The sequence below is a fragment of the Nelumbo lutea genome, chromosome 5, assembly GCF_056320005.1.
Source record: "Nelumbo lutea isolate HS-2025 chromosome 5, American lotus-T2T, whole genome shotgun sequence".
In the NCBI taxonomy this organism is placed as follows: domain Eukaryota; kingdom Viridiplantae; phylum Streptophyta; class Magnoliopsida; order Proteales; family Nelumbonaceae; genus Nelumbo; species Nelumbo lutea.
The window spans coordinates 79,870,426-80,014,604 of NC_142688.1; the positions used below are offsets into that span (position 1 = coordinate 79,870,426).

At 39.2% G+C, this 144,179-nt stretch overlaps 2 protein-coding genes and 1 pseudogene across 17 annotated transcripts; 2 read left to right on the forward strand and 1 right to left on the reverse strand.

Annotated features, from left to right (window-relative positions):
* Window positions 1-13,354: 13,354 nt before the first annotated feature.
* CHIP (carboxyl terminus of HSC70-interacting protein) lies at window positions 13,355-51,438 on the forward strand. Of its 6 annotated transcripts, none has more exons than XR_016099123.1 (9): window positions 13,358-13,688; window positions 13,987-14,054; window positions 14,179-14,242; window positions 15,712-15,783; window positions 50,146-50,279; window positions 50,431-50,584; window positions 50,658-50,768; window positions 50,859-51,102; window positions 51,187-51,438. XR_016099123.1 is itself a non-coding variant. In XM_088944281.1 (9 exons), exons 1-8 carry the CDS (start codon window positions 13,560-13,562, stop codon window positions 50,982-50,984), a joined length of 858 nt encoding a protein of 285 aa, XP_088800407.1. In that variant the 5' UTR covers window positions 13,358-13,559; the 3' UTR covers window positions 50,985-51,010; window positions 51,187-51,438. The 6 variants fall into 6 exon arrangements, 4 of the variants coding, with proteins under 4 accessions (XP_088800406.1, XP_088800407.1, XP_088800403.1 ...); XM_088944281.1 differs by having other exon boundaries at window positions 50,859-51,010; XR_016099122.1 differs by having other exon boundaries at window positions 13,370-13,688; window positions 13,987-14,060.
* A 7,086-nt stretch (window positions 51,439-58,524) lies between these two features.
* LOC148853052 (Myb domain protein) lies at window positions 58,525-89,910 on the forward strand. 11 transcript variants are annotated; one of them, XM_088947205.1, is made up of 7 exons: window positions 58,525-58,962; window positions 66,258-66,868; window positions 67,105-67,150; window positions 75,740-75,840; window positions 78,469-78,576; window positions 89,355-89,419; window positions 89,524-89,910. In XM_088947205.1, the coding sequence occupies exons 3-7, from the start codon at window positions 67,111-67,113 to the stop codon at window positions 89,666-89,668; spliced, it is 459 nt and encodes a 152-aa protein (XP_088803331.1). In that variant the 5' UTR covers window positions 58,525-58,962; window positions 66,258-66,868; window positions 67,105-67,110; the 3' UTR covers window positions 89,669-89,910. The 11 variants fall into 11 exon arrangements, with proteins under 11 accessions (XP_088803331.1, XP_088803339.1, XP_088803332.1 ...); XM_088947204.1 differs by lacking the exon at window positions 58,525-58,962 and adding an exon at window positions 59,415-59,919; XM_088947213.1 differs by lacking the exon at window positions 66,258-66,868 and having other exon boundaries at window positions 67,105-67,300.
* LOC148853053 (U-box domain-containing protein 8 pseudogene) lies at window positions 58,961-60,895 on the reverse strand (annotated as a pseudogene).
* Window positions 89,911-144,179: the final 54,269 nt, after the last annotated feature.

Below are 144,179 nucleotides of genomic sequence, written 5' to 3' on the forward strand. Positions count from 1 at the left end.
CAGGCATGAATCAAAGAGTTGGTAAAATGGGCATAGCGAAAGGATCTACCTATATATTATGGTTTCACAAAATGTTTATAAAAATGTTTTAATTCCCAAAATCCATATGACTAGATATTGCAACATTGTACCTTATAGTCGAAGTGAATGAGCGTAGCGAAGCGTTGATAGAGTCACCATCCATCAGATTAGGAAATGGAGGTGATGGGACCTCCGAGAATTTTTAAGATGCTTTGTTTTAATAGTGACTCCAAAACCCAAAGCACTGGTCCAAACCAATCCGGGTAAGACTCGGATGGGAGAGGGAAGGGATTAGGTACCCCTCTCCCAAGTCCAAAGGTGGGGCTCACATGGAATTCCCAAACAATCATAAATATAAAATGCAAAAAATTTAATCAAAACATACTAATGTCACAAGGCAAAAACAAAATGACAAATCAACACAAAGTAGAATTCTCCCTACTTTATTTCTCTATTCTTGTTATTTATTTCATTTTCATTTTCATTTTTATTTACTTGGTTCTTTATTTTTTGTGTTTTTTATTTATTATTATTTATTTTTTTAGCATTTGTTTTCCCTCTTTTATTATTATTATTTTTTTGTACTTACTTCTTTTAATGTTATTTTTTTTAGTTGTTTATTCTTGTCCCCTTGTCACCTAAACACAACCGGATCTAAACTAACTATTGCACTTCATCTCTAATATCCAACCTACTTGTTTCATTTATTTCAATATTCTGTTTTATTTCTTTTTATTTATTATTTTTTGTTTGGCATTTTATTATTATTTTTTTGGATTAATTTGCTCTCTTTGAATAGTCATTTTGTCATCTAAGATCTGCATCCAAATGATATACCCAAGCTCTGTCTTCCCCTTTTCATTGAATTAATTTTATTTACAAAATATCTTATTTAAAATGAATGACCCCGCACCACATCTCTACTACCCAAGTAACTCGGTGTCGACTGTCGATATCTCTTACTTCAGTTTCAATTTCAAGAGGCAGAATTATTTAATTAACACGCAAATCAATACAAAAATCGAATATCAACATGGATCTAACCTGTAGTTAGTGAAATAGAGGAAGTTCTACAGATGTTGGCAAATAGAAGAATAACTGACACTACAAAATGTGGTGTCACACTCTCTACTCGAATGGATCTTGAGATTAAAACCTTTTGCAAACATTTTTCATAAAATAATAATATACCATATAAATACATTTTGTAAATTAGATTTCAAATGCAGTTGAAATCCACTATTGGTAGTTTAGGTTTCCATTAGAGAGAATGTAAACCCTGATATTCACTTTGTCTAACAAAGGGGTTGAACTTATCACTATGGTCACCCACTCAGATAATTTTCCAAGATACCCCAACATTCACAAGTATTTGACTCTTGATGGATCTTACTGGTTGGCATATCAAAGATAGCTCAATCCAAAACCCGATGTAGTATCATAATCTAGTCTAGGGTGTTAAGTGAAACTTTCTAGTTTTGCACATCTATCTCCAATGTCCAAAGCACAACTAAAAATTGGTTTGGGTTGAGTGTTTCTTCCAAAAAACCACTAGTTCTGCTTGGGGTTTAATCCTAGCAGTTGATACAAGCTGCTCCACCAATTCGGTAGCACACCAATGTCAACCTTGTTAGGAAAAACTCCCTAAATCTATCAAATGGCTGAGAATATTTTAAACTAACACGAGTCTCATAAATGTCCAATTTAAGGAATAATTCATAAAAATACATCAATAAGAACACAAAATAGAAATGTGCTTTATTTATTTACTAATAAATGTTTATGTACATCATTATGATTGGAGCTAAGGGCATACACTATCTAATATGTGATCCAACTCCATCAACTCTTTTAGAATTGTAGTATAGCCTCTTGAGTTCTACAATAACCATCTAAGGGGATATTGAGTTCTAATTCTAGTTCATGGGTGGTTTGGTTTTGGTAAAAAAAAAATAACTTTTGAAGAAGGCACTTGAAAAGGTTCATCCAGACTTATTAGCTCTTTTTTTAAAAAAATAGTTGGTTTTTTGTATTTTTTTTGTTTAACATGGGCCCACATAGAAATTAAAGATGGATTATTGCTTGGATGTCTCCTTTGAGTATTGAAACCGATTCATTTAAACAATTTTTTTTATCATTCCATGTTCTTTATATCAACTGGTAATGATTTTAACTTACAAACATGTGAAGGAAATAATGCATTGTTTGTTTCTTATTGGAAATTCAATTGAGTCACATTTGATCTTCTTTGTACATGGGGTTTTATGTGGAGTTAGATTAGTGTGTGCTTTTTGAAACTCAATATTATATCTTGTTAGGAATCTTGGATTTTGCACTTCGGAAAATTTTACACATGAAAGCTTTAGATGTCGTAATTGTTTATATAAAGGTGGCAACCTGAGAAGTAGTTAAATTTGATAAGTCAAGATATATTGAAAGGGATATACCGAGTAGGTGATGATATTCCTACAAATGATTGGTTGAAGTCACAAAATTCTATGATTTATTGGTATTCAATACTGGATATTGGTGATTATGAATTCCATTCTCTTTTTTGCTACTTATATGTTTTTCTTCATTTTTTGTCTAATAACATAGCTTTATTGTCTTAAAAAAAGTTAAAGCATTTCACTAAACTCGTTATCGGTTCATAGGTAAGAATTAAGCAAATTTGGGGATTCTTGAATTAGTGGATGATCAATTATAGATCTAGTTGCTGAAATTTAGGAGAGGCTATGGGTTTCAACTTCTATCATTGAAGAGAACTAAAGGTGAACCAAATGATACTCAACAATACATCACTAGTGTTGTTTTGCAAAAGCTCAATTTTACATATAATAATGTCCCTCTATCATGAATGGTAATTGTTTATCACTTGAAAGATTTTTAGATAATCATTTGATACTCCAAGACAAGTTGATCTTTGGGTATTCATTAGACACCTGAGATTCCTGGCCTTTACAATCATTCTTAAGGCCATTTTTCTAACAGATGTGAAGGAAGTTCTTAATAGAATTAGAGAAACCAAAAGAAACATCAGAGGGAGTGAACAACACCTAGTCGAACACATTAAAAGTTTTTTCTCTCTTTTTGATAGCATCTTACTAGTTCATGTAAACAAGGAAGAAGTTTTAGTTGCTCATGTCATGGCTAGGAAAGCCAAACTTTGTAAATCTTTAATTCAGGGGTGGAGCCAAGGGTGGTAGAGGGGAGCCATGGCCCTCTCTATGCCTTGAAAATTCCAATAGTAGATATTTAAATCCCACATATATTTTTCCCCTCCTACCCATGTTTTGTATCTTTTAGCCCCTATCCATATTTACTACACTTTGACCCCCTCAATAAAAAATCCTATTTGTGCCCTTGCTTTAATTTATTTTGTTAACCCCTTCGTACATCTCAAGCTTAAGTCCTTGTAGAAAGGGGGTATCATGTATCTTTGATGTTTTAAGTGGTTCCTCTTTTGACCAAAAAGAAGGCAAGATTTCTACAACCTGGTTATTTTTACTAACAAGCCAATGTGAATGCCCAACTTGTGGCCCTTTTGCAGGCTTATATGAAGTTCATGCTAGTATGTTAGAAGCAAAAAACACTAGGAGAATATTCCAAGGAAAATTCCAATATAAGATTAAGTAGGACAAGAATGCTTTCAAATTTTAAATATTGGGATATCCTTCTATAAGTCCTAGACATGCACATCTAAATGAACACCTAAAACATAATTCTATGTGGTCTAACCAATTCTCTTGACGGTGAATATGTCTTAAGAGTTTCTCACAATTGATTCAAATTTATAGTCAACAAATCAAGAAAAGAGGAAATTTCTTTGATTGACATCTCTAACACCTTTATGAAAAGTGTTTAGGAAGTCAAACCAGACTAGCCGGTTGAAATTGGTTAAATCGTGACCCAGGGCTCTCTAATTCAATTACACCCCAAGAATTGGAGTTCCAAGAAATTGATCAAAACTGACTAATTGGCCAATTTAATAAAAAAGCAATGGCACTAAGGGTAGAAGAGGACCCCATAAAACAAGGAATTAATAGCTTGTTGAACATCTCCCTCAAAACACTTGTGGCAAGAATTAAACCCATGACCTCTTATTTAGGTGTGTTGCTTAATTACCATTAACCATTTCTCTATATGTGTTAATTGATGACTCTATTGTATATATTACTTTATTATACACTTAGTTTAAAGAAAATGTAAACTAAGAGGCTTGGGCCTAGTTATTTGCTTTAAAAATTAAGAAACTTGTCATCCAATTAACCACCATGTTTTAAGTAGATGAAATGTATAAAGCATATTATATATAGTACTATATAACCCATTGTATTTATACATATATGCCATGTCGTCATGGTTTGACCTCTAATTTGATTCAAAGTTAAATTCTTACTCGTGAGCTTCTTTCCCTTTTCCAGTTATATGCTCAGTCCAATTCTCTCAACATTGGAAAACATATACAACTAAATGAAGGACTGAAATAGAACAAAACCTATACATCTCCTCCCCCTTATGTTTTATGAAAGTCTCCCTTTATCACTCAGCAATAGATTAGACCAGCATTCAACATAAACCTAGTTACCCACACCAAATCTAAGAAAGAAAAGACAAAAAAAAAAAAGAGAGATTGAGGAAGGTTATGAATGTTCATAAGGACATCAAAGATTGAAATGGATGCTCCCTTGCTATCTTATCTATTTATGATCTTGACTTTATCTTGTTTTGGATTGTTAGGAAAAAAAATACTATTTGGCTAAGTAGTCTTCAAAACTAATTAGAGTTTAGACAATAATGTAACATCCTTCTTTTTAACCAATGAATTTAAGGGGTTTCATAAACAATCTTATATGATAGTCCAAAACCAAAGAATAGAAGAATATGTTTCTTTAATACCTTACAACTATGGTAATAGTTGGTCAAGTTGAAAGATGTTTTATATTCATTGAAAACCATGAGTATTACTTCATTGCTCAATATGACAAATGTAACTTGATTATTATTTTAATTTATGAAAGGGACCAAATTTTCATTGGTTATCATGCCAAAACCCAACTATTATTGAACAAGGTTCTAAACCTTAGCCTTCTAGAACCTCAACCATAAGCAAGTATTTGTCTGAAATCTTAATTGACTATCTAAGCCACTAGAATTTCTAAAAATAGTTGAATGACCATTAGGGAATTAGCTTAAGTGAATTCAATTTGCAATTTCAAGCTAATGGATCGCCACCAATCATGTCTCAATTCAGTAGTGTATATGCCTTGTTCTTATTATTAATTGAAGGTTACATGATGAAATATCAATATTTTAGAATTTAGAAAATATAAACAAATAGATGAAGTAGACAAAGACAAGAAGGTCTCTAGCTAATTGAACCATTTTTAGCAGATAAATCATTCAAAGCTAAAAAGCTCTCATTGAAAATTGAGTCATTTCTAGCAACATCCTAAAAAATTATTAAATAGACTATTGAGAAAAGAAGAGAATGTCCATACTAAGTAGAGCCTACAACTTCTAATGTTAATTTTATTCACTTCTCTTCTATAGTCTAAAACAAAACCCTAAATCAAAAGTTAAGAAATTAAATTAAAAGAAAAAAGTATAGCTCATGAGAGGAGTTGACATCAAAGAGATTGAGGAAACTTATCTATCTATACTACTTATAAAAGTGTGAATGAATTGTATTTTCTGGAATTTTAGTTGCATAGAATTTACCCCTTGATGTTGAGTTATCATGGGGGCAAATTTAAGATACTATAAAAGTGTGAAAATTTAAGATACTATCTATCTATATCTATATTTATACTATATATAAAAGTATGGATGCAGAGTGAAATTTTTTTTAGACTAAACTTACCTTTTATTTCTTTGTTTGAAAAAGGGTATAGAAGTCATTTTATTACAACTTTAATGGCTACTAAAATGCCTATATTTGTGTATTTAGTCCATCTCTAATTGTAAGGGTTAAAAATGTAACTTCAATTATAATTTTTCACCTCATTCAATACTCTCTCATTAACTCTTATACTTAATATATTAACTCTCATTTTCTCTTATTAAATCCTATATTTAAGTTATTTTTCACTAATAAATGCTACTAATTATATCTATGTTAATATTTTTAACAATATAAACCTATATATATTTTAAAATTAACTCAAAAACAAAATCATTCTTTATCCAAGCGATGACTAAGCAATTCAACCATTCGAATTAAACTGATCAACCTATAAGTCATAGTTAGGTAATAAAATTTTTAAAGTAGAAACAAATATAGAAAATTAAAAAAATAGAAAAAAAAGCACATTTATGATATTATTAATCAAAATAAAAATAAGTATAATAAACAAGAATTATTTTATTGATAATGCAAATGAAATACATAATTTAAAACTGACCAAAAATGGAATTATTTTATTGTTCGGAAAAGATCAATAGTTCAACTTTTGGATAAAATGTGTTAACCTTTATTGTCATAAACAAATAATAAAAATAAATAAAATATAAAAAATACATAAGTTTTGCAAAAAAAACATATATTCAGGAACATGTATAATATCATATATTAATCATATTATACAAAAATTAAGTGTGACATATCAAAATTATTTTTTCATATAGAAAATCAATATATATATAGAAAAAACAAATACATCTATAATTATATATTTACGCTACTATTAGAAATATGAATAGGATTGTGGAACTTTTTTTTACTAAAATACTCATTTTTAATTATGAGTCTTTAATTGCAAAATAAGATGCTACTTTTCACCTCATTTAATTCCCTTTATTTAAATCTTACAATTTTATGATAAATGAACAAAAAAAAAAGATACACCAAAAAGATAAAGCATTACAAAAAAAAAGAATCTAGCCAATAAGGTAGGTCTGTCAATGATACTTGAAACTTCACAACTCGATCCGATTACCACATATTTGGATGATGTATTTATATAATCATATTTGAATTTTGTAATCTACACCCAATTAATAATATAATAAAAACACAAAAAACATGAAAACAAAAAATAAAAAATACATAAAGTTTATAAAAATTTTGGATACATTATTATCATCATTATCATTATCTAGAATTTCCACGTGCAAAGCATGTGCACACTTACTAGTACTACTATTAAAAATGCGAATGAGAGTGAAATTTTTTGTTTGACTAAAATATCCTAATTTTTTAATTTTGTTCCTTTCTTATTGTAAGAACAGAAATGTAATTTGAGCAACCACTTTTTTCCTCATTAGAATCATTTTCATTAAATCTTATATTTAAGGTATTAACTTTTCATAACATTCATTAAATCTTTTTCTTGACTAGGATACCCTTATTTTTAATTTGGTCTGTCTAATTGTGAGGGCATAAAATGTAATTTGAACTACTGCATTTTTTTTCATTCAATTCCCTCTCATTTAAGTTTCATATTTAGGGTATTAACTTCCAATTTTCATTGACTCTTATATTAATTGTCCATATTAATAAAGAAGTGCGCCAAAGAATAATTGTTTTTATTGATGATAGAAATAAAATGCAAATTTAAAATCAATCCAAAATGGAATTGTTTTCCTATTTGGTAAAAAATGAATAAAAGTTTAAATATACAAAAAAAAATTTAAAGACATTTGGGTACATATCTAATATCATATATTTATCATATTAGAAAAAATAAGTGTGATAAATAAGAGTAAAATTGTAGAAAATTCTGAAACATATTATTTACTAATCATCAATATCATACATGCACACTTACTAGTAGTTGTCTAATATCTCAATCTATTTCTTTGATTCCTTATTTTCAACCTGAAGATTATCTTCCATAAGATGCAAATAATAGAATAGAGTGCTTGTCTACTTGGATGTTATAGTATCCACTAGATATGAGCAACTATTAATGATGTAGTTATAGGGAGAATGATGAATAGAGAGAGGGAGAGATGTAGAGAGAGTGAGAGGGAGAGATGATATAGTCCAAATTAAATTACGATAAACCATAGAGAGACTAATAGGTGATGTATCTATAAAATTGAAATAATAATCAAGTTATATTGGAAGGTCATGTTTTAGGGTATTATGGTTTGGTGGAGAAAGAGAAACAAAGAGATGTGAGTAAAGAGGCATGAATAAGATAGGGAGACATTGAGTTCGAAATAACAAATATGGGTAGAGAGAGTAGGAGGAGAGGGATAAAATGTGCAAATTTGTAATAAAAAACTCAGACTATTTTTATTTTTCTTTTTTATTTTCTTTTGTTTTATGCATATTGACGAACTAATATGGCTTTACCATTGGACCAAAATATGGCAAGTTGTTGGCTTAGGTATTTCATCAATTATATTGATTGAATTTACATTCGTTGCTATGACTTGATGGACTTGACATGATCAAATTGATTATATTGGTTTTGGTTATAGGATATAGACTGATGGCTCGGTTTCGGTTCTTATTTTTTGGATTCAATTATTATCGAGTTAGAACTAGTTCTCCCTTGTCCTAAACTGATTTAGAGCCAACCCGAGCTATATATATAATGTATAATATTTTCAGTAGGTTTATTATAATAAGGTGATGGACTTGAGAATCAGTTTGTTTGGTTTTGCATCTAAAATTATGAACACGACAACACTACCAATCACCTAAAGTGAAATGATTCCAGCTCAATTTTTATTTTTTGGAACAAAAAGTAAAATAATCCTAAACTTTGTCTTAAAGATTTTGTTTCTTTTTTTATTTTCTATCAAACTAGATACCGTTAGGGGTAGATCTTATGGGATTGGTTCACCTAGAGGTCTAAAATGGGCATGGCCACTTATAGTGATAGGCCGTGTTAGGTGTAATACGACTATGGGTGTAAACGACGAATTAGGCAATATCCAAATTCGAATCCGATTAGAAATTTTGATTCGATATCTGATGAGTATTAAAAATTAATATTCGAATTAGAATTCGATATGATTAAATATTTGAATACTCGATTCGACTCAAATTTGATCAATTAATTATTTTAGGTAACTAATAAATATATAAAATAAATATTTTATTTATATAAAGTATATAAATATATAAATTATTTATATAATTTAATTATTATATATATAAATTATATAAAACATTTAAATATTTTATATATTATATATAAGAATTAAATAATTAATTGAATTAGGATATTTATTGAATCGAATAAGGTCATATCCAAATTCGAATATGATTAGTTAATTGGTATGAATAAGATATCCGAATTCGACTGATTATGATATTCAAATTACCCAAATTCGATTTGATTATGTCGAATCTCAAATTCGAAATCATATTTTTGAATACTATTGACAACCTTAAGTATGACCCTGAGGGGCTAGAGTGGGTTGAGTGTTTATAGCCTATGGGGCGTGTTGGTCCATGACTCGTGAGGGCTTGTGTTAGTAGGGTTGGGATTGCAACATAATCCACATATTTAATAATTACATATATAATTATTATATTATTAAATAATAATATATTAATATGTATACATAATATATGCAAATAATTTTTTATTTCTATTTTCAATTTGATTATACTATTTTATTTCAACTTTATTACAATTTTTTTAGTTTAATTTAATCATTTTATTATATGAATTGATTATTCATTTCGAATAAAATTCTAACTTTTCTTTTCAATTTGTTCTTGCTATAATTTTCCTTCAATTTCTTCTTAGTTTTGTATAATTCTTTAATCATTTTAGTAAAAAATAGAAAAAAAGAAAAATGAAATATTGCAGGCTAGATGGTCCCAAGATTGTGCTAGGTAGGGGTGGAAATGAATCGAGCTTTTCACGAACTATTCAAGCTCAACTCATGAAAAGCTCAATTTGGCTCGATTTAAACCAAGCTTCGAGCCTAGTGAAGCTCGGCTTGGGAGGATCGTGAGCCTAATTGAACTATATATATAATTTTTATTATATACATACATACATATATAAATTTTATAATTCTTAATGTTTGTATGTAAAATAAAAACAATTTTTTATACGTACATTTTTTTATTTTTATATGTTTGATGATAACTAATTTTTTATAACTATTAATTTGTGCATTTAAAATAAAAAAAATAATTTTATATGTTTAATTTTTGTTTTTTATAGGAAGCTTGTCTTGTAGTCGAGCTCAAGCCGAGCCCAACTCAATCTTACAAGCTTTTGAGCCAACCCGAATTGAGCTCAAGTCTCTAGCTCGAGCCCAGCTCAAACCTAACATTGTTTGGGTGAGTGGAGCTCGAATGGTCAAGTATTCAGCTCGGCTTGGCTCGAACCCACCCCTTAGCCCTTATTGCTAGGCCCCATCCACACTAAAGTAACAATATCAGCCCAGCCTAGACCACTACAGTGTGGGCGACCGACAAAAGTGGATCGTGTCGGGTGAGAAATGCAGAAGTAGAACTATTGGGTCTAGTCCGATCTAGTTGTTTTCATTAAAAATTTGAAGGGTCCTATAGACACCTCACACGGTCACACCTGTATCAAAAATCTATACTACTTTAAAAAGCACAAATGGCATCAAGAATAATTCTAGAATTTTTTTAGGACAAAATTTACCCCTTTACATTTAAATTTATTGATAAAAAGTGAGGGCAAATAGGGTAATCAGTTATTGATATTAAATGAGTTGAAAAGAGGTAATATTATGATATTCAGTGCAGTCAATTCTCTCTTAATAAATCTAATATTTAATTTATTAACTTGCATTCACGTTCAATGAATCTCATATTTAAGTTATTTTTGTTTCTTCTCATCATTAAGTTCAATTAATTAAACCCATACTTAATAAATTAATAATTCCAATAACATAAAAACTTATACTTTTAAAATCTACCTAGAAAAAATAGAGTTTTCATCTAGGTGGTGGTAATAAATTAAACTGTTTTTGGTCAAATGGGTTAATCCATATTGCCACAATTAAATAAAAAATTCAAAAAAAATAGAAATTAAAAAAATTGAAACATTTTTAACATATATATTAAACAATAATAAGTATGATAAATAAAAAATGTTTTTATTAATGATGGAAATTGAATGTAAATTTTAAAACCAATCGAAAATAAAAATACTTTCCTATTCTCTCTCATTAAATCCTATATTTAAGATATATTTTTCTCATCATAAAATTCTTGTAATTAAATCCACAATATTAATTTTAATAGTATAAAAATAAATGTTTTGAAAAGTAATTTGAAAACAATACCATTTTCTTCCCTCCCGTTGGTGGGCAAGAAATTCAATTATTTGGTGTTAAATGGATTAATAAATAATTCCATAATTAAATAATAAAAAATTTAAAATAAATAAGTAAAAAATGTAATAAGTATTTTTATTAATGATGAAAATGGAATACCAAATTTAAAATCTACCAAGAAATGAAATGATGTTATAGTCAAATAATAAAATTTCTAAAAATAAAAATACAAAGAATCACAAAAATAAAAAAAAAAGATTGAGAAATTTTTGGGCACATATCTAATGTTATATATTTATAAAAAATAAAATATTGGGTACATCTCTAATATTATGTATTCATTATATTGAACAAAAATAAGTACTATACATAAGAAAAAAAAAATTCAGTGATGGAAATGTAACACAAAATTTAATGTCAACGTAGAAATCAGACTATTTTTCTTTTTGGGTGGTGGGCTAGTGATTTGGGTCAAATGATATCATAGACAAACAAAAATTAAGTGTGATAAGTAAAAATTATTTATATAATGTAAATGAAATATAATTTAAAGAGAAATTTATAGTCAAAGCCGATTATACATTTAAAATTAGGTTGTAGGTTTGTCCAAAAACTAGCAAAACTTTAACAGCCGACTCTACATTTCAAATTGTAAAAAACCCTACCATGTCATCAGAGCTTTATGTGGTTGTTGGCAACATGGGACTCTTAATCCATGTTGGACACAAAAAAAAAAAGCCTATTCTGAAAATAGGTTTTCAATTTCTCTCCTACTCCCTCTGTCTCTCGATCTCCCCCCATTTTCTTTCACTCTTGCAGTCATCTCTCGATCTCTCACTCTCTCAGCTTTAGTATGTAGCCAAATCAAAACCTCAATCTCTCTCTCTCTCTCTCTTTCTCACTCTTCTTTCTTATTCCCCATCTTGGTTAATATTTCCTTCTTCCTCAGTCTTTCTCACATTACCTCTCTCATTTTTTTTTTCTTACAAACTTTTATAATATTAATCAATTCGTATAAAAGAATTAAAGGGACCAACTACTTGTACAATCAAATTATAAATTTCTATCAAGTTGGTGTAAATTTCATAGCTAATAGTTTTTTAGAACTTTTATCAAATTGGTATAATGAATTTTGAACTATACCAAGTTTGGTCTCATGTTCTTTTATACGGTCTGATTACTACCATATAAGTGTGTAAGAAAAAAAAAAAAAAGAACAAGAGAATGAGTGTGAGAGAAACTAAGGGAGAATGATAGAAATTATAAGTGAAGGAGAGATTAACCGAGAAAGAGAAAGAGAGAGATTGGGAGAGAACGATAAGTAGAGAAAGAATGAAAAAAATTGATAGAGAAAACGTAAATACAAAAGTAAAAACCATTTTTATTTATTTTCAAACCACACAGTCATTGAGCAGAGAGAGAGGTAATTCTGAGAATGAGAGAGTGTGTATGTGTGTGTGTGTGAGAGAGAGAGAGAGAGGATGAGTGAGAGAAACTAAAAACCATTTTCTTATTTTCAATATAAGCCTTTTGTTGTGTCCAAACATGGATCAAGAGCCCCATGTTGGCAATAGCCACATAAGCCTTTGATGACATGGCAATGTTTTTTTTTATAATTTGAAAAGTAAATTCTATTTTCATAGTTTTGTTGATTTCTACACTAACTTGTAGCTTAATTTTAAATGTATAGCTAGTTCTGACTATAATTTTTCCTAATTTAAAATTAATCTGAAAGCAAAGTTATTTTCTTTTCTAAATAGTGGATTAACATCCAAATTTTCTAAGAATCCCATAATATAATAATTGAATAATAAATATTTAATAAAAAATAGAACACAAAAAAAATGAAAATATACAGAATTTTGTCAAAAAAATTTGAAAACATTTTTAATGTTATATATTCATCATATTAAATAAAAATAATTATTAAAATAAAAGTTATTTTTATTTATGATAAAAATGAAACACAAAATATAATAATAATAATAATAATAATAATAATAATTTGGTTATATTGTTAATTTTATTAATTTTCAAATAATTAATATGAAAAAAATTTCTCACGTGCAACGTATCATTAATTACTAATAAGAGGCAAAAATACGGTGCAAGGGAGGGAATTATTTTAATGTAACGTGGTTCAGCGATGTGCTTCTAGTTTCTTCTGTAATTAAAGTCGACTCCGTCGTTTCTTTCTCCCTTCTGCGACGAGGAAAATCCCTGAAACCGTCTCAAGAAATTCATAGACAGAGAAAGTAAAGATTGAGGCAGGGAGAGAGCCGACAAAGAGACGAAGGTGGGAGGAGGAAAGAATGCCCCCGACTGCGGTCGCTGTCGAGGCGATCAGTACGGCGGCCAAACAAGCTGAGCAACTTAGGAAAGACGGCAATACTTACTTCAAGAAAGATCGTTTCGGAGCCGCCATCGATGCTTATACTGAGGTGCCTTTTCATTTTTTATCTTGTTTAATTATTATTAACCACTCGGATTAAATCATTTCTTGTCGCGCCTATGACTGTTATTCTAGCTTTCCCCAAATCCATTAATCATGTTCTCATTCTTTGGCATTATTTCGTGTCTTTTCCATGAATTTGTATGTCTTATATAACATTCTATGGTTTTTTGGTTAATTTATTTATATTTTTTTGGTATTTTTTCTCCTCCTTATTTGAACCTGCCATAATCTGTTTCGGGTTTTAAATTTGGAATTCATTTTTTTATTGTTCTTTGATTTTTCAGGCCATTACTCTTTGCCCAAATGTGCCGATATATTGGACGAACCGTGCGCTTTGTCATCGGAAGCGGAAGTTTGTGTTAATTAATATGACTCATCCTTTTTAATTTTCTATGTTTCTTTCTGATCTTCGTGATGGTAATTTTGTTTTGTTTTGTTTTGATTCCAACCTCCCAAATACCGCAATGTTTTGGTAGCGACTGGCTGAAGGTCGAAGAAGATTGCAGGAGAGCCATTCAGCTTGATCATAGCTCTGTCAAGGTTCCAATCCTTTTCTTGTTTCTTTTTCATTCTTTGGTTCATTATATTGGTTTATGATGGCTTGGTCGAATTTAAGTAGCTTTATTTTACTTGTCTGCATTGTGTCTTGGTGAACAGTGAACTTTTTCTGTTATAACTTGGAAGCCCACTGATTCATGCAGAATTGATGTTGTTTTCTAATGCTGACATTTATGTAATTAGCACCAGAAAACTTGAACTTTTCATATCCCTTCTTCGATGCACTCTAAACATGTGCCGAAATCTGTAAAAGACTACTCCTTCAATAACTCTTCTTTTATTAACTCTTCCATTAATCCATTATTTCTTTTGAGATGTGACCCCAATACTTATACCATAACATTTGGCAAATTTTCATTAACCATGCACCGTTTTGCGGTCAGTGGCATTATATGCATTCATTGATGAAAGAGATTAAGCATATGTAATAACAAGATTTAATTTAGAGAAAATTCCACTTTAGTACCCTGAACTTTTGGGGTAGTGTCAAGTTAGTACCCGAACTTTCAAGCGTGTCATTGCAGCACCTAAACTTTCAAAAAGTGTCAAGTTGGTCCCTGCCATTAACTGACCGTCAGTTATCTGTTGAAAATGTCAAAACTACCCTTCAAAAGAAGATACTGTTCATTGCCTTCTACCTTGAGATTGAAAAGGTTATCTTCAAAGAAAAAGAGAGAAAAAATATAATATGATGGAGGGAAACAATAACTAAAAGCAAGGAAATAACTAGACAAGAATGTGTTTCAGATCTAAAGGTAGAAGACAATGACTTCATTAGTCTAGAATCTCAAACACCTCAACTGGTTCAGTCTCAAGGTAGAAGACAATGAACAGTGTCTTCTTTTGAAAGGTAGTTTTGGCGTTTTCAACAGATAACTGACGGTCGATTAACGGCAGGGACCAACTTGACACTTTTTAAAAGTTTAGGTACTAACTTGACACTACCCCCAAAGTTCAGGGTACTAAAGTGGAATGTTCCCTTTAATTTATAGAGTCCATCACATAAAGTGCCAATGCCAATAATACAAGATTTTATTTTTTACTTGCTTTTCATTAATTCAATCAGAAATCAGAACATGCTTTAACTTGTAATATGTAGAATGTAGGTACTGTTTACGGAAATCAAACTCTTAGTAGGTCTCATTCTATTATGATTCATATAAGTTTGTCCATTTTATTGTTTTGTAGCAAATGCCTGCCTAGGTCATGTAAGCATACATATTTTGTGTTGTATGATCCTTGGACCTTGTAATAGTTCTACTTCTATTGACAGTTTGCTTCATCCTACATGTGGTCATTTTTTTTGTTATTTTTCTAATTGCTTTCTACACATCTTCTCTTTTCTTTGCAAGTCGGTGCTTGCAACATGTTAATTATTTGCTTCCTGAAAAATATTATGTGATCTGCATAAGCCATTGAGTTTTGCATATGTTTTCATGCTTGTATACAAGGCTCACTATATGATGGGACTTGCATTATTACAAAGGGAAGAATATGCTGAAGGAGTCAAGGAATTGGAGAAGGTACCAATATCTTTTTGTAAAATTCTTATTTTTAATTTTTTTGGTATTAGTTCTGATGCTTATTGGCTCTGCTATCCATTTTATACTTATAATGTCTCTGATTGATATGATTTTGGTGGCATGTTGTCTTGTAATGCATGTTATATTCATCACTCTAATTTTGAAACTAATACTAGCTTTTAATCCTTTCTTCTTTTCCATTTTTATTTGTTTTTATCACCCCTGATGTTATAAGATTGGTTCTGTGGCGGTGTTTCCTTTTTTTAAGGATAAAATAAACTTTATTAAAGAAAAACAGAAGAGTACAAGAAAGGTGACAAGTAGTCACCTGAAAGAAGAGCACTTCAAAGTCTGAAAAACAATCTGACCGAATCCAGCAAACACTAAACCCACATACACCCAAACCTCACCTTAAATGAACAAACAAAGAAGAAAGCCAAGGCTTGAAAACCAGCCCCCCCTTAATCGTCAACCACCTATTTCAGAAACAAGACAATGCCCACCCAAACCAAAAAAATAAAATGACACTTCCTGACCTTTCCACACCTGGAATCTCTATAATTAATTTTAGGCTTTAGGGAAGGCTTGGCATTGGATATGTTGCTTCTCCTAGGGATTTGGGGCTCATTCAATGAGACCTAACTAGAGAAACTGGGTATCAGCTGTAGGGTAGCTTCAACATAGCTTTGAGGTGGTTGAAGATTGATAGGAGGAACAAAAGTTGGGAGAAGATTGATATAGCTAGAATATTAGTGGAAGTTGAAGATGTAGAAGATATTCCAAGGTCAGTGGAGTTGATTTTTGTAGGGGAGACTTACATTTTGAATCGGTCGTAGAAGGAGAGGACTTGACATTTTGGAGGGCGAAGAATTTCTCCATCTCTTCCAAGGACTGCTCAGATCTCAGCTTGATGGTGGCGATGGTCTGCACTGCAGGATAGAGACTTTTCCTACTGATGAGGCCTCTGTTGGGAAGATGAAGGGTTGCCCTGAGGTTAAAGACAATGAAACAGAAAGGGCGGAGTGTAAAGAAGTAATTTCCATTATAGGGGCTGAACTGGTTCCTTTTAATAAATGGCAGGGAAACGATGTGGCAGAGAGAGAGGAGAAGCCGAAGAGTCAGTAGTCAGTTTGTTGGAGGAACATGTTATTCCCTTTTCAACTTTCGAAGGGACAAAAAGGCCTATTGGGGTCCACACTACTCTGAAGGAGATAAATGCGTGTAATGGGATTAGACACGTAGAAGGAACTATTGGAAAAGATGTGGGGATATGCAAATTAAGGGAAAAGTTATTAGCTGTTCCTTTTGATTCAATACACTTGAAGGAAGCTGTTGGTAGTGGGAGAGAGAATCACTCGCAATTTTCAAGAAATAGGAGCCCCAAAATTAATACGGGGCACAAATTCCTTAAGGAAAATAAGGGGGAAGGCGCAAAGTTTAAACAAAGGAACAGGAAAAGTTTGTTCCCAAATTATACAATTGGCTCACCCAATGATTGGATTTGGGTCATTACCAAGTTTGTGAGACCCAAAAAAGTGGTTGTGAACAATGAGGTTGAGGTGGCTCTCTCCGGTCTTGAGAGGCTTCCTAGTTCTGAAGCTGGTAATGCTTGCATAGTTCAAGGGGCGCAGGGAGAAGGAAGACCAGAGTGGGCAGGCATAAAGTCAGTGAACCATTCAGGTATGTCTATTCTTTTTAGTGCTTTTGAAGTTGTGGTAACTCCTAATGAGGTGCAAGCAATGGGGTGGTATCTGCTGACCAAAGTTTGGGACAATGTGAGGGAGAAAAGGGTGTAAAGAATGTAAGCTGGGGGGAAGAAAAGAAAGGAAAATTAAGAGGGGGAGAAAGGAGCAAGGAGGAAGGAGGAAAGGGAGGAAGTGGGTGGTAGTTAGGTTAGGTTTACAGAGGCTTGCAATTCAGGGGAGAAGGGTACAGGAGAGAGCGCCAGTATGGACATTAGCGATAGTCTTCTTAGAATTGATATCCAAGTTGGCAAACTTGGAGTAGACCTAGGTCGGAAGAGATTGGTGAACAATGATGGGGATGAAGGGGGGTTGGCGTTGGCAAAAAAGGTCAAAGAATCAGGCAAGTTCCAAATTGCTCATGTTTCAAAAATTTTTTCAAGACTAGAAGACGATTTGATTGGCGCTGGTCCTACAAACAAGTTAAAGAGAGTTTACAGGAAACGTGGGCCTAGGCTTAAAGGCACAAAGAAGAAGCTTGGTGAGAAGGGGGACACTGAGCCTCAAACTTTAGAGGGATGTGACAATTGGAAAAGTTTAGGATTATTTTTCTTTGGAGGAGAAGAGTTTGCTTAGAAGGGCTTTTGAAGTTTTTGAAAGAAGTAAGAGAGTAGAAAGCCTCAAAAAGCCTACTGTTGATGAAGGTGGAGAGGCATGGTATGAAGATCGGGATGGCAAGATGAAGATTTTGATCGCAAAGATTAAATTCGTCTTGGTTGGGGGTTCTTTCTGGTTTTTTTTTTTTTGAGTTGTAATGTCTAATTTGCTGTTATGTTTGTGTGGTTATGTGTTATCTTAACACCTATCTTGGTGCTTGTGAGCTTTTTATTTTTATTTTTATTTTTAATGAATTTTCTTTTTAATCTTCAAAAAATAAAAAATAAAACATAGCTTTGAGGTGGTTCGGGGATGCATTTAGGGTTGGATGATTTATCCTAGGGACGGAAGCATCTTTCTTCCTTTAGGAGAGATCTTGTAGCCAACAGGGCAACAAGAATGAAGGAACAACGTAGCAATATGGCTTTCATCATGATATACTTTTTTTCTTTTATCAATAACTTCGAAAATTTCATTAATTAAGATGCTTTAATATACATTAAGAAGTTACAAAGAAATCATCATAGAAGATGACCCAGGACAGAATTACAAATGTGCCCAAAACATATATGTTCTTTGAACCCCTTGCTTTGCTAAGCTATCAGCCAAGCTGTTGGCCAACCTCCTAATCCAACCCACCTGAATAGACATATTTCTTGACATCCATTTGAACCTTCTAGAATCATTCTTCAGATGCCAATGAAGGGATAGGATATCCATCACATGGACGCCCAAAGATTGCGGAATAAAGGGGCGAATTTCAAAAAAATTTTCTCTCTTCAACTTGGAATCGCATTCCCTATTTAGAAAATCATATTTTCAAGGATCATTCTTGAATTATAAACTGAATCAGATCTGAACCAAAAGAAATAGGGAGGGATAATACCTGATACGGAGAAGCAGTATCTCCCAATGGAGGTGTTCACGCCCAAGGAAGGATCCAAAGTTTGCTCCCACTAAAGATGGCGCAATGCAGGGTGGAGCAGAATCAACAGTGTTCTTCCAAAAGAACTTGACCCTTCGCAAAAATCAACTGGATGGCTTGTGAATACAACTCCAACCAATCTTTTCTCCAAAAGATCGGTATCAAAATCAAATCTTGATTTCTCCCAAGAATTGGAGATCGAACTGCTGGAGGTGGCGGCTGCAGGAAGGAGGCGGCAAGAGAGTATTCGTAGGGTACATAATTCTCTCTTCTTGTGATCTCAGCTCTGAAGACAAGAGTGTTGGTTGCATGTCTAAAGGCTGCCGCCCCCTCCTCCTTTTATAATCTTAAAGGGATCAGCTCCTAATCCCATTAGGAGTTGCTAATCGAAATCATATTTGGATAAGAAGTCCCTTTAAGTGATAAGGGATAACCCTTATCTTATCTGCAGATTAGATCAGCCATCTCCTAATCTAATTAAGAGGCTTCTAGATCTAAATCTTATTTAGATCTTGGACTCTCTAAGTGGATAAGGTATGGGCCCAATCCTATCAGTTGATCCATCTCAAAATTCGCCCCTTTAAGTGACTGATCAAATTAGCCCAGTTCGAACTGGGCTTAAGGCCCATTTAAGGTTATGTATTCACTTGGCCTTCCAAACTGTTGCCCAGTTGGGCTTCCTTGTATGGCGTGGGACCCAAACATTGATCTACACATCAGCCACATGGGTTTAGCCCAGTCTTTGTTACAAGGCCTAGCTGAATACACTATTATGGACAGTGCACCCCCTGAAAATCATCGCATGGTTTCTATGGCCCAACACTTACCCTAAGTGGTCCCTGGGCCAAGCCACTTTGTAACACCCAAGGACTGTGGGCAGATGCAAGATTAGCCCATTAGGTATAATCCTCAATGGTCTTACACTTAACCTCTCAGCCCATAATGATCATACACTGTCCGACAAGAGAGGACCTCTCCCTCGGCTACAAGGAACAGTGTTGCACTCTCTGCTTATATGGATTCCGGGAATTAAAACCTTTTGCAAATCATTTCGAAACCATAATATATATTTTTATATCTCATATAAAATATATTTTGCAAAACAAATCTCAACGGTTGAAATCGGCTGCCGACAGTCTTGGTTTCCATCAGTGAGAGTGCATCCCCGATCATTACCTTTGTCCGACAAAGGGGCTGATCCTGTCACTATGATCACCCACTCAGATGAATTGTCAGACTGTCCCAACATACCTAGGTTTTGACCCCTGCTAAGGATCTCATTGATTGGTATATCAAAGACAGCCCAGTCCGACACCTAGTGCCGTATCATAATCGAGTCTAGGGGTCGGGTGTAACTTTCCAGTTTTGCCCATCAATCTCCAAGGTCCAGGGCAATACTGGAAATATGGTCCAGTTCATAGATTCAATTAATCCTACACTGTATGTGCCTAGGGTCTCACCCTGACAGCTAAGACAGGCCACCCCAACCGACTTGGTGGCACCACAGTGTCAGCCTTGACAGGATAGGTCTCCCCAGACCGACCCACTGGCTGTGAACATTTTGAACTAACACGAGTCTCATTAAGTGTCTAGTTTAAGGGTATTACACAGAAACATACCAAGGGAACATGAATCAAATATGCACTTTTATTCATTTACAATAAACTCATAAAATACATCATCTTGATTGAAGCTAAGGGCATACAAAACTGTCTAATAGCCAGGTCATTCCTTCCCCTTTTTACAACCATTTTATCACCGTTTTTGAGTCTCCCTCGATGATTAGTCTTTTAATCCCCAATTTTTTGGCCTTCTCAACCCCATATACTGCACCTAGAAACTCTGCCCTAGCTACATCACCCTCCTCCACAGGACCGGAGAACAAAGCAATAATGGAACCATTTTCATTTCTAATGGCCCCCCCAATACCTAAAGGGCCTGGGTTACCCACACAACTCCCATCGAAATTCAGCTTCTTCCAACCCTTTGTTGGAGGGGACCAAGTCTCACAAACCTGTCGCCTCATAGTTGATGAAGCAGTAACAAGTCCCCAAACCTTGAAGAAGTCTTCAACTTTAAAATCTGAAAACTGCTTTAAACTTTTTACCCAATGTGCCACCCTCAATGTTATTGTTTCCACTAAAGCCTCCTTGCATTTTTCTTTACTTCCAAATATTCCATCATTTCTTTCCTCACAAATGGTCCAACGTATTGCTGCTCTAGTGCACCTCCAAAGAATCCTTTCCCTCCTTGTCTTACCATTGCAACCATTAGGGTTGAACACCTTCCAACCGGTCAGGAGAAGACCACCTGCACCCAAAAAGGGAATTAAACCAATTCCAAATAAAACTGACAAAAGGGCATGATAAAAGAAGGTGGATAGCAGTCTCACCATTCAACTTACATAGGACACACCAATTAGGGGACAAGCACCAATTTGGCCTTTTCCTTTGAAGTACATCAAAGGTATTAATACAACCATGAAAAACTTCCCAACAAAAAGCAATGATTTTAGGGGGAATAGGATGGCACCAAATTTATTTGATTGGAAATTGAAGATAAGACTGTGTGGCAACCATTGAATGAAGAAAGGATTTACAAGAAAAAGATCCATTAGAGTTAGGACCTCAAATTCTAGAATCTGACCCACCTTCCCCGAGAAAACTGAATTCGGCAATCCTAACAACTCAGAGATTGCAAGCAGTTCAAACTCTCTAAGATTCATATTAAAACCAAGGTTCCAATTTAATCCTGGAAGGTGAGAATGATGGTTTGCGAAATCAGAAATAGGCTTACCCTTGAACCTAGACAGATCACAAAGAGAAGGAAATTTCTCCCCCAATCCACAAATCCTCCCAGAATTTGATTTTACTACCAGAATACAAATCATACTTGATAAAATTAAGGAACATAGGGAGGACATCATGGATGCCCTTCCAGGGAGCATCCAAGTTAGCCCTACGTAGACATCCAACATCCTATCCGTTGCACGACATGCCATGAATGCTTGCAACTACTTTGTGCCATAATTTCTCATTTTCATTTGGAAACCTCCAGAGCCATTCGCCCAACAAAGCCTGATTCTTCATTCTAACATTACCAATTCCCAAACCCCCTTCCTCTTTCAGTTTACTCACCTTCTCCCATCTAACCAAATGATCCTTCTTTTTTTCCTCTGGCTCCCATAGAAAAATCCTCATGATTTATTCAACTTTCCTCACTATCCTTTGTGGCATCCTAAACACTGAGATATAGTCACTGGGAGATTTGCTAAAGTGGATTTAATTAGGGTTATTCTCCACCCCAATGAGATATAATTTCTTTTCCACGCCACCAATCGTTTCTCTATCCTTTCCACCATCGGAGACCAAAAACTAGCAGATCTAGGATCATCTCCAAGGGGTAAACCCAAGTATTTCATTGGCCACTCACCTTTCTCGCAACCTAGGGAACTTGCTAGAAATCTCACGTCATCTTCTTCAATGTTGACTCCAACCAGTAAGCTCTTTGACCAATTAATCTTCAAATTAGACATCCTCTCAGAGAGATCCACAACCACCCTCAAAATTTCCCACTCCCTCCCTACTTCCTCCATCACAAAAAATAAGAATATCATCTGCAAACTTCAAATGAGTTACTAAAATGTTGTCTCTCCCAACTGATCATCCCTTGAATAACTGCACACCATTTGCTCTTGAAATCAATTTACTTAATGCTTCAACAATTAGGGTAAACAGAAAAGGAGAGAGGGGGTCATCTTGCCGAAGCCCACGGAATCCTTCAAAGAAATCATAAACTGCCCCATTAACTATAACTGAAAAATGACAAGTTTGCATGCATCCCATGATTCATTTACACAAGTTTCCAAACCCACATCTCCAACTTGATAGCCACTCCCGTTCTCTTTGATCTTTTATGAGCCTCCACTCATTCATTTGCAATTAATATTTGGTCAATAATCTATCATATCCTGCATAAAGGCCCCTTGAGCTTGAGAAACTAAATGGAAGATCACCTTTTTAATCCTCAGAGACAACACCTTTGCAATCACCTTGTAAATACAAGTAACCAGACTTATTGGTCTGAAGTCCCCTGTTTGGTTGGCATTATTCTTTTTTGGGATCAGAGCTAAAAAAGTAGAATTCATTCCTGGACTTATCACCCCTCTCCTGTACAACTCATTAAACACCTTGACCAAATCTCCTTTAATTATCTCCCAACAATCTTGATAGAATGCCATTGTGTAACCATTGGGTCCTGGAGATTTTGATATGTTCATTGAAAAAACTGCCTCCTTAATCTCTCCCTCTTCAAACCTTTTTTTGCAAAAATTGGACTTGATTCTCATCCAAAGTCTCCCAATCAAAGCCTTTAATCCTCCACCTCTCACTTAGGGGTCTTCTATAAATTGACCTAAACCTAAAATGCTCTACAAAAGTTTTAGCAATCTCATCTTGATTCGTGATCTCATTTTCCCCCACCACTAAAGAGTTAATCATGTACTTCCTTCTCCTTTCGTTTGCGATGGTATGGAAAAATTTTGTATTTCCGTCACCTTCTCTAGTCCATCTTTCTCTTGACTTGTACTTCTAGCATGTTTCCTCTCTCAATAAGGTCTCCCCTAGTTCTTTCCTCAAATTCCACCTCAACTCCTTATCACTAACATTTAAAATTTCTTCCACCTCTTACTATCTATTGCCTCTATCTGAGAAATCAACTCCACCTTCTTCTCCTCCAATCTCCCAAACTTCACCATGGTCCATTCCTTGATCTCCTTTTTCAACAATTGAAGCTTCTTAAGGAACTTTTGGCCTTCCCACATTGCAGGTGTTACCAAACTATTCCACTAAACCTTAACTTTCTCTTTAAAATCCAGGTGAGTGAGCCACATATTTTCAAATCTGAAAGGGATTGGGCCACCATCACTGGTTCTCTCAGACAAACAAATGGGCCAATGGTCTGAGGTGACCCTAGGTAGATTTCTCCTGACTAAACTTGGCCAATGCTCTTCCTAGTCAGGTGAGACTAAAAACCTATCAAGCTTGGATAGGATGGGGGAACTTTGAAGGTTTGATCAAGTATAACAGGATTTCCCAAGAGTAATATCTCTTAACTCAAAAGCTTCAATAAAGGAGTTGAACTTTCTCGTGCTCAATGTGGTTCTCTGCCTGCCTTCGGTTGTCTCACTAACAAACCTAACTGCATTAAAATCTCCCCTAGACACCAAGGTCCATCCTAGAGACCCCTAACCTCTCCAAGCTCCTCCCACAAATTCTTCCTTTCTTTATATGAGATAGGCCCATAGACATTCGTGAGAACCCATTCAAATCCGTCTTGCACGCCCTTCAACTTAATAGAAACCGAGTATCTGCCTACTAGCTCTTCCAAATAGACCTGGCAAAAATTTGACTCAACCTACGAACCCGGCCCAACCCAACCCGAAAAAATAGGGTTAGGGTCTCATATTGAGTTACTTGAATTTGAGAATGACATGACCCGACCCAACTTGGAAAAAACTGGGTTGGGTTGGGTTGGGTCATGGGTCAACCCATTGACCCGATTGTTAGGTCTAATTGGGACTATTTATGCATTGTTAGAAGTTTCAACTCTTTAATTTTTACTATTTAGTCTTTACTCTTTATTGTTTACTCTTTGAATTGTTAAATGTTCAAGTTTTTCATTTTATATTTAGAATTTTAAGGTTAATTCCTTTAATTTTGTTTTTTTTCATGTATTTATTCTTTATTTTTTAAATTTTAATTATTTTTTGGGATGACCCGAATTGACCCATGGGTCAACCCTAACCCAAACATTTAGGGTTAGGGTCTAGCATTTGGCAACCCAACCCGAAATCAACCCGAAGTGTCTTGACCCAACCCGAACTCGGCCGACCCAACCCAATTGCCAGGTCTACTTCCAAACATTGAACTGTTTCTTCCCTCCACATTGTTATGATACCCCCCGAGGCACCCCAAGAGGGAGCGAAGCTCTAATTAATATTCCTCTCTCCCCACACACTTCTTATCGACTTCTTATCAACTTCTTGAATTTTGGATTCTTGAATTAGAACAAAATCAGGTCTCTCCTTCCTCAATACCCCTTTGACTACTACTCTTTTTGTGGCATTGCCTAACCCCTTTACATTCCAACTAACAATCTTCATGATCACAACAATTCTCAACCCAGCCCTCCTCCATCCTTTAGACCTCTCCTCCTCCCTCCCCTAGCACTGAACTCCTTATCCCTTTCCACATCCCTAATGAGTTTTTCAACTTCATTTTAGCTTCCTTCTCCTCTTGCCCCCCTTGTTTTGCTTGCCTCCTTTTGAGATTCCTTTTCTTTGATTTTTCCCACTTTCAACCCCATTTTTTCAGCCATAACCACCACAGGATCCATAACACTCTAATCTTCTTGACTTCTTTTACTTTCTCCCTCCTCCTTTTCTTTTTTCTCCTTAGTTAAGACCTTTCCAACCCCCCTGTCACTCTCATCTTCTTGTGAATGAATCAATTTGGCGGTTTCTTTGTCCACCTCTGTACCCACCCCCTTATCAGTCCTTGCTCCTTCCTTGTCCTTCTACCTCCTTTCACCCCAAGCCTCAAACACACCCACCCCTCCTTCCTCTCCCTTTATCTCCTTCTGGTAGATTCATGGGCAAATCATGGTGTTGGATGGGATCTGGATATACTGTAGGATCAACATGACACAAGTTAGCATAAAAAATTAAACCAATAGAGTTATCAAAATTACTAGAAGGTTGAGAAGAAGGAAGGGCAAGCGTCTTTGACACAGGAGTTTCGGTGCCTTTTTCCTTTTGGTACCTCTCCAAACCCCCAACTTCAGAACTTGTACCCCCTCCCAAAGTATCTTCTGTAATCTCCTGGTTCTCCTGCCGAAACGCCAACTTATCATCATGCTCCTATCTCTCATCTGGGATTAGTTCCTTACCCCCTTGGGCACCTCTATTCTCCTCCTGAATAATTGGACAATCCTTCATGCCACTAACCGGTGACGGCCACAAAACATCTTTGTTCGTAGTTGAAAGAAATACGTCTTCAACTTGTGATTTCCCCTTTTTTATTGCTACCTCCTTTTCATCAAAGAGTGAACCAATATGAAAATCATCCCCACTCTCTACACCAAGGGTTAAAGTATCGGTATCGGGTATCATATGGACAACTCAGATATGGATATGGATACGGATACGCTTTGGAAACGCATGGATACGGACGAAAAGATGGAAACACATGGATACGCCAGGGAAATACATATGGATTTCATAAATATATTAATCACTAAATTCAAGATCAAAATGATCAAAAATAGTATATAAATACATAAAAATGTAAATATTAAGGATATATATGAAGAAATATATTACGATTAATGAACCAGGATGCATAATTTTATTTATAGTGCATCAATCAAGAGTCCAAGACACTAAACATATGCACCTATTATATTTTAATTATTATATCAATTATCTTTTATTTTACTATTTTAATTTTTTAACTTTAAGAAATATTTCTAAGATATATCAATTAATAATTTATAAAAATATAATCTTAACATAAAGTATATCAAATTTGTTAAAATTTCTAAGATGCATATCATTTATAAATTTATAGTTTTTAATTACTAACATAATTGTTCCTTTATTAATATTTTTGTTTATATAAATTTTATGAAATAAAAAATCACTTTTTTGAAATAAATGTAGATTAGTGGATTTGATAGGTTCAATTTAATATTATATTCTTCAATATTTTGTATATAATATTTTTATTTTTTTTGTAAATAATAAATATGTTGTTATTACTTATTAATGTAAATTAAAATATTAGTTAATAACTAATAAAAGTATATAAAAATTTTAAGATTTATGTCATGTGCAAATTTATAAATTTTAAGTATCAAAATAATTATTCTATTATTAATATTCTATTTGTGTAAATTTCTTGATATAAAAAAATCATCTTTTTTATATAAATGTGGATTTGATACATTATTTATTCTATTAGTTTATAAAATACTATTTTTAAATATTATTATTATTTTTATTTTTAGTTAGCGTTAAATATAAATGTGTGTTTTGTTTAAATTGCATGTGAATAGAAAAAGTTAATAAAATTTATTGTATTTTACTTTATATCACAAAACATAGCACGACTTACTGGTTTGGAAATGCCACGAATTCTATTCTGCGTGAGGCGACCCGGGTTCGAATCACCTTATTCACGATTTTTTAGAGTTTTGAATGATGCAGTGCGTATCTGTGCATATCGGCTGATACAATGCGATACAGGCCGATGCGCATCTGTATCCGTTCGATATGTATCTGTGCGTATCGGCCTTTGTTTTCTATTTGGGTGCAGATGGAATCCTCAGGATGTGGCGGGCCTTTTTGATCATAGTTTCTTGGGACAACCAACGGAAAGAGGAAGATTACTCTGGAAAGCAGTGAGGGCAGCTGTGGTTTGGACTATTTGGGAAGAAAGAAATTGAAGAATTTTCAGTGATAAGAGTAGGACTCAAGCAGAAATCATTGATTTAATTAAGCTAAAAGCTTCACACTGGGTGAAAACATTGGATGACTTCCAAATCTTTTCAATGAATGATATTTTGAGAACCTGGAAAGAGTTGGCTTTATTGGCTCAAATAAGGGAAAGACTAGTCATGGATTGGAAACCCCAGGCCCTTAATTTCCTAAAACTCAACTTTGAAGAAAGCTTTATTGGCAATAGCGGATTGGCTGGGGTAGGAGTGTTGTTATAGATCCAGAAGGTAAGGTGGTGGCTTTGTATTCAGGACCTTTGGAGCTTGGTGATGCATTGACATTAGAACTGGTCAGTCTACTGCAGGGGTTACAGTTTGCTAAACAATTGGGTATGCACAATCTAGAGACTAGAAACAGTATCCAGTTCTCGTGGGTCTTCCAACACAAATTTAGGGAGATTGAAAGCTCAAAAAGGGAGATAAATGTTGCTTTTAAGTGGGTGAGAGAATGATGACAAATGGAATGACAGACTCTTTAGCCAATACAAGGGGCTGTAAGATAGCAATTGTTTTGGGCAGATCTGTAATCTTTTGTTGTTATGGGGTGGAAGTTATACATATACCCCATCTCTTGTAATTCCTAAATTTGCTTCAATAAAATTTCTTTCCTGCTGATAAAAAAAATGTTGTTTTGAACCAATGGGCCACCATCACAACAATATTTCAATTACGACTACTATTGTGAGACAGACACTCTTCTTTAAAAAACTACAAAAAATTCTGTCATTTCTCTCTTCCCAAAGTGCCCATAGAAAGGCAGCTCTAGTTCAACTGTAAAGCATTTTCCCTCTTTAATCTTTGGAGAGAACTATGTCAAAGAGTCTAGGCAAGTCACTTGGAGAGGACCACCTGCACCCAGAAAGGTTAAAATTCCTAAATACCAGAGGAGGAGTTTGCCGTTGTGACCGGGCTTTTGAGTTATCTTGGTAATGTCTGTTTGGGTCCCCTTATTTCAGATAAATGGGTTTGGTCTCCTCATCCTAAGGGATCCTTTTCGTCTGTTTCCTTCTTCAAGTCTCTTTATCAGTCTCCTAACCCTCAAGTGTTCCCCTTAAATGAAGTTTACAGGTCAGCCCCCCCTAAAGTTAATGCGTTTTGCTGGGAAGTGTTTTATGGGAAAGTAAACACTTTGGACAAGTTGCAAAAGAGAAGATCCTTTCTGTGTTTATCCCCGTACTGGTGCATTTGTTGGAAATTTAATGGTGAGGATTGCTATTAATTATTTATTTCCTGTCCTTTTGCTACAAAACTATGGGATTGGTTCTTCTTTTTGTTTGGGTCCAAGTGGAACCTGCCTTCAGAGATATATTTGTTATTTGACCCATCTAGCTTTGTGTGGGCCAAAAAAGAAGATTTGGGAGGTACCAAAATGGTTTGCAATAGAGGGAAAGATTTGTGGGAGAATCGATTTGTGATTTCATTAAAATAAAAAGTTGAGAGTGTTTTCTGATGGTAGATTCTACTGTGTTTGGCTTGTGACCTCCATTGAAGCAGCTCTGTGGAGGGGCAGGCGCAGATAGGAATATGAGAAGTTTGAGAGTGGGAGCTTTGTAGCCAGGGAGTTGTTTGACATTTTAGGTTCCATGAACAGCTGCATTAAAGGAATAGAAAGCTTAAAGATTTTGGGGCTTGAAGTCCATTTTCCTGAGAACAGTTTCGCCTTGAATCCTGATGTGCAGATTGGAATGTGACCTGTTGTGCAAGAGGGTGTTGGTAGAAGAAAGACTTTTTGAAGTGCTTTGATGAACAGCTTTGTGATAAGCAAGGAAAGGGAGCTAGACCGGCAATTGTTAGCAGGCAGGTTGGATTTTAATTCAGTTCATGACAACTGTGACTCTGGTGGGGACAAGAGTCAAATTAGGGTTGGGTCACGTAGACATGTTTATGATTCTGGGTTAGGCCTTGAGTTGGGACTAGAAGGTTCGATGGGATATGACCCATCAAATAAATTGGGTGAGTTTGGGCCTGGTTTTTCATCTATGCTTTTTGACGATGGGGCAGATTTTAATTTTAATTTGGATGGTGGCCCAAATGGTGTTGCACCTTTGGTTGAGGAGCACATGACAGTTTATGAACACGTGAGTTTGGGGGGTCCGAAACATGGGAGTTGGATGAAGAACTAAGGATGCTGGGTTTTGGTCCCATAGAGGAAGGAGTTACCAGAAGGTTGGGTTGATAGAGTTTCTGAGGGCAATGAAAGGAGCAGATTTTAAAAAGTTCTTAAGTAAGCATGATGGGTTATGAAAGAGGAAGTCCAAAACATGGGATTGGGTGATAACCAAGTTTGTTCGCGAAGAGTGTTTGCATTCTGCAAGTGGTTGTCCAAGCTTGGAGGGGTTGAAGGATGAGACATAGTCAGAGAAGGAAGCATTAAAATTTCAATCTGTTTTTATCTAAAGAGGGAGATGTTCATCACAATAAGGTCACAAGTGGGGCCGAAGCTTTTCAACATAGAAGGTTTCAATTTTTTTCTTTAGTTGAGGTCGCAACTCATGCCTCTCCAAGAGTTGCTTGCACTGTAATCTCTTGATAATAATAAATTAATCTTTTATCCAAAAAATACCAGAGGCAAAGGTGGAGATTAGCAAGCAATGTTTTAAAATGTGGACATCGTGGAGGCATGACTCGAGGCATTCCACTACCTAGAGGCGTGAGGTGTAGTTCAGAATGTAAAAGGTGTAAGCCTCCCGATCACAAGCCTCCTTAAGAGGAGGGGGATGAAGAAGAAGGGGAGGAGGAAGAAGAGGAAGGAGGATCTCATTTTTCTTTATTTTTAATAAGTCTTTTACATTAAGAAGAACGAAGATGCATAGCACTAGTTGAAAGGGGGGGGGGACTTGTCGATAACTAAGGAATGAATGCAATGTTGTTTAAAATAATTAATCTTTATTTTAATAATTTTTTATGAAAATAATTTAGTGATTTGGATTAATTATAAATTACTGCTAATTACTTAATAAAATAATTATTTTTTCCATATTATCTGTTAGTGTTCTATTTTAGTTATTTTACTATATTAATGATAAAATGTTGCAATTTTTGTAAGTATTAATTAAATATTTAAAATACTTAAATATTAGTAAATATATAAAATTAGGTTGTAGTCACAATTAAATTAATCTAAGCCTGGGGGATGTAGTCATAATTAAATTAATCAAGTGGGCCATCATGGGGTCCATATGGAGTAAGCTAGTAGAAAGAGATAGTGGAGTGCTCGGAGGAATTGGTAGGGAACTTTATTGTTTCATTAAAATTAAAGAACATGGATGATATACTTCTTTGGGTATTGTCAAATGTTTATGGCCCTACTCTTATAGAAAGAGCATCATGATGTGGAAAGAGTTGGTAGATATTAGAAGTTTGCGGGAAGTTTCTTGGTAGTGGAGGTTTCGATGTGATGAGATTCTTAGGTGAGTCCAATCATTCAAGGCAAAGGATAACGACTAGCATGAGAAAATTTAATAGCTTCATTAAGTCATTTGATCTTAAAGAAATATCCTTGAAGCAAACAAAATTCACTTCGTAAATTTTCAAGAGAATCCCATTTTTTCTAAATTGATAGATTTCTTTTGATGTTAGATTGGGAGGAGCATTTGGATAGACTTTTGGGGATGGCTATTCCTAGACAAACTTAAGACCATTGACCTATTTGTGAGCTTCAAGAGAGAGATGGTGAGAGCTCCTTACCTGTTCAAGTTTGAGAATATGTGGCTCACTCATCCAAGGTTCTTGCAAAAGGTGGGGAGAGCAAGAGACATAGGTGAAGTGGGAAGGAATGAAATTTTATAGAAGAATTATAAGCTTTGTGTTTTGGAGCAGCTATAGTAACCCGAACCAGTGAAGAAGGAAGAAGAAGATGAGGAAGAAGACAAGAGAAAGAGAGAACAGGAGGGTTTAGTTGAAACTGATTAGTTTCTCATTCAGCGGACCCCTTAATGTTTATTAGGTTCTAATTACACTTATAAAGACTAAATTGCCCTCACTTAAGTGTAGACAGAGTACTCTAATAAAACAGCCACATAAGCAAAGTACTTAACTGACATGAGATTACTAAACTACCCCTATTTGGCTCACTCTAATACTCCCCCTCAAGCTGGAGAATATATGTCATATAATCCCAGCTTGTTACATAGATAGTTCACTTTCCCTGAGTTTAGAGCTTTTGTAAACAAATCTGCCCATTGATCATTCAAGCCCACATGTTCTGTGTTTATCTCTCCAGCAAGGACCTTCTCCCTCACAAAGTGGCAATCAACCTCTATGTGCTTTGTTCTCTCATGAAATACAGGATTGGATGAGATATGGAGTGCAGCTTGGTTGTCACAATACAGTCTCATAGGTTTATCCATGTGAAACCTAATTTCTTGTAGAAGATTCCTCAACCACACTAACTCACAGGTAGTATGTGCCATGGCCTTATACTCAGCTTCAACACTACTTCTGGCCACAACCATCTGCTTTTTACTCTTCCACGTCACAAGATTTTCTCCAAGAAATGTACAATAGCCCATAGTAGATCTTCTATCATTCACTGAACCTGCCCAGTCTGCATCTGTATACCCCACTACTTCAAGTTTTCCTCCTGGTTTATACAATAGTCCACAGCCTGGAGCTCCTTTCAGATACCTCACAATTCTAAGAATTGCATCCCAGTGAGGTATACGAGGGTTCTGCATGAATTCGCTCACCACACTGACTGCAAAGGATATGTCGGGTCTCGTGATAGTCAGATAGTTCAGCTTCCCCACTAGTCGTCTATACCTTCCAATAGATCAAGAACCTATTTTCTTTGGCACAGATTAACACCTTGTTTTGACCTGGCAACCTCTATTCCCAAGAAATACTTCAATGTTCCAAGATCTTTTGTTTGGAAATGATTTTGCAGAAATACCTTTAATTTGCCAATCCCCAATTTATCATTGCCAGTAATGACAATATCATCCACATAAACCACTAATAGAATCTTCCCAGTAATGACAAGCACGCGACGATTGTTTCAACCCATAAATTGCCTTCTTCAATCTGCATACTTTACCATCCTCCCCCTGAGCAACAAACCCAGGTGGTTGCTCCATATATACCTCCTCCACAATATCACCATGGAGAAAGGCATTCTTTATATCAAGCTGAAGTCGAGGCCAATCATACATAACTGCCAGGGAATTTAGTACACGAACAGAACCAATCTTAGCCATTGGAGAGAATGCCTCCATATAGTCCACTCCATACAACTGTGAGTAACCTTTAGCAACAAGTCTGGTCTTCAGACGCTCCACACTACCATTTGGCAAGTATTTCACAGTATACACCCATTTACAGCCCACAACATGCTTACCAGGTGGGAGAGTAGTAAGTTCCCACGTTTGAGTATGTTGAAGAGCAGAAAGTTCCTCCTCCATTGCCCGCCGCCAATCAGGTGAATTGAGAGCTTCTTGAACATTATTAGGTATGGAAATAGAGGATAAAAGGGAAACAAATTGGCGATGTGAGGTAGAAAGATGAGATAATGAAACAAAATTGGAAATGGGATGGAGGGTAGAACTGCATTTACCTTTCCGTAAGGCAATGGGTAGGTCAAGGTCTGAAGGTTCAACAATAGGAGCCATGAGAGGATCTGTAGATGAGGTAGAAGCTGGAGGAGGGGCCGGTGTCGTTCGACGTGTATACACTTGCCGGATTGGTGGACGTTCGGTGGTGATCTGCACGGGATGAGGTGATGAGTCTACTCCAACAACAACATCTGGAACTGGATCACTGACAGGAAGAGGAAGAGGAAGGACAGATGGAGACGAAGGCGCTTCAAGACTTGAGAAGAAGGGGACTGACTCAGAAAAGGTGACATCAGGGCAGACATAGCACTTCCGGGTAATGGGATTATAACACTTGTACCCTTTTTGAGTCCGTGAGTAGCCAAGGAAGACACATTTAATTGAGCGTGCATCTAGCTTGTCTATTCCATGGCTCATATTGTGGACAAAGCACACACAACCAAAGACATGAGGAATTAATGGGAATGGAGATAAAGTGGGAAACAAGATAGAGAAGGGGGACCGACCATGAAGGATGAAGGAGGGCATCCGATTAATGAGAAAACATGCAGTGAGTATAGAATCACTCCAAAACCGTTTAGGAACATTCATGTGGTGAAGAATAGACCGAGCAGTTTCAAGAAGCTGACGGTTCTTCCGTTCAGCTACCCCATTTTGTTGAGGGGTGAATGCACATGATGTCTGATGAATAATGCCATGTTGTTCTAAATACTGTTGAAATGAAGTAAGAAAGTATTCACGACCATTATCTGAACGGAGAATTTTGATTGGAACACCAAATTGTGTGTGTATCTCAGTATGGAATTTTTGAAAAATGGAAAACAATTCACTTCTTTCTTTCATTAAGTAAATCCATGTCATTCTTGAACAATCATCAATAAAGGAGACAAAATACTTGTACCCATTATAAGACTATTTTGATTGGACCCCAAACATCTGAATGAACCAAAGAAAAATGACTCAACATACTCAACTCTTGGACTGAAGGACACACGACGATGTTTCCCAAACTGACATGACTCACATTGCAAAACTGACAAATGACTCAATGACGGGACCAAAATCTTGAGAGCCTTGAGAGATGGATGTTCCAGTCGGCAATGCCATTGTAGAGGAGTAAGTGAAGTCTGAAGAGCAATTGAAGATCCACCACCGTCAAGATAATACAATCCACCAGCTTCATTCCCCCCACCAATCTTCTTCCCTATCTTGAGATCTTGAAAAACACAAGTGGAAGGAAAGAAGGTAACAGAACAATTAAGAGCTTTGGTTATTTTACTAACAAATATAAGATTGAATGGAAACTTAGGGACATATAAAACAGATGATAAGGGCACAAAAGCCATGTCAACATTACCAACACCACATATGGGGGATGAGGACCCATTGGCAAGTGTAACAGTTTGTGATGTGGAGGTTTCAGAAAGAGAAGAGAACACACCTGGAGTCCTGGTCATATGATTTGAGGTTCCAGAGTCAATAATCCAGGGAGAGGTTTTAGATGACATGCAAGCAATACCTGATTGGGCAAGTGTGGCAGTGGTATGCTGTGAAGTAGTTTGAAGGAACCGTTCATACTCATCATGCGGTACGCTCACCATCTCCCTCCCAGAGGTAGATGTAGATGTGGGAGGAGTTCGGTCTGCTGGTTTACTGTCACTGATATCAACCTCACCTGCTATGGCATGATTAGCCCATTTAGAGGGAGGGCCATGTAGATCATAACAGAAATTCACTGTGTCCCTCTCTACCACAATGAGTACATTTCCTTGTAGAGTTATTCTTCCCTCTGCCATGGCCTCCCCTTGAGTCACGACCACCCCGACTAGTCATGGAACTGCCACGGCCTCCTCGGGGAGCATGACCTCCTCCTCTTGTACTATGTCCAACCCCTCTAGCTGTCACAAGTGCTGATCTATCAGGCTGTGTGGAGTTCTCTGTCTGTCCCAAAGAAATTCTACGAAGCCTTGAGAATACTTCCTCAAGTGTAGGAAGAGTAGAGCCCCCCAGTATTTGGACTCTAACTGGTTCATATTCCGATTTCAGCCCCACTAAAAATCTTGTAACATCTAGTTGCTCCCTTTGATGTTGCTGAACTTTAATATCTGGAGTAAGGGGGTGATAGACATTGAGTTCATTCCTTATATTCTTCATGCAGGCATAGTACTCTTCTAGTGTTTTGGTTCCTTGTTGTAAATCAAAATACTCCTGATAAAGCTGATACACTCTTGTTGTGTTATCTTGTCCAGAATATAGCTTCTTAGCATGTTCCCATATATCCTTAGTCGTATCAAGGAACATGAAGTTGGCACTAATTTTGGGTTCCATACTATTCCACAGCCAAGTCATGATTTGAGCATCTTCTTGTTCCCAATCATCAAACCTTGGAGAGTCCTCCGATGGCTTCTCATCTCTTACATGCTTTACTTTCTTCCTTGCCTTGAGAAACACTTCCACTGATTTAGCCCATGGGACATAGTTCTCCCCATTCAGCTTAATTGAGGTCATTTGTACCCTTAGGTAGTCGGAGGAAATTACCACACTAGGTTTCTGATCATTGTAGCCATCTCCTATTGCTGCCATTGTACTCTTTCACAGTTGCCTCTAACCTTACTTCTCAGCTACAAGCTGATTGATGTTGTTCAGTTCGATACTTCAGCACCTATTGCAGCCCCTAAACACAATAGTGGGAGCACACACTTGTTCTTCTTCACACTACTGCTGACTTCACACACCTACGACCCACATAAGCATCACAAGCACCACAACACAACAGTAGGCTCTCTTACAACCACTCAATAAAATAAATTGTGCATCACAAGCACCACAACACAGTCAAACTACTACACCCAGTTCAGACTTGTTTAACACACTTAAGAGGGCATTACACAACCACAAGGAGCTTGGCAATGTCACTGCATTCCACCTTACACCATTCGGCCACCTACAGCAGCCGTAACACCACTCAACAATTCACAGCATCCCTACATCATTCGGCCACCTACAGCAGCCGTAACACTACTCAACAATTCACAGCATCCCTACACCATTCGGCTACTGCACACAGCCCTTCCTAGGGCAACAATGAACCTAGTTCTCTAGGTTCTAATCAGTACTAACTGATTCTTGAAGGGTTCCTACCCAGAAATACCAGCAACACAAAAGGACTAAATAACCAACCTTCCTTTGAGAGTATCAGCCAACCATTCACTACTGAAATCACCTTCCTTGATGAAGAAAACTGTGCACAGCAGAGAACAACGAGCTGTGATTTCTCAAACCTAGGACGAACCAGCTCTCTCCATTAACTAACCAGAAACGAAGAAGGTGTCACGAACACAACTGAGATGCTTTACAAGCAGAAGCAGGTCAGAAACCTCGCTCTGATACCATGTTTTGGAGCAGCTACAGTAACCCGATCCAGTGAAGAAGGAAGAAGAAGATGAGGAAGAAGACAAGAGAAAGAGAGAACAGGAGGGTTTAGTCGAAACTGATTAGTTTCTCATTCAGTCGACCCCCTAATGTTTATTAGGTTCTAATTACACTTACAAAGACTAAACTACCCTCACTTAAGTGTGGGTAGAGTACTCTAATAAAACAGCCACATAAGCAAAGTACTTAACTGACATGAGATTACCAAACTATCCCTATTCGGCTCACTCTAACACTTTGAAAGCAAGAATTAAGGAATGGAATATAATTCATTTTGGAAGATTGGATGAAAAGAATGAAAACTTGATAAACCAAAATGAGGAATTGGATAAGGTTGAAGAGTATGGTCTATTGAATGAAAATCTAAGAAGGGAGGAATGGAGCTTAGAAATTGGACAATACCTTTTTTATAATAATAGGAAAATTTCATTAAAATAAAGCATCAATACAAACAGTCTGGTGTTGAGAGGACACAAAAGACCATTTACAGAACATTCTCAAGATTGGACATCAATAACATGTTAGACAGTTTTGTATGCCCTTAGCTTCAATCAAAATTGATGTACTTTATGAGTTTATTGTAAATGAATAAAAGTACATATTTGATTCATGTTCCCTTGGTATGTTTCTGTGTATTACCCTTAAACTGGACACTTATTGAGACTCGTGTTAGTTTTGAATGTTCACACCTAGTGGGTCGGTCTGGGGAGACCTATCCTGACAAGGCTGACACTGTGGTGCCACCAAGTCGGTTGGGGTGGCTTGTCTCAGCTACCGGGGTGAGACCCTAGGCACATACAGTGTGGGATTAATTAAATCTTTGAACTGGACCAGATTTCCAGTATTGCCTTGGACCTTGGAGATTGATGGGCAAAACTGAAAAGTTACACCCGACCCCTAGACTTGATTATGATACTGCACTAGGTGTTGGATCGGGCTGTCTTTGATGTACCAATCAGTGAGATTCTTAGCGGGGGTCAAAACCTGTGTATGTTGGGACAATCCGAGAATTCATCTGAGTGGGTGATCATAGTGACAGGATCAGCCCCTTTGTCGGACAAAGGTAATGATTGTGATACAGTTAATCCCACGTGTCTGTGGCATTATCGACTTGGCCACATCGGTGTTGATCGAATCACAAGGTTGGTAAAGGGTGGTCCTTTGGATTTTCTAACTGTAGAAGATCTTCCCACTTGTGAGCCTTGCCTACAAGGCAAGATGACGAAACGGCCATTTAACGGTAAGCCTGAAAGATCTACGGGCACACTTGACCTAATACAAACTGATGTATGTGGTCCTCTGAGTGTTAGGACACGAAATCAACACGTGTATTTCATCACCTTCACAGATGATTTTTCACGATACGGTTACGTGTACCTAATGAGACACAAGTCTGAATCATTTGAAAAGTTCAAAGAGTTTAGACAAGAGGTCGAGAAACAGTTAGGGAGAGAAATTAAGGCCCTTCGATTAGATCGAGGTGGCGAGTATCTCTCTGACGAATTCAGGGACTACTTAAAGGATAATGGGATAGTATCACAATTAGCTCCTCCTACTACACCACAACTTAACGGTGTTTCGGAGAGGAGGAATAGGACCTTATTGGATATGGTCCGGTCGCTTCTCATACACTCAGAGTTACCCACATCCTTTTGGGGTTACGCATTAGAGACTGCGATTTATGTGTTGAATCGGGTTCCAACCAAATCGGTTTCGAATACTCCATATGAACTTTGGACCGGAAAGAAACCAAGTGTCAGACACTTGAAGATTTGGGGTTGTCCAGCACACGTTAAGAGAATGAGTGCAGACAAGTTGGAATCCAAGACCAGCCGTTGCCTATTTGTAGGCTACCCAAAAGGCTCTGTAGGTTACCTATTCTATGACCCAAGTGAGCAGAAAGTGTTCTGTAGTCGTAATGCGCAATTCTTGGAAACCGACTATATCCTGGACACCCATCGTCAGGAAATTGTTCTTGATGAGGAGAGCTCAGGAGCAGTGGGAGATGTCCCACAAGTTCTAGGTAGTGACCAACCTAGAAGATCCACTCGGGTATCCAGGCCACCGGTCCGTTATGGTTATGACCAGGATAGTTACCTGGTGGAAACCTTGACTAGTGAGGAGGATCCCGTGACTTACACGGAAGCTATGTTGGACCTTGATTCCCAGAAGTGGGTGGAGGCCATGAGAGCAGAGATGGACTCAATGGAGACCAATGGAGTCTGGACTCTAGTAGATCCGCCCTTCGGGGTAAAAGCAATCGGTTGCAAATGGATTTACAAGAGGAAGAAGGGCCCCGATGGTAAGGTTGAGACCTTCAAGGCTCGTCTGGTGGCAAAAGGGTACACTCAGAAAGAGGGCATCGATTATGAGGAAACCTTTTCGCCTGTGGCCATGCTTAAATCCATTAGGATCCTGCTAGCTGTAGCAGCATACAATGATTATGAGATTTGGCAAATGGATGTCAAAACTGCATTCCTGAATGGAGATCTTACTGAAGATATCTATATGTAGCAGCCGCAAGGCTTCATTGCTGCAGGTCAGGAAAACATGGTATGTAAACTTATTAGATCCATTTATGGACTTAAGCAAGCTTCTAGAAGTTGGAACATCCGTTTTGACTCTGCCGTCAAATCGTTTGACTTCGAGCAGAATCCGGATGAACCCCGTGTCTACAGGAAGTACAGTGGAGATAAGGTTACCTTCTTGGTTCTGTATGTAGATGACATTCTACTCATTGGGAATGATGTAGGTATGTTAACTACGGTGAAAGTATGGTTATCACAGCAATTCTCCATGAAAGATCTTGGAGAAGCCTCCTATATACTGGGTCTTCGACTCTATAGAGATAGATCGAAGCGGATAATAGGATTATCCCAATCTGCCTACATTGACAAAATAGTCAAAAGATACAGCATGGAAAACTCCAAGAAAGGAAATGTTCCTTTCAGGCACGGAGTCACTCTCTCCAAGAAGATGTCTCCCAAGACTTCTGAGGAGATTGATGGCATGAAAGACGTTCCCTATGCCTCTGCCGTAGGGAGCATCATGTATGCCATGCTGTGCACTCGTCCTGACATAGCTCAGGCAGTGAGTGTAGTAAGCAGATTTCAGGCCAACCCAGGGCAGGAGCATTGGACTGCTGTGAAAAACATACTTAAGTACCTTCGAAGGACAAAAGAGTTTTGTCTAGTATTCGACGGTAGATCACTACAGATCCAAGGGTATACAGATGCCGATTTCCAGTCAGACCCAGATGATAGAAAGTCTACATCTGGATATGTTTTCACGATAGGATCGTGTGCTGTTTGCTGGAAAAGCAGCAAACAGGGGTCCACTGCAGACTCCACAACCGAGGCCGAGTACATTGCCGCAAGTGAGGCTGCCAAAGAAGCCGTATGGATGAAGAAGTTCATTCATGAGTTGGGAGTAGTTCCGTCCGACACATCACCCATCCATTGTTGTGTGACAACAATGGAGCCATTGCTCAGGCTAAGGAGCCACGAGCCTACTCGAAGTCGAAGCACATCGAGAGGTAGTACCACGTACTGTGGGAGATTGTTGGTAGAGGGGACGTCCTGATTCAGAAGGTGGCGTCAGCGGATAATGTAGGAGACCCATTGACAAAGCCACTATCACAGAAAGTGTTTGAGAAACACGTGGAAAGCATGGGACTCCGGCTAGTACCTGATTGGACCTAAGTGCAAGTGGGAGCTGTTAGACAGTTTTGTATGCCCTTAGCTTCAATCAAAATTGATGTACTTTATGAGTTTATTGTAAATGAATAAAAGTACATATTTGATTCATGTTCCCTTGGTATGTTTCTGTGTATTACCCTTAAACTGGACACTTATTGAGACTCGTGTTAGTTTAGAAAGTTCACACCCAGTGGGTTGGTCTGGGGAGACCTATCCTGACAAGGCTGACACTGTGGTGCCATCAAGTCGGTTGAGGTGGCTTGTCTCAGCTACCGGGGTGAGACCCCAGGCACATACAGTGTGGGATTAATTGAATCTTTGAACTAGACCAGATTTCCAGTATTGCCCTGGACCTTGGAGATTGATGGGCAAAACTGGAAAGTTACACCCGACCCCTAAACTCGATTATGATACTGCACTAGGTGTCGGATCGGGCTGTCTTTGATGTACCAATCAGTGAGATTCTTAGCGGGGGTCAAAACTTGGGTATGTTGGGACAATCCGAGAATTCATCTGAGTGGGTGATCATAGTGACAGGATCAGCCCCTTTGTCGGACAAAGGTAATGATCGGGGATGCACTCTCACTGTTGGAAACCAAGACTGCCGGCAGCCGATTTCAACCGTTGAAATTTGTTTTGCAAAATATATTTTATATGAGATATAAAAGTATATATATTATGGTTTCTAAATTGTTTGCAAAAGGTTTTAATTCCCGGGATCCATATAAGTGGAGAGTGCAACACTGTTCCTTGCAGCCGAGGGAGAGGTCCTCTCTTGTCGGGCAGTGTATGATCATTATGGGCTGAGAGGTTAAGTGTAAGACCATTGAGGATAATACCTGATGGGCTAATCTTGCATCTGCCCACAGTCCCTGGGTGTTACAAGGTGGCTTGGCCCAGGGACCACTTAGGGTAAGTGTTGGGCCCATAGAGCCCATTTGATGGGTTTCAGGGGGTGCATTGTCTTTAACAGTGTATTCGACCAGGCCTTGTAACAAAGGCTGGGCCGAACCCATGTGGCTGATGTGTAGATCAATGCTTGGGTCCCACGCCATACAAGGAAGCCCAACTGGGCAGCAGTTAGGAAGGTTAAGTGAGTACATAATTTTAATGGGCCTAAAGCCCATTTCGAACTGGGCTATTAATTTAGTCAATTAAAGGGGCGAATTCTGATATGGATTAGCAGTTAGGATATGGTCTTAATCCTATCCACTCAGAGAGTCCAGATCTGAATGTGATTCAGATTTAGAAACCTCCTAATAAGATTAGGATAAACCTAATCTAATCTGCAGATAAGATAAGGGTTTATCCTTATCTCTAGAAGAAAAGGCTGATCCAAATATGATTTGGATAAGCACCTCCTAATGGGATTAGGAGCTGATCTTTTCAAGTTAACAAAAGGAAGGAGGGGGCGGCAGCCTTGAGAGAGACCAAAAGAAACACATCAGATCCCCTTTTAGTGCTGAAATCAAGAAGAGAGAATTCTGCACCCTGCGAATACTCTCTTGCCGCCTCCCTGCTCTTGCCGCCCTGTTTGCCAGTTCGATCTCCAGCTGTGGGAGAAGTCAAGATTGGATCTTGACATCAATTCTTTGAGAAAGGATTGAAAAGGGAGCTGTGCTCACGTTCCATCCTGCTGTTTCTTGCGAAGGACAGAGTTCTTGGGGAAGAACACTGCTGATTCTGCTTCATCCTGCACTGCGCCATCTTCAGTGGGAGCAGTCTTTGGATCCTTCCTTGGGCGTGAACACTTTCGTTGGGAGATATTGCTTCTCCGTATCAGGTATCATTCTCTCCCATTCCTTTTGATTCAGATCTGGTTCAGTTTAAGGTTCAAGATTTATCCTTGAAAATATGATTTTCTAAATAGGGAATGTGATTCCCAGTTGAAGGGAGAGAAAAATTTTTGAAATTCGCCCCTTATTCCGCAATCTTTGGGCGTCCATGTGATGGATCTCTCAACCCTTCATAACATTCTAGAAATTAGACCCTAACTCTAAAGCATTCACTTCGGAGAATTCAGGTAAGATGAGCACCCAATCAATGACACCCCTTCCAATAGATGTCATAATCTTCTCTAACTTCCACTTCTTATCTTTAAATACACTCCTGTTTCTTTCTCTCCAGATGGACCAGCAGACAGAAAATGGTAAGCAATTCACACAATTTTAGCTTTCTTACTCCCCCTAAATGACAGCCACTTAGAGAAGATGATATCAACTGGAGACTCAGGAGAAACAATTGCACCCCGAATAGAGCTGAATAATATTTCCAACACATTCCAGCCAACCTGAAGGACAACAAATGGAAAACTGTTTCCTCACTCTGCCTGCACATAAGGCAGATATTTGCCAAACAAAAGCGTCTGGACTTGAGATGATCTGTGGTAAGGATACTATCCATGGCCACCAACCATGCAAATGCTTCCACCCTAGGTGGAATTGGATTACCCCACATCTGTCTTCACCCAACTGATCCCTTATCAAAAGCTAAATATAAGGTCTTCACCGTGAATTCCCCATTCTTACACTCCTTCCACCTTGACTCATCCCTTGAAGAACTAGACATCTTTGATTTTTCCAAGACTTCCAACAACCTATCACATTCCTCCCCCTGCCAATCCCAAAGAGGCCTCCTGAATTTAGGACTCCATATCACCTTATCCCCCATCATCTCATAATGTTGGCTAATGGAAACATTATGGTCAACCAGTCTGTACAGTCTTTGACACAACTCACTCAACCTACCCACTCCATATCAGTCATCCTTTCCAGAATTTTTTTCTAGCTCCATCCTCAACCAAGAAGCAAGTGAGATTTTTAAATTCTTGGTTAAACTTTATGATTCCTCTCCAAACACTTGCCCTAAATGAGGACAAGACTTCTCTTGATTCCATCCAAATCCAACCACCACTCTCCTCCATAAAGATTCCTTCTCCTACTCTAAGCCGAACAGCCTGAACCTGCACAGCCGTTTACCTAGCAAAGCCTTATTGAAAGTCCTCAATCTTCTAATCCTCAAAGCCCCACTCTTTGGCCTGCACACCAAGTCCCAACTGACAAGATTCTTAGATTGAAAGTCCTCAATATTCTTAGATCCCCCCAGATCTTCCCATAAGAAATCCCTTTGCATTCTTTCAATCTTCTTAACCACTTAAGCTGGAATTTTCAGAAGAGAGATGTAGTATGTTGGCAAACTATAAAGGACACTTCTCACCAAAGTAATTCTGCCCCCAGTGACAAATACTTAGTGTAGAGAACACTGATGTGGGCCCCACTGCAGTGGTCCCCACTGTGTTCGTAGGACAGCAGTGTAGTTATTTGTTTCAGTTATAGTAGTATTAGTTTGAGTCAGTTTGTTAATTCAGTTATTTATTTGAGCTTTTATTTACTTTATTTATTATGTAAGTACCAAGGACAGATGTGTCCTTTCCATTATGTACTAAACATGACCTATAAATATTAAGAGAGTGGCGGCGACAGATTTGTAAGAATCTGTCCCTCCTTTCAACAACTTGTGTTCTCTTGTTTCTCTTCTATTCTCTCTCCTTTCTCCCTCTTTTTCTTCTATTTTGCAAACCTAAAACCTATTAGAATTCAAGACTGATTGCAGTATTGATCTTCTACTTGGTATCAGAGCCTATCTAGGGCTTCTCATGTGTGTCTAGTCTAGCCGCCCACATGAGGACTAGCTAGGGCTGGAAGCTTTGAAGAAGTTTTTTGGTGGCTGAATCTTGGAGATTACCAGGAGAGGTTCGCAGCAGTTGAAGACTTGCCGCGGCTTGCAAAGAGTTGGTAATCAGGAAGAGGCAGCGAAGGTTAGGGTTCAGGTAACCCTAGAAGACAGTAAACTGAAGTACATAAGTTTTTTTTTTTTTTTTTACTGAGTTTCAGAGACTGCAATCAGTTGAGATAGGTTGGACCTATCTAGAAAGAGGGGCCGAACTGTGTTCAAGTTTGTTCTAGGGTTTGGCTTGCCGAATTATGTTTAAGTTTGTTTCTAGGGTTTGACTGTTGGGCCGAACCCCCCTCTTCAAAGGTGATTAGTTTTTAGGGTTTCATATTTCCCTACGACAAGTCCCACTTGTGCGGACTGCTTGGAGAGTGCAGCTAAACACTTACTTCAGACCTACAGTTGAAACCCTAATTTTGCTCTCGCAGCAGTGGGCCCCATAGTAGTGATTTCAGAAAATAGCATCTCAGATTGATAGACTGCCTGGTACTGTGCATGCCGATTGATTTCAGATCAGATTTGAGTTGATTTCTTGCATATACTGTGATAGGCGATTGATTTCAGATCAGATTTGGGTTGGTTTCAGATCGGATCATATCAGATTTCAGATCAGATCAGATTTGTGTTGGTTTCGGATTAGATTTCAGACTTGCTTGTTTGACTCTATTTTCTGGTATAGTTGCTCTAACAGTTTGTAGCCACTGAATCTTGATCAAAGATGGAGTTTAAGGGTCAGGGAGAAAGTAGTTTTGGAAACCACAGTTATGGTAGTGTATCTGAAACCGGGTTTCAGATTACAACTATGAGATTTGATGGGTCAAATTATTTGGAGTGGGCGCAATCAGCCATGATGGCTATTGGAGGAAGGGGAAAACTGGGTTACCTCTTGGGAGATGTGAAAGAACCTTCAAAGGAGGACCCAACATACACCAAGTGGGTTCAAGAGAACTATTTGGTTATGGCATGGCTGTGTAACTCTATGCAGCCACATATCACCCGAAATTATTTGTGGGCAAAGACAGCCAAAGAGATATGGGATGTTGTGAAAGAAACCTATTCCCAACCTCTTAATTTTGCCAGAGCCTATGAACTAAAGTGTGAGGTGAACAACCTTAAACAAGGAGAGAAGCCAGTTTCTATCTACTTCTCTACCTTGAAATCCTTGTGGCATGAGATTGACCATCTAGAGACCCTTGAGTGAGAGAGTCCCAAAGATGCACAGACTCACAGAAAGCAAGTCGAGACGAATAGGGTATTTGAGTTTTTGGCTGGTTTGAATTCAGAATATGACATTGTGCGACAACAGATATTGACAAGAGATACTGTGATCCTCTCTCAAGCATACTCCTTGGTGCATAGTGAAGAGACCATGAGGAAAGTCATGATGCAGCCTCAACCCTCTTCCCAGCCTTGACAACTATTAAACCCAAGCCAAGGTGTGACTCAGAAAGGGATTGGAAGAAGGAAGATAAACGGGATTTGGTATGTGAACATTGCAAGAAACCAAAGCACACAAAAGATACTTGTTGGAAGTTACATCCTCACTTGGTCCCAGCAAAACTAAGAAATAAGAAGGGTAATGCTCATATGGCAGTGAACACCGATTCAACATCCTCATCAGGCACATCCCTAGAGACTTTAGCTGCTGCTCGGGTTGCCCTCATACAGTTGGAAAAGGAAGTTGGGAGTTCAGCTCAACCATCTCAGTCACCATCTGCATTTGCACATTCAGGTACTCGAGCCTCAGCTTACCATGCTTCAGCTCCAGGTAATACTGATCACTATTGGGTAATAGATTCAAGTGCATCTGACCATATGACTAGCTTGCCATCTTTGTTCACTTCTTATCACTTGTCCTTTGGCCGAGATAGAGTATCCATTGCTGATGGCTCTCTTGTTCCCATTTCGGGCAAGGGGGACATTAAGCTATTGGATACTATCTCTTTATCTTCTGTCTTGCATGTTCCTAAGCTTGATACTAACCTACTTTCAGTTAGTAGTATTACCAAACACATGAACTGTTCAGTAACCTTTTCCCTTGACCGATGTGTTTTTCAGGATTTGGAGACGAGGAAGGTGATTGGGACTGGCCGTGAGACGAATGGGATATATCTACTTGGAGAGAGTTCTCGTCGGGAGGAGTCAGTGGATAAGAAGTCTTTTGTTTTCCAGTCTGTGAGTTCGGTTATGCTTTGGCATAACTGATTAGGTAATTTATCTTTTATGTCTTTGAAGAGTTTGTTTCCTACTTTATTTGAGTCTGTTGAGTTATCAAAGTTGAGGTGTGAGAGTTGTGAGTTTGCCAAACATTGTAGAACCTCTTATTCTTTAAGTAATAAAATGAGTAATTCCTCTTTTGATATTGTGCATTCTGATGTTTGGGGGCCATATCATATCTCTTCTATGGGTGGGTACATATATTTTCTACTGTTTGTTGATGACCATACCCGGTTTTCTTGGGTCTATCTTATGCGTTCTCGGGATGAGGTTCCTGCTCTGACCCAAAACATCCATCAGATGGTTTTCACTCAGTTTGGGACCAAAATCAAAGTCCTTAGATCTAATAATGCAAAGGGATACTTTGCTCATGCATTGACCTCCTACCTTCTTAGCCATGGAGTTATTCACCAGAGCACTTGCCCTTATAGACCACAATAGAACGGCATTGCTGAAAGGAAGAATAGGCATATCTTGGAGGTGGCTAGAAGCATTATGTTTACCTCCAATGTACCTATTCGCTTCTGGGGTGATGCTATCCTCACGGAAGTTTATCTCATTAATTGAGTTCCTTCCCGGGTCCTTGATATGAGAACCCCCTTTTCTCTTCTATACCCAGACGAGGAGTTGTTCATTGTTCCCCTTAAAACCTTTGGTTGTACTTGTTTCGTTCATCTTCTCGGGCCTCATCATTCCAAGTTTGAACCCAAGGCTTCCAAATGCATTTTCCTTGGTTATGTACAAACTCAAAAGGGTTATTGCTGCTATGATCCGGTTTCAGGGAAACGGTTTGTCTCCATGGATGTCACCTTCTTTGAGGAGACACCCTATTATCCTAGGGTTTCTCCTCAGGGGGAGAACAGTGAGAGTGGGGATGTTTTGAGTTTCTTTCCTCAGGGGGAGAGTAGTGAGAGTGGAAGTGGGGCTGTTCCTTTACCTATTCCACTGGATAATGAAGGTTGTAGTGGTGAGGGTGGTCAGAGGGAGCCGGAGTTGAGAGTCTATCACAGGCGATGCAGGCAGGTTGATCCTAGTCTTTGGCAGTCCCGGCCAGCTCCAGTTCCTTCTGCGGCTCCAGATCCAGAGCCCACTGAGATACCTCTCACTGTTGCCACTTCCCCTCCTGTGGATGACCTTAATCTCCCTATTTCCATTCGCAAAGGGAAACGACATCGCACCACTTCTACAGCTCACAGCATCTCGCAGTTCTTATCCTATGATCGTCTATCACCATCTTACCGGTCCTATCTCACTTCCATTGCCGATGTCCCTATTCCAAGAACAGTGCAAGAAGCCTTATCAGTTCCAGAATGGAAAGATGCAATGCAAATCGAAATGGATGCCCTGTTGAAGAATAATACTTGGGCACTGGTTGACCCACCAAAAGGAAAGAAACCGGTGGGATGCAGATGGGTGTTCACTGTGAAGCATAATGCTGATGGCTCTATTGAAAGGTACAAAGCCCGACTGGTTGCAAAGGGGTTCACTCAGACTTATGGTATAGACTACTTGGAGACCTTTGCCCCAGTAGCCAAGATGACCACCATCCGAGTTTTGTTATCCCTTGCAGCAAATCATTCTTGGCCCCTGTTTCAGATGGATGTTAAAAATGCCTTTCTGAATGGAGACTTACAAGAAGAGGTTTACATGCAGTTGCCTCTTGGATTCTATGATACAGAGACAGGTAAGAAGGTTTGCCGACTGAACAAGGCATTGTATGGTTTGAAGCAGTTACCTAGAGCCTGGTTTGATAGGTTCAGATTAGCCCTTGGAAGGTTTGGTTATGTACATGCCCAGTCAGATCATACACTATTCATCAAGAGGGTGGAGTCCTCTCTGACACTACTAGCAGTATATGTTGATGATATTGTGGTGACAGGAAATGACAGTCATGAGATCGAGTCCCTCAAACAGCTCCTTTATCAAGAGTTTGAGGTGAAAGATCTTAGTGCACTACGGTACTTTTTTGGTATTGAGGTTGCTAGATCCAAGCAGGGGATTTTTATCTCTCAGAGAAAATATGGTCTAGATCTATTGGCGGAAACTAGAAAGTTGGGTGTTAAGCCGGCTGATACACCCATCGAACAAAATCACAAGATTAGTGCAGAGGGTGGGGAGCCTCTTGAAGACAAAGTTATGTTCCAACGGTTGGTTGGAAAGCTTCTATATCTCTGCGTCACTCGGCCGGATATCAGCTATGCAGTTGGTGGTGTTAGCCAGTACATGCACTCCCCTAGAACTTCTCATCTTCTTGCGGTAGAGATAATATTAGCATACTTGAAGAGATGCCCGGGTAGAGGTATATTGCTCAAGAACAATAATCACATGAGGGTGGAAGTCTATATAGATGCCGATTGGGCTGGAAGTGTTGATGATAGAAGGTCTACCTCTGGATATTGTGCCCTGGTGGGAGGTAACCTTGTCTCTTGGAGGAGTAAGAAGCAGAGTGTTGTTTCCCGCTCCAGTGTTGAAGCGGAATACAGGTCAATGGCCAATGGAGTGGCTAAAATCTTATGGCTGAGGTCACTACTTGAAGAGTTGGGTATTGACTATGAAAAGCCCTTAATGCTGTATTGTGATAATCAGGTAGCTATTAATATAGCCCACAACCCAGTGCACCATGACAGAACCAAACATATCGAAGTTGATCGACATTTTGTGCGAGAAAGGGTCACATCACAAGAAGTGTGTCTTCCGTACATCACATCTAATATGCAGTTCGCGGATATCCTCACCAAGGCTGTACCAAGGAAGAAGTTAGAGACAGACCTATCCAAGTTGGGCATGATAGATATCTACTCCCAACTTGAGGGGGAGTGTAGAGAACATTGATGTGGGCCCCACTGCAGTGGTTCCCACTGTGTTTGTAGGACAGCAGTGTAGTTATTTCTTTCAGTTATAGTAGTGTCAGTTTGAGTCAGTTTGTTAATTCAGTTGTTATTTATTTGAGCTTTTATTTACTTTATTTATTATGTAAGTACCAAGGGCAGATGTGTCCTTTCCATTATGTACTAAACATAACCTATTAATATTAAGAGAGTGGCGGCGGCAGATCTGTAAGAATCTGTCCCTCCTTTCAACAACTTGTGTTCTCTTGTTTCTCTTCTATTCTCTCTCCTTTCTCCCACTTTTTCTTCTGTTTTGCAAACCTAAAACCTATTAGGATTCAAGACTGATTATAGTCTTGATCTTCTACTCTTACCCATCCACCTGCCAAGCTTTTTTCTAGGAATATTTGAAGTTGCTTCTCAAAATATCTTTGGCTTTAACAGATCTTATTATTTTGATTTTTTCTAGAATTGTGATTTCCACCATGTTGATTTTTTTTAACAATGTGAGGAACTTCATCTCTAGTCTTCATCAAATACAAACATGCAAGGTTCAAAATATTGATGCACCCCAATACACCGGAAGGAGTGTCAATACTTTGAAATTCGAACCTTGCATTCCTATTTTTCTTTTAGTTTTTGTTCAAAATTTTACAGGGGGGCTATTTTTATATGTTTTAATTATAAAAAAAAAGGTCTCTTAAACACCTTAAAATAGGTGTATCGTATACTAAAAGATAGGATATCCACACAACAAAGAGAATAAGGTACTTATATCCATTTGTGTCAAAAATTTGAACCTTGCAGCCATTTGTATTGAGTAATTAGTTTCCAACTTATGCATCAATCGTGATGCAGTTAGCTTAGTTCTCATGCCATAAACAAGATTATATTTATATTAAGGAGTGTAAATTACAATGATGCTCATAAGATGGCCCCTTATTACAATAAGCCCAAAATTACATAATTACCCTCACTTAACAGGATTGATGCTTTGGCATCCTTGACTATCAAATGTGATGTCTTCATTAGACAATTAAATAACTAAAAACAAGTAATTAATTAAAGTGGTTATTTCTTGTTTAGGCATTGGATCTTGGGAGGGGTGCACATCCTAAGAGTTACATGGTGGAAGAGATCTGGCAGGAGCTTGCAAAAGCAAAATATATGGAGTGGGAGCATGCATCTACCGTGCGTTCGTGGAAGCTGCAAAACTTGAAGTATGTTACTAGTGTATTTTTTGAACTTTAATTTTCAGTATTGTGTAATTCTGTGCTTCTTTTGGAGATTCCTTTGGTAGGTATACCTGTACATTCATTTTTCTTTTTAAGTTTCCCTTTACACGTACTACATGCTGGAATTCTTTTGCAGAGAAACTTGTGAAAAAGCTCTTAATGAGAAACATCTTTTTGATGCTTCTCAAGTGGTGGATCTTACAGATGAATCTGAGACTGCTCGCCAAGAACAACTGGCATTTCTGAAGGAAGTGTTCAGAAAAGCTGTGAATTCTGACATACCAACTGAGGTGAGCATTCAAGACAGAGACATCTTTCATGTAACTTTTCCTTCGTTCTTGAGGTATAAGTTGGAAACTTCAGGTACCGGACTACCTATGCTGTAAAATTACACTTGATATATTCCGTGATCCTGTTATCACTCCAAGTGGAGTTACATACGAAAGGGCAGTGCTGCTTGATCATCTTCAGAAGGTGACTTCTTTTTCATTTTACAAATTGATTACAAGGCAGCTAGCAACTTCGTGTGTTTCTTGTGTTGATCTTCTAGTCCATTTGAATTAGGTTGGCAAGTTTGATCCAGTCACACGTGAACCACTAAACCAAAACCAGTTCGTTCCAAACCTGGCTATCAAGGAAGCAGTCCAAGCTTTTCTAGACGAGCATGGCTGGGCTTACAGGATGGATTGAGAGGTGATTTGCTCAAGTGGGGGAAGGTGCTCAGATTTCTTATTGTTCTTTGCTATGATTTGGCAATTTGAAGAAAGCAATGGTCAAAATGTGGTCTGCAATGTTCTTTATTTATAATGTACTATCATCTTTCTCTCTTGTTCATCATAAGGATGTCTTTGTTTGGTGTTGTACAGGTGGTAAACTAACTGTATTTCTGCAGGTTTGTATAGTCCGGTATGAAACTTTATTCAGTAGAGTAGGAAGAGGATGCAAAAACTATTTTAGCAGTATGTCCAACCATGTCTAGTCAAAGTGGCGTAAAAAAAAAGCTTAGTCCAAAGTGGGAAGGGTGATTGGTCCCCGAGAAAAAAATAACGTTCTTAAGGGGCTACCGGGTGATTAGTTGTTCTTGGATACTTGAGATACTACAGTCCCATTAAATGTAATTGCAACTAGAAAGGTTTACTGGCCATTCTTGATTGTGTTGGTTATTATTCTAAGCTCCATGAGTTTCTTAATAATAATAATAATTAAGACCCTTATTCCTCTCCTTGACAACCAGAGAGTGGCTTGAGTCTTCATCAACACCCTTATTCCCCTCTTTCATTTTTTAACAGGAAAAAACATATGTAGTACGAGTCTGAAATAAAGAGTGCCACGAAACTCAACTAAACTCCAGGATGATATTAGGGGTCTATATTTAATGGGATTTGCCTGGTAATTAGATCCGTTGGAACCGTAGGCACAGCTCCATTTCAAGGAAACTACGGAAGGCTTTGGATATTAAATATTAACAGAAGGGATTGAGTTGAGATTATTTGATCTGTTTGTTTACTCCACTGATATTATTCTTTTGGTTGGCATTGATGAAAATGCAGAGAAATTGGCGTTTTGAGTGTTCTGGATGGAAATATTTCAGTTCAAGAAAGCAGTAAAACAGAGTTGAATGATCATCAATCTGGGAGCTACTGGGGTTTTTTGTATATTCCAGTGGTTATTTGGGAGGTTTTGTTTGAGAAATCCTATCATATAAGCTGAAAATTCTAGTGAAATATCAAACATTCCAGAAGATATTTTAGATTGCATCACTCATGAGAGGTGATAGGAAGGCATAGTGCCATACCCGAAGCTCATACTATTAACAGTAGCTGTAACCCAATAGAGGTGACCATCTAAAGAACAAAGAAGGCGATTTTCTGAGTTCTGATTTCTGTTATTCACATGAGAAAAAGAGAGGAATAGGAGTGTCGGTGAAGTTGTCAACGCTCTCTGGTTGTCGAACCCCAAGTAGATGAGCGGCTCTTCCCTTTTTTATCCTTCTTTTTAATTTAAAATATGTTTTATAAATAAATACATGACGCGGCAAACTTCCTGTTTAATTTTCTCGCACATGTAACCGAGGTGTCATGCGAACTAAAACGTGTTCAAATCTGATTAGAAGTGCACCCAGGCACACACCAAACCCAGTGCAGGGAATCCGGACTCAGTCGGGGACCATTATTAAAACTAGGGAGTAATGTTGTAATTTGTAAACATGGGAGGTTGGAAACCTTGAAATGTGATTAATGAGGCGCCGTTTGGCACTAGATGCATATGAAATTATTTAAATTAAAATTGGGGGTTAGGCAACCACCCACTTCGTTCAAAGACCGCTCAAGCTATTCATCTCCCATTGTTACTGCTCCTTTCTTCTCTATTATCTTGTAACTTTTGATTAGAAGAAAATGGTCGAGCAGCTTGACTTGGAACATTTGCGAAAGTGGGCAGAAGAATTGAAGAGTCAATAAAAAGGGGAGGATTTTGGGCCTCCCATGCCTATTACAATTAAAAAGGATGGTCGGTTTGATAGCATTGGTGGGGAGGAATTGTTGTGCTTCTACAATGCCTTCAAGAAGGAGGTCATATACCGCTGTCGCGAGTCTGATAGTGATGACTTCTATAATTGGACAAATTCAACGTTGGAGAATCCAATGTTGACTACAATGCCTATTACCCCAACTGAACCGGAAAACGTAAAGTGTATCCTTAAGGCTGCATTTGGAAATGATGCAAATGGAGTGTAAATCCCAATTTAGGGTAAATGTGCACTATGGTTCACTTTTGTTTGTATTTGGCAACATTACCGATGAGGGGTAATTTGGCTCAACCCTAACATGTGGACATGTGGAATGACCTGATGATTGGATGACAATTCAACATTTTCGAACACATTAGCAGGCCAGGCCAGGTCAGCTTAGGCACCTTGGCCAAGATTGAGTTCCGAGCAGCTTGTGTTCCAACATGCTGAGGTGCCACATAGCCCTCTTCTAGAAATTAGCCAGCCGTCTCCGACTTTTTCAGGATCACACCGCATGTTAGTGAGCCTTATCCTTATCCTGCCTAGATCGGATGGACACGATAAGCCTTATCAACTCACATGAAGTCCATCTCCGGGTATGAAATGGACTCCTGGTTATACGAGCCGAAGGTCTTGGATATGTTTCGTGAGGCCTACGACATTTCGCCTATATAAGGGCATCACCTCTAGCCTCATAAGGTATGTGCGGTTTAGCTCTTACTTGCTATTACTCTCAAAGCAAATCAAGCTCGCTACAAACTCTACGCTAACTTAAGCATCAGAATGCCCACACCAGGTAAAGCATCTTGGGACCTCTGATCTACTTGTCTTGCAGTTCAACCCGACCACCTAGCAAACTGACATCCGAGTTGCCTTCTAGCCAGGAGTAAGCAGATCGCACATCATCAATTACATTTATGTATTGACAAATGACAGACCAATGCATATTTACATTGATAATAAGATGTAAAAGTACATCAATAAAAAAAAACTAAATTTGCATTTAAGTGGGCTTTTGATAAAAAACATATGCTTTATTGGAATTCATGTTTGTATCCATTATAGCTAAAAGTCTGTTTGGTAAGAAAGTAAATTTGTTAGTGCAAAACTAACCCAATTTTACCATTTATATGAACCATTTTACACTTTACATATTTGCATCTTTTCCAAATGCAGCCTAAGGAAATGGTGCCTCTACATGATGTGATGAAGATGGAAATTCGGACTTTCAAAGAGTCTTTGTCTAGGACTAGGCATAGGGGAAAGTTGCCTTTGCATAAGTGGTTGAAGTTCTGGTTTACTAAGGGTGACGAGGGAGTTGTGGCAAGGGATGGGAGTAGCTAGAAGCACTTTGTCGCGGGGCTGGATCTAGTAGGCACAACATAAGTAAGCACGTTAAATGAGCACTTGATAAGAGGTTATAATCTTTTTCAAGGGTGGGCTGAGGGTATTTTAAGGGACAGGTGTTAGAAAATTTTTCAAGTTCTCATAACGTTGTGATTACCTGATCCGAACCATGAGTCCAAATTTTGTTGTCTATGTGATGATAATTAGTTAGATGTTTCTAGGGTATCTATTTGTTCTGATAGATGATACTTTTCACCGACTGATGAACCCCATTGCAAAGAAGGTTACATACATCGTATATCTGTATGACTATACCCCTTTCCTATTCATGTATCTTTACGAGAGGTTTAAGGTGAATGTTACTCCTGGTAATGACACAGTCTAATGGTGATGAGGATAGGTAGGTGAGGTTCCTTGTCATGGTAAGCGCTAAATGAACTATAAGGTTGAGTTAAATTTTATTTAGTCAGAAATAGAGAAGTTTATTAGTAGAGTAGACTTCTATACTTATCGTCATGGTAAGCATTGAATGAATTGTAAGGTCGAGTTAAACTTTATTAAGTCTAAAGTAGAGAGGCTTATCAGTGGATTAGACTTTTTTATACTAATCGCCCTTATGGCAAGGTTTTTAAAACCAGACCGGACAGGGGACCATTTTGGGGCCCAGTTTTTGGGTCGAATGGTTCAATTGTCCAGTCCAAATAGACAACTTGCTCTGACAAAAAAATAAAAAATTCAAAAAAACCCAAAAAACAGTTAAAAACCATTCCTGGGTCGAACAGTTCGATGGTTCGGCCATACTAGTTAGTGGTTTGCTGACCAAATCAATAGTTTTTGGCCAAATAGCGATTTTGGGGATAATCAGTTCCTAGTTTTTCGGTTCGACAATCCAGTCCAGTTTGGTTTTTGAAAACATTGGCATAGGGTGCATAACAAGAGGGGGAAACACAAATGAAGTTTATTGTCAAGTACGGGGACAAAGATGCGTGCATGGTAGAATGTCTATTGGCATGGTGTAATTAGTATTTTTTTTAAGCCAGCTTTCACTCACTTATAAAATCTTGATTTACAATAGTCTCATCGAGAGACAAATCAAAATTAAGCAGAAGAGAAATACAAGAGGGAGTGTCACCCACCCAAAAGTAATGACCATTGACTCCAATTTTAGCAAGTTTATGAGCAACTCGGTTGATGTTCCTCTTAACATGATAAACCAAGACTGAATCAAAGCAGAGGAGAAGCCACTTGCAATCAAAGCATAGGTTCCGTAGCATCTACTTCTTATATGATTTTTCGGAGACCAAGCAACATGGCCAACTTGAGCTTGAGATTCCTCCAACAGAGATTGAATCTTAAAGAAGTGAATCTCCCACAAATTGAACATAAGAGAAAACCGACCTTTAAAACATAAGGGTTCAAAGACTAATGCTTATGTCCATAAATAGTCTTGAAATGCCAAGGTGGGCCTCAGACAAGCCATATTTCATCAATGTTGTTCCATGAGAAACTACCTCACCCACCAAAGACCCCCACTATCCATGGGGAAACATTAACCATCTGAGAGAAGATCAACCACCAAAAAACACGACACCACAACTCTTCTGAAAAGCAAGGGAATTGCAATCATAACTATCCAAAGGACTCTCATTAGTAACGTCGGCAAGTGGGTCCGACAAGTCCCCATTGGCAAGCAAATCATTGCATCTCCCTTTGTCAAGAAATAATGAACCTGTGTCTCAATGGAGGATGTATCATCAATATTATCGCCAAAACAGTACATCTTCTCATGGATCATCGGAAGTGGGATTGGTATGGACACAAGATTATCAAAAACTGCACCAATTGACTCGTTAATTCCATCTTGTAGATCGGCAGTCCAAGAACCTCCTTGCTTACATTTAGTGTGTCTAAATCATCACGATTGAAAGAAAGAACCAACAAGACTCCATGAACACTTTTTGAAACATTAACATAAACCCCAATAAAATGACCGAGAAAAACTCACATACAAAGATGTGAGAGGTAGCACTCGCATACGAAGATATGAGAGATATAACTCGTCCCTCCTCCCTCAAAGAGGGAGAGAGGCCTTGACTAGGGTGGTCCTTTTCAATAGCATGTAGGCCAGATAGATCTTTATCGTAGTTTGAGTTGGGGTTCCCTCCTTATGAGGTGGGGCCCACTAATGAAGGTAGAGAAAAGAAAATAAGAAAAAGGCAAAAGAAAGGAATGGAAAGTTAAGAGACTTTTTTGTATTGGCTTGCAACATGTCATTGGCTAACTAACGAATTGGAGAGGGCTCACTTCTACTCTCTACTCTCTCAACTCTAACAAGTCTCTAGAAAAGGGGTTTAGAGAAGAAGGTTTTTGGGAAGAAGAAGAGTTAAAAGGGATGAAACGAAGATGGCAAATCCGTTTTCAACATTTCTTCTTACTTCCATTGTTGTGCTTCCACTTTTGGTGAGAGATTTCATGTTTGTTATCCATCTTAATGATGTTTTATGTTATTGGTATCCAAGAGCTTTCTTGATGTTCATTATCTAGTTGTAACTAGAGAGAAAAACATTGTATTCCATTACTATTGTTGATAGTGGATGATTTGGTTTTCGGTCCTATGGTTTTTGCCCTTACATTGAGGGGTTTTCCACATAAAAAACTTGGTGTCTACTACTGTTGTTTGCTTTGTTTTTGGTTATTTATTTTATTACTGCTGCATGCTTGATATTTGTGGTTCAGATTTCTATGATTTTTCAGAAGGAAAAATATAGGGATTATTCCCAACAGTTTGGTTACACTAGGAAGGGTTAGTTCCTTGTATTTGATGTATTTAAGCATCAAATAATATAGGAATTATTGTTATTATTATTATTATTATTATTATTATTATTATTATTATTCATTCATTCATTCATTCATTATAATCAATTATTTTTTATGCCATGACTCCGTTTGTAATTAGATGTATTTAAACTTTCCATTACCATTATATGGCTTATTTGTGATTTGCTATAATTACTTTTAAGAATATTATATGCCTTCTTTGTGCATTCAATAAACAAAGCAATTGACTTTGTTTTGGCCATTATTTTTTATTTTTATAGTTTATTTTAATTTTTTGACAAATGGATTAGATCATTCTTTTGATTCTTTTAATTTGTTTATAAGTCTTGATTGTTTCATTCTTGATTAACAAAACCCATACATGACAGGGGTGCAAATACACAAATCATTCATTCATCTCGAAAACAAATAAAAAATGAGTACATGAGCAATGGCATCCAGGCACTCCAACCATGTGTAAGGATGGGAGCATAAAATAGCTTGACGCGCTAGTTGATTTGCTACTCTGTTAGCAGTACGATGAGTATGAGCAATCGAGATGAAAGAAAGGTTGGTTTAACTTGCTTTTGCGATTGGAAATGACAGTGTAAAGCATCCCTTTGCATTAGTGCTCATCTGTTGAAATCAAAGGGATGGCACGAGAAAAAAAGATGCCCTCTACGGTCACATGCCACTAGGCCTACACCTGCTGACACCCAGAACTCCATTAACATTAATTTTCACTACATTGGTTTCGGGTGGAATCCATCTATACTGAGGAATGGTAGCAGTAGCAGCAGAAGCCACACAGGACTAGGGGTGCAAATGGATGGGATCATGATCCGGTCGATCTTATTTGATTGAATTTGGATCAGATAATATGATGTAATTAGAAATTGGATTGGATTGGCATCACCCCATATGTTATTTATTTATTTATAAATATATTCTTGATATTATATTTTTATAAATTTATTATATTGTTTATTTTTTTAATAAAAAGCATGTATATATATGATGAAAATAATTAAGAAAATGTTTGTATTTTTTATTTATATTTAAATTGGCATATTTTATTTTTTAATAATTTATTATTTTTAAAGAAAACAAGTTGGATCGGTTCAGACCCGGAGATTTGACTTACTGATAGGATTCGAATTCAAATTGAGACCTATCAGATCAAATTAGATACGATTCACCATGAGCAGTATTGGGTTGGATTCGGATGTACCCGATTCGAATCCAATCCAATTCATTTGCATCCCTTATAGGGTTAGGCGGGTTCATGTATATGCACTAGTGTGTTGGGTTAGGGTTGAGGTAAATCTATACCAAACCCGACTCATTGATATTCCTACAATAGAATAGATCTAACAAAAAGGAAAAATTCCAATAGGTACCCTATATTTTAGGTTGAATGTCAATTTGTACATGAACTTTAAAATGGACAATGCAATGCTCTAACTTTCAATTTGCCATAATTTAGTACCCAACGTTAATTTACCGTCTATCAGAAGAATTGCCCGCCTACGATTTCCACTAATACAAAAGACATGATTGCCCACCTACGTTTTTCAGCAACGCATGAATTAATTTTCGAAACGATGAAAGTGACTCCAGCTATAATCCTTTTTTCTGCTTGAATGTGGGAACCACTGTTCATCCACTCTGTTACGTCAAGTTCCAAAAAATCCAGTTCGTCACGCCGCTGATGTCAAGTGACTGTGACACCGGAAAAGTTGAAATCGATGATCGAATGCGACACCAGAATTTTCTTTATTCATAATCTCTGACCTGAAGTAAATCTTGGCTTATTAAACGTAGATTGTCTTGTAAGGTTAGGGCTTCTGATTTTCTGGTTGCGTGGAGGAAGAGCAGACCTTCAGAAGTACGTTTTTTGCATTCTTCCATTCTATAGATTCTTGCGGTACACTAGCTTCAGAGCTTCATATTGTCCTCTAAAGTTGTACGCCTTTGAGCAGAGCTTCAGAGGTACGTTCTTTTGCATACTTCCATTCCTTTATCGATAATTCAGACGATCAATATGAAGATTTCCTGTATAAACAAGGAAAACAAAGAACTCATATGTTTATTAAGAATGTACATGATACAAAAGAACCAATCCCCAGCCCCATCAAAATTCTAATCCTTCTTTTCTTTCCCTTTTTTTTTTTTTTTACATTGATTATCTATCCTAATGGAGGAGAACTAACAGAGACGATGAAGAAGAATGGACTTCCCCCAAAACAAAGATATCTTTCACACCTCTGCGGAGCTTGAATCAAACTTTTAAGCATTTCTTCTATTCTTCTCATTCTCATCTTCCAGGAATCCCAAACAAATTTCTTCAATCTCCTCTCTCTTCGCCTGCCAACGCATTCCTTCGTTACAGTAACAGAGTGAATTCAACGTGGAGAGAGCGTGTTGTACCCCTCGTGGACTACCATTGAGCAACACCCGAACTAAAACCCCGACAAAACCATCAAGCCTGTCCATTTCTTCTCTGCATTTGGCCAACAGGCTGAGAACCTCAATAGCCCTTTCGACCCCGGAATCGGCCATTTCGACCAAATTTGGCACCGACCCACATTCTACAGCTCTCTCTGGTTATCAGGGAGGGAACACAAGGCGTAAAGCGCAGTGGCTGCCTCTTTCTTTCCCCTCCCGTTCCCGTCCCGAAGGAGGGAAACTAGACCTCTAACCGCAGATGGGTAGACACCGATCGTCCCCTTGTTAACTTCCACGACGGCAAGACTCGTGAGCATAGTGGCCGCAAGGGACTTGCAGTTGGGTGTCCCACCTTGCAAAGCAGAAACGACACGCCCAATTGCTCCTTCAGCAACTAAGCCCACCTTGTTATCGTCATCCAAACTGACGTTCAACAGAAACGAAAGCGTGGATTCTTTGATATTGGGATCAAGGCAGCCACTGCGCTTCGGAGCTTCATAGGTACGTTCTTTTGCATTCTTCCATTCCTAATTGTAGTTTTGTCGATTCTTGCTCTGGTTTTTGAATGTCGATTTGATTTTTTTTGTTTCATTGTACGATTCGGTTGTTTGAACAAATTGGTACGTTTCTCAACTGTAATCTCGCAATTCTTGGGGGGGTGTGAATGGTTTTGTATCTGTTTAGGGGACTGGTGTGGCGTAATTGGAAATTTGGAATAGGATTTGTTTCTGTTTCTTCACGAAATTGACAAGGTTTAGGATTGCGAATGTTCAAGAGTTCTAGTGTTTCGTTGTTTCATCCTTGATTTTAGGATCCGATACGGAAGATGTGTGTTGTCATGTGTCGGTTTCACCTTGAGGCATCGGGGGTTAGGTGGTAGTTGAGTGGTTGGGGAAGGGGACGGGGAGGGGATAACATGACTGATTTTGGGTCGCGGCAACAGAAGCAGGAGAGCAATGATGCTCGTGCAGAGTTCCAACGGGGTTTGGAGGAGTTGATGCGTGGTCATTTGGATGATTGTATGCCATTGGCTTCATGTAGCTTTACTCGAGATCAAGAGGAAGTCTCCTCTCCTCCGGGTAAAACGGTCAGCATTGAGTGAAGTTTCCTCTCCTCTCTCGTTTCTTCAACCCAGATAGAAGAGAATGGAGATTAGGGAAATAGGAAGGGAAAATGGTAAAATGGTCTGAATTTTTTCATAAAGGTTAATTTTGGTATTATGAGAATGTTTAAATCGCACCTGATATCATGTGATGGTTCTGACTGACGGTGAGTTAATGTTGGGTATTAGATTGTCTCATTTTAAAGTTCGAGTACTAAATTGACATTTGAATTAAAGTGCAGGGTACCTATTGGGAATTTTCCTTAACGAGAATAACATAACTTTAAACATAAGAAATGGCACAAATACCATTCTGATCATTTAAAATTTACGTTTTTTGCCATTGAGTGATCAAATTGGAACCTGTTCACGCATATTCGTACAGTCTCCACTGCGGAAGAACCTTGAAAATTTGAGGAAAATCTAACCCACAAATATCTTTTGAAAAGGCCTATTAGACCAACTTTCTTGAGATTTTTTTTGCATGTAAGGCTTTCTTAAAACCCTAAGACGCTTAGAGGTCAAGTCTTAGACCCTGTCTGCCCTCCGTCTATTTCCCATTTCGAAGCCCAAACGTTTCAAAAACAAAAGGAAGAAGACCCATTATACAATGATTTGCAACGAAAATTTGAGAAAAACTCCGTATCTAGGGTTAGAATTTATCGAAATTTCTCCATCCTTCTCCATTTTCGTGCTCTGGCCTTGAACAAGAGCAGGAAGATAATCAAATCATCCCTTTCTTGAGTCTCTTGACATTATATAATGATTGCAAGAACTCCTTTGCTTGAAGCATCAAAGACGCCATTTCCAAATCCAGAGGAGCTGCTAGAAACCATTTGTTAAGGTCAAGTTCGAGAGGCAAGTCTCTCAACCTGCGTAGTTAGAGTTCCTAGTTAATTTTTAATTATTTGATATAATTGTCATCATACTTCTCGATAAGTTCAGTTTGGTTGATTGAGGATTCCAAATCTTGGGAAGATTCTCGTCAAGCTTCTTGCAATTTTAGGAATAAAGGGGAAGTAGTGTGGGTTTTAGGGAACTTAGTACCTAATCCCCCGTAATATCCCCTCAAAACTAAGACTGAGATATGCTAGAAAGGATTGTTTACAAGATTTTAGAATTTCATCACTTTTTTAGATTTGGAATTCATGAAGTTCTTAACACTGCCTTTTGTAGCTTGGAGAGAGGGGTGCCTAACACCTTCCCTCTCCCAATCTAATTGGATTTATGAATCTTGGTACGGTGCTGTAATTGAGTTAATAAATACAAAAAGGAGAGAAAAACAATATCAATTTTAAAAGTTACAGAGGACCCATTTTTCTTGAATTAAATGGGTGGTGACTCCTTTTGAGCCAGCCATGAGCTTTCTGAAGATCACAATTGGTGACTCTAGTAGGGACTTCTTTTGTTGGACCATTTAGAGGCTTGCCTAAGCTTGCTTTTTCTATAATATTAGTATTTTTTTGTTATTGAAAAGGTTTTTCAGTTTCTAAGAAATATATATATCATTCAATGCCAATATATATATATATATATATATATATTGGCATTGAATGATTTTAGATGGTTTGTTTTTACTTGAATAATGGATGTTATAATTTAGGCTAGATTTTGGTTTCTGTGTATATTATCTTCAATTTGGATTTTAGTGATCCAAATGTAGCTTTTCTGTCTTAGACTAGTCTCTATTAATCAGCTGAAGTGTTTAGTATATGCATCTTCGTTTAGCTTGTGTATGGAAATATATCTGCTTGCATAATTAAATCTGTTCTTTGACAAGATTGTGATATAAGTTTTACGCATTTTAGAACCGATGGTAATGCATTCTTTTAATGGGGTAGGGACCTGTAAGCATGTCTTTTGTTTGGCTTTTAAACAAAGCATATTTTTGCCTTATGTTTTCAGAGAAGAACTTAAACAAAGCATATTGTTGTCGTGATTTTAAACAGACTCATCTTAAGTTTTAAAAAGCCAACTTTAGTTTGACTTGTGCTTTCATGTTGCAAACTCAGGTCTGATTTTATTTTATTTTTGATTTGCATGAAATTTTTCTACCTTGGGTTTTGGTTTCAAAAAAGGATACAAGTCGCAGATCTACAATCAAGTTTAAATTCTGTTTAAAAGGTAGTACTGATATTTTATTTGCAATGCAAATTCCAGACTTACAATCAGATCTGATTTTTGAGTTTTTGTTTTAGAATGCAAATAACTGACTTGAGTTTTGATTTAGAAGAGATACCATAAAGCTACAGTCAAGTATGAGTTTTGATTACATTTCTATGTTTGGGTTTTATAATAAGATTGTAAATTGCAGGTCAATGTTTTATTTTCCAAAAGAATATAGGTTGCAGGGAATTTTGGATTTAAAAAAGAAAACTAGCCATAGACCCGAATTGTATGCCCATTTAAATGTTTTCTCATAATATTTCAGTCCCTAAGTTTCTAGTCTCAATGCTATCCACCTTCGATGTTAACTTTTGAGCTCAGATTCAGCCCGTTTCAATCTGTGTTTCAACCCATTTCTAATCTCTAGGTTCAAACCTTGTTTTTCTTATGTCAATTTTTTCCATGCATCTCAAATCTTAACTCTTAAATTTAATATTTTGGGCCATGAATTTTCTTATCATGGTGTTCATTTTGTAGTACATGTGCAACTATTGTTGATTTCAGTTTTTAAAGTCAAAGGTTTCAGCTCATGAAATTCTAATCTCAACATTTAGCCATATACAATCTCAGTCTTAAAACATCAGGCTTTAGCAGTTCAGCCCTTGTGTTTTTCCATCCTTAATTTCAACTTTTAAATTTATGTTTTAACCTACTCTTAATTTTGGATTCAGCTCAACTCATTTAATCCTACCCCTCTTTAGCTTCAGCCTTGAATCCCTGTTCAGCTTTTGTTCTTCCATTTCCAGTGACTGCATGTTGTAGCTCGTCTCTTAACCTCAATGTTTGAGGTTGTCTCATGCACTTTTTTCTTGGCTGCATGGGTCGCGCAATGGGGTGTATCCCATCCCCCAAATTCACACCTCCCCAATGCTGGTGCAGGCGGGATTAGATCCCAAGTCTCTGCTACGACCAGCCAGAGACCTTGCCAACTAGCCAGTTGGTACCTTGCATGTCTCTTGCACTTTTAGTTCACAAGTTGTACAGTTATTTATGTTTATGATTGTGAATTTCAAGTATTTTTTTCTAAATTCCGATCTTCGTTTTGTAATTTCAAAAATTAAAAACAACTCAAGTCTGTGTCTTCAAAGGAAAAATTGCAGACCTATATTTTGTGATTCCAAGGAAAATTTTACATACCCGAACCTAGGCCTATGTGTTGGATTTTCAAGAGGAAAAAGGGAGGTGGCATGAATATGCTTAAATCAGCTTTGAAGTAAGATATATAGCTTGTTTCAAGTCTGAACTTGGCTTTCTAATAAGCCATAAACAACAGTTTTTCTTTCAATAAACAAGAGTTTTTCAAGTGGAAAGTGTGAGACATACAGTTGGTTGGTTGTTGAATTTAAAAATTAATTTCAAATCTGTTTTGTCTTTGGATTTTCATAATGGAGAGACCAACTTCCCATCTGATTGGTGATCTATTTTTTCTCAAGGAGGAGAGCTAAGTATGGGTTAGGTTTGTTTGGGGTTTTCAAATCTGATTTCCTGTCCACCATAGGTAGTAGAAATCTGCTGAACCAAAAAAATCTGTAAAAAAAGAAAAGAAAAAGAAGTATTTCCTGTTGAAGAAGAGACGGAGAACAACGAAGAGGTTGAAAAAGAAAGGGAGAGCAATCAGATCTGGCCCCCCATTCCCATTGGTATTTATACTAAGTAAAAATAAGTACAATGACTAATATGCCCTTATAGGCGGCTAACACAAAAAAAACTCAATAAAAACTTAAAAACACCCAAGTTAGGTGCTGTGGTCCCCATTCCCTATATAAACAAATAATAAACAAAATTAACTAAAAAAACTGCACAAAATCCTTAATGCTTCCCCTCAAGTTGGGAGTAAATGTCAAACATTCCCAACGTGCATAAATCATGTTCAAGCTTGTCCTTTGCAACCCCTTTGGTAAAGACATCAGCTAATTATAACTCAGAGGAGACATAAGGTAGGAAAACTTCTTCGGCTGTCACCCTTTCTCTTACAAGTGTCTATCAACTTCAATGTGCTTTGTCTTGTCATGTTAAATTGGATTGTGGGCGGTATTGATTGTAGCTTGGTTATTACAATATAACATCATGGGATCCTCTGCATCTATCCCAAATTCACTCAGCAAGCGTCTAAAACACCATTGGCCATAGATCTATATTCGGCTTCTGCACTCGACCTTGCCACCACTGATTGATTTTTTACTTTAACATGAAACTAGATTTCCTCCCACAAAGGTGCATACCCCTAATGTGGATCTCCTATCATCTAGGTAACCTCCCCAATCTGCATCTGTATAGGACTCCAATTTCAAATTCCCATGATCTGTGAATAAAATTCCTCTACTAGGATGTTTCTTCAAGTATGCAAGTATCCTATTAATGGCTTTCCAATGTTGAACCCGAGGAGCATGCATGTACTGACTCACAACATTCTCATCTGTTACGAAATTATAGGCTGTAAATATGTAGTATTAGCCCAATTAGGAATAGCTTGATTATAGGAATTATTCTTTCTTTGATTTTCTTCCTATTTTTGTATCTGCAAGGCTGTATGATTTTCATCCTTTTTTGCATCTGCAAGGCTGTATGATTTTATTAATTTTTAGTATCTACAAGGTTGTATATATATGTACTACTTTCTCAATAGAAAGACATCAATTTCTTCTAATTCTTGTTCTATCACATGGTATCAGAGATGGAGACACCAATTCCAGTCTGAAACTAATTTATGGTTTTCTTCCCTCTACTGCCCAAGTGAGTAGCTTTGAATTCTTTACGTTGCCCAAGTGAGCAGCAACTGCGATCTCTAGGTCACCCATTCCGAGTGACATCTACATCTCACCGCTCCTACCAGTGGAAGCGGAATCCCAGATCGGCCTGCCCACCTTCACCCATCTCTTCTTCACTTCGATCAGGAGAGGGCTTTCAAGTCTACAACAGGTCGGAGTGTAGCACAGCAAACTCGGTGTTACTCCTGTGGTGTTTGTTTGCCCATTAGGAAAGTCTTTCTTCTCTGTTCTTTTTATACAGTTGATATTTCGGTGCTGCCAGTTGTGGTTTCTTGCTGTTAAGTATTGCATCTGCTGTCGATTCTGTTTTATTGGCTTTGCTGGTTGTTAAAAGTTTATTTTCCTATGTTTATGATGGCAGTTGAACAAAAGAACTTGGCTATGTCTAGTGTTATCCCCATTCTGTCTAAGATCACTGAACAAAAACTAAACGGAACTAATTATTTAGACTAGAGTAAGACTGTTCGTTTGTATTTATGGAATATCTCTAAGGACAACCATCTAACTAAGGACCCTTCTACTGATGAGACTTGCATTGAATGGCTAAGGATTGACGCTCAGTTGTTTTTGCAAATCCGCAATTCTATTGAGAATGAGTACGTCGGTCATGTCTCTCACTGTGAGTTTGTAAAAGAACTAATGGAATATTTGGCTTTTCTGTTCTCTGGTAAAGAAAATATTTCCTGTATTTTTGATTTTTGCAAGACATTTTATCGGGTTGAATAATAGGATCAGTCTCTTCAGACCTATTTCATGAATTTCAAGCACACTTATGAAGAATTGAACGCCTTGTTACCTTTCAGTACTGATATCAAAGTTCAGCAGACTCAATATGATCAGATGGCTATTATGAGTTTTCTGGCTGGCCTTAATCCTCAATTTGATGGTGCTAAGTCACAGATTGTCTAATCCTGAGATTACCTCTTTAAAAGAGGCCTTTACTAGGGTCCTTCGTACCGATACTGGCTCCCATACCTCACCTGTACAACCACCTAGTGCACTTGTCAGTTAGAACAGTGGATCAACTGGCCGGTCTCGTTCTCAGAATAGTAGTAGAGGTGGCAGTAATAGTGGTTGGAATGCTGGAACTCAGGCCACAGGGGGAGTAGTTTGCTACTATTGTCATGAACCAGGACACACTAAAATTACTTGCCAGAAATTGCTAAAGAAAAACCAAAAGTCTTCTGGGTCTCAATCAGCTCATGTTGTAACTACGAGTGATGCTCCTCATCCACGTCAAATCAGACCATTGCAATTTCTACAGATGGGTATGCGAAATTTACCCAGTATCAAGAGGCATTAAAGAACTCCTCTCAATCCATCATTGCCCTTGCTAAGTCGGGTAAAACCATTACATGTCTTCTTTCTTCTTCTCAGTGGGTCATCGATTTTGGTGCGACAGATCATATGACAGGTAATCCTAGTCTCTTTTCCACTTTCCAATCACACACTTTTCTTTCTTCAGTCACCTTAGCAGATGGTTCTATTTCTTCCGTCTTTGGTTCTGACACTATCAATCTCACGCCAACACTTTCTTTGTCATCTGTATTGAGTTTACCAAAATTTGCTTTTAATTTGGTATCTGTTAGCAAACTCACTCGTACTCTTAACTGTTGTATCTCATTCTTTCCTGATCATTGTATGTTTCAGGATCTTATGACGAAGGTGATTATTGGTAAAGGACGAGAATCAGAAGGTCTGTATATTTTGGATACCCAGGAACCTCAGACCATTGCCTGTTCCAGTACTTTATCTCCTTTTGAAGCTCATTGTCGGTTGGGGCATCCATCTTTACCTTTGTTAAAGAAGTTATCTCCTCAGTTTCATGATGTATCTTATTTAGATTGTGAGTCTTGTCAGTTTGCAAAACATCATTGTCTATCTTCTGTTTCTCGAGTTAATAAAAGGGTTAGTCATGCTTTTGAGTTAGTACATTCAGATGTTTGGGGACCTTGTCCTATTATGTCTAAGACTGGATTTCGATATTTTGTTACCTTTGTGGATGAATTTTCTCGTATGACTTGGTTTTATTTAATGAAATCTCGTTCTGAGTTGCTTTTACATTTTAAAACATTTTGTGCTAAAATAAAAACCCAGTTTGATGTGTCTGTACAAACATTGTGAAGCGATAATGCCAAAGAATATTTCTCTGATTCCTTCCAGACTTACATGACTCAGAATGGAATTCTCCATCAATCATCTTGTGTTGATACTCCATCTCAAAATGGAGTGGCCGAGAGAAAAAATAGACATTTTCTTGAAATTGCTAGGGCTCTTTTATTTCGAACACATGTTCCTAAACAGTTTTGGGCTGATGCTGTTTCTACAGCATGTTTTTTTATTAATCGCATGCCTTCCACTGTTCTAAATGATCAGATCCCTTATAAGATTCTGTTTCTTAATAAATCTGTGTTTCCTGTTGAACCTCGTATCTTTGGATGTTCTTGTTTTGTTCGTGATGTTCGTCCGTAAGTTTCCAAATTGGATCCCAAGTCATTAAAATGTGACTTCTTGGAATACTCGTCTCCAAAAAGGGTACAGGTGTTTTTCTACTCTCTTGAACAGGTACTTGTGTCAGCTGATGTTACATTCCATGAACATCTTCCTTTCTTTACTGCTCCATCTACACCTGTGTGTTCACAAGAGGATGATGATCTACTAGTGTATCATGTCACCGGTCCAGACGCTAGTGTTGTTCTAATACCCCCACCACCACCTTCTCAACCAAAACTACCTATTACTCAAGTTTATTCTCGACGACCTAATCATTTTGTGACAAATCCGACTTCGGTCTCTTCTTCGTCATCAGATCCAATGCCCAGTGATATTGATCTACCTATTGCTCTTCGCAAAGGTAAACGTCAATGTACTTATCCAATTTTCTCTTATGTTACCTATGATCGTTTGTCCTCTACTTCTTGTTCGTTTGTTGCCTCTCTTGATTCTGTAGGGATTCCCAAAACTGTTCACCAGGCTTTATCCCATCCTGGGTGGCGTGATGCCATACTTGAGGAAATGAATGCCTTGACTGAGAATGGTACTTGGGATCTGGTCGATTTACTTGCTGGTAAGAAAGCGGTTGGATGCAAGTGGGTCTTTGTAGTCAAATTTAATTCTGATGGATCAGTGGCTCGCCTAAAGGCTCGCTTGGTGGCCAAAGGCTATGCACAGACATATGGAGTGGACTATTCTGATACTTTCTCCCCTGTGGAAAAATTGACTTCAGTTCGATTATTTATTTCTCTGGCAGCTACATATGATTGGCCACTTTACCAGCTTGATATTAAAAATGATTTCTTGCATGGAGTTCTTCAGGAGGAGGTTTATATGGAGCAACCACCTGGGTTTGTTGCTCAGGGGGAGTTTGGGAAAGTTTGTAGTCTTCGAAAATCGCTGTATGGACTAAAACAGAGTGCTCGAGCTTGGTTTGGAAAATTCAGTCAGGCAGTAGAGAGGTTTGGGATGAGGAAGTGCAAATCTAATCATACTACTTTCTATAAGCAGTCCACATTTGGCATCATTCTACTTATTGTATATGTAGACGATATTGTTATCACTGGTTGTGACACGAAGGGAATCTCATCCCTGAAATCCTTTTTGCAGAGCCAGTTCAATACTAAAGATTTGGGGCACCTAAAATACTTCTTGGGGATTGAGGTGGCAAGGAGTAAAAGAGGCATTTTCCTATCTCAGAGGAAGTATGTTTTGGACCTGTTAACAGAAACAGGGAAACTAAGAGTCAAACCATGCAATACTCCAAATGCTTCCTAACCAGCAACTCAGAAAGGATGGAGATGCTTTTGATGATTCTGAACGATATAGAAGATTAGTTGGAAAGTTGAACTATCTCACAGTGACTCGTCCAGACATTACTTAGTCAGTATTGTAAGTCAATTTATGTCTTCTCCTACAGTGCATCATTGGGCAACCTTAGAACAAATCTTGTGTTACTTGAAAGGAGCTCCTGGATGGGGGATACTGTATCAGAATCATGGTCACAGTAACATTGAGTGTTTTTCTTATGCGGACTGGGCAAGTTCCAAGATTGATTGAAGGTCCACTACTGGCTACTGTGTTTTCTTGGTGGTAATCTGGTTTCGTGGAAGAGTAAGAAGCAAAATGTGGTGTCGCGATCTAGTGCAGAATCTGAGTATAGAGCAATGGCACAAGCTTCGTGTGAGGTTATGTGGGTTTCTCAACTCTTAATTGAGGTCGGTCTTAAAGTCTTAGTTCCAGAGAAGCTATGGTGTGATAATCAAGCTGCGATTCATATTGCTTCTAATCCAGTTTTTCATGAACGAACTAAACATATCGAGATAGACTGTCATTTCGTTCGTGAGAAAATTCAACAAAACTTGATCTCTATAGCATATGTGAAGACTGGAGAGCAGTTAGGAGATATCTTTACAAAAGCTCTTAATGGAGCTCGGATTTCTTATATTTGTAACAAGCTGGGCATGATTGACATCTATGCTCCATCTTGAGGGGGAGTGTTACGAAATTATAGGCTGTAAATATGTAGTATTAGCCCAATTAGGAATAGCTTGATTATAGGAATTATTCTTTCTTTGATTTTCTTCCTATTTTTGTATCTGCAAGGTTGTATGATTTTCTTCATTTTTTGTATCTGCAAGGCTGTATGATTTTCTTCCTTTTTAGTATCTACAAGGTTGTATATATATGTACTACTTTCTCAATAGAAAGACATCAATTTCTTCTAATTCTTGTTCTATCACAACATCATAAGAAATGTCTGGGTGTGTCATGCACAAATATAGTAGCAAGAGTACCATCCTTTGATATTTCCCCACATCCTTAACCAATTCACCATCTAAAGCATTAATCCTATGGTTTGGATCAAAAGGAGTATCAACTGGTTTAACTCTTAGCTTCCTAGCTTCTTATAGTAGGTCTAATACATACTTCCTCTAAGAGATGAATATTCCATGCTTGGATCTTGCAACGTCAATCCCCAAAAAATATTTTAGTTCACCTAGATCCTTATTTTCAAATTCTTGTTGTAGTGACTTCTTGAGTGCATCAATTTTACTTAGATCATTTCTTGTAACAATTATATCATCCACATACACAATCAGTACTGACACAAGTGATTCTCTCATTTTCACAAAGAGAGTGTGATCTGATTAGGTTTGCGAGTATCCAAAACGGATCAATGCTCCTGTAAACCTGTCAAACCATTCTCTAGATAGCTGTTTCAAACCATATAATGATTTCTTCAGCCTACAAGCTTTTCTCTCACCAACATCCTCATAGAAACCAACTAGAAGATCCATAGACACATAATCCTGCAAATCACCATTAAGGAAAGCATTTTTACCATCAAATTAGAAGAGTGGTCATGAGTAAGTAGCTATTGGTGCAAAGGTTTCATCTCAGCTATTGGTGCCCATCTTAGCTATGAGTAAGTAGCTAGAGACGAGGATCGGACTAGGCTCATCTTAGCTATTGGTGCAAAGGCCTCCGTATAATCTATATCATAGGTCTATGTACACCAATAGCCATCTTCACTGATTGTGCCCATTCTAAAAAATTTGTTCCATCCAATTTTATTGCGGTAATAATCTCAGATCCAAAAGGATCACTGGTACTTTCTACACCCAAACCCAGGTCACCCGCCCTCCAAACACCTCAAAAAACTCCAAAACTTGAACCGCTTCCTTTAGGAAACACCAAGAAGTCTAAAAAGTCCTAAGTGCCCCTTCCTAGGTCAAAAATAAAGTCTTGCTATCTGGACTCCTCTAGTTCTTCCCGATTTCATTGATTAACCCAAGATCTAACACAAAGGGTTCTAGATTCACCAAAAAATAGGCACTTTTGAAGTCTTCGATCAGCTCTCTAATTTACCATGCAATCAGTTGATTTAGGGCTGCATGATGGAAGACTCAAAAAAATCCCAAAAGTAGCTCTAATACCAAGTAGAAAATAAGAAAACGGTAATTTGATGTGATAATAGTGATAAAAAGGAAAGAGAAAAGGGTTCTTGGTGAGAAGAGAAGAGATCGGGAGAAGTCAATAATGATTAGGCCATCCCACTCATTATCTTATATACTCATAAAATAAAGTTGATTACAATGACTAATATACCCTTAATAGGGCGGTTAGGGCCTTGGGCCCAATAACACTAAATAATGATTATGAACAAGAAAAAACATAAGAGAATACTGAATCTCAACAATCTCATTTCCTTTGTTGAACCACAAAATGAAACAAGGCCAGGGGTGTTGAACAGTCTTGAGTCGCCATTTATCCTCCATCTCTTGAGAGACAAGATTCTCACTACTCCTGATGTCAATAATCAAGTCACACAACTTCCCACCAGTTGTACAATGTGTTCTAAAGATATTCTTTCTCAACCAGCCCCTATGTAGTGGTTCTTGAGGTGCAACCATGGAGTTTTGTATCATTAACTTCAGTGGTGTCAACCACTTGTCTCCATCCTTAACATGGCCTATATCATCTTGCTGTTCATCAATAACTTCATCAACCAAATGTGTTTGCCCTCCCATCCTTTTCTTAGGACATTGGAATGATGTCCCAACTCCATACACCTGAAGCATCTAATTATGGGCTGCTCTTCTTTGCTGCATTTGAGGTTCCTTGGACTGTAGGTTGTGTTTGGTTGATCACACGACCCCTACCAACCCCAACACTTCGGCTTATTGGTGAAGATGTACTTATTAGAGCCAATCTAGGTTGGAGAAGAAGGGTGAACAAGGAATGCGATGTTAAACCTCTAGAAGGGGTGAAGAAAGCTAGAAAGATAAACAAGTTTCATTTTGTCCATGTATCAAAGGTTTTCTCAAGACTAAAAGATAGGTTGATTGGGGTAGGTCCTTCCAATAAATATAACAAGAGGAAGAGATTAAAAGTTATAGATTCCAAAAAGTGTGATGAAAGAAAAGGGGTAGAGTTTTAAGCTGCAACAAAGGAGAAAACGTTGACTCCGACAAAGGAGGGAGGTCGGGTTGGTGAGAGTTGTTACACTTTATCTCAACAAGTTGGAAAGAAGGTGGGGGATAAAATGGAGATCAAGAGCTTGGTTGACAGGGGTGTTAGAATTACAAGAGCTTAGGGTTAATTTTTCAGGGAGGTGAGGAGTTTGCTAGAAGAGATTTTGAAGTATTTGAAAAGAGCAAAAGGAAAGAGACAATGAAGTTGTTAGGGGAAGGAGGAGAGGTTTGGAATGAGGACCATGACGGGTATGACGAGACGTTTGAAGCTGAATACTAGTTGCTTTTGTAGTGTGTGGGGGGGGGGGGAGGTTGTTGCTATCCTCATGTAGCTGGTTTGGGTGTTATCTTAGCACTCATGTTTGGTTGTAATAAGTTTTTCTATTTTTATTAACGAATTTTTATTTTTACTCTTAAAAAAAAAAAAGTACCTTAGACAACACTTAATTTCTGCCCTGAACTTAGGTTCAGTTGAGCTTCAACCTTCAAATCTAGTTGATATGCATCATTTACCTTATATGAGCAGTATAGGCTGACTTGATCTTGTATTGGCAACCTCAAACCATTGATATATCTACTGACTTTTTGCTGTTTAGCTTTTGTCATATTACTTCGAAAAGTTAGTCTATTAAACTCTTTTGTGTACTCCTTAAAACTCTTCCTGTTGCTTTAAGTTCTGCATCTTTTGGTAAAGAGTTTGCTCATAATCTGATGGTAAGAATTGTGATTTCAGCTTCTCTTTCATTCTTTAACAAGAACTAACCTTTATTTTCCTCTTCTTTTTTCTGTCCATTTGATAACTTTTCCACCAATCCAAGGCTATCTCATGCATATTTGGTGTTACAAGTTTCACTTTTCTTTTTGCATTCATTTCCTTCCAATCAAAATAGTTTTCAATGTTGTCCAACCAATCCAGAAACTCTTCAAGTTCCAACTCACCATCAAACTCGTTAATATGAAGTTGAACTCCATGACCTTGATTGACTTGTAAAGCTTGCACTATTCAGTCTTCCCATTGCTGGTTGTTATTATTTTCATGTTGATCACCTTCAAGTTGCTCAATGTCGTCTTCACTTGATTCTTCACTAATAATGTTAGTGAGCTGTTCATCAACTCTAGAAGCTTGTTTTCTTCTTCCCAACACAAATTACTTGTTAGGTCACCATCCCTAGTAGCATTTTGAGCTACAAGTTGAGCAAGACACTTAATCTGTTCTTTCAGTCCTCTTATAGCCTCTTGGAAAATCTCTATAGTGACATGTTGTGGTTTTCTACCACCCTTATTGAGTCCCAAAGAAAAACGAGACCCACCTATTGAGGAGGGATGCACAACACTACTTGCATCTCTCGTTTTTTCTTTTCTTTTTTTTTTTTGTTTCTACCTCCTGCTTTTGAACTCACTTTTTATATGTACCTTATGCCCTTTTGTATCAAGATAGGATCTCTTGTTATTGAAAACAAAAGTAGTATACCCAAGGTTCAAAGTATTGGAAACGCCAAGTGTATCAGAAATATAAATTTAAGAGATGTATTGGGATACGCCTTGGATACACATGGATATGGATGAAAAATTAAGACACACATGGTAACACATGAAAAAACTATAAATACTCCAATAAATCATAAATATACATCAATAACTTTAAATATATGGCCTAAATGAGCCATATATAGTGATTTTTATGAAAAAAATGTCACAATCAACATACAGAAACATAAGGGTATTCTCTAATAAGGTTATAAGTACAAAATATAAGCTTAATAATAATTTAATTAAACATTTTCTATTATTTTTTAAACAATTATTTTACTTTTTATTACAAAAATTAAAAAGTAAAATGTAATAGAAAAATAATTTTATGGATTGTGGTAGAACATCCATAGATTTACAACATGGTAAATATTATGGTTAGATCACACCAAAAATTAGAAAAAATAAATATTACAAAAAAAAAATATAAATATTTTACTATAAATCTCAATAGATCTATGAATTAAAATTTGGAAAATATTATTTTAAAATAAAAAAAAAGTTAAAAAAATAAATATTTTTAGTTTTACAAAAAATAAATGTTTTTCATACTAAAATTGAAAAAATAAATTTTTTTATTCAAAAAATTAATAAAGAATGAATATTTTAGAAATTTCAGTAGATCTATGGATATGGTAGATCACCCATAGATCTATGACACAATTGTTCTTCATGGGCGGATTAGACCAAAAATATAAAATTTTATTTTTTTGTTATTTTTTATTTTTTCTAAGTTCTCTTCAAAAAATTAAATAGATATGTTTAAAGCACAAAAAATATAGGATTTTCAACATAATGAGAGTATATATATATAAGCATTTCCAAGCATTAGAAAAAACACATAATATTGTAACACACTATTGAATAAATTGAAAAAAGTATTTATTTTTGCAATTTTTGTAAAAAGTTGAAAAAACCTCAAAAATCTTGAGTTTCAGAGGTTGTTTTTGGGTCTTTTTTTTAAGATTTTACAATCCAAGAATGTGTAAGGATGATTTGGTAAGTTGGGAGAGAGAGCTTTTGGAGAGAGTTAGAAGCCTTTTTTCTCAAAAAATTTTAATTCATTTTTTGCCTATAGGAAGTCGTACTGTATCAGCCGATACATCCCGATACAGCTACTATATGGTCCCCATACATCCCGATACGCCCGGATACAGGTACGATATGCCCCCAATATGCCCCGATACAGTCATGGTACGGGGTTGGCACAACGAAAAGACATGATACAAATGATTTTGTAGTGTTTCCCGTGCCGGCCCCTTAAATATATGATATGTATCGGCCGATACGGGCCAGTACGTTGTGAAATTTTGAACCTTGGTATACCCTAAAAAGATCTCAAGACAACTTTGGTGTTACTAATAACAGAATCACATATGAGTATGATGATGGGATCTAATGAACCTATGCCACTTACTCTTGAAGACTTTTCCTGCATTGGTGCACCTGAACATTAAATGTTCTCCTTTATTAATTTGGAGAAGACTGAGAAGTTGCTTTTTAATGCACTTATTAGTCAGACTGGAACCTTTTTTTTTATCAGTTCAGTTTGGGCCAGTTTTTGATCAATTCAGTTTAGGCCATTCTGCAAAAGAAATAGCTGTTTTGCATACATTGGATAGGGAATCTATTTGATTGTATATTGGGGGTTCACCACCATATGGTATCTCTATCTCACCACCATATGGTGAGAGTTCCATTTTCACTATGCATATGACAAAATGCTGTATGCTAACCTTTTAAAAAGATGCTGTACATTAAACTTCACCATTTCACTCTATTAGGAAGAGGAACAATGTCCAGGCTGCATGGAATATTTCGAAGCATGCATACATTTGTGCAGACTCCTCGACTAACCAGATTCTCTCTCCAATCCCCCAAGACTGTAAGTCTCAATCAATTTCTGTATTATTCTGGATGACTTTTATATTTCAGAACTTGTTGTCCAACCTGCTTTCTGATTTCTATTCTCATGCTTTCTTTTATTGTTGTTTACATTTTTGAGTACTCATTCCAGTAAAATCCAAAAGTTACTTTTTTTGTGATTTAAATGTTTTTCCTTTTGTTTTCCTTAACTGCATAGCAAAATGCTCCATGAACTAGTACAGACTTCAAAAGACTTGCTGATTAGCTTTATTTGTCACTGTAAAAAGTTCTGCTCTTTTTCACATCAATTTTTTGAAGCTTTTTTATTGGATCTCTGATCTTAAGAACTTGGATGAAGGGGACTCAAAAATAGTGATATCTTGGACCAATTCAAATGGTAATGTTCCTTGGATCTATAGACATCCGTTAAGGGAAACAGTAAGCATAGCAAGGGAACTTAAGGCCTTGTTCACATGGATCAGGAGAACTGCAAATGGAATGGCTGATTCTCTAGCTAAACAGGGAGTTCCAAGGCAACAGCTTTTTCTGGGCTCTATTGTAACTATTTCTGGTGCAATGTCTGCATCTAGCTGCAGTAATCCTGTATTTATTTCTCTTAATTGAATAAAATTCTCATTTTTCTGTTTGATGGTTTTGGTATCCAGTTCATCTGGATCTCTAGACTTCCCCCTTAAAGTTAAAGTTGAGCCCAATACTCAAGGAGTGGTTTTTGAGATGGTCTAATTGTTAGATTAAGGTCCGGATCGAGTGAATGGAAGATATGAAACCATGGTAGAAATCTTTAGATTTTGAATTAATTCAACCCACCTAAATATGAGGAACAAATTTAGGATGCTGGTAAACTTATGAAATATTTGGAGATTCTCAGTTTGTATTTGGTTGGAAAATTTGTGATGTCAAGCAGATTGAGGATTATATCAGTTTGTAGTGGGAGATTGGGGGTGAAATGGAAGTTTGTAAACTGGGGAAGGGCTTTTTCTCTTCGTTTTTCTGAATAATTGGGTCTGGAGAAGATTCTTTCTTCTGAACGGGAACAAGTTCGGTCCCTGAATTACATCTTGATTTGTGGTATCCTGGAGCAGGAATGCTGGATAAGAGACCTCTCCTGATTTAGTTTGGATTCAGTGGCTGGGGTAGGCTACATGTGTGGTGTTTCCAAGTCTTTTCTGTTATCAATGAGGCAGTAGGGCACTTTGTTACAGTGATCGGAGAACTGCAACCTTGTCATTGTAAATGACAAGATTGCTTGTAGAGGTGGATAGTGTGAATTAGATTCCTTTGGTAATGGATAATGTAGGTTTTAGCAGCGTTATTCTACCTCCCAGAGAAATATAGATTTTACTACCTCTCCATCTTTAGAATGCCCAAAAAGGAGGTTTTGAAGATTGAAAAGATTATGAGAGACTTCTTGTGGAACCAGGAGAGGATAGAAGGGACCACTTGGTCAATTGGGAATTGTTTGTAAAAGGAGAGAGAAAGGGGGGCTAGGTATAGGCAACTTAGGGAAGAAGAGCTTAGCTTTGCTGGGTAAGTGGTTGTGGAGGTGACCTCTGGAAAGGGAGATATTATGGCATCAGGTGATACAGAGCAGATATGGACAGGCATGCAATGGTTGGGATGTGGGCTTGTCAGTTTGAGCAAATTTGGCCTCACTATGGAAGGCTATTCATGGTATCCTTCCTCAGTACCTAAGTCACATTAGGTATGTTTTGGTTGGAGACGGAGTTCTTTTTGGTTGGCTCTTCCTCTTTAAAGGATCTCTTTCTCTTCTTATTTATTCCATTAGTTTATAAGATGTCAGTTTTGAATATTATTATTTTAATTTTTAATTGGAGTTGTTGAACATAAATATATTTATTTGTTTATATTGCATGTGGACGCAAAAGTTATTATGTTTCATTTATTGTCACAATAACCAAGGTGGTCTAGTGGTTGAAGGTCGCATTTAAGGTTTGGGCATAAAAGTGACTTGGATTCAAAACATAATAGGAGCATTTTTTTAATAGAGACGTGTCATGCACAGACACATGGTATCAATGTGTATTTGCCCGTATTGGTGTGTATTGGATCAATACAATACGATACAGGCCCGTATTGACCCAATATGCACAATTCAAGGGATACACCCTTGATTGTAGCTTATCCCATATCTATAAGCATCAATACTGATACGATATGCCCCGTATTGAGCATATCATATCGATATTTCAATCCTTGCAACTTACCTATGGACCAATTGTATATGAGTACACCTCTTAACTTTTTAGTTGAGAGGCACAAAAGAGAAGGTTATTGTTCCTTTTGATTAGTGATCACCTCATTTGTTAAATTCTCTGACTACTGTTATTTTGATCTCTCTACTACCCTTTCAAAGGATGCTAGAATCACATCCTTTGTCTTTTAGCACTGGCTTGAATTTTTGTGTAATAGCTAACAAGTTCTTTGCACCATTTTCAACTTTGTTGCATCCTTTCATGATTTTTGTAAGAGATTAATGATGGTCATAACAAAAATAGGAAATTGTTTTGTCTTTAATTAGTTGCTTGTACTAGTTCATTGTCACTCCACTTGTTACCTGCAAGTGTGTTGATTTCCCTACTTAAATCTCACAAACCCTTTTTGCCAGGTAGAAGTGGAATTTTGTGATGGGAAAGTGTTCAACCTGTCAGCAGAGTTTCTTCGAATATATAGCCCAGCTGCCAACAACAAGATCAGGTCAGCAGGAGGTGAAAGGGTAATAATTTGGTCAACTTTCTACTAACTGTTAATTTTTTACTCATGCTTCTTATCCCTCTGTGAATTTTCAGATTCTTCAGGAAGCTAAGGTAAATATCAATGTTAGGTTTGGAAGGAAAAAGGCTTCTAGACCCATCATACTCATTATAGATTTCCTTCAGGAAAATCAACTTGGTCAGATGATTCTGACCACTAACCCTACTGATCTACATTTGCTGAAAAAGAGAATAAAGAAAAGTAACAAAAAGGAAAAAAAGAACTATACAAATTTCTTCTCTTTATTCTTCAATACCTATTATCAATCTCTCTAAATCACTGAGAGCTTTAAACGGGTTGGGTAGTTAGGATCATTAAATCACTTAAACCTAAAGGATCTTTGATATAGGAGTAATCAAATGGATAGATACCTTGTCAACACAATGGGACCAATGCTTGACTGGCACTGACATATACATTTTGCTTAGTTCCAAACCTTAATCAAATTCTGAAAAGTTTCAACTCCATAAGATAGTTTATTTCTTTGTTTATTTTTAATGGTAAGAGGGAAAGCATTTCAAAGAAAAAATCCGAACTAAAATCGTAATAACTAGTTGTAAATCATCACACCTACAATTAGGGGTGGCAACAAGCCGAGATTTTCACGAGCTGCTCGAGCTCGAGCTCGAGCCCAATTTAGTGGCTCGATTATCAAACGAGCCGAGCTCGAGCCTACTAGTGCTTGGCTCATGAGGCTCGTGAGATGGCTCGAATATATATAAAATAAAATTATAGAAAATAATATATATATATATATATAATAAAAATATTATAATTATTAATTATTATAATTCTTTTTTTTTAAATATAAAATATTTTTTCCAAATACTTTTATAATAAAATATTTATAAAATATACAAGAAAATATTTTTATAAAATATAAAACGAGCCAAGACGAGACGAGCTCGAGCTCAAGGTTTTGGCTCAAACCTAGCTCGAGCTCGAGCTCGAGCCTTGTAGAATAGTCTCGTGACAAGCTCGAGCCTAGTACTATTCGACTCGGCTCGAATCCACCCCTACCTACAATAATCTAAATGAAAAGAAAAGAAATAGGAGAAAAGAAGATTGAATAGAGAGAATTGATGGAGGAAGAAGATGGAAGAAAAGGAAGAAGAGAATTGTTCTAAAACCTCTCTTTAGCCCCCAATGATCTCTTTTATTCTTTTGTTGTAAAATATAAGGACAATTACATTAGTGCCCTTAGTAGGGCGTCCATCACTAAAGACAACAATAAAAAACAAGAAAACAAGCCCATAACTAAGGCCCAATACCTACTAAAACAAATCATAAACATAACTCAAAGGAAAACAAAGAAACTAAGGCCCATTTGGCCCATTATCTCTACACTCCCCCACAAGCTGAGGCTGAGCATAGATATTAGTCATGCCCAACTTGCTTACACAATGTTGTAACTTTGCCTTGGGGACACCCTTGGTGAGAACATCTACTAACTGTTGTTGATCAACTTCAATATGTTTTGTCCTATCATGCTGAACTGGGTTGTGAGCTATATTGATTGTAGCCTGATAATCATAGTAAAGCATTAAGGGCTTATCATGTGTAATACCCATCTCCTCTAGAAGTGACCTGAGCCATAATAACTCTGAAACTCCATGTGCCATTGCCCTATACTTTGCCTTAGCCAAAGACCTGGCTACTACTGACTGTTTCTTTCTCCTATAAGAGACAATGTTCCTTGCAACCAAGGCACAGTAACCCAATGCAGATCTCTTAGTGCCAATATTACCAGCCCAATTGGCATCTGTGTAAGCCTCTAGCTTCATGTGTCCATGCCTAGAGAAGAGGATACCCTTTTCCTAGAGTTCCCTTCAAGTAACATAGAACTTGTTCTTCCGCAGCCATATGCGTCTCTAGGGGCATACATAAACTGACTGATCACACTAACAACATATGAGATATCTAGTCGTGTCATGCTAAGGTATAACAACTTCCCCAAAAGTCTCTGGAAAACACCCCTATCTACTAAAAGCTCACCATCATCAGCTGAGAGTTTATGGTTAGCATAGAGGTGTAAATCGGGCTGTGCTGCCCGCGGCTCGGCATGATAGCCCATGGGTTGTGCCAGGCCCAACACAATGGTTTGTGTTGTGCTGGGCCTGGGGTTCGAAGTCCACAAGCCGGCATGGCACGACACGACCAAGCGCCTGACCCATATATACTATTTATATATTTTATATATTTATATATATAATATATAATGTATTATATAAATTATAATTATATAATAATATATAGTATATAATATATTAATAAAATAAACAATTTTTTTCAAATTTATTTAATTATTGTATATATAAGCAATTGTATACATCAAAATTCATATAAAATTAAAAATTTAAGATTTTTTTTCAATTTTTTAAATAAATAGGCAAAAATAGCTTTGGCCCGGTCCATGGACCAACTTGGGCCAAGGCTTGGCCCACGGGCCAGCCCGGCCCACGGCATGGGTTTGCACGAGCCAGGGCCGTGCCTGGCCGACCCCCAAAATTTTCATCGGGGAGGGCGACACGGCCCGTAACGACTCATGGGCCAGCACGACACAACCGACTTTACACCTCTAGGTTAGCATCAATAGGTGTAGAAATAGGTTTGGCACCAAGTTTCCCAATCTTTATGAAAAGATTTAACACATACTTCCATTGGTAGATGAAGATGCCATCTTTAGACCTAGCAACTTTGATTCCTAGGAAATTGTTGGAAGGGTTAAGATCCATCATATGGATGACTGAATCATACTAGATGGAAGGGTTAGATACCTTGATTGGCATATCAAACACAACCCAATTCAACACCTAGTGTAATACCATAATCAAGTCTAGGGGTTTTATGTAACTCTCCAGTTTTGCCCATCAAGCTCCAAGGTCTAGGGCATAACTGAAAAATGGTCCAGGTTCAGTGTTTCATCCAAACACACACTGCATGTGTTTTGAATCTTACCCTAGTAGCTGAAACAAGCTGTCCCAACTTCTTTGGTAGTACATCAGTGTCAGCCTTGGCAAGATAAACTCTTTAAGTCTATACAATGGCTAAGAACATTCTAAACTAACACAAGTCTCATAAGCATCCAGTTTAAGGGATAATTAAACAGTAACATACCAATATTAACATGAAATAATAATGTACTTTTATTCATTAACAATAAATGTATCTGTACATCAATCTGATTGGAGCTAAGGGCATGCATTGTCTAATAGAAATATTTCAATTCCCCTAAATCCTTAATTTCAAATTTTGAGCTATGGAATGTCTTGAGTGCCTAGACTTCCTCTGTGTCACGCCTTGTAGTGACAATATCATCAACATAAACGAGGAAGGTAACTTGAGTGTCTTTCCTCTTCATAAATAAGGTATGATTGGATTGTGTCTGTGTATAGCCAAAATCAACAACTGCAGCTCTAAATCTATCACACCAAGCTTGTGGGGATTGTTTGAGGCCATAAAGAGATTTCTTCAAGTTACATACCTTGCCTTGCATTTCTTTACCATACATACCCTACGGAAGTGACATATAAACCTTTCCAATCAAGTCTCCATTTAAGAAAACATTCTTCACATCAACTTGATATAGGAGCAATCATAACTCACTGCCAAGGATAACATGACTCTCACTATGGGCATTTTTGCAATTGGTGGGAAGGTTTCCATATAATCAACTCCATATACCTAAGTATAACCCTTGTCTACTAGTCGAGCCCTATACCTCTCAATGGTTCCATCAACATGATATTTAATAGTGAACACTCACATCCCACTAGTTCATTCCCATGAGGTAAATCCACAATATCCCAGGTATGATTTTTACAAAGTGCTTTTATTTTAGTTCTCATAGCCTCCCTCCATTCTGGCTTAGACAAGGCCTCTATACTGACTTGGGTATAGGCTGAGATGAAATGGAAGCTAAGAAAGAATAATAAGATGGGGATAAGAGGCTATAAGATAGGCGTTTGGAAATACAATGTGTTGTACATTTTCTTTTACCTTTTCTCACAGCAATAGGTAGGTCCAAGTCTAGGAAGGGAGGTTTTGGAGTAGGCGGTGAAAGACTTGTCCTCTCTTTAGGGGTTGAGAGTGTCTGAGGTTCAACTGTAGATGAGGGAACAACCTGATCATGTCGTAGCCTTTGTCTTTGATACCACCTCTGAACAATAGGATGAGTAATGAAAATTGGTGGACTAGTAGTAGGAGGAGGAGGGGCAATAGGAATGGTAGAACTAGGAGATAAAGGCTCTGCCACTGGAACAAAAGGAACTATAGGAGACTCAAACTTAGGATCAACAGGAGAAGGTAGAGGAAATGGTGAAGAAAACAGTTCAACAGAATGCTCCCCCTCAAAAGAATGACCATAAAATGAAAGTGACTCTATAAAGGAAACATCCATGGAAACAAAAACGAGTTCCATTAATGGGATCAAAACAGTAATAGTCCTTTTGTGTAGAGGCATACCCTAAGAAAATGCACTTCTAGACCTTAGGTTCAAACTTGTGTCTCTGAGAGATAGGGACATGAACATAACATGTGCACCCAAAGACACAAGGGAATAGAAAACAATTCACTCTCAAGAAACAAAACAACAAAGGGAGATTTGAACCCCAAGACTCAAGGAGTGCGGTTAATAAGGTAGGTAGCTGTCATCACTGAATCACCCTAAAATCTCACTAAAACATGGGATGCTCCTAGCTACTTCAACAACATGTTGATTCTCTCTCTGTTACCCCATTCTGTTTTGAGTACGAGGACAAGATCTTTGATGTATAACCCCAAACTTCTCAAAGTATGAAAAAAGATCTTTCTCAAAATATTCTTTAGCATTATCTGATTAAAAGATCTTGACGCGGGTATCAAATTGGGTAAGCACAAATTCGTGAAATTGTTTTACTAGTTTGGGTGTTTAAGCATGGGAACACATAAGATAAAGTCAGGTGTAACGAGAAAAATAATCAATAAATAGAATAAAATATTTATAACCACCCATGCAATGTAAATGGTGTGGCCCCCACACCTCAGAGTGAACAATATGAAGAGGAACTATAGATCTTTTATTATTTGCAGATAATAGTTTTTACATTGCTTTGACAACTTACATGACTCACAATGTAGACTTGACAACTTAGTTTCTTCAAATAAAGCTGGAAAGAAAAAAATCAACGAATAAAAAGAAATATATGACCCAAACGATAATGACATAACATTATACAACTAACTGACTCTGACACACTTGAACCAAAAGCTGCTCTTGGAGGTGATAGTTGACTTTGTCCAGGCATGTGCAACAGGTATATCCTATTCACCTCATCGCCACTCCCAATCACCTTCTGAGAGTCCATGTCTTGTAAAACACAATAAAAAGGGAAAAATGTCATAATGCAATTCAAAGATTTTGTCAAATTACTAACTGAAAGAAAATTAGTGTTTAATTTAGGAACATGAAGAATTGTGGATAAAATGAGGGTGTCTAAAGCTCTGATGTTTCCCTTGCTAGAGATGGGAGCAAGAGAGCCATCAGCAAGGGTGATCTTATCTCAGCCAAATAAAAGATGGTAAGTAGAAAATAAATGGGAAACACTAGTCATGTGGTCAGAAGCACCAAAATCAATTACCCAATGAATCCTACAATTACCTGAGATATAAGCATGATTCACAGTAGCACAAATACCTGAATGGGCATATGCGGATGAAGAAGGAACTATCTCTAATGAAGTAGGTGTTGTAGCAGTAGACTCCAGGTGACTAATTATTTGGCCATACTTCTCATAGTCAACCCTGGTGGTTGCTAGTTAGACCTGCCAAAAAGTTGACCCAACCTGTGAACACAACCCAACCCAACCCGAAAAAGCAGGGTTAGGGTCTTATATTTAGATACCTGAATGTGAGAATGACCCGACCCGACCCAACTCGGAAAAAACTGGGTTGGGTCATGGGTCAACCCATTGGTCAACCCATTGACCCAATTGTCAAGTCTAATTGGGACTATTTATGCATTGTTAGAAGTTTCTACTCTTTAATTTTTTCTATTTAGTCTTTACTCTTTATTGTTTACTATTTAAATTGTTAATGTTCAAGTTTTTTATTTTATATTTGGATTTTTAAGGTTAATTACTTTAATTTTGGCATTTTTCATGTAGTTTTTCTTTATTTTTTTTTTAATTTTAGTTATTTTTTAGGATGACCCAAATTGACCCATGGGTCAACCCTAACCCGAACATTCAGGATTAGGGTCTAGCATTTGATAACCCAACCCGAAATTCAACACGACCGAAATCAACCCGAAGTGTCTTGACCCAAACCGAACCCAACCCACCCAACCCAATTGCCAAGTCTACTGCTAGTTTCTCTCCTACTACTATGTCCCTGTCCACTCTATGAGGAGGTGGCTACATTTGCATTTCCACCTTTCACATTCTCATTCCTTTTTCCATTATTTACATTCTTGAGTCTGGTAGGTATAAGCTCTGGATGCAGCTTCCAACAGGTGTCTTTAATTTGTTTAGGCTTCTTAAAGTATTCACAAATAACATTATTCTTCCCTATGCTGAGCTTCGACTTCTTCCCGACACTAGCCAAGTGGTCCATCTGTAACTCTACAGATTGAACTTGTCTCCTACTCTCCTCATTACTCACCATAGCATAAGCCTGAGATAAAGTTACCTCATCCTTCGCCAAAACATTGTCTCACAATATCATACTCTGGGTTGAGTCTAGTAAGGAACTCAAAAACCCGATTTCCTTCCACTAGTTTCTTATGTGTTTCAACATCCTTTGTATACCCCCAAACCACAATCTCCATCAAATCAATCTCCTGCCAAAGAGAATTTAGCATGGAGAAGTAAATAGCTAAGGGCTTCTCCCCTTGTCTTAGATTAATCACATCATTCTTTAATTTGTAAGCCCGAGAAACATTCAATTTTTGGGAATAGGTGCTTGTGACATTATCCCATACCCCCTTTGCAGTTTCCATCCACAAGTAGTGCTCGCTAATATGTGGCTATATAGAATTCACTAACCAACCCACTACTGTGTAATTCTCCTACATCCACCTCTCATAGGTAGGGTCATCCTCCCTTGGTTTCTTCTCGCCCCTGGTGATATAACCCCATTTCCCTCTACTACACACATGTATCTTAATAGACTAAGACCAGGCTAAATAATTGGTCCCATCTAGCTTCACAGTGGTTACTACCCCAAAAAGATTCTCCATTGAGCCCCTATGTCCAAACCCGAAATCTGTGGGATATTTGGTTTCTCCTCCAGTTTGCTCCATTGAGTGAAATAAAATCAAAATAAGTCTCAACTAAGCTAGAATGGCTATCTCAAGCAAAAACCTACTCTTCAAACAACCAAATTTAGAGTCTCATAGGACCCGCCCGAAAGGGAGAAGAGGAGAAAGTTCAACCGCTCCTATCAAAGGTTCTAAAACCCTGCCCAAATCAGATTGCCCTTAATGAAAATCAAAAGGCTACCCTTTGATCTCCAAGCGCCAGTTTCAAAGCGTCTCTAGGACCTATAACTAGTTTTCTCCAGTTGTCTGGGGTTTTTGGGAAAAAACTCCAAGAACCTGCCTTGGGCTTGAACTGGGGATGGAAAACTTCACAAAACCTCTCCAAAACCCCTGCCAACTGGGCTACATAAGCTGCTCCCTAATAAGCTGATCAATTCTCCAAACACTATGTATGGGCAAAGAGAGAAGAAAGAAAAGAAGGTGAGAACTTGCTCTAATACCAAGTTGTAAATCACACCTGCAATAATAAAAGAAAAGGAGATTGAAGAGAGAGAAGTGATGGAAGAAGAAGATGGAAGAAAAGGAAGAAGAAGAGAGAGTTGTTTTGAAACCTCTCTTCAGCCCCCAATGATCTCTTTTATTCTTTTGTTGTAAAAAATAAAGACAATTACATGAGTGCCCCTAGTAGAGTGCCCATCACTAAAGACAACAATAAAAACAAGAAAACAAGTCCATAACTAAGGCCAGCTACCTACTAACACAAGTAATAAACATAACTTAAAGAAAAACAAAGAAATTAAAGCCCATTCAGCCCATTATCTCTACATAATCAAAAGAATCCTAGGCAGGCTGCATGGACCGTTTGTGATGATAGATGGGCAGTGGGCCTACCAAAAAACTGAGGACTTAGGGGAGTGCCATGCAAGTATGCTTTATCCAGAGGGTCCAGGGTGGATTCTAGTAAATCTGAGATTAATGGTATGACTCCTGTATCTCAGGGTGCACTTGTGGCATATTGGTTTGATGGGGTTATAGGGGATAAAAAGGGAATGCCATTCATTCTGCATGGGAATAAAATGAATATAACCACAATGGCATCAATTTGTTTTTTAATTTTAGGCTATCTTCTAGTTAATCTTGAATTCAAGCTTCTGAGCCCCCATAATTGGTTTACTCTCCAATGCTAGTTAGCTTTGGGAAGCTGAACTGCCATTTCTAAGTTGTCAAGGCAACACCTAGGCATCTAGTCTCTTTTTGGGGTTCACCTTGCCTAAACGTCAAGCGGTTTATATACCACTTTTACAAAGTTATATAATGTTTTCATATGTTTTTATATTTTTAGTATATAATATTAATAGAGGCATGATACATTGTATCATTCTATCATTTATTTCACAAAATAATATTTTTTATTGTTAGCTTCTTATTTTGTTGGGGTTCTGAATGATAGATATTCGAAAGCTAAGAACCAAGGAAGACTAACAGGGTTTGAGTGATACGGAGTTCAAACTTTGGAGTCTTAAGCAAGGAACACCAACCAACCATAGAAGGTATGTTCTTCTTCTTGAAACAAAAAACAGGGACTCTGCCCCTTCTTTTTCTTCTTTTGGAAAAAAAACAGGGTCTCCACCCCTTCTTATGTTTCTTCTTCTAGAACAAAAATTGGGGCTTTGCCACTTCTTCCTTTTTTTGGAACAAAAACAGGGGCTCTGATCCTTCCTTTTCTTCTTCTAGAACAAAAACAAGGACTCAGCCCCTTCTTCCTATTTCTGGAACTAAAACAGGGGCTTCTCCCCTTCTTCACCACCACTTTTGAGTCTTCTTTTTCTGCTTCATTTTTGAAAGACAAGAATAGGGGCTCCACCCCATATGGGGGAAGAAAGAAGGGAGCTCAATGCGGCAGGTTTGAGAACATCTTTGATTCAAAGGAACCCTGTGGTGGAAGAAAGAATAAGAAGACAATGCTTGGTCAGAAAATAGGTAAAGTTATTTCTTTCGGTGAATCCGTTGTCGAGCTACCTTCTAACTCATCTCAACCATGGAATTTGGATGTGGAGGGTCAAAACACTGCTGATTAGGAGGCCAGAAGGAGGGAAGGGAGGTAGGTTCAAGGGAAACAATAATGGAATCAGTAAGGTTGGAAGGAGAGGGAAAGGAATGAAGGGTAGAAAAGGATGACTGGGAAGCAGGTGCCAACAAGAGACTGGTTTGTCATCAGTGTACAAGGAGTTCCAAAAGCTTGAAGTTCCAGTTGAGAGGATTGGAGTCAATTTAGGTTGATTAAGGAGCATGAACAAGGAAGGAAACATTGTATCTTCAGAAGGATTGAAGAAAGTCAGACACATAAGTTTCATTTTATTCACATGTTGAAGGTTTTTTCAAGGCTAAAAGATGGGTTGATTGGGGTGGGTCCTTCCAATAAATATAAGGCATTCTACAAGAGGAAATTAAAAGTTTTAGATTTGAAGAAGGGTGATGAAAGGAGGGGGGAAGAGTTTCAAGCTGAAAAGGTGGAGAAAATGTCGACTCTGGCAAAGGTCTGGAGGTAAGGGTAGGGTCAAGGAATATGGAGGAGGGAGGTTGAGTTGGTACGAGTTGTTTCACTTTGGCTCAACAAGTTGGAGAGGAGGGGGATAAAGCAGAGATTAAGAGCCTAGTTGATAGGGAGATTGAAATTGGCAAGAGCTAAGGTTTATTTTTCCGGGGAGATGAGGAGTTCGCTAGAAGAGCTTTTGAAATTTTTGAAAAGAGCAAAAAGGAAGACAGAATGAAGAAGAAATTGGTAAGGGAAGGAGGTAAGGTCTGGAACAAGGACGATAATGGTTATGTCGAGACGTTTGAAGCTAAAGACTAGGTGCTTTTGCGATTTGGGCGGGGGGGGGGGTTGTTTCCATCATGTTTGATTGTGTCTTTGTTGTCCTTTTGTAGCTGGTTTTGGGTGTTATCTTAGCACCCTTGTCTGGTTGTAATAAGTTTTTTTATCAATGAAATTCTCTTCTTATTCTTCAAAAGAAAATATTTTCCATGTTCCTTTTTGTCTTTTTACTTGTTTTCCTACAATAGAAACAGGGATTTGCCCCTTGTTTTTTCTATCCTTTTTAGTCACTAAGCGACACCTAGGCACCCACCTAGGCAACTAAGTGCTCTCTTGTTGCCTAGGTTCGCCTTGGCGCCTTGAAAACTGTATAAAAGACCATTGGCCGTTTATATAAGTAATATATATTGTTATAGTTCACCTTTTTCCTCATTTTATACTTTAGCAGAGATAATTTTGACCTTTTAACCTCTTCTTCAATAGACCTCTAGGATTTGTCCTGTAAGAACTGTTCCCATGAATTGTATTGCACTGAAGTTCATATGATTAAATGCCTGCATATACCTATTCCTGTATCAGGAACTGGAAAATCATTACTTAGGTAACTTCTACCATCACCATCATCAGTTAAATCTGATTTCTATGATATCCTTATTGCTCTTAAAGACCTGCCTTATTCCTGAATCAGGTTATACATGGGCGACGTTATGTGGGGATTATGTCTGCAGAACCTGTGGGGAACTATGGAGTAAGGTATTTGAGATTAACTTATTGGTGGTGCTGTTCTTTGGCACCTCTGAACTGCACATTCTGAGGACTGATTTGCTTTGCAACTTTGATGCTATTCCACTAAGCAGAATAATCTTTGATGACTTGCATGACACTGGAATCTATACATGGGATTACTTCTATCATCTTGGGAGTAACAAATTTACCCTCATGAGGAATTATGTCAAGACCCTGAAGAAGCATGGTTTTAGCCGGGATCCCCAGAGAAAATAACACATAAGATCCTTTGGTCTTTTTAGCTAATCCTTTGAAGTGGCATTATGTGCATGAACTTAACATCAGCATTGAAGCATGAAGGGGTTTCAACTTCTACCAAATGCAGGTCATTTTGGGTTTATGGAAAACACGGGGTTCTTTCCTATCCAAATTGTGTACAGGTTTTCTGTATTAAAAGTTCTGCACATGATGTATTTTGCCTTACGCTTGGGAAAGAGATATAACTACAGTTCCAAACATACTCGTTAAAGGGCCATTGTCCAGTATTGATCTCTGCTAGCTAGGGTCTTGGGGGGGGGGGACTGGATATGGACCTATATTTGGCATTTTCTTGCCTAAGATGCTACTTGGACTTGAACCCCCTGCTTTTGCTTTTAATTCATTTACCATAGCATCAAATAATGGCCGCCTTAGGGTTAATTTGGTAATACTTGCTGGAATGTTTTAAAATTCAACCTGGGAACTAACATTGTTCTTGTGTTCTTGTGTTCCTGGAGAGAGAGAGAGAGAGAGAGAGAATTCTTGTAATTTGGTATGACTTCTAACTCCATAATCCTAAAGTTTAGGATTTTTTCTTATTTGTTTTGGTTTATCTTCTTTCACCATGCCATCAAATGATACTTTTGTACCAAAAAAAAAAAAAAAAACAAATTCCAACTTAAATCAATGGTTTTTGGGTTTTCAAATGTGTTATAAATAACACGATTAAAATTCCTTGGATCGGGTTGAATCAGTATTGGGTTAAACACTAGGGGTTTGAGGTGGGTTTAGAAATTACATTTTATCAAGTCAGATTGGGTCGGGTTCAGGTCGAACCATGGATGCATTGCAGGATTGGGTTAGAATGAAAGCAAGCACATGCATACCCGGCTGGATGACATCCCTAGCATATCATTAGTTGTGTCTTTACCAAATCATCAATTGTGGTCTATTTATAAATTTCAAATTAAAATAATTAATTACCATTCAAATCTTGCCATTTGATTCAAAGGTATGACTACTCACCATTGGGCTGTCCTCCAATATTATGCAAATAAGTAAAATAATATTTAACTTGGGGTATGATCCATTTATGTAGGATCCGGAAATTTATATGATAATAAATGCAACAAATCATAACAGAAATTAAATTTTTTTAGAATATGTATTTGGCATGGGGGCATTGTTGTCATTTCATCTTATTTGTATTTGGATGCCCATAGGAGCATAAATGTAGTTGTACCCTTTAATAAAAGGAAAAATTTTCGGTGTAAACAGTAACACACTCTCTTCTACATTTATAAACCCTATTCTTTTTTTAAGAGGTTTTGTTCCCCTCGTATATTACCAACGGTTCAGTTTTGGCCTCCTATTTGACTCTAACCGAGTGTTTCCCAGTTTTGGTGGGCCTAGTGTGTGTTAGTTGGCTATTGGAGTGTTGTAGAGCTGTCAAGATACTTACCCAAATCAAATGGACTTACCTAAGAAAGTACAAGCTATTATTCGAGTGTTCCCGAGCAATGTCGATGTCTCTAGTGGTATGATAACCATTGTGAAATTTGATGGAACTAACTTCTAGAGTGGTTCAATCAGCCAAACTTACTATTGGAGGTAGGGGTAAATTGGGATTCATTACTATTAAAGTGAAGTTGAAACTTGATGACCCCAAATTTGCCAAATGGGAATAAGATAATTTCTTGGTTGTCATGGCTAGTGTATTTGATGTATCCATATATTGTGCGTAATTACATGTTCCTCTCCACTATAAAAGATATTTGGAATCATCTTATAGCCACATATTCTTAGGCAAAAAATACAACTCGAGTCTACCAACTCCAAAGAAAAGCCTGTAATATACATTAGGCGAGAGGACTGCAGCCACATACTTTTCTTCCTTGTAGTCTTTATGGGAAGAAATAGACCATTTCAAGGCCTTCAAATGGAAGAACTCTAAGGATGGTGATAAAGAAGCATAGGATCTTACTTAACTTGAGAAGTATAGGTCCTTTACCTCTATTGATTCTAGTAATCATTCTATTAGTGCTTTTGCGAAAACAAGTACTATACTTGCTTGTCAATCTTCTTCTACTAGCTTTTGGATTGTGGACTCTAGAGCTAGTGCACATATGAGTAGTATGTCTTTCCACTTCACCTCTTATAAATTGGTTCTAAGGAAAGGAAAAATCAAGCTTGCTCGTGATCTTTCATTCTTTCCTTGAGCTCTATTCTTCATGTTCTTCAATTGTACAAAAACCTTTTATCTATTAGCTTTCTTACCAAATTTCATAATTTTTTTAGTAACATATTTTCCTTTTCATTATGTATTCTATGACTTAAAAATGGGGTGGACGATTGGAATTAGACATGAAGCTAATGAATTTTACCTTTTTGATCAAGTCTCTGAGTAAGAATTACTATGCCAGACTGAGTCATGTCAAAATGAAAATTTGACTCTTTTGAAGTTGTGGCATTGTCACCTCAAACATATGTCTTTTAAGTCCATGGACTTTACATTAGTCTATTTTTCATTGTTTAGTATATTTCTTACTACAATAGTCTATTTTTCATTGTTTAGGACTGTTAGAATTAATGAATCATGAATGAATGGATGCTTATAATCATGAAAACCCATATTGGTTTTTTGATGTAGCTATGGTGCAGAATATTAAGGATTGAGCTTTTCAAATAGTTTCTATGTTCATTGCAAATGTTTCTCAACTCAACTCAATTATGCCTTATAAAACTTATATGGTCAGCTACTTGGCTATGGTACATGACTTCAAAGAACAAATAATAGTATTTAAATTGGTTTAAATGTTTTGAATCACCACTTTGAAAGTTTAAGATACAAGAGTGACATGGTTCATTTTGGTTTTCATTAGTTATGTATGTAAAATTAGAATTAATTCTATGGGGTCAAATCTAGAATTGGGATTTATAGATCTAATTGTTCTCAGAATAATGGTTCCAGCAAATATAAAATCTCAAAATCACCAAACTAACTTCGTTTGATCCCTTTTAAAATCTACCATATAATTTGCTTTTAATCCTTGTCCATCCATTGTACAGCTAGGAATTCATCATGGTTCCTTAATTCTTGGTTCTAGCATGTATTGCAAACTTTGTATGCTTGTTTTTCTAATAAATCGCCCACATTTTCACTAGGGCTGTAGGGCGTTATTGAGTATTGACATGTTTGTATATAGATAGAAATCATTTGTTTTGAGGATACAAAAGAAAAAAGAAATAAAATGAATGAGGTGAATTGGGTATTCAAAATTGAACTAATTGTTAAACAATGTGTGTCCACAGCTCCAATCAGATTGGTGTATAGATACATTTATTGTAAATGAATAAAAGTACATAATTGTTTCATGTTATCATTGGTGTGTTTCTGTGTAATTACCCTTTAAACTGGACACTTATAAGACTTGTGTTAGTTTAGAATGTTCTCAGCTAATGGATAGACTTTGGGAGTTTATCTTGCCAAAGCTGACACTAATGTGTTGTCAAAGAAGTTGAGACAATTTGTCTCGGCTGCTAGGGTTAGACCCGAAGCATACGTAGTGTGTGTTTGCTTGAAGCACTGAACCTGAACCATTTTCCAGTTATACTCTGTACCTTGGAGACTAATGGGCAAAACTGAAAAGTTGCACATGGCCCCTAGACTTCATTATAATACTTCACAGAGTGTCAGATCGATCTATCTTTAATATGCCAATCAGTGAGATCTTTTGGGGATCAAAACTTGGGTATGTTGGGACAGTCTGAGAACTCACTTTAATGGGTGATCATAGTGATAGGATCAGCCCTTTTGTCAGACAAAGTGAATGATCGGGATTGCACTATCTCTGATGGAAACCAGAACTATCGGTAGTTTATTTCTACCGTGTTTGAGATTTGTTTTGCAAAATACACTTATATGTATATATATTTCAAAGAAATTCTCGAGACCATCGGAGTAGATAGCACAACACGGCACCTTGCAGTCAATGAAGAGGTCCTTCCCTATCGGGTAGTGTTTGATCATGTGGGCTAAGAGGTTGAGTGTAAGAGATCATTAAGGGCTGATTACTTGATGGGCTATATCTTGCTTAAGTCCATTATCCTTGGGCTTTTATAAAATGGCTGGACTTATGGATAATTTAATTGTAAATGTTGGGCCCATTTTGAGCCCATAGTGATGGACTCAGGGGTTCACTGCATTCAACAGTGAATTCGGCCAGCCATTTTTATAAAGGCTAGGTAGAACCCATATTGGCTTATGTAAGGTCATTGTTAGGGTCCCACGTCATACAAATTGAACCTAAATGGGCCAACAACTTTCTTGGACGTGAGCCACTTGCTTAATGAGCCTGAAGCCTATGATTAATAAGATTAATCAAGATGTCACATGACATTTTAATCAAAATGTCACATTACAACTTAAGTAGTCATGTGACATGGGCGAATATGGGTTTGGAGTACCCATTCTCATGAGAGGATTAAGACCTATCTATTGATAGAGTCCAGATTCAAATAAAGATTTAGATCACAAACCTCCTAATTTGATTAAGAGTAGTGCTCCTTAAGGCTTATAAAAGGGGAGGAGGTGAACTACTCTAGATCACTCTGCTTTCAGTTCTCTCTCTCTGCTCTTGCCACACAGACACCCCAGTTTGACCTCCAATTGTTGGACTGATCTTGATCAGTTATTTCTCTAAATTTTGCAAGAAAATCGTTTAAAAAAACCATGCTTATTTCCCTTGTTTGATCCATCCAATTGGATTGTAGTTTTGTTGAAAACTACACTACTAAACTGGCTTTACTCCAAGTTGTGCTATCTTCAATGGAGGCTGGTTTTGGGATTCTATTTGGGTGTGAAATACCACTTTAGGAGCTACATCTGTGGAATTAGTATCATGTATTCTTCTCCTTCCTTTTAGTTTTGTTAGTGTAGGGGTATTTTTGTCTTTATACTTATGAGAATCAATGGAGGGTTTCTCCTCCCTTATGTGTTTCACCTTCTTCTTTGTCATCACATTAGATTTGCTATCACTGTTATTGTTATCTTCCATTGTTGAATTCTATTATTATTGAATTCGGCACACTACACACTACTTGATCACCCTAATCACACTAGTTTCAACACTTGTTATTGCTGAAGGTTGCACTCTTTACACCACAAACCCTACCCTACGACTACTTGGAATCTCACCACTATATGAAAACCACTCCCCCTTCAAATCACACAAAAAAATAGCATAAACCCTAGCACTCCAGTCTAAAATTCCATCATACGATCTGAAACATTCTTCCTATTTGATTCATAACAAAAAATATGCATAGAAATCTCTTACCTCATCACCTGAAAAACAAACCACACAAGAAGAAAATCAGTCCACACAAGACATCCACTGCACCACACAAATCAGCCCTCTTCTCTTCATCGATTAGGGGAGGGCTTCTTAGATACCACAACAACCGACCACGAACAACACAACTAGAGGCATAGAAACCTTAGATTGAGTGCATAGAAAATAGATGGTAGAGAAATCAAGAGAAAACCACTCCTTTTTAGCCCTCTCCCTTATCTCCAATCGATGGTAGAGAAATCAAGAGAAAACCTTAGATTGAGTGCATAGAAAATAGAAATCTGGGCAGATCCGAGTTGCTTAGTTGAGCTTTGTACCATATTATAATTCGTCTGCCTTTGAGTTCTGTTAGTCTGATAACAACCAAGAAGAGAGAAGAAGAAAGAAGAAATAAAGAGGGAGAGAAAGGAGGAGAAAAGGAGAGAAGAAAAGTCTGGTTCGAATTAGGGAAAGATATTTGATTTCTGGTCTATAATAACTCTTTTTCTTTTTAGAAGTTTTGTATTAGGTTTTTCTTGATGTAAGAAGAAAAGTCTGGTTCGAATTAGGGAAAGATATTTGATTTCTGGTCTATAATAACTCTTTTTCTTTTTAGAAGTTTTGTATTAGGTTTTTCTATTTTTTTTTACATTGGAAGACATATTGGAGCACACGGAGGAGAAGAAAGTTTTTGTAGAAAAATTGCAATCTGCAAGTAACAATTTTTTGCAGGTTTGCAGTTTATCCAGATCAAATTTGGACCATCACACTTTCAACCCTAATTTATTATTTGTTTTATTTGCTGTTGATTATGAATCTCGACTGTTGAATTTCAGATCATATTCATGTGAATTGTTGCATGTTTTGGATACCAAACCCTAGGCTGATTTGACCTAGTTTGGTCCAAACTGGTTGGACCAAACCAATGGTTCGATGGGGTCTAATGATAGCCCCATGGGTCACGTTTTTGGTGACTCAGAATCAGATATGGGCCAAGGGATGGCCCATTACATGGACCAATTCGGCCCTCCCTTGAAAACTGTACTTTTGTTAAGTTAAAGCAAAATCAGCCCGTTTCAACTTGGACTGCTATATGGACCGAACTGCTTTTTGTAGTTTAGCCCATATACCAAGATGAAATTATTGGATAATTTTGGGCCTTTAATGGACTGATTATGTGTTAACTTAATTTGACATGGGTTTTACAAGCTTTGTTTGATTTGGATCAATTTATATGTTTGTGCTTGTGATGTGTTGAATGAATGAGATTTGTTCATGGGCCATAAGTGCTTGGCCCATGTTTAGACTTATGTGGCTCTTTGCAAACATCATGGCTGAATGCACATCATTGCCATTATGCCCATATATCATTGCATGATCTCCCTCTTTGAATCTGACTTTATGAAAGTCAGTGGAAGCCACTATGGTATGGCCTATATCAGACTTAGGGACTATTTTTCTTGTTCCGTCCAGTTTAATATAACTGCAAAGAGATAGGGAATATCATATGATTTATTCTCTAAAGGTCTTCCGTCATTAGCATGAAAACGGGCTGAATCAGTGGATTGCTTCATGAGATGATAGGGGCATCATAAACCGATGTGGGAGAGGCATATCTTAAAATGGAATATTCTTTCACGATACCTTGGGGCCCACGATATGACGGGTCAACACTTATCAGACAAAAAGATTTAACCTAAAATGGCAATGAATCTTGTTTGATAGAGGTTAAAGGAAAAACTCATTGGATGGGTGGATACTTAATCCTTCACAGAAAGTGATGGGGTTATGCAGCTGAAATAGTTGGCTCCATGCACCTATGTGATTTTCCACATTTCCAAGGGCATGCATGTGTCATCGTCACTGAGATAGGAGGGAAATTTCAGAGATAAATAAATGGAAATGGAACACAGATAAAAGACTATTCTATGTCAGATAACATGAAACAATTTTAGGTCATAGACTAATAACTATTGCCTTTTATCAGAAATGGCACATGGACAATTCGCTAAATTGTTGGATGACAACAAATTAAAGGGACCCACTTATGCTGATTGGTACCAAAACCTTAATCTGGTCCTCACGTTCTAGAAATTGGACAAGGTTGTTAAGAACTCAACACCAGAAAGTCTGGGTGACAGGGCTTCTGAAGCACGTAGGAGAGAATATCAAGAATGGGAGGAGAAGAACTCTCTTGCATGGTGTTATGTCGTAGCATATTTAGACAACAACATTTAGAGATAATTCAAATAAGATCAAAATCTACAACGAAATTCTAAACAGTCTAAAGATAATGTACGAAGAGCAAAATCATTTTGCTAGATAGAAAGTCCTTAAGTTGTTGATGACCACGAGGATGAACGAAAGTTAGATGGTTCATGGCCATGTCATGCAAATGATGGGGCTATATAAATCAATTAGAGGCTCTTGGATCCTATCTCGACAATGACACAAAGACTGATGCCACCCTAAACTCTCTTACATCGTCTTTCAATCAATTTGTTATGAACTATAACATGAACAAACTAAATGTTAGCCTTCAAGAACTCAACAATATATTGTACAGGGCTAAAGAATTAATAAAGAGGGACAAGCCAATAGCGATGCTTGTTGATGGTGGAAAATCTGGCAAGAGAAAGATGAAGGGTAAGAAGAGGCCTTAGAAGAAAGTAGGCAAATTAAAAAAGCAAAAGAAAGACAAATCATTGGATGAATGTCACTTCTGCAAACATACCGGATACTGGAAGAGGAAGCGTCCTCAATATCTGGAATCCCGTAAGAACAAACAATGTAATTTTGAATCTCTTGTCATAGAGACCAATATATTGGTCACTTCTGTATCCTAGTGTATTGACTCAGGGGCTTCCACTCATTCATGTAACTCATTGTAGAGGTTCAAGCAAAGTAGAAGGCTGAATGATGACGAGGTAGTGCTCTACTTAGAGACTTCTGCAACTGTTGCAGCTACAGTTATAGGAACAATAGACTTATTTTTCAAAGAATGAATTGTAACATTAAAAGATTGTCTTTATGTACCGTTACTTAGAAGAAATTTGATTTCAGTTTCTAAGTTGTTTAAGGATGGATATTCTATTTTGTTTAGTGATAAGATTACTATTAAATTGAATAACAAATTTCTTACCTATGGAGAACTTGAGAATGGTCTCTATATCCTGTCCTTCTCTGGAAGCAAATATAGCCAAAACTACATCGGTACACATCCCCAAGAAAAGAACACGTGATACGATTAATCCCACGTGCCTGTGGCATTATCGACTTGGCCATATTAACATACAATGTATCACAAGATTGGTGAAGGATGGTCCTTTGGATTTTCTAACTGTAGAAGAACTACTAAGTTGTGAGCCTTGCCTTTAGGGTAAGATGACAAAACGACCATTTACAATTAAGTCTAAAAGATTTACAAGCACATTTGACTTAATACATACTGATGTATGCAGTTTCATGAATGTTAGGACATGAAATCAGCACTGTTATTTCATAACTTTCACCGATGATTATTCTTGGTATGGTTACGTGTACCTAATGAGACATAAGTCTAAATCCTTCAAAAATTTTAAGGAATTCAGATAAGAAGTCAAGAAACAGTTTAGAGACACATCAAAGCCCTTCGATCAGATCAAGGAGGTGAATATCTCTCCAACGAATTCAGAGACTGCCTAAAAGACAATGATATTATATCACAATTATCTCTTGTTATACCACAATTAAACGGTGTATCGGAGAGAAGAAATCTGACTCTATTGGATATGGTCCAATCACTCATCGTCTATTCAAAACTACCTATATCCTTTTGGGGGCACGCATTGGAGACTGCAATTTATGTGCTGAACCGGGTTTCAACCAAATTGATTCCTAAGACTCCCTATGAGCTTTGGGCCAACAAGAAATCAAGTGTGAGACGCTTGAAGATTTGGGATTGTCCAACATACGCTAAAAGAACAAGTTCGGACAAATTAGAATCCAAGATCAATTGTTGCCTATTTATAGGCTACCCCAAAGGATTGATAGGATATCTTTTCTATGACCCAAGAGAACAAAAGATGTTTGTTAGTCGAAATGCCTACTTCTTGGAAAAAGGATACATCTTGAACGATCATCGTCAGGAAATTGTTCTTGATGAAGAGAGCTCAGGAGTAGTGGGAGATGTCTCACAGATTTTAGATAACACTCAACTAAGAAGATCTACCCGAGCATCTAGACCTCCAGTTTGTTACGATTATGATCAAGAAAGTTACTTGATGGAAACTACAAACAGTGAGGGAGATCCCGTGACTTATACAGAAGCTATGTTGGACATATGTTCCTTAAAGTGGGTAGAAGCCATGAAAGTCGAGGTGGACTCAATGAAGACCAACGGAGTCTGGACTCTCATAGATCTGCCCCTAGGGTGAAAGCAATCGGTTGCAAATGGATCTACATGAGAAAAAAAGGCCTTGATGGAAAGGTTGAGACCTATAAAGCTTGTCTAGTAATGAAAGGGTACACTCAGAAAGAATGAGTCGATTATGAGGAAACCTTTACGCCCATGGCCATGCTTAAATCCATTCGGATTCTTTTAGCTATAGCAGCACACTATGACTATGAGATTTGGCAAATGGATGTCGAAACTGTGTTCCTGAATGGAGATCTTATTGAAGATATCTATATGCAGCAGCCACAAGGCTTCATTGTATCTGGTCAAGAACATATGGTGTGCAAGCTGAACAAATCCATTTATGGATTGAAGCAAGCTTCCAGAAGTTGGAACATCCAATTTGATTCTACAGTCAAATAGTTTGACTTTAAGTAGAATCCAAATGAACCCTGTGTTTATAGAAAATCAGTGGGAGAAAATGTTACGTTCTTAAGTCTGTACGTAGACGACATTCTACTTATTAGGAATGATGTAGGAATGTTAACTACGGTGAATGTATGGCTTTCACTGCAATTCTACATGAAAGATCTTGGAGAAGCTTCCTATATATTGGGACTTCAACTTTATAGAAATAGTTAAAAAAGGATATATATATATATATATATATATATATTATGTTTCAAAGAAAAATGTTTGCAAAAGCTTTTTAATTCCCAGGACCATCCGAGTAGAGAGCGCAATGTTGCACCTTGCAGTCAGGGGAGAGGTCATTCCCTATCGGTCAGTGTTTGATCATGTGGGCTGAGAGGTTAAGTGTAAGAGACCATTAAGGGATAATTATCTTATGGGATATATTTTTCTTAAGTCCATTATCCTTAGGCCTTCATAGGGTAGCTGGACTCAATGATCATTTAACTATAAATGTTGGCCCATTTTGAACCCATAGTGATGGACTCAGGGATTCACTGCGTTCAACAGTGAATACGGCCAAGCCTTTTCAGAGAGGCAGGGTCGAACCCATGTGGGCTTCTGTAAGGTCATTGTTGGGGTCTCACGCCATACAAATTGAACCTAAATGGGCCAGCAACTTACTTGGGATGTAAGCCACTTGCTTAATGGGCCTGAAGCCCATGATTAATAAGATTAATCAAGATGTCACATGACAACTTAAGTAGTCATGTGACATGGGCGAATATGGGTTTGGAGTACCCATTCTAATAAGAGGATAAGACCTATCTACTGATAAAGTCCATATCCAAATAAAGATTTAGATTACAAACCTCCTAATTCGATTAGGAGTGGTGCACCTTAAGGCTTATAAAAGGGGAGGAGGCGAACTGCTCCAGATCACTCTATTTTCAGTTCTCTCTCTCTACTCTTGCCGCCTAGACACCCTAGTTCGACCTACAATTCTTGGATTGATCTTGATCAGTTCTTTCTCTTAATTTTGCAAGAAAATTGTAAAGAAAAATCGTGCTTATCTTCCTTGTTTGATCCATCTAGCTAGATTGCAGTTTTGCTAAAAACTGCATTGCTAAACCGACTTCATTCCAAGTTGTGCCATTTTTAGTGGAAGATGGTTTTAGGATTCTATTTGAGCATGAACTACCACTTGGAGCTACATCTGTGGAATCCGTATCAGGTATTCTTCTCATTTATTTTGGTTTCAAATATAATCCGATTTCAGTGCAAGAACGATCATTGAAAAATGAAGTTTTTTCTAAAATTGAAAATTCAACTCCTTGAAGGTGAAAGAAAATTTTTGAAATTTTACCCAACCATCCAGCATGGTTCAACCATCTATATGATGGATTACACCTTCATTCACTAATTAAGGATGCAAGGCTACAAGAGGGAAGGTTTTTTTCCCTTTTTTTAATTGAGTGCATAAATAAACCGAAAAACCAAACCACAGTTAACTGGTCCACCAGTTAATTGGTCGACCAGTTAACCGGTTGCATTGGTTTGGTTTTGGTTTGGATATTTAAAAAATTGATCAGGTCGGTTTGGTTCAGAAAGTAACCTCACGGTTCGGTTAACCAAACTGTGAGCACCCTAGTTATCATACTCCATATCATAATGGTGTAGAAAGGAGAAAAAACAAATATGTTGCTGAAATTGCTAGAGGTGTACTCTTCCAAATGCATGTGCTAACCTGCTTATGGGGAGATGTAGTTGAAGTAGTAGTGTATCTCATTAATAGACTTCCTTTGCAAACCCTTTGCTTTCAATCTCCTCATCAACTTCTTTTCTCTAAGATCTCATTTTCTATTTGCCTCTCAAAGTCTTTGGTTGTAGATGCTTTGTTCATGACATGAGTCATTCTCGTCTCAAACTTGACCCTAAATCTATCAAATGCATTTTTTTGGGCTACTCTCTAGTCCAAAAGGGATACAAGTACTTCAATCCCCACTTTGGCCGATGGTATGTATCTAAGGATGTTACATTCCTTGAGTCTATTCCATATTTCTAGCCCACTCATCATTTTCTTCAGGGAGAGAGTGTTAGTGAAAATCAGATTCCTTTTTGTCTTCTTGTTCCTATCTCTAGACATTCCTAGTCCATCTTCCTCTATTCCCACTCATAGTAATAGTGTTCCTACTCCTCCTCCTATTCCTCAACAGCGGTCCTGGCAATAGTGGTTCATAAGGCACAGATGGAAGGCTACTCTCGAGGTTGAATGTCAACAATAATATTTTTACCCGCCTCTAGGTAATTTTGAAAGCAACCTTGAACTTCCTATTCCTATTGTTATTGAGCCTAATATCTCATGATTTGACATTGACCTTCCCATTGTAATTCAAAAAGGAAAAAGAAAACGCACTACCTATCCCATCGCTAACTATGTTGCTTATAATGCTCTTTCACCTTCCTTTTGCTATATTTCTTCTATCTCCTTTATTTTTATTCCTCATAATGTTTTAGATGCAGTGTACCTCAATGGAAGGATGCTAAGAACCACACTTAAGAGCTCGTTCCTCTTCTTGAGAGTAAAGTTAGAGGTGTAAAGTGGGTCATGCCCATGGGTGGCCTGCACTAAAGGCGGGTTGTGTCGTGCTGCGGGCCTAGGATGGGTCGGGCTGCAGGACGTGCCATGGGCTTGGGTCGTGTTAGGCTGGGCCATAGGACGAGCCTTGGGCCTGGGCCGGACCGGGGTAAACTCACTGAATGGATTATTGTCATATCAGGAATTCAGGATCATTGGATCAGGATTCAGGAATCAGGACAGGAAACAAATAATAAATTAATAACAAATTTATGATTACCCAATAACCCAAAGAATAAATAATTAAAAGTATAAAATAATTCAAATAGGAATTTAAGAATTTTATTTCATTTAAATTTGAATGAACAATGATACAAATTACAAAGCATACAATTATACAAATATTGAAATTATGAAATATACAATGGTTGGATAATTCATACACTTCATACTTGGATGAATGAAATATGAAAATGGAATAAATTAATAAAATATAAAAATACAATATAGAATTATAGACTATATAGACTATACAGTTACAAATTGAAAATACAAAATTACATTAATAGCAAATAAATTAAATAAAATTAAAACAAAATTTATAATAATTTGACAAAATAAAAATTGTGGGTTATTTGTTAAAATTTACAATTTAAACAAAATTTACATATACATTATGATGAAAGCATTCACACACACTTTCATCATCTACTTCAGGTGAAAAACCAAATATCCAGTGTATGTAGTATTGTAGTACTGTAGTAGTCTGTAGTATCATGCCCTCCTTTGTCTTGTAATTGTAAAGTTGTAATCTATATTTTGCATCTTGATTCATAACTGCATCTAGCCAACCTTGGTAGGTTAGTACAGTGGTAGTGTCGTAGTGTGGTACCTACAGGTCTTGTACTAAAACAACTAAACAAGACTCCAATGGAACTATAGCTAGTAGACACCGAAGGGGTTAGTAGAACATAGATCACATGCCATGGTAGGATTGGTGGTGAGAAATGTTTTTCGAGACTCCGACTTCTCCCAATATTTTTAAAATTTATTTTCTATTAATATTATTTCAAAAATTCATTTAATTTGTGGGTTATTTCTTCTTGCTTCTCATGTGTGAGAAAATTTCTGGTCAAATGGCCAGTACCACCGTTGCTACAATAGCTAAAGCCTTTTCTACATTTTTGGCAAACTGCTCTTTTCCCCTTCCCCTCAACATCCTCTATTTTAAATACTCTCCAAATTGGGATACTAAACTTGGGGTTTTGGGGAGAACTGGACATTTTTTTTCAAATTCTAAAAAAATAAAATTAATTTAATTGGACTTACCCCGGAATCTCGGATTGCCAGTTCAGAATCCCATATTTCCAACTTGATTTCAATGGTTAAAGCCTTTCAACGTAACAACGTCCAAGGTTCCAAGCCTCCCAAATTGCCAACTTGGAGAATCAGACAATCAACCAATCAGACTATGAGACTATTGGAGTTCACTCAAATTGTAGAGAATGTATGAGAGACTGAAAGAGACTGAAAGAGGAAAGGCTGATGAGATTAAGAGAATAAGTAATAAACTAATAACTTAATAGGAGAATTGTTTAATGTTGATTCACTGATTGTTGAATTGGTGTGATGACAATGGTGGAGGATAGCTAGATAGGGCTAATGGACTATTTATAGGAATTGAACATAATTCAATTGCCCAAAATACCCAAAAAACTATCTATTATTTAGTTGTTAGGAGGGGTATTTTAGTCATTGTAAAGTTACTTATAACTTTACCCAAAATTCCCCCTAAACTAGTTGTTATATAGTTGTTTGGGGGCATTTATGTCATTTTTTCAAATCTCCCATTAGAAAAACACACCAATACCCCTCTAATATGGTTGTTTATAGCTATTGGGGGGTATTTCTGTAAACCCCCCCAAAAGGGTTGAAACTAGCCGTTGGGCCCCTTTGGAGGGGGGGGGGGAGGGAGGGCCTAACCGCCCAATGACTATATTACCGAGCAGGTCGAGCTTGGTCCGTTTTGGACCTGCCGTGTTGTGTCGTGCTGTTTCGTGGCGGGCCGTGCTTCATGTCTTGTTGCGGGCTAGGCCGTGCCAGCATGCAGGCCGCGGGCAGCACGGCACAACCTCAAACCCCTAGCCCAGCATGGCATGGACCGTTAGCCTTCATGTTGTGCTGTGTCAGGCCGGTCCAAAATCGTGTCGGGCGGGCGGCTCGGCCCGATTTACACCTCTATGTAAAGTCCTAGTAGGCTGTAAGTGGGTGTATACAATTTGATGTGGCGTAATCCTGTTGCTCCGTACTGGATATGATTTGGCTGCAAGCAATGATGAGAACTGGGTTCTTGAAAGAAATGAGTCAGAGATCTCGGGGTGGCTCACTCGGTGAGGATATCCGATGGCTAAGTTAGAGCACAGTGATAGTAGAGAGCTTGAGCATGATAACAGTGAGAGAGTTAGAGGTTACACACACAACATTAAGAATAGAACGTACCTCACCCCGGGGGGGGTCTTTATATATTGGGGTCCATGCGGGTAAGTGGAATAGTTATCGGATCCCGGTTGTGATGGGACTTTCTTACATGTTAGGTGGGCAAAACACCGTCCAACGGTAATACTGTCATGCGCTGTCAAATGGTAATGTTGTCACACGCCGTCAAACGGTGATGTTGTCCTTTCTCGTTAGAACCAGGGAGTTGGTGAACTAATGTGACCGTTACGAGGTACGACCCTGTAAGATACAAAGTATTGTGATGTGCTCCTCGAGCTTGCCATTCGCAGGTCTGAACGATAGGCAAGTCTCTTGTAGGATATCAAGCTGCTCGATGGCGGGCTGACTAGTAGCGAGCTCCTCGAGCTTGAGCTTCTTAGGTCTACCTTGACACAAATGCTGAAGTGCTCTTGGACCGAGGTGATCTATCGGTCCGGGCATGATTTATAACGAACTTGGTTTCGCTTGTCGCGATCTGGTTCCGAGACGATCTTAGCTCGAAGTGGCTTTAGTTCGGGGTACCAGCTTACCCAAGCTCGCTTTGTAGCGAGCTGATTCACGTTGAGGTGTCACTCGTGTTGAGTCATGTCCACGTGTCGATCTGACCATGTCGAGTTGTTGCTTATGCGGGGTCACACCCACGTGTCCCCTGTCATGAGGTCGGGCCAAATTCTCCTTCATCAATTGCCCCCCACTCCTCGAGCTAGGGGTCTTGACCTCGTTCGGGGAGTTCATGATACGCCAAGTGGATTTGGCTTGAAGTCTATGTACTCTGTCAGATGGATCGCGTGCAGTTCACACATGGACGTCAAGCAACCTATAGGCTCTGCAGATGCCAAAAAACGTGCTAAACCAATTTCGATCTCGAGGGTCATGCAACCAGTTTTCTTAGGAGTCGTCTGATGGCTTTGATCCCAACCATTGCTTCTTCGATACAGTGGCTATAAATAGGGGACCTGAGACTCATTTTCTTTGCCACAAGCTTACTAGTCTTCGATCTGAGGTCGCGCTTAGCTTCTTTAGCTCGGGTTCTCTTGTTCGTTGTTTCCTTCTAATTCGGTTGTCTCTCTTTGGTGAGTCTCCCTTCGCTCTTCCTTTTCCATTTGGTTTAGCTTCATGTCTTCTTCTAGTTTCGATATTCATCTTGATGAGGCCGAGGCGGGTACCTCGGCCCAGGTCGGTAGTCGAGAAGGGGCTACTTTGGGTCTAGAGGTAGTCCGTGGCCTTCCCGAGGTACAAGCACCCCGGGAGGCTCGAGAGGCCTCTGGTAGTCAGGCATCCACTTCTCACCAAAGTCGGGTGTCGGACCATTTTGGCCCTTCGACAATGACCTTGGACTGGCTCGAGGCCCTAGTGTGTTGGTACAACCTCCCGAGGGAGTTCTCCTACAGTCTCCCCTCAAGTAAGTTCCCCTGGGAACATGATCATAACGAGATCATGATTTTTGAAGAGCAGCTCGTGGCTGGCGTTCGCCTTTCTTTACATCCTTTAATCGTAGAGGTTCTGAAGTCCTTTGACATTACCATAGATCAATTACACCCAAACTCCATCTGCAACGTAGTAGGGACAATTTCGTTTTTTTACGAGTACTGTCTCCCCCTTGACCTCGATAGTTTGTCTACCATTTTGTCAATAAAGAAAAAGTCTTCTTGTGCTCTTCCCGAGCATAGGAGAACCTACTACCTGTCTCCTCGCCCAGGTTAAAAGCTACTACATGAACTCCCCAACAGGATCCCGCCCTGGAAACGGGGTTAGTTTGTGGTCCGTAGCCTCGAGGGGTGGCCTTTCCCAACCCACTGGAGAATGGAAATTTAGGTTCCTAGTGTTAGACTGGGCCTAAAGACAAGGGAGACACTCAAGTCTTGGGTAGAGCTCGCATTCCTTTGCTCGGACTACCTTGCCGATGACAAGCTCATAGAGGCCTGCTTGAGTCCTGGTAGGTCACCTTGGGTTTTTGCTTTTTTTTTTTAAGGTTCTGATTAGTTCGTGGCTAATTTTACTCTTTGTTTTTTGTAGCTACCATGCCGGTCAATGCGGAAAGTCTTTTGAGGAGATCCCATGGAAAGAGTAGGGCCGCGAAGAGGTCGTGCCAGAAGGCCGATCTCTCTTCTAAAGTCGTGGTTGTGGAGCTAGTCTCCACTGTGCCTCCCCAGAAAGAGGCTTGATCTGCCGCTCCCGAGGCGGTCATGGATGAAGTCCCTCATGAGGGAGCTTGTCCTCAAGAGCTAGAGAGCTTGTCCGCACCCATGGGGGTGGACACTGTGCTGGAGGGTCATCTCCCGTCTGTGAAAGAGAGTATCATGAACCACGTTCTAGCTATGCGCAAGAGTCGGGGTGCTATCTTCCAGGACTAAGTTGTGAAGTGGGCAGAGATGTCTACGGGTCGGCTCTTGGGACTAATTGGCAGCCACGGTATGGTGGTAAACATTATGCCTTTTCCTTTTGTTTTTTTTTGACTGGCTGAACTCGGTTTTCTTCTGGTAGGCTAACTTTGCTGGTCATGCGCTGGCCTGCCAGGAGGCGATCCGTTCAAAGGAGGCTCGCGATGCCAAGAAGGAGGCGCAACAACTCCACCGCGAACTAGACCTGGCTCGGGGCGAGATACTCAGAGCTAAGAAGGGGGCCAAGGCCCAAAAAGAGCTGATCTTGTCCCAAGAAGGGCAGATCTCCTTGCTGACTAAGGAGAAGGCACGACTCGAGCGAGAGATTGTGAACCTTGAGGCCTCCATCGCGGAAGAAAGGAGCAAGGCCGTCGAGAGTTTAAAAGAGTCCCCAGAATTCGAGGCTCTATAGGTCGAATACGACTCAGACTCCTATCGATCTGGATTCAAGCTATGTCAGAACTTGGTCCAGTAGAAGTTCCCCGACCTCGATCTCAGCAGCATTTCGATGACAGGTTTAGACCCTGAGGTGGCCAAGGCGATGGATGAGGAGCCCGACTCCTCAGGGGAGGAGAGTGACACCGAGGTCGAAGTGGTGGACCCTTCTGCGTGATGGCTTCTTGTTCTTTTTCTTTTTTGGACTGTGGATGTACTCTCCAGGGCCGTTGAGCTCGGGTTTTAGTAAAAAATCTTGTATCTGAACGTTTTCTATTAATGAAATATATAGTTTACTGAGTACTCCTGAGTGCAAATTAATTGTGAGTGAGTTTCGAGCTGGGAAATTTAAAATATAGGTCACCCGAGCTTCCGAGTTGGCAACAAGTAGGGATTACCAAAAGAATGAATTGCGTTTTGCTCCGAACTATTAAGTTATCGAGCTTGGCAATGAGTAAGGGTAACCGAGGTAAAATAGTCATCTAGGGTATACCCGAGTTGTTTTTACCTTAGACGTTAGGAGTAGCTTGCTTATGCCGACGAAGTAACCAGGTCCTATGCAGCACCTAGGTCCTTGTCAGTTCGACATCTTCGACCCCTAGGCTTCGGGAGGGACCCATAGTCCGCTCCTAAATTTTGCCCATGCCGAAGTGGCAAGCGGGTCTTTCAGCAGTATTGGCCCTTAGGCTTTGGGAGGGACCCGTAATCCGCTCCTATAGTTCGCCCATGCCGTAGAGGCGGCTAGGTCTTCTTGTGGCCCTTAGGCTTTTGGAGGGACCCATAGTCCGTTCCTAAATTTTGCCCACGCCGAAGTGGCAAGCGGGTCTTTCAGCAGCATTGGCCCTTAGGCTTTGGGAGGGACCCGTAATCCGCTCCTATAGTTTGCCCATCCTGTAGAGGCGACTAGGTCTTCTTGTGGACCTTAGGCTTTGGAAGGGACCCGTAATCCGCTCCTATAGTTTGCCCATGCCATAGAGGCGACTAGGTCTTCTTGTGGCCCATAGGCTTTAGGAGGGACCCATAGTTCGCTCCTATAGTTCACCCATGCCGTAGAGACAACTGGGTCTTCTTGTAGCCCTTAGGCTTTGGGAGGGCCTGTAGTTCGCTCCTATAGTTCGCCTATGCCGTAGAGGCGACTGGGTCTTCTTGTGGCCCTTAGGCTTTGGGAGGGAACCGTAGTCCGCTCCTATAGTTCACCCATGTCGTAGAGGCGACTAGGTCTTCTTGTGGCCCTCAGGCTTTGGGAGGGACTCATAGTCCACTCCTAAACTTTGTTGCTCCTTAGGGTGAAAGGGATGGTAGAATCCATCGTATAGATGCCAAAATAGTTGCGCAATGGGTGGGCGAATTTCAAAAATTTTCTACCTACCTTTCAATTGGGAATCACATTCCCTAATTTTAGAATCAAGATTAAAGGATCCTACTTGAACCAAAACTGAATCAGGTCTGAACCAAAAGTGAAGGGAGTAATTATACTTGATCCAGAGAAAAAAATTCTCCAAAAGTTGGTGTTCATGTCCAAAGAAGGAACCAAGATCTGCTCCTACTGAAGATGGCACAACAACTGTGGAACAGAACCAGTAGAGTGCGTCCTATACACTGAATCCTTCACAAGAATCCTTTGGATGACAATGAGCACCAAACCGAATCAACCTTTCAAGAAAGACTGATATCAACAACTTTTCGTGATCTTTCTCTGGTAGAGAAAATGAACTGTGACAGATGGTGGCGGCTGCAATAGGAGGAAACTGGAGAAGAAGGTGGCGACTTGCTTTTCTTCTCTAAGGTTTATGAGATCCTATCTCACAAAATTTTAGGTTGTGTATTCTGTGTTCCTAGGGTTCAAATTCTTGTAATTCGATTAGGGTTTTCTCCAATTGCTTAATGATTAAGAAAAGGATTTTTTGATCATATTAGGAGTTGCCCCTTATCCAAATCAGTATTTGGATTAGGACTCTTCTTAATCCTATATGTAGATTACATAAACTTTTGGGCCCATCCTAATCTCAGATTCGCCCCTTAATAATGACTGATCAAATCAGCCCAGTTCGAAATGGGCTTTAGGCCCAATAAGGTTATGGGCTCAAAAGTCTTCCAAACTACTACCCAGTTGGGCTTCTTTGTATGGCATGGGACCCAAGCATTGATCTACACACCAGCCACATGGGTTCGGCCCAGCCTTTGTTACAAAGTCTGGCCAAATTCACTAGAGAGCCCAATGAACCCCTTGAGCCCATCACATGGACCCTATGGGCCCAACACTTACACTAAGTTGTCCCTGGGCCAAGCCATCTTATAAAATCCCAGGGACTATGGGCAGGTGTAAGACTAGCCCATCAGGTATCATCCCAAATGGCCTTACACTACCTCTCAGCCCATAATGATCAAGCATTGCCCGATAAGAGAGGACCTCTCCCTCGGCTGCAAGGAATAGTGTTGCACTCTCCACTTACATGGATCCTGGGAATTAAAACCATTTGCAAACAATTTTGAAACCATACTTAAACATATATCATATATATAAATTTTGCAAAACATAATTCCAACGATTGAAATCAACTACCGGTAATTTGGTTTCCATCAGAGAGAGTGCATCCCCGATCATTACCTCTGCCCGACAAAGGGGCTGATCGCGTCACTATGATCACCCACTCATATGAATTCTCAAACTGTCCCAACATACCTAGGTTTTGACCCCCGCTAAGGATCTCACCGATTGGCATATGAAAGACAACCCAATCCGACACCTAGTGCAGCACCATAATCGGGTCTAGGGTCAGGTGTAACGTTCTAGTTTTGCCCATCAATCTCCAAGGTCCAGGGCAATACTAGAAATCTGGTCCGGTTCAAGGGTTCAATTAATCATACACCGCATGTGCCTTGGGTCTCACCCTGGCGGCTGAGACAAGCCACCGTAACAATTGGCAGCACACCAGTGTCAGCCTTGGCAGGATAAATCTCCCCATACTTATCCAATGGCTGTGAACATTCAAAACCAACACAAGTCTCATTAAGTGTCCAGTTTTAGGGTCTTACATAGAAGTATACCACACAACATGAATCAAACATGTACTTCATTTATTTACATTAAATATCAAAAGTACATCAAAACTGATTGAAGCTAAGGGCATACAAAAACTGTCCAAAACTCCCACTTGCACTTAGGTCGGAGTCCCATACTTTCCACGTGTTTCTCAAACACCATCTATGTGAGTGGCTTACTTAATGGGCTGCCACATTATCCGCTGATGCTACCTTCTGAATCGGGACGCCCCCTCTACCAACGATCTCCTGCAGTACATGGTACCTCCTCTCGATGTGCTTTGACTTTGAGTGGGCCCGAGGCTCCTTAGCCTGGGCGATCGCTCCATTGTTGTCGCACAACAACGGGATGGGTGATGTGCTGGATAGAACCACTTCTAATTCGTGAACAAATTTCTCCATCCACATAGCCTCCTTGGAAGCTTCACTTGCGGCAATGTACTCGGCTTCGGTTGTGGAGTCTGTCGTGACCCCCTGTTTGTTGCTTTTCCAACAAATAGCACACGATCCTATCGTGAAAACATACCCAGATGTAGACTTTCTATCATCTGGATCCGACTGGAAATCGGCATCAGTATACCCTAGAATTTGCAGTGAGCTACCATCGAATACCAGACAAAACTCTTTTGTCCTTTGAAAGTATTTAAGTATGTTCTTCACAACTGTCCAATATGTTAGACAGTTTTGTATGCCCTTAGCTTCAATCAAAATTGATGTACTTTATGAGTTTATAGTAAATGAATAAAAGTGCATATTTGATTCATGTTCCCTTGATATGTTTCTGTGTAATACCCTTAAACTGGACACTTATTGAGACTTGTGTTAGTTTAGAATGTTCATAGCTAGTGGGTCGGTCTGGGGAGACCTATCCTGACAAAGCTGACATTGTGGTGCCACCAAGTCGGTTGGGGTGGCTTGTCTCAGCTACCGGGGTGAGACCCTAGGCACATACAGTGTGGGATTAATTGAATTTTTGAACTGGACCAGATTTCCAGTATTGCCCTGGACCGTGGAGATTGATTGGCAAAACTAGAAAGTTACACCCGACCCCTAGACTTGATTATGATACTGCACTAGGTGTAGGATCAGGGTGTCTTTGATGTACCAATCAGTGAGATCCTTAGCGGGGGTCAAAACCTGGGTATGTTGGGACAATCCGAAAATTCATCTGAGTGGGTGATCATAGTGACAGGATCAACCCCTTTGACGGACAAAGGTAATGATCGGGGGTGCGCTCTCACTGTTGGAAACCAAGACTGCCGGCAGCTGATTTCAACCGTTGAGATTTGTTTTGCAAAGTATATCTTATATGAGATATAAAAGTATATATATTATGGTTTCTAAAATGTTTGCAAATGGTTTTAATTCCCGGGATCCATATAAGTGGAGAGTGCAACACTGTTCCTTGCAGCCGAGGGAGAGGTCCTCTCTTGTCGGGCAGTGTATGATCATTAAGGGCTGAGAAGTTAAGTGTAAGACCATTGAGGATAATACCTGATGGGCTAATCTTGCATCTGCCCACAGTCCTTGGGTGTTACGAGGTGGCTTGGCCTAGGGACCACTTAGGGTAAGTGTTGGGCCCATAGAGCCCATTCGATGGGTTTCAGGGGGTGCACTGTCTTAATAGTGTATTCGACCAGGCCTTGTAACAAAGGCTGGGCCGAACCCATGTGGCTGATGTGTAGATCAATGCTTGGTTCCCACGCCGTACAAGGAAGCCCAACTGGGCAGCAGTTAGGAAGGTTAAGTGAGCACATAAGCTTAATGGGCCTAAAGCCCATTTCAAACTGGGCTATTAATGTAGTTAATTAAAGGGGCGAATTCTGAGATGGATTAGCAGTTAGGATAGGGTCTTAATCCTATCCACTCAGAGAGTCCAGATCTGAATGTGATTCAGATCTAGAAACCTCCTAATAAGATTAGGATAAAGTTAATCTAATCTGTAGATAAGATAAGGGTTTATCATTATCACTAGAAGAGAAGGCTGATCCAAATATGATTTGGATAAGCACCTCCTAATGGGATTAGGAGCTGATCTTTTCAAGTTAACAAAAAGTAGGAGGGGGCGGCAACCTAGAGAGGTAGACCAAGAAACACATCAGATCTTCTTTAGTGCTGAAATCAAGAAGAGAGAATTTTGCACCCTGCTAATACTCTCTTGCCGCCTCCCTACTCTTGCCGCCCTGTTTGCCAGTTCGATCTCCAGCTGTGTGAGAAGTCAAGATTGGATCTTGACATCAATTCTTTGAGAAAGGATTGAAAAGGAAGCTGTGCTCACGTTCCATCTTGCTGTTTCTTGCGAAGGACAGAGTTCTTGGGGAAGAACACTACTGATTCTGCTCCATCCTACACTGCGCCATCTTTAGTGGGAGCAGTATTTGGATCCTTCCTTGGGCGTGAACACCTTCGTTGGGAGATATTGCTTCTCCGCATCAGGTATCATTCTCTCCCATTCCTTTTGGTTCAGATCTGGTTCAGTTTAAGGTTCAAGATTTATCCTTGAAAATATGATTTTCTAAATAGGGAATGTGATTCCCAGTTGAAGGGAGAGAAAATTTTTTGAAATTCGCCCCCTATTCCGCAATCTTTGGGCGTCCATGTGATGGATCTCTCTTTCCCTTCAGTGGTATCAGAGCCACAGGTTCAAATCTTGAACCATTCTGTTTTAGATCTGAACCTGCACAATTAGGGAGAAGGCGTTCTACCCAATTTGCGCAGATTTGGTTTTGGAAAATTTGTTCCCAAATCAGATGGGAAAATAATCTAAAATTAATTTTAAATAAATCTGATTATTATTTAGAAATGTTCTTTATAATTTTCTTGATTTATGGGTTGTTCGTACAAGAGGAGATTGAATTCTTGGTTTGCGCAGGGAACCTGCGATTTTGCAGTTCTTGATTTATTTTGGGTCTGTAAATATTTTTTTTATTTTCTAGACTCAATGTATAGGTATTCGATCTGATGTAATTATTAATAGAAATAGGATTTCTATTTATTTTTTATTTTGGATCGAAGATGGCGGCCCAGAGAAGGAGATTTCGCAGATAAGAGAAATGCTATCTGTGATTTGCAGTTTGTGAAACTGCATTTCTGTGATCTAACCTCTGTTTTGCAGGAAGGATTGTGCGAACAGCTCTGTTTGACTAATTCTTGTTTTTCCTTTTATCAGTATTTAATTTCAGATTATTTTCTTGAATTAAGGATTTTATTAAAAATCAAACACTAGACCCATTCAAACCAAGATTGGTTCAAAACTGTTTGAACCAATTATAGGGTTTAATCAAGGCTGAAAGTCAGCCCTAATTTCCCACTAATGGGCCTAAGGATTGATATTTAATTAAATGGTTAATTCGGCCCAGCCTATAAAGGCCCAGTTTTAAATTGTTAAAACTGCAAAAGCCCATTTTAAAGGATAAAGCTATATGGGCCGAACTGGGTAACCCTAATTCAGCCCATTTACCTAGATAATATTAATGGTTAATATTATGGAATTTTAACGGGCTTCCAACGGGCCTTACAGATAATTAATTGATTGGATCAATTTATCCCTGCATGTGATGTATGGATGTGTGATGTGCTGCGTACATGGGCCATAAGTACTTGGCCCATGCTCATTCGACAGTGGCTCTTGCGCACACCATGGTTGAATGCACATCATTGCCATGGTGTCCATTTTGGTCATTGGATGACCTCCCTCAGTGGTGGGCCCCACACCTCATCAAGAGATTACGTGCGGAACCCTAGTCGATTCAAGGCCCATCGAAATCTGGCTTTATGAAAGTCAGTGGGAGCCACTTTGGTTTGACCTAAATCAAACTAGGGCGTAATTTTGTTCCCTCCAGCTAATATGAGTGCATGTGATAGGGATATTCATATGATGAACTCTCTAAAGGCCTTCCATCATTAGCATGAGGATGGGTCCTTCAGTAATGAGGAAACGCACCAGAAAATGGGCTATCCATTTGCTGTTGGGCTTGTCTGAGTGTCTCATAAGATGATAGGGGCGTCATAGATTGATGTGGGAGGGGCTTCACCAGAAAATGGGAACTCTCTCACGGTACCTTGGCATTCACGAATATGATGGGTAAGCACTCACTGGACAGAAAGGTTTACCTGAAAATGGCTCTGAACCTTGTCTGACAGAGGCCAAAGGGAAAACTCATATGATGAGTGGATATGATCCTTCACAGAAAGGTGGTGGGGTTATGCAGCTGAAACAGTTGGCTCCATTCACCCTATGTTATTTCCCACATTTCCAGAGACAACCTGTAGTCTCCGTCACTGAGAAAGGAGGGAAATCTCAGAGACGAATAAATGAAAATGGATCATAGATTAAAATCCATATCTATGAAATGAACATGAATCAAATTAGGTTGTGGACTGATGTTTGCTCTTTTATCAGAAAATGGCAAACGAATCTTTTGCAAAACTGCTTGATGACAACAAGTTAAAGGGCCCAAACTATGCTGACTGGTACAGGAACCTTATGCTGGTCCTAGCTTCTGAAAAGCTGGACAAAGTGGCAAAGAATCCTGCCCCGGAGCGTCCGGGTGATAGGGCTTCTGAGGCCCGAAGGAGAGACTATCAAGAATGGGAGGAGAAAAACTCCCTTGCCCGGTGTTACATCATTGCCTCCTTAGACAACCCGATACAGAGGCAGTTCGATCAGATCGAACTTGCCAAAGACATATTGGACAGTCTCAGGACAATGTATGAAGAGAAGAATCGTTTTACTCGACAAAAGGTCTTGAAACAGTTCATGACCGCACAAATGTCCAAGGGTCAACAAGTTCACGACCATTGTCTTCGGATGATGGGATACATCAACGAACTGGAGGCTCTTGGATCTGGGCTGGACCTTGCAACCTAGATAGATGCTATCCTTAACTCTTTGCCTCCTTCCTTTAATCCGTTCATCATGAACTATAACATGAACAAGCTGAATGTCAGCTTACAAGAGCTCAGCAATATGTTGCAAAGAGCTGAAGAACTGATTAGAAAGGATGAGCCTGTAGCCATGCTTGTTGAAACTGACAAGACAGGCAAGAGAAAGAGGAAGGCAAAGAAGCCTCGGAAAAAAGCCACTAAGAGCAAGAAACAGAAGAAAGACAAAGCATTGGATGCCTGTCACTTCTGCAAGAAGACCGGCCACTGGAAAAAGGAACTGTCCTGCCTACCTAGAATCCAAGAAAGGTAACTTCGAAACTTGTGTTATAGAAACCAATTTGTTGGTAGCTTCTACATCCTGGTGTATTGACTCCGGGGCTTCAACACGTGTATTTCATCACCTTCACAGATGATTTTTCACGATACGGTTACGTGTACCTAATGAGACACAAGTCTGAATCCTTTGAAAAGTTCAAAGAGTTTAGACAAGAGGTCGAGAAGCAGTTAGGGAGAGAAATTAAAGCCCTTCGGTCAGATCGAGGTGGAGAGTATCTGTCTCACGAATTCAAGGACTACTTAAAGGACAATGGGATAGTATCACAATTAGCTCCTCCTACTACACCACAACTTAACGGTGTTTCGGAGAGGAGGAATAGGACCTTATTGGATATGGTTCGGTCACTTCTCACACACTCAGAGTTACCCACATCCTTTTGGGGTTACGCATTAGAGACTGCGATTTATGTGCTGAATCGGGTTCCAACCAAATCGGTTCCGAATACTCCATATGAACTTTGGACCGGAAAAAACCAAGTGTCAGACACTTGAAGATTTGGGGTTGTCCAGCACACGTTAAAAGAACGAGTGCAGACAAGTTGGAATCCAAGACCAGCCGTTGCCTATTTGTAGGCTACCCAAAAGGCTCTATAGGTTACCTATTCTATGACCCAAGTGAGCAGAAAGTGTTCTGCAGTCGTAATGCGTAATTCTTGGAAACCGACTATATCCTGGACACCCATCGCCAGGAAGTTGTTCTTGATGCGGAGAGCTCAGGAGCAGTGGGAGATGTCCTACAAGTTCTAGGTAGTGACCAACCTAGAAGATCCACTCAGGCATCCAGACCACCAGTCTGTTATGGTTATGACCAGGATAGTTACCTGGTGGAAACCTTGACTAGTGAGGAGGATCCTGTGACTTACACGGAAGCTATGTTGGACATAGATTCCAAGAAGTGGGTGGAGGCCATGAGAGCAGAGATGGACTCAATGGAGACCAATGGAGTCTGGACTCTAGTAGATCCGCCCTCCGAGGTAAAAGCAATCGGTTGCAAATGGATTTACAAGAGGAAGAAGGGCCCCAATGGTAAGGTTGAGACCTTCAAGGCTCGCCTGGTGGCGAAAGGGTACACTCAGAAAGAGGGCATCGATTATGAGGAAACTTTTTCGCCTGTGGCCATGCTTAAATCCATTAGGATCCTGCTAGCTGTAGCAGCATACCATGATTATGAGATTTGGCAAATGGATGTCAATACTGCATTTCTGAATGGAGATCTTACTGAAGATATCTATATGCAGTAGCCGCAAGGCTTCATTGTTGCAGGTCAGGAAAACATGGTATGTAAACTTAATAGATCCATTTATGGACTTAAGCAAGCTTCTAGAAGTTGGAACATCCGTTTTGACTCTGTCGTCAAATCGTTTGACTTCGAGCAAAATCCGGATGAAGCCTGTGTTTACAGGATGTATAGTGGAGATAAGGTTACCTTCTTGGTTCTGTACGTAGATGACATTCTACTCATTGGGAATGATGTAGGTATGTTAACTATGGTGAAAGTATGGTTATCACAACAATTCTCCATGAAAGATCTTGGAGAAGCCTCCTATATACTAGGTCTTCGACTCTATAGAGATAGATCGAAGCGGATAATAGGATTATCCCAATCTGCCTACATTGACAAAATAGTCAAAAGATACAGTATGGAAAACTCCAAGAAAGGAAATGTTCCTTTCAGGCACGGAGTCACTCTCTCCAAGAAGATGTCTCCCAAGACTTCTGAGGAGATTGATGGCATGAAAGACGTTCCCTATGCCTCTGTCGTAGGGAGCATCATGTATGCCATGTTGTGCACCTGTCCTAACATAGTTCAGGCAGTGAGTGTAGTAAGCAGATTTCAGGCCAACCCAGGGCAGGAGCATTGGACTGCTGTGAAAAACATACTTAAGTAGCTCCGAAGGACAAAAGAGTTTTGTCTAGTATTCGACGGTAGATCACTACAGATCCAAGGGTATACAGATGCCGATTTCCAGTCAGACCCAGATGATAGAAAGTCTACATCTGGATATGTTTTCACGATAGGATCGTGTGCTGTTTGTTGGAAAAGCAGCAAACATGGGTCCACTACAGACTCCACGACTGAGGCCGAGTACATTGCCGCAAGTGAGGCTGCCAAAGAAGCCGTATGGATGAAGAAGTTCATTCATGAGTTGGGAGTAGTTCCGTCTAACACATCGCCCATTCCATTGTTGTGTGACAACAATGGAGCCATTGCTCAGGCTAAGGAGCCACGAGCCCACTCGAAGTCGAAGCACATCGAGAGGAAGTACCACGTATTGCGGGAGATTGTTGGTAGACGGAACGTCCTAATTCAGAAGGTAGCGTCAGCGGAAAATGTACCAGACCCATTGACAATGCCACTATCACAGAAAGTGTTTGAGAAACACGTGAAAAGAATGGGACTCCGACTAGTACCTGATTGGACCTAAGTGCAAATGGGAGCTGTTAGACAGTTTTTTATGCCCTTAGCTTCAATCAAAATTGATGTACTTTATGAGTTTATTGTAAATGAATAAAAGTGCATATTTGATTCATGTTCCCTTGGTATGTTTCTGTGTAATACCCTTAAACTGGACACTTATTGAGACTCGTGTTAGTTTAGAATGTTCACAGCCAGTGGGTCGGTCTGGGGAGACCTATCCTGACAAGGCTGACACTGTGGTGCCACCAAGTCGGTTGGGGTGGCTTGTCTCAGCTACCGGGGTGAGACCCTAGGCACATACAGTGTGGGATTAAATGAATCTTTGAACTGGACTAGATTTCCAGTATTGCCCTGCACCTTGGAGATTGATAGGAAAAAATGGAAAGTTACACCCGACCCCTAGACTTGATTATGATACTGCACTAGGTGTCGGATCAGGGTGTCTTTGATGTACCAATCAGTGAGATCCTTAGCGGGGGTCAAAACCTGGGTATCTTGGGACAATTCGAGCATTCATCTGAGTGGGTGATCATAGTGACAGGATCAGCCCCTTTGTCGGACAAAGGTAATGATCGGGGATGCGCTCTCACTGTTGGAAACCAAGACTGTCGGCAACCGATTTCAACCGTTGAGATTTGTTTTGCAAAGTATATTTTATATGAGATATAAAAGTATATATATTATGGTTTTTAAAATGTTTGCAAATGGTTTTAATTCCCGGGATCCATATAAGTGGAGAGTGCAACACTGTTCCTTGCAGCCGAGGGAGAGGTCCTCTCTTGTCGGGCAGTGTATGATCATTAAGGGCTGAGAGGTTAAGTGTAAGACCATTGAGGATAATACCTGATGGGCTAATCTTGCATATGCCCACAGTCCCTGGGTGTTACAAGGTGGCTTGGCCCAGGGACCACTTAGGGTAAGTGTTGGGCCCATAGAGCCCATTCGATGGGTTTCAGGGGATTGCACTGTCTTAACAGTGTATTCGACCAGGCCTTGTAACAAAGGCTGGGCCGAACCCATGTGGCTGATGTGTAGATCAATGCTTGGGTCCCACGCCGTACAAGGAAGCCCAACTGGGCAGCAGTTAGGAAGGTTGAGTGAGCACATAAGCTTAATGAGCCTAAAGCCCATTTCAAACTGGGCTATTAATTTAGTTAATTAAAGGGGCGAATTCTGAGATGGATTAGCAGTTAGGATAGGGTCTTAATCCTATCCACTCAGAGAGTCCAGATCTGAATGTGATTCAGATCTAGAAACCTCCTAATAAGATTAGGATAAAGTTAATCTAATCTGTAGATAAGATAAGGGTTTATCATTATCACTAGAAGAGAAGGCTGATCCAAATATGATTTGGATAAGCACCTCTTAATGGGATTAGGAGCTGATCTTTTCAAGTTAACAAAAAGTAGGGGGGGGGGGCGGTAGCCTAGAGAGGTAGACCAAGAAACACATTAGATCTTCTTTAGTGCTGAAATCAAGAAGAGAGAATTCTGCACCCTGCTAATACTCTCTTGCCGCCTCCCTGCTCTTGCCGCCCTGTTTGCCAGTTCGATCTCCAGCTGTGGGAGAAGTCAAGATTGGATCTTGACATCAATTCTTTGAGAAACGATTGAAAAGGAAGCTGTGCTCACGTTCCATCCTGTTGTTTCTTGCGAAAGACAGAGTTCTTGTGGAAGAACATTGTTGATTCTGCTCCATCCTGCACTGCGCCATTATCAGTGGGAGCAGTCTTTGGATCCTTCTTTGGGCGTGAACACCTTCGTTGGGAGATATTGCTTCTCCGCATCAGGTGTCATTCTCTCCCATTCCTTTTGGTTCAGATCTGGTTCAGTTTAAGGTTCAAGATTTATCCTTGAAAATATGATTTTCTAAATAGGGAATGTGATTCCCAATTGAAGGGAGAGAAAATTTTTTGAAATTCGCCCCCTATTCCGCAATCTTTGGGCGTCCATGTGATGGATCTCTCATTCCCTTCACAATACTCCTGCCCTGGGTTGGCCTGGAACCTGTTTACAACACTCACCGCCTGAGCAATGTCAAGGCGAGTGCACAGCATGGCATATATGATGCTCCCTACGGCTAAGGCATAGGGAATGTCTTTCATGCCTTCAATCTCCTCAAAAGTCTTGGGAGACATCTTCTTGGAGAGAGTGACTCCGTGCCTAAAAGGAACGTTTTCTTTCTTGGAGTTCTCCATGCTGTATCTTTTGACAATTTGGTCAATATAAGCAGTTTGGGATAATCCAATTATCTACTTCGATATATCCCTATAGAGTCGAAGACCTAATATATAGGAAGCATCTCCAAGATCTTTCATGGAAAACTACTGTGAAAGCCATACCTTGACCGAAATCAACATTCCTACATCATTCCCAATGAGTAGGATATCGTCCACATATAACACCAAAAATGTGACCTTATCTCTACTGGACTTTCTGTAAACACAGGGCTCATCTGAATTCTGCTCAATGTCAAACGATTTGACGGTAGAGTCAAAACGGATGTTCCAACTCCTAGAAGCCTGCTTAAGTCTATATATGAATCTATTATTTTAGATACCATGTGTTCCAGACCAGCAGCAATGAAGCCTTGTGGCTGCTGCATGTAGATATCTTCACTAAGATCTCTATTCAGGAATGCAGTTTTGACATCCATTTGCCAAATCTTGTAGTCATGGTATGCTGCTACAGCTAGCAGGATCCTAATGGATTTAAGCATGGCCACGGGTGAAAAGGTTTCCTCATAGTCGATACCTTCTTTCTGAGTATACCCTTTCGCCACCAAACGAGTTTTGTAGGTCTCAATCCTACCATCGAAGCGCTTCTTCCTCTTATAAATCCATTTGCAACCAATTACTTTTACCCCAGAGGGCAGATCTACTAGAGTCTAGACTTCATTGGCCTCCATTGAGTCCAACTCTGCTCTCATGGCCTCCACCCACTTCTAGGAATCTATGTCCAACATAGCTTCTGCGTAAGTCACGGGATCATCATAACTAGTCAAGGCTTCCACCAGGTAACTATCATGGTCATAACCATAACGGACTGGTGGCCTGGATACCTAGGTGGATCTTCTAGGTTGGTCACTACCTGGAACCTGCGAGACATCTCCCACTAATCCTGAGCTCTCCTCATCAAGAACTATTTCTTGATGATGAGTGTCCAAGATATAATCCATCTCTAAGAACATGGCATTTCGACTATAGAACACTTTCTGCTCACTTGGGTCATAGAAAAGATAACCCATTGAATCCTTTTGGCAGCCTACAAACAGGCAACGACTGGTCTTGGATTCCAACTTGTCCGCACTCGTTCTTTTAACGTGCGTAGGACAACCCCAAATCTTCAAGTGTCTGACACTTGGTTTCTTTCCAGTCCATAGTTTGTATGGTGTTTTTGGAACCGATTTGGTTGGAACCCTATTCAGCATGTAAATTGTGGTCTCCAATGCATATTCCCAAAAGGATGTGGGCAATTCTGAGCGTGTGAGAAGTGACCAGACCATGTCTAGCAATGTCCTATTCCTCCTCTCTGAAACACCGTTAAGTTGGGGTGTTGCAGGAGGAGCCAAATGTGAGATAATCCCATTGGCCTTCAAGTAGTCCCTGAATTCATCAAAGAGATACTCGCCACCTTGATCCAATCAAAGGGCCTTAATTTCTCTCCCTAACTGTTTATTGACCTCTTGTCTGAACTCTTTGAACTTTTCAAAGGATTCAGATTTATGTCTCATTAGGTACACGTAACCATATCATGAGAAATCATCGGTAAAGGTGATGAAATACACGTGTTGATTGCGTGTCCTAACACTCAGGGGACCACATACATTACTATGTATAAGGTTATGTGTGCATGTACATCTTTCAGGCTTACCGTTAAATGGCCGCTTTGTCATTTTGCCTCTAAGGCAAGGCTCACAAGTGGAAAGGTCTTCTACGGTTAGAAAACCCAAAGGACCATCCTTTACCAATCTTGTGATTTGGTCAATACCAATGTGACCAAGTCGGTAATGCCATAGGCACGTGGGACATACCATGTCACGAGTCCTTTTCTTGGGGATTTCGACCGATGTAGTTTCGGTTAGATTAGTTTCTAGAAAAGGATGTAGAACATAGAGACCGTTCTCCAGTTCCCCTCATGCGATGAATCTGTTGTTCCTTTTTATAGTAATCATATTACCAAAAGAGACAATATATCCATCCACACACAGTTTAGAAATAGAAATCAAAATTCTTCTTAAATTTTGTACATAAAGACAATCTTTCAGTGCAAGAATCCCTTCTCTAAAATTCAATTCTACGGTTCCTATTGCCGTAGCTGCAATACTTGCCGAAGTCCCCAAGTATAGTGTCACTTCTCCTTCACTCAGCCTTCTACTTACTTTGAACCCCTGCAGTGAATTATACACATGAGTTGAAGCCCCGGAGTCAACACACCAGGACACAGAAGTTACTAACAAATTAGTTTCTATGACACAAGTTTCGAAAGTACCTTTCTTAGATTCCAGGTAGGCGGGACAATTCCTCTTCCAGTGGTCGGCCTATTTGCAGAAGTGACATGCATTGGATGCTTGTCTTTCTTTTGTTTCTTAGATTTGATGGTTTTCTTCTGAGGCTTTCTCTTTGCCTTCCTCTTCTTGCCAGATTTGCCAGCTTCAACAAGCATGGCAATCAACTCATTCTTCCTTATTAATTCCTCAGCTCTTTGCAACATATTGCTGAGTAGAATGATTCTACTTGGTCATGAACTGTTTCAGGACCTTTTGTCGAGTAGAATGATTCTGCTCTTTGTATATAGTCTTCAGACTATCCAATATGTCTTTGGCGAGTTCGATCTGATCAAACTGCCTCTATACTAGATTGTCCAAAGAGGCTATGATATAGCAGCGGGCCAGGGAGTTTTTGTCCTCCCATTCTTGGTATTCTCTCCTTCGAGCCTCAGAAGCCCTATCCCCGGACGATACAGAGTAGGATTTTTAGCCACCTTATCTAGTTTTTCTGAAGCTAGGACCAACATAAGGTTTTTGTACCAGTCGTCATAATTGGGTCTATTAAGCTTGTTGTTGCCAAGCAACTTAGCAAATTGTTCGTTTGCCATTTTCTAGTAAAACAACAAAACGTTAGTCCACAACCTTTAGTTTGATTCATATTACCTACATAGATATGGCTTTTAATCTATGTTCCATTTTCATTTGTTCATCTCTGAGATTTCTCTCCTATCTTAGTGATGGAGACGGCGAGATGTCTCTGGAAATGTGAAAAATCAATAGGGTGCATAGATCCTATTTCAGTTGTATAACCCCACCACCTTTCTGCGACAAATCACATCCACTCATCGTATGAGTTTCCCTTTGGCCTCTGTTGGACAAGGTTCAGAGTTGTTTTCAGGTAAACCTTTCGGTCTAGTGAGTGCTCATCCATCATATTCAGGTTACGCCAAGGTACTGTGAGAGAGTTCCCATTTTTTGGTGATGCCCCTCCCACATCGGTCTATGATGCCCCTATCATCTTATTAAACACTCTAACAGACCCAACAACAAATGGATAGCCCAATTTTATGGTGTGTTTCCTCATTACTGAAGGACCCATCATCATGCTAATGATGGAAGGCCTTTAGAGAGTCCATCATATGGATCTCCCTATCACATGCACTCATATTACCGGAGGGAACAAAATTACGCCCTAGCTTTAATTTAGGTCAAACCAAAGTGGCTCCCACTGACTTTCATAAAGTCAGATTTGTGATGGGCCTAAATCGGCTAGGGTTTACGCATGCTTCCCTTTTCAGGGTTGTGGGGCCCACCAAGCAAGGAGGGGTCATCCAATGACCCATGGCAATGATGTGCATTCAGCCATGGTGTGCGCAAGAGCCACTAACGAGTCATCATGGGTCAAGTGCTTATGGCCCATGGTCGCAGCACATCAAACATCCACACATCACATAATATGGAAGAATTGATCCAATCAATCACTAGCTGTAAAGCCCATTAATCAGCCCAACAAAAACACAATATTAACAATTAATATCATCTATGTATATGGGCTGAATAGCAGTTTGCAGTTCAGCCCATATAGCTTTTCTCACAAAATGGGCTTTTTGTAGTTTTAACTCTTTAAAACTGGGCTTTATAGGTTGGGCCAAATTAATCCTTGCAATTGAACATCAGATTTGGGCTAATAGTGTGAGAAAACTGGACTGAAAACAGTCCCCTTTCAAACCCTAGATTCGGTCCAAACAAATTTGGTCCAATCTGGTCCGAGATGGTTCGAAACTGATTTTCAATTCAAGAATTAATTAAGGAAAGATCTGAAATTAATATTTATGATCTTTAGACAATCATAAATCAGATATGGACTGTTCGCACCACCTACAAAATAGAGGTTAGTCACTAGGGTTGTAGTTTCATAAACTGCAAAACGCAGAATGCGATCCCTCCATCTGCAAATCTCTAGTTCTGCCGTCTTCTTCAATCAAGAAAATAAAATAGAAATCCTATTTCTATTAATTAATTACATCATTGATTGAATCCTATACATTCAGTCTAGAAAAATAAAATAAATAAAAAATAAGAATTATTTTACAAACTGAATTGAATAGAAATTACAAAAGGAATGCACTGACAATCTACGCCAACTCTGCACTTCAATCTCCAGGTACAAATAATCCATTAAATCAAAAAATAAATCAAGAACCATTCTAAATAAATTTCAGATTTAAACAAAATTAATTTCAGATCAATCGCCCTCAATAAGAAACAATTTCTTGAAATAAAACAACAAACTGCGCAACACCTGGATAGAACAGCTTCTACCGAATTGCGCAGGTTCAGATATGAATTCTTGGTTCAAGATTCGAACTGTGGCTCTGATACCATTGAAAGGGGTGGTAGAATCCATCAAATGGATGCCAAAACAGTTGTAGAATGGGTGGGTGAATTTCAAAAATTTTCTACCTACCTTTCAACTGGGAATCGCATTCCCTAATTTTAGAATCAAAATTCAAAGATCCTACTTGAACCAGAACTGAATCAAATCTGAACCAAAAGTGAAAGGAGTAATTATACCTGATCCAGAGAAAAAATTTCTCCAAAAGTTGGTGTTCATGCCCAAAGAAGGAACCAAGATATGCTTCTGCTGAAGATGACACAACAACTGTGGAACAGAACCAGTAGAGTGCGTCCTACACACTAAATCCTTCACAAGAATCCTTTGGATGATAATGAGCACCAAACCAAATCAGCCTTTCAAGAAAGACTGATATCAAGAACTTTTCTTGATTTTTCTCTGGCAGAGAAAACGAACTATGACAGATGGTGGCGGCTGCAACAGGAGGAAACTGGAGAAGAAGGTGGCGAATTGCTTTTCTTCTCTAGGGTTTATGAGATCCTATCTCACAAAACTGCAGGTTGTGTATTCTGTGTCCCTAGGGTTCGAATTCTTGTAATTCGATTAGGGTTTCCTCCAGTTGCTTAATGATTAAGAAAAGGATTTCCTGATTATATCAGGAGTTGCCCTTTATCTAAATCAGTATTTGGATTATGACTCTTCTTAATCCTATATGCATATTAGATAAGCTTTTGGGCTCATCCTAATCTCAAATTCGCCCCTTAATAATGACTAATCAAATCAGCACAGTTCGAAATGGGCTTTAGGCCCAATAAGGTTATGTGTTCAAAAGTCTTCCAAACTGCTGCCTAGTTGGGATTCTTTGTATGGTGTGGGACCCAAGCATTGATCTATACACCAACCACATGGGTTCAGCCCAGCCTTTGTTACAAAGCCTGGCCAAATTCACTAGAGAGCCCAATGAACCCCTTGAGCCCATCACGTGAACCCTATGGGCCCAACACTTACACTAAGTTATCCCTAGGCCAAGCCATCTTATAAAAACCTAGGGATTGTGGGCAGGTGTAAGATTAGCCCATTAGGTATCATCCCAAATGGCCTTACACTTAACCTCTCACCCAATAATGATCAAGCACTGCCCGAAAAGAAATGACCTCTCCCTCGGTTGCAAGGAATAGTGCTGCACTCTCCACTTACATGGATCCTGGGAATTAAAACCATTTGCAAACAATTTTGAAACCATACTTAAATATATATCATATATATAAATTTTGCAAAACAAAATTCCAACGATTGAAATCAATTGTCGGTAGTTTGGTTTTCATCAAAAAGAGTGAATCCCTAATCATTACCTTTGTCCAACAAAGGGGTTGATCCCGTCGCTATGATCACCCACTCAGATGAATTCTCAAACAGTCCCAACATACCCAGGTTTTGACCCCGCTAAGGATCTCAATGATTAGCATATCAAAGACAACCCAATCCAACACCTACTGTAGTACCATAATTGGGTCTAGGGGTCAGGTGTATCTTTTTAGTTTTGCCCATCAATCTCCAAGGTCTAGAGCAATAATAGAAATCTGGTCCGGTTCAAGGGTTCAATTAATCCTACACTGCATGTGCCTTGGGTCTCACCTTGGCGGCTGAGACAAGCCACCCTAACAGTTGGCAGCACACTAGTGTTAGCCTTGGCAGGATAAATCTTCCCAGACTTATCCAATAGCTATGAACATTCAAAACCAATACAAGTCTTATTAAGTGTCCAATTTTAGGGTCTTACACAGAAGTATACCACACAACATGAATCAAACATGTACTTCATTTATTTACATTGAATATCAAAAGTACATCAAAACTTATTGGAGCTAAGGGCATACAAAAACTGTCCAACATAGGGACCTACAAGGAACTAAATATCAGAGGACCCTGGGTGGCCAGCCCGGTGAGGTCACTTCGATTGCTTACTTGTTTTCGGGGCTGGTGCCTTTCTAGTTCATAATCAGAGGTAGTATCACCTTAGATTGCTGATATTCCACGTCCGAGGTACTCGCTCTCCTTCTAGGGTTTTGAACTCATACATACCTTCCCCGAATATCTACTTCACTCGGTAGGGACCCTCCCAGTTTGGTATGAGCTTACCTACACCGGGCTCAGGTACCATAATTTTCCAGAGGACCAGGTCCCCTACACGGAAGTGTCGCTTCCTGACTCGGACGTTATAATATCGGACTACTCTTTGCTGGTAGGTTGTGGTCCAAATGTATGTGAGATCTCGTACCTCTTCTACTAGGTCGAGGTTGGTGCGGAGCTCGTCACCGTTTCCTTCGTTGTCGTAGGCTTTCAGGCGTAATGTAGGTACCTCAATTTCAGTTGGGATTACCGCTTCCGTGCCATAGGTGAGGTTTGAAGGGGGTTTCTCCCGTGGTGGTCTTGACAGTAGTTTGGTAAGCCCATAGTACACTGGGCAGCTCTTCCACCCATAGCCCCTTAGCTTGGGATAAGTAGGCTTTCAGTCCACGGAATATGACTCTGTTCATGACTTTTGTCTGCTCATTCTCTTGGGGGTGTGTTACCGGTATGAAGTTTTGTTGTATCCCCATCTCAGCACAACAGTTTTGGATCTTGATGTCTTCGAACTGCTTACCATTGTCAGAAATGAGCACTCGAGGCAGTCCGAAGTGGAACACTATATTCTTCCAAAAGAAGTTCTACACAGTTCGAGCTGTGATCGTTGCTAGGGGTTCCGCTTCTACCCAGTTTGTAAAGTAATCCACTGCTACTACTAAGAATTTCCTCTGTCTTGTCGCTGGTGGGAATGGTCCAAGGAGGTCGATCCCCCATTGTGCGAAGGGCCATGGGCTGGTGAGGTACTTCAGATCGGTAGCAGGTTGGTGATGGATGTTGGCGTATCTCTGACATTTGTCACATTTCTTGATGAGCTCGAGTGCGTCCACCTTCCTTGTGGGCCGATAGTATCCTTGTCGTAGCGCTTTCTGGGCGAGAGCCCTGCCCCTAGGTGTCCACCGCATAGGCCTTCATGGATGTCGTGGAGGATGAGTTCAGCCTCTGAAGGTCACAAACAGCGCGAGTAGGAGAGCGTGTAGAATCTTCAATACAATCGTTCGTCTATCATGACGTATTTGGTTGTCTGTCGTTCTACCTTTATGGCTGCATTGCGATCTGTAGGTCGAGTTCCTTGAAGTAGGTAATTCGAGAGTGGGTCAATCCAGCTCAGCTCTGTTTGTGCAATGGGAGCGACCTCTTCTGCCACCCCGAGAATGCTGGGCCGAGGCAGGTTCTCTATGTGCACAGTCCTCATGTTGTTGTTGCTCATGCTGGCTAATCGAGATAGGGCATCGGCCTCAGCATTCTCGGACCTTGGTATCTACCTGATGAAGTATGACTGGAAGTTCTATAGAATTTCCTTGACCTTGGCTAAATAAGCAGCCATGGTAGGATCGCGAGCTTCGTAATCGCCGGTGACCTAGTTGACCATGAGCTGGGAATCACTACAGCTGATGATGTGCTTTGCTTGTACTTTTTTCGCCAACGTAAGCACGACTAGTAATGCCTCGTACTCTACCTCATTGTTGGATGTCGCGAACTCGAACTGAAGTGCGTACTCCAGTTTCACCCCGCTTGGTCCGTGTAGAACAGTGCCGACTCTGCTTCCTTATTGATTGGACATGCCGTCTACATGGAGGATCCAGGGCTCCTCGTCCCAAGTTGGCCTTGCTTTGACTGGGATCGATGCCATACTGGTTGAGGCTGCCTCTTTGTGCTCGAGCTCTGTCAGCTCGGGGGCTATGGTGGTGAAGGTACATTCTGCCACGAAGTCAACTAAGGCTTGGAACTTAAATGTCGTCCGAGGCTTGTACTGGAGGTCGTATTCGCTGAGCTCGATGGCCCATTTCACTAGTCTGCCAGATACCTCGGGCTTGAGTAAAACTTGCCTCAGAGGTTTGTTTGTGAGGAATATGATAGTGTGGGCTTGGAAATACGGGCGAAGCTTCCGAGCTGCTGTGACCAGTGCCTACGCTAGCTTCTCGATCTCTGGGTACATGGTTTTTGCATCCTACAAAACTTTACTCACATTGTAGATAGGTCGTTGGACCCAATCTACTTCTTTTATCAATACTGAGCTTACCACCTCATCACTTGTGGAGAGGTACAACTTTAAAACATCGCCCTCCTCGGGTCGGGTCAGAACCAAAATGCTAACTAGGTATTTCTTTAGCTCATCGAAGGCATGCTGGCACTCTTTCGTCCACTCGAAGTCTTTACTTTTCTTTATTGCCTTAAAAAAAGGGCAGACAACGATCTATCGACTTGGACATGAAGCGGCTTAAGGCAGCCATGTAGCTATTCAACCTTTGAACCTCTTTCAACTTGCGAGGTGGCTTCATTTCTAGGATAACCTTGATTTTTTCGAGGTTTTCCACGATTCCACGCCAGTTAACTATGTAACCCAGGAATTTGCCCGAGGTGACACCAAAGACACACTTGCTAGGGTTTAACTTCATACTATACTTGCACAGAATTTCAAAAACAAATTGCAAGTTACTTATTAAACAGTCCAAAAATTGGGTTTTGATGACTATGTCATCTACATAGCACTCAACCTTATCGCCGATCAATGGCTCAAAAAGTTTGTTGACAAGTCTTTGAAAGGTAGCCCTAGCATTTTTCAGTCCAAGGGCATAACCTTGTAAAAATAGAGTCCTAGCTCAGTTATGAATGCTGTTTTTTCTTCGTCGACGGGGTCCATCTTGATTTGGTTATAGCCTAAGTATGCGTCCAGAAAACTCAGCAACTCGTGCCCTGAGGTAGCGTCCACTAGACGGTCGATCTTAGGGAGAGGGAAACAATCATTTGGGCAAACTCGATTCAGGTCGGTGTAATCGACGCACATGCACCATTTACTGTTGGCCTTTTTTACCAGAACGGGGTTAGCCACCCAACTCGGGTAGTGGACCTCCCTGATGAAATCAGCTGTGAGGAGCTTCCCAACCTCCTCATCGACTATCTTCCAGTGCTCCGGGACTAGGTTACGCTTTTTCTGTCTAGCTACCCTAACTAAAGGATCCGTTTTCAACCGGTGAGTTATAACCTTAGCATCTATACCGAGCATTTCAGCCGCGATCCAGGCAAACACATCTAAATTCTAAAGTAAAAAACTTACTGGTCGAGAGCGGAGAGGCTCTTTGATCGCGGCTCTGATCTGGAGAGTTCAGTTTGTATCTTTTGCCGAGGTTGGGATGTGAATCGTTCCTTCGGTTGGCATAGCTCGCTCCTCGAAGTACTCCATAGGTCGTTCTAACTCGAGGTCATCTGCCAGCTTGGCCTTCCCTTTGAGAGCGGCAACGTAACACTTCTGGGACTCGAGCTGGTCACCCCGAGCTACCCCTACTCCAAAGTCTGTGGGGAACTTCATGGCCAGGTAGTAAGTAGATACCACCACGTGGAGCGCATGAGTGATGGGCCATCCCACAATGGAAATGTACGGGGAAGGTGTTACGACTATTAGGAAGGTATGTTCAAACCTCACAATGTCGGGCCATGTTCCAACCTCCATGGGTAAAGAAATTCGCCTTAGGGGCCTGACTTCTTCTCCGTTGAAGCCCACTAGAGGAGTGCTGGTGGGCTGGAGGTCACTTTCTCGGAGTTGTAGCTTGTTGAAGGTGCCTTTGAACAGGATGTCAGCCAAACTCCCTGAATCTACCAGGATGCGCCTGACTTCAAAGTCGTTGATCTTCATTCTTATGAACAGTGCATCATCTCGTTGATCTTCATTCTTATGAACAGTGCATCATCATGGGGGTACTGAATCCCGTGCACGTCGTCTTTGATGAAGAATATAGAGTCCTCAGGTCACGGCCGCTTTGGAGGGTTCTGCTCTTCTCGCTCTAACTCGCGAGCTGAAGTCTTTCCCGCTGCTGTGGAACAACCCGCGATGACTGACCCACCGATGATCATGCTGATTACCCTGCGAACTGGTCTTTCTTTGGGCACCTGCCTCTGTTCACTTGGCCTGTTACTGGACTCGGGAACATCTTTCTTCTGCTCCCCTCGTTGGTATGTCTAGCCTTTACTGATTCTTTGTACAAAATTTCTCAGATATCTGCGATGGATGAGCTCTTCAATCTCGTCGCGGAGGTTTTTACAGTTTTCGGTGCTATGACCGTGGTCTCTGTGGAAGTGACAATATACATTTTTATTTCTATGGGTCGGGTCGCTCCACAACTGGGGTTGCCACTTCAAAAATGAAGCATCCTTGATTGCCATGAGAATTTCCCCTCGCTTTGCGTTAAGGGGTGTGAAGCTTGTTCTTTCAACTGGGGGAGCTCGGGGATGAAAATCTGACATGTTCCCTCCCCTGGTGGGGGACTTTCTTTTCTTTCTCTTGCCACCACCGTTATTCGAGCTGTGGTCCTCCCTCTTTCTTTTATCTGTTGGGGCTTCAATCTGTTGGTTTATCTCTTCCTCAGTCCCGATGAACTGATCGGTGAGCTTCAGGAATTCTGTGATGTTCATGGGTTTGTTCGCCACCACATGTCACTTGAATTCTCGGTGAATGATTCCCTTTTTGCTACCGCGAGTCTCACTGTCGGGTCTAAGTCTGGGATTATTAGGCAGGTGTCATTGAAGCGTTTGATGTAGCTTTGGATCGAGTTTCTTCCCTCTGGACTATACTGAGAAGGCTTTCTTGTGACCTCGGGTAGTTCTTACTAGTGAAGAAGTGGGAGGTGAACAACTGTATGAGCTGCACCCAAGTTTTAACTGTCCCGGGCATGATGTTTCTATACCAAGTGCGGGATACCCCTTTGAAAGTTGTGGAGAAGGCGACAGACATGCAGCCTTCGTCAGCCCCAGCGAGATGCATCTGGGACTGAAAGGAATCTGCGTGGTCGTTTGGGTCGAAAAACCCGTCATACTTGTCCAGGGGGGCTCTGAAGTTTGTTGGCATCGGGGAGGCCCGGAGCTCGGGGGATAGCGGAGAGGGTACTGAGAGGAGGGGAGCAGTTTTTGGGACTCCTGAACTTACCTCCATTTTACCTTTAGGCTGCTCGGGCCGGCTAAGTCACGGGAGTTGGCCTGGATTTACCGCCTAGGGTGCTCCAACATGTCTCCTTGGCTGCTATTCAACTGGTTCCACAGTGGTGCTACTAACCTCCGCACTGTCAAATGGTGCTTTGGTCGAGAGTGATTCAGACTGCTGGCTACTATGGACTGAAACGTCTTGCCTGGAGTCCTCAGCTAAGATCTCGAACTGGTTTCTTGTGAGAGTGCCTTCAGGTTGCGAAGACCGAGGTGAACTGATTCTGGTGGGCCAAGTATCTTTCGACTTGCTTATTTGTTGAGAAGTGGGAGGGACTTGTCTTTTTGTCCTACCGCAGGATGAGACCTGAGAGGACTCTGCCCAGCCAGGATGGCTGCTTTGGTGGTGGGGATTGCTCGAGGTGATTGGACATTGGAGCGGGGCAGGTTGATGGTTTTGCTTCAGCGATGGGAATTGTTGCTAGTACATGTGATGCAGAACTTGTTGTTGGTACTGTTGGAACTGCTGGACCTACTACATTTGGGCTTGAATAGCCCGTATGTAGTATACCAGGTCGTTTAGTTGGTTTTGTCCTACTCCTAGGGGGATTATGGATGGTTCAACGAAGGTTGTCCCCACTACAAGGGGAAATGGGGCATTCATAGGCTCAATTGGTTGAGGCACAGCAGGTGCCAAGATCCCCCCCCCCCCGCGTGGAGCGGTATGGTGAACTGGCCTATACAGATAGTTGGGTACTGAGGTTGCCCCCGGAGACGTTTGCTCCTTTGTGATGTCCGGCGTTGCTGGAAGAAGCCATAGGTTTGGTTTTGAGTTTGGGGTTTTTTGAAACGGAGATAAAAAGACTTTTAGTAACAATTTCCCACAGACGACGCCAATTGATGTGGCATAATCCGACTGATTCCTGCTAGATATGATTTGGCTGCCAGCAACGGTGAGAACACGGTTCCTGAAAGAAATGAGTCAGATATCCCGGGGTGACTCACCTGGCGAGGATACTTTGATGGCTAAGTTAGAGCATAGTGATAGTAGAGAGCTTGAGGATGATAACAGTGAGAGAGCTAGAGATTACACACACAACAATAAGAAAAGAATGTACCTCACCCCAGGGGGGGAGGGGAGGGCGGAGTCTTTATATACTGGGGCCCATGCGGGATAGTGGAATAGTTACCGGATCCCAGTTGTGACAGGACTTGCTTGCGTGTTAGGTGGGCGAAACGCCGTCCAACGGTAATACTGTCATGCATTGTCAAATGGTAATGCTGTCACACACCGTCAAACGATGATGCTATCCTTTCCCATCAAAACCGGGGAGTGGGTGAACTAATGTGACCGTTACGAGGTACGACCCTGTAAGATACAGAGTACTGTGGTGTGCTCCTCGAGGTTGCCATTCGGAGGTCTGGATGGTAGGCAAGTCGCCTGTAGGATATCAAGTTGTTCGATGGCGGGTTGACTAGTAGCGAGCTCCTTGAGCTTACACTTCTTAGGTCTGCTTTGACACGAATGCTAAAGTGCCCTTGGACCGAGGTGATCCATCGGCCCTGGCATGATTTATAATGAACTTGGTTTCACTTGTCGCAATCTGGTTCCGAGACGATCTTAGCTCGAAGTGGCTTTAGTTCGGGGTACCAGCTTACCCGAGCTCACTTTGTAGCGAGCTGATTCGCGCTGAGCCGTCACTCGTGTTAAGTGATGTCCACGTGTCGATCTGACCATGCCGAGTTGTTGCTTATGCAGGGTTATGCCCACATGTCCCCCTGTCATGACGTCGGACCAAATTCTCCTTCATCACTATTAAAAATAAGGTTGATAGATCAATTGAAAGATATAAAGCTAGATTGGTGGAAAAAGGATACACCCAAACATATGAGATTGACTATTAAGAGACCTTTGCTCTTGTAGCTAAAATGAAGTCTTTTTGAGTCATTATATCTCTTGATTCTTTTTATTCATAGCCTCTATACTAGATGGATATAAAGAATGTCTTTCTTAATGGAGATCTTCAAGATGAGGTCTATATGGATCTACCCCCATGGGTAAGCTTCCCTAGTAGTGAAGGGAAGGTTTACTGCTAAAAAAAAATCTCTTTATGGGCTTAAGTAGTCTCCTAGAGCTTGTTTGATAGATTCAAAAAAAAAAAAGTTCTCAAAATTTAGTTTATATAATCATAGGCAGACCATACTCTAATCATAAGAAGGGTTGGCCTAATAATTGTGTTGATAATGTATGTTGATGATATTGTTGTCATTGGAGATGATCACTCTGGGGTAAAATAACTAAAGTCATTTCTTGCTTCTGAATTTGAAATCAAAGATTTTGGGAATCTCGAATACTTTATTGGAATTGAAATGGCAAGGTCAAAGGAAGGAATATTCATTTTGTAGAGAAAGTATATCCTTGATCTCCTTCATGAGGTTGGGAAACTGGGGTGCAAGCTAGTTGAAACTCCCCTTAACCCCAATCATAAATTGAGTGTTGATGATGAAAATATTCTTCTAGACAAGGATGCCTACCAGAGACTTGTTGGTCGACTTCTTTACTTGTTCCTGACTCGACCTGATATATCATATGGTGCAAGCATGGTGAGTCGGTATGTGCATAATCCCAGAACTTCACATATGCATGTTGTCAACAAGATTCTTGCCTACCAAAAGGGGTGTCTAGGAAAAGGAATGTTGTACTCCAACCAAGGACATCTCAAGGTCAAGACTTATACTGATGTTGATTGGATAGGGTCTGTGGATGATAGAAGATCCACTTCTACTTATTGCACTTTGGTAGGAGGTAATATTGTATCTTGGAGAAGCAAAAAACAATTTGTTGTTGCTCGATCTAGTATTGAAATCAAATATAGAGCTATAGTTCATGATGTATCAGAGTTGCTATGGTTAAAGACCTTGTTATCTAAGATTGGGATCCAAGTTGAAGCCTCAATGAGACTATACTATGATAATCAAGCTGCTTTAAACACTTCTCATACCCTTGTTCAACATAATCACACAAAATACATTGAGGTTGACAAACACTTTATTAGAGAAAAGATAGCCAAAGAAGAAATATGTGTACCTTTTGTCAAGTCAGAAGATCAACTTACTAATTCTCACTAAGGATTTGAACAAGCCAAAACTTTATAGGAACCCAAGCAAGCTTGGCATGATAGATATCTATGGTCAGCTTGAAGGGGAGTGTTAAGAATATGTATTCGGCATGGGGGCATTGTTGTATTCCATCTTATTTGTATTTAGGCGCCCATACAGGGGCATTAATGTAATTACACTCTTTAATATAAAAGAAAAAGTTTTGGGTGTAAACAGTGACATACCCTCTTCTCCCGTAACTCTCTTCTCTTCTTCTTCTTCTCACACTCTTACAACTAAATCAAATTTGAATATCATGTGAACCAATTCACTTAAAATTTGATTGGATTTAATTATATATACACACTAAAATATTTTGATTCACATCATGAGGGCTCTCCTTGCCCCATCTAAAAGCATTTGCAACCCAATTACCTAAAATATTCGTAAAATCTTTCTTAAAATATACTCTTCTCCTATTAGCCATGTATCATTTTATCTCCAGCTCCCAATTATTTAAAAGCATTCCTAAAATATCTCCATCTCCTAAATTATTGTTTTTAATTAAACCTTACATCTTCTCTAAAAACACTCTCAATTCAATTCTTAGTGGCTGCATCTTGAAATCCTCTCACTTTTCTTAGCGTCTGAATGTTCAAATCCTTTACTAGCTTTTAACCAACTATAAATTGGACTTGTTATAGTAGGGTTCTTGAAATTTTCAAGTTTTGTAAGACAAACTGTCAAGAATAACCAAAAAAAAAAAAAAGAAACAAAGAGTGGGAACTATTGGAAATCTACAAGATAGGGAAGGAGAGTGGAAGGGGATATGTGATTTTTAGGAGAAAAACATGAAATAATTTTGAAGGAGAAAAATGTGGGATTAATATATTCATAGAGTTGAAGGAGAATAGTTTGCCTCCTCGTGAAATAGGGTTAAAAGAGGCGCACCAATGCTTATTAGAGGAAGGAATTAAAATAGAATATAAAAACGAAGATTCCGGAACTAAAGAGACAGTGGAGAGGTAATCTAGATGAGATTGTTTGTTGGGATGGGAAAATCTAGGAAACATTAATGTTTTATGTTCTTAATTACGTAGAATTAAAAAATAAAAAATTCAAAAAATTATAAAAATATAAATTGGGCATTTTGTTAGCAAATTTTGAAAGAGAGGAAGGTGACACGTGGACAAATTCACTATATATAGTATAGATGTTGCAACCAATACAGCTTCAGCCCAAAAATAACGAGAAGCATTCATGGTATATAGAAGTCCTTGAGTAACCCCAACAAATGATATTATTTCTATTTGCTATCTATTTTGTTGTGAAGTATAATGACAACTACTTTGATGAATCATTCATATTGCCTAAAAAGATGTATTCAATTAGTTTGAGTCTGTGGATTCACAGGATGTGCACCTGTGGGTTGATGGGCTGCCTGAACCTGCCAACGTCAACAGAACACAAAATGCCAAAAATTGGCCTTTCCAAATTCAAACTCTTACTCCTCCCTTCCATTTTTCTCTTCCACCGAACCCTACCCCATAAGCACCGGCGAGCTCAACCCACACCGGTGTCAGTCAACTCGGAAGCCACCAATAGTGAGAGGGCTTTCATCCGGTAGTACATTTTCTGGCCGTTCTTCCCCTTTCTCTTCTTCTTTTTCCTTAATGTTCTTTCTGGTTTTCTTTTTTCAACAGACTGAAGGTGAGTTACCCAAAGTAGAGAACGGTGGCGCACATCTCTTTCCGGCAGAAATTATACTCTCCAACACTCCACATCTAGCTTCTAACAAAGTCTCTAGTTTCTCTGTGGCTACCCGTGTGCTGAAAAAGGCAGTCCAATAGGTTGGTCTCTAGGGCTTTTTTTATGGTAAACGGTGAGCTACATAAACATTGGGGTAACTCTTCCCCTTAAATCCGCATCACAAGTAAAATTAAAATCACAGAACCTAAACTCTCTACCATACTCCCGGTTGTTAAGAGCTTATGTGCTAATCAATAAGCTTGATTTGCTTCCTGAGACGTATGTTTGAATTTGATATTTAAGTTGAAGAAGTCAACAGGATTCCGGCACTCCTTGATGATACTTTCCAGTCTCCACGGGGGCAAGAGTCTACCATTGAGGCAATCGATTACCATCTTAGAGTCTCCTTCGATGGTGATTTATTAATTTAATTGCGATATTAATGGCCTCCCATGCTGTCTAAGCTTTTGCAAGGTTGACCATCAAAATTCCAATTCCAAGATCTTTGGTCTCAAGGACTTTGCCTTGATGGTTCCTAGCTATACACTCAATGGCACAATTGCCAGTATTCGAACAAGAAGCATCAAAGTTAATCTGGATGCAATCATATTTAGGTATGTACCACTCAATATAAGTTAAAAGTTAACTGTTAACGTTTCCCATACAATTATAGGCCTCTTTAATTTCATTCTAATAGGCTAAAGCTCTACTAATAACAGTCTCCGCATTACTAAAGAGTCCATTTAAACATTTATTGTTTCTATTCTTGCAAACGAACCAAGAAACACAAGCAAATTTTTCTCTAATGAAACTATCCTTGAAATTGCCATTTGACTTACAATGATTAATCGATGAAATTGAGTTCCCAGGAATCGGCAGCTCCCCAGCTAACCTAATCCAAATTTCTTTAGAGACTTCACATTTAATAAAAAGGTGGTCGATATTCTTAACTTCCCCACAAAGACCACAAGTTGGATCAATCCCTAGACCCCTAGCAATGAGAATGTTTTTCATTGGAAGTCTTTTATTTAACAAAAGGAAAAGAAAAATTTTAATTTTTGGGGGAGCATGAGCTTCCAAAAATATTTTTGATAGTTAGAAGCAAGACACTCACCACCATTAAAATGACACTCCCCATCATAAGCCATTTTAACTGAGAAATTCCCATCAGGGGTGAACTTCCAAACTCTTTTATCTTCAAGATAGGTTTTATAAGTTGCCAAATCTGATGAGTGGCAATCGAATTAATGAGATCCTCTCTCCATACTCTTCTTCCAAGGTTAATTGCCCTACCTACAGTCATATCCATATCAGTTGAAACACTCCTATTACTTAATTCAATCAGCAAGCCATTTCCAGTCGAAGAATCCAGCTAGAAATTCACATTTTTTTCATTGCCAATCCTCCACATTGAACCCCTTTTAATTAGATATTTTGAACCCAAAATTCCTCTCCATGCCCAAGAAGAACTTTTCTTTTTCTTTTTTTATTTTTTATATCCCAAAAATTGTTGTTACTAAAATATTTATTAGTCACAACCTTCACCCATAGGTTTTCATGACAATTTAAAATTTTCCACCCCAATTTAGCAAGGAGGGCCTTATTTATCCATTTGAAATTCTTCACACCTAACCCACCCTAGCTTTTGGGAGTACAAACCCTACTCCACTTGAAAAGATGAATGGGGTTTTGGCTCTTTGCATTCGATCCAAGAAAATCCCTTTGGTCTTTTTTCAAAATCAACAACACTACTTGGAATTTTAAAAGATTGCATTACAAACTGAGGAACCATGGAGGTAGAAGAGTTAATTAAAGTTAATCTCCCTACAAAAGAGAGAGAATTTGTTTTCCAACTTGCAAGTTTGTTAGACATATTTTCTTTCAAAAATTTGGAAGTATCCCCTGAAACTCTACCCTCAATAATGGGAGCTCCAAGATAAGTCTTATTCCTACTCCCAATCAAAATCTTAAGAATTCTAGCCATAAATTTTTGAAGTCTATTGGGGATGATTTTGGAAAAAGTTATGGCTGATTTAAGATAATTAGAAAGTTGGCCAGTGAAGGGGATGAGAGATTCATCCCATGGACGCCCAAAGATTGCGGAATACTGGGAATCACATACCCTATTTAGAAAATCATATTTTCAAGGATCAATCTTGAACCTTAAACTGAACCAGATCTGAACCAAAAGAAATGGGAGAGAATAATACCTGATACGGAGAAGTAATATCTCCCAACGAAGTTGTTCACGCCCAAGGAAGGATCCAAAAACTGCTCCCACTGAAGATGGCACAGTGTAGGATGGAGCAGAATCAGCAGTGTTCTTCTCCAAGAACGCTGTCCTTCGCAAGAAACAATAGGATGGAACATGAGTACAGCTTCCTTTTCAATCCTTTCTCTAAGAACTGATGTTAAGATCCAATCTTGACTTCTCCCACAGCTGGAGATCGAACTGGCAAACAGGGCGACAAGAGCAGGGAGGCGACAAGAGAGTATTCGTAGGCTGCAGAATTCTCTCTTCTTGATTTCAGCACTAAAGAGGATCTGATGTGTTTCTTGTTCTCTCTCTCAAAACTGCCGCCCCCTCCTTCTTTTTGTTAACTTGAAAAGATCAGCTCCTAATCCCATTAGGAGGTGCTTATCCAAATCATATTTGGATCAACCTTCTCTTCTAGTGTTAAGGTTAAACCCTTATCTTATCTGCAGATTAGATTATCTTTATCCTAATCCCATTATGAGGTTTCTAGATCTGAATCACATTCAGATCTGGACTCTCTGAGTGGATAGGATTAAGGCCCTATCATATCTGTTAATCCATCTCAGAATTCGCCCCTTTAATTAACAAAATAAATAGCCCAGTTCGAAATGGGCTTCAGGCCCATCAAGCTTATGTGCTCACTTAACCTTCCTAACTGCTGCCCAGTTGGGCTTCCCTATATGGCGTGGGACCCAAGCATTGATCTACACATCATCCACATGGGTTCGAACCAGCCTTTGTTACAAAGACTGATCGAATACACTGTTAAGACAGTGCACCCCCAGAAACCCATCAAATGGGCTCTATGGGTCCAACATCTACCCTAAGTGGTCCCTGGGCTAGGCCACCTTGTAACATCCAAGGACTGTGGGCAGATGCAAGATTAGCCCATCAGGTATTATCCTCAATGATCTTACACTTAACCTCTCAGTCCTTAATGATCATACACTGTCCGACAAGAGAGGACCTCTCCCTCGGCTGCAAAGAACAGTGTTGCACTCTCCACTTATATGGATCTCGGGAATTAAAACCTTTTGCAAACATTTTAGAAACCATAATGTATATACTTTTATATCTCATATAAAATATACTTTACAAAACAAATTTCAACGGTTGAAATCGGCTGCCGGCAGTCTTGGTTTCCAACAGTGAGAGCGCATCCCCGATCATTACCTTTGTTCGACAAAGGGGCTGATCATGTCACTATGATCACCCACTCAGATGAATTCTCGGATTGTCCCAACATACCCAGGTTTTGACCCCCGCTAAGGGTCTCACTGATTGGTACATCAAAGACAGCCTGATCCGACACCTAGTGTAGTATCATAATCGAGTCTAGGGGTCGGGTGTAACTTTCCAGTTTTGCCAATCAATCTCCAAGGTCCAGGGCAATACTGGAAATCCGGTCCAGTTCAAAGATTCAATTAATCCCACACTGTATGTGCATGGGGTCTCACCCCGGTAGCTGAGACAAGCCACCTCAACTGACTTGATGGCACCACAGTGTCAGCCTTGTCAGGATAGTCTCCCCAGACCGACCCACTGGCTGTGAACTTTCTAAACTAACACGAGTCTCAATAAGTGTCCAGTTTAAGGGTATTACACAGAAACATACCAAGGGAACATGAATCAAATATGCACTTTTATTCATTTACAATAAACTCATAAGGTACATCAATTTGATTGAAGCTAAGGGCATACGAAACTGTCTAACAGCTCCCACTTGCACTTAGGTCCAATCAGATACTAGCCAAAGTCCCATACTTTCTATGTGTTTCATAAACACTTTCTGTGTCAGTGGCTTAGTCAATGGGTCTACCACATTCTCCGCTGATGCTACCTCTTACTATCATCCTCCCATAGGTCCAGTGTTGTCATACAACAATGGAATGGGTGATGTGCTAAATTCCAAATTCATGAATGAACACCTTCATTCATAAGGCAGCCTCACTTACGGCAATGCGCTCGGCTTGGGTTGTGGACTATTAATTTGCAACTTAGGACCCCTGTTTGCTGATACTCAGGAAACAACACACGATCCTATCGTGAAAACATATCCAGATGTAGACTTTCTATCATCTGGGTCTGACTGGAAATCGGCATCTGTATACCCTTGGATCCGTAGTGAACTACTGTCGAATACTAGACAAAACTCTTTTGTCCTTCAAAGGTACTTAAGTATGTTTTTCACAGCAGTCCAATGCTCCTGCCCTAGGTTGGCCTGAAATCTGCTTACTACACTCACTGCCTGAGCTATATCAGGATGAGTGCACAGCATGGCATACATGATACTCCCCACGGCAGAGGCATAGGGAATGTCTTTCATGCCATCAATCTCCTCAGAAGTCTTGGGAGACATCTTCTTGGAAAGAGTGGCTCCGTGCCTGAAAGGAACATTTCCTTTCTTGGAGTTTTCCATGCTGTATCTTTTGACTATTTTGTCAATGTAGGCAGATTGGGATAATCCTATTATCCGCTTCGATCTATCTCTATAGAGTCGAAGACCAGTATATAGGAGGCTTCTCCAAGATCTTTCATGGAGAATTTCTGTGATAACCATACTTTCACCGTAGTTAACATACCTACATCATTCCCAATGAGTAGAATGTCATCTACATACAGAACCAAGAAGGTAACCTTATCTCCACCGTACATCCTGTAAACACTGGGTTCATCCGGATTCTGCTCGAAGTCAAACGATTTGACGGCAGAGTCAAAACGGATGTTCCAACTTCTAGAAGCTTGCTTAAGTCCATAAATGGAAATATTAAGTTTACATACCATGTTTCCCTGACCTGCAGCAATGAAGCCTTGCGGCTGCTGCATATAGATATCTTCAGTAAGATCTCCATTCAGGAATGCAGTTTTGACATCCATTTGCCAAATCTCATAATCATGGTATGATGCTACAGCTAACAGGATCCTAATGGATTTAAGCATGGCCACAGGCGAAAAGGTTTCCTCATAATCGATGCCCTCTTTCTGAGTGTACCCTTTCGCCAGCAGACGAGCCTTGAAAGTCTCAACCTTACCATCGGGGCCCTTCTTCCTCTTGTAAATCCATTTGCAACCGATTGCTTTTACCCCGGAGGGCGGATCTACTAGAGTCCAGACTCCATTGGTCTCCATTGAGTCCATCTCTGCTCTCATGGCCTCCACCCACTTCTGTGAATCTATGTCCAACATAGCTTCCGTGTAAGTCACGGGATCCTCCTCACTAGTCAAGGTTTCCACCAGGTAACTATCCTGGTCATAACCATAACGGACTAGTGGCCTGGATACCCGAGTGGATTTTCTAGGTTGGTCACTACCTAGAACTTGTGGGATATCTCCCACTGCTCCTGAGCTCTCCTCATCAAGAACAACTTCCTGGCGATGGATGTCCAGGATATAGTCGGTTTCCAAGAATTGCGCATTATGACTGCAGAACACTTTCTGCTCACTTGGGTCATAGAATAGGTAACCTACAGAGCCTTTTGGGTAGCCTACAAATAGGCAACGGCTGGTCTTGGATTCCAACTTGTTTGCACTCGTTCTTTTAACGTGTGTTGGACAACCCCAAATCTTCAAGTGTCTAACACTTGGTTTCTTTCCGGTCCAAATTTCATATGGAGTATTCGGAACCAATTTGGTTGGAACCCGATTCAGCACATAAATCACAGTTTCTAATGCGTACCCCAAAAGGATGTGGGTAACTCTGAGTGTATGAGAAGCGACCGGACCATATCCAATATGGTCCTATTCCTCCTCTCCAAAACAGCATTAAGTTGTGGTGTAGCATGAGGAGCTAATTGTGATACTATCCCACTGTCCTTTAAGTAGTCCCTGAATTCGTCAGAGAGATACTCGCCACCTCGATCTGATCGAAGGGCTTTAATTTCTCTCCCTAACTGTTTCTCGACCTCTTGTCTAAACTCTTCAAACTTTTCAAAGGATTCAGACTTGTGTCTCATTAGGTACACGTAACCGTATCGTGAAAAATCATCTGTGAAGGTGATGAAATACACATGTTGATTTCATGTCCGAACACTCAGGGAACCACAAACATCAATATGTATTAGGTCAAGTGTGCCCGTACATCTTTCAGGCTTACCATTAAATGGTCGTTTTGTCATCTTGCCTTGTAGGCAAGGCTCACAAGTGGGAAGATCTTCTACAGTTAGAAAATCCAAAGGACCATCCTTTACCAACCTTGTGATTCGGTCAACACCGATGTGGCCAAGTCGATAATGCCACAGACACGTGGGATTAACTGTATCATGAGCTCTCTTCTTAGGGATTTCAGCCGACGTAGTTTCGGTTATGTTAGTTTCTAGAGAAGGATGTAGAACATAGAGACTGTTCTCCAGTTCCCCGTATGCGATGAATTTGTTGTTTCTTTTAATAGTAATCGTATTACTAAAGAAGACAGAATAACCATCTGCACACAATTTTGAGACAGAAATCAAATTTCTCCTTAAATTTTGCACATAAAGACAGTCTTTCAGTACAATTGTTCCTTCTCTAAAAATTAACTCCACGGTTTCTATGGCCGCGGCTGCAACAGTTGCAGTAGTCCCTAAGTAGAGTGTGATTTCTCCTTCACTCAGCCTTCTGCTTACCCTGAACCCCTGCAGAGAGTTACAAGCATGAGTTGAAGCCCCGGAGTCAATACACCAGGATGCAGAAACTACCAACAAATTGGTTTCTATAACACAAGTTTCAAAGTTTCCTTTCTTGGATTCTAGGTAGGTAGAACAGTTCCTTTTCCAGTGGCCGGTCTTCTTGTAGAAGTGACAGGCATCCGATGCTTTGTCTTTCTTCTGCTTCTTGCTCTTAGCGGCTTTCTTCTGAGGCTTCTTTGCCTTCC

Excerpts from the sequence above, each read along its gene's own strand:
- LOC148853052 (XM_088947205.1), top strand. The coding sequence starts at position 67,111 with ATGACGAAGGTGATTATTGGTAAAGGACGAGAATCAGAAG. Across the intron at positions 67,151-75,739 it reads TAAAGGACGAGAATCAGAAG|GAAGAGGAACAATGTCCAGG; the intron begins GTCTGTATATTT and ends TCACTCTATTAG. Across the intron at positions 89,420-89,523 it reads GTGGGGAACTATGGAGTAAG|AATAATCTTTGATGACTTGC; the intron begins GTATTTGAGATT and ends TCCACTAAGCAG.
- CHIP (XM_088944277.1), top strand. The coding sequence starts at position 13,560 with ATGCCCCCGACTGCGGTCGCTGTCGAGGCGATCAGTACGGCGGCCAAA. Across the intron at positions 13,689-13,986 it reads CCATCGATGCTTATACTGAG|GCCATTACTCTTTGCCCAAA; the intron begins GTGCCTTTTCAT and ends TTGATTTTTCAG. Across the intron at positions 50,769-50,858 it reads TGCTTGATCATCTTCAGAAG|GTTGGCAAGTTTGATCCAGT; the intron begins GTGACTTCTTTT and ends CATTTGAATTAG.